Genomic DNA, 144,179 nt, shown 5'->3' with positions numbered 1-144,179 from the left:
CCAGAACCTGCCTGGTTCACCTCAAGATTGTTCTTCTGTCTTTTTGTACCATTGTCGGCAGCCATCTCACAGATGGGCTCTGCCTTTTCTCTCCCAGTTGGAAACATGGGGGGAGGGGAAGTGTCATTTGTTGTAGATTTAAAGTTTGAAAGAATGGATTTTAGAGCAGATGAGGATCATATGCTGACAGCATCTTCCCTGTCATGATTTCAGTTACGTTTAAAAAACATCTCTTTCTAGAAGAATTGGGAACGCACACTGTTAACTTGCTCCATATTATCGATACCCAGGTAAGAGACATGGAAGGCCAGGCTAGCACTTGCCCTGGGTCCTGAACACACTTTGTTCAGGAAATAGAAAGTGGCCAGCACCGTGAGTTGAAGTGGAAGAGTCCACCTGATCGTAGAAGTGCTCCCCTGCTTTGCTTGTTGTTACGACCTTTGGTCCAGATTGCATGCAGCCCACACATAATTTCATTGGGCTGGAAGGCTGAACCAAGACACACCCCACCCTGCTCATTGCTTGCAGTTAAATGCCACAGTCTAGCCCTTAATGTTACAACCCTCCACCCGCAAAGAAGGGTCCGTTAATTTAGTGATCATGAAAGTGAGAAGCTAATAGCACTGGCTAGAGCTAATGCTGCACTCTGAACAGAAGGGAGGGTTGGGAAGAATACACAAGTGTAGGAACATGGAGGTCATTACACCAAGCAGAGGTACAGAGCCCGCTCTGTACAAACCTTTCCTACACCAACGCATTTCATTCTTGACTTGAAATGCTCACTGCTAATTCAGGTCTTGGCCTTGCCCACATAGGATGCAACATCAGTAAGTGGGAGACAGGTAGAATTAATTGTCATATCCAATGAACATAAAGGAATGAAGTTAACAATGGCACTTCAACCAGGGCACTTGGATAGGCTGATTGCCATGGTACCCAACATTAGGGTAACCTGAGGCCGCACGCTACATGCGGCCTATCAGGGCATTCTGATTGTGGGCCATAAGACATTTTGCTGACGTTGACTGTCCACAGGCACTGTCCCCCACAGCTCTCAGTGGCCAGGGCTCTCTGTTCCCAGCCAATGGGAGCTGTGGGAAGCGGCAGCCAGCACGTCCCTGTGGCCTGCCGCTTCCCACAGCTCCCATTGGCTAGGAACAGCGAACCGCAGCCACTGAGAGCTGTGGGGGGCCATGCCTGTGGACAGTCAATGACTGCAAAATGTCTTGCTGCCCACAATCAGATTACCCTGATGGGCCTCATGTGGCCCGTGGGCTGCAGGTTGCTCACCACTGAGCTAGAGGCTTCAGTAGAGTGGCAGGCTATGAATACTGTGTGATAGGTCAGGCTTTAACAAGACGTTGTCTTGGCCCAGGGACACCTTTGTACCTCTGGACACCTCCACTAGCTTCTAAATTTACATTTCTTTTCTGACCCTGCTCTTTTTCCCTTAGGATAATCAGTAGAACTGTGAAATACTTTCTGGAACATTAGAAACAGACCTGATTCCTGATGTGCATGTTTCTTTGGAGGAGGAGATCTGGTTCCCATTTGTACCCTATGTGTGCAGGGATATGGTTATGGATAATATGCTGTCTAGCAATTGCAGACTGGAGTAAATAACTCTGTGATACACAGAAAATACACTGACTTCCTGCTGCATATAAAGCACACTTCATGCCTAAATGCCCCATTATTTGCTGATTGCTCCCCTATTGGATGTGAATACCTCTTGGCTGGATAAACAACTGACATATGAAAAAAGCAGATTGAAGAATGCATCATTTGACAAAGAAATGAGACCTGCATTTTGTGCTTTTGTTACCTAATACAGAAATACAACTAAACCTGGTGAAAGATTCAGCTCCAAGTTGAGATGATTACCCTTCGGTTCCCTTCTTCTCACTACTGTCTTAACACACACACACACACACACACACACACAAGTCAGTGTGGCAGACATGACTACAGTTAGGGACTTTCTCCCATGACTACTGCACATTGAAACCTCCCCCGATGTATCCATGTCATATTTATTCACAAGGCTCATATTCTGCTCTGCATTTTTTGGATGGCCAAGATCCATGCTACAGATGGCCCAAAACCAGAACCTCGAATCTGAACCCCTTTGGATTTCCAGGGGCTTGTATTAGAATCCTCAGATCTAAGCTCCCTCCCACCCACACTTGGCTCTGAGCTGGAGCTAAATCACAAGTGGCCTGTTGCCACTTTCCTCTTCACAGGCAGCAAAAATTAGTGAGAACGGCTCAAAAGATGTTTGGTGTCATTGAACAAAACTCAACTCTCCAAAGGCTAGCCTGAACCTCATCCAGAACTGGAATCATACTCCAGTTCTTCAGCCCATGTCTAACCCAGTTCTATCACATAACTTACATAATAACAGGATCAATGATGGGCTAAAAATATCACAGCTTTTTAATCGCACAGAGGAAAAGGTGCATCTAAAAAACCCACTATCTTCTTTTACCCCTGGACAGAGAAGAATTCTCTTCCTCTCACAGAGTAACTGAGTTGTTTAGTATAACCAGGGTGAGGGGACACTTAAACCAAGATATTACAGCTTCTTCCAAAATTGTCATCCACGCCCCAACAGAGTAATTTCATTCCCCAACAAAGTTCTATCTATGCATGTCTTTCATGAACCAGTTGGCATTGCCACTCATCCACCTCCTCCTCACAAACAGAGACTTTACTGTCCACTGCAATAAAGACTAGAGCCTGTGCACAAAGTGTAAGGGAACGCATCCTCACATCTAGGGCACCTCCTCGTGCCTGGGTGCAGCATTTCAGGGGACTTCATCTCTCAGACCCGGCCTCCAGTAGCCACTTCCATCATCCCAATGGCCAGGCCCAGCTGGTATCTTCTCCCAGCTCCCTTTCTGGGTTTTCTATGGCTCAGACCTCCAGTCTTCCTGCACACAAAAGGTCCAACTTCAAATCTAAATCAAACAGTTGAACTAATAGTCCACTCAGAAGTCTTCTGCTTCTTAGCCCCCTGCTGAGATGCTCCTGTCTTGCTTCTTCCCCAGCAGGATTCTCCTATTGCTTCCCTTCACCAGGGATCCTAGCAGTTTACCTCTGAGGATCTCACTGCTCCTTTTGGCCCCTACAACAGGTAGCCTACCCCCTGCTCCCTGTGGGTCTCTTTCTCCTGTTGCAGGCCCTGACTCAAGGCGTGACCCTGCTGGAAACCTACCCTGTTTCCTAGGGGTTCCTCACCCTGACTTAATCAGGCTCTTCTCCAAGGGGAACTTCCCTTGTTCCTCCCTCTGCTTCATTCCCTGCCTTAATTAAGTAATGCTGTCCTGTCCCTGCTTCACCACCACTGCTGGAGTCAGCCTTTCTAATTAGGTCCTGTTACAGCCAGCTGGGGTCACTAATTAGCCCTTATGTTCCCAGCTCATCAGTGAGGCTGAAAGAGCCCTGCAGATTCTTGGGCAAGGCTAAACCCAGCTTTCCACAGAGGGAAAGCCAGCCCAGGACATCAAATGTATTGCAAATCATTTGATATGCCAGTCAGTTGTGCAGTTCTCATGTTATAAACAGAGCATGGATCTGTTTAACAAAACCAACTGAATATACACACACAGATGGAATTCGACAGGGAAAAGTGTATTTAATTATGGGGCATTCCTCAGTTTTTAGGCCTAATAATTGAGTGCTCCCAGAAAGAGCTAAAATATGTAAAATAGACAGAATATGTTGTTTTACATTAAAATGCACAGAGATGGAAAGCCCTTCCTTGCATGCTGATCCAAACTTGGTCTTCCACACCTCAGTTTTCTGGCAGGCAGAGAGTGACACGGAGCAATATGTTTCTTTCTAGCAGGTCAGTGACTAACCTCAAAAGAGTCCAAGGGTGGTTTCAACCTCCACCGGCATCATGTGTGTCACACACCCCTCTCCATCCTTTGTAGTTTAAAGAAATCCCATTTTATAGCTATCTGAAGTGTAATTTTTCTCATGTCTTACAATCTCGCCATTCATTTTGAGTTAAATATCAAACAGATGTGCATCCATTTTTAAAAAATGTTTAATATTCGAGAGCTTGGAGTCATAAACCAGGAAAGCCTTCAAGAAATAGATAAAAAGGTATATTAGTACATTTTAAGGTGATTTTAACTGTACATTGTTCAGCATTAAAGGAAACAGATCAAGCAAGCCCTAAAGTGACAAGTGGGTGGGGGTTGGGGGAAGATATACGGTATTAGTTTGACATGGAAATTAGACCTGGGACAAGGTGGAAAAAAATCCACCTGAAAAGTTTTTTTTAAAAGCTATTCAAATTCACAGGTCCAGGGATAGATCAATTGAAGAAACAGGCAAGAACAAAAGGCACATAGGTGTGTGTGCTCTCTCTCTCTAAGACAAACCACTGATTACCAAATATCTTCATGGAGAGAGTGGCAGCTTTCAGGCTAGTTTTATATCCCATGACTAATGAGAAAACTGCAGAGCGTTCAGGTTTTTCAAAGCCAGTTCTTGGCATTTGAATAGCTCATTGTGGCTCCAATGAAAGTATCAATCAATCCAGTAAAAACGTCACCTCAGCTCTCTTCCTGGCTCTGCATGTAAAGCTGATGGAGAAGAACTGCATTAAACATTCCAATCCCCCTAATATTTCTTGATATTGTTCATGTTTAAAGTTCAAGATTAAGTTACCCGACTCCCATAATCTATAACAGCCATCTCCTCTGTTGGTTAAGGCTGAAATTAAAGTATTTCCATGTGGCTGGTTGAATTTCTTCACATGTAGTAAAGAACATTCTTCATTGACGCGTGACTTCAAATCACATTTACATTCCCAAAGGCGGTTTGCATAGCATTATTTTGAGGCTGTGTCATTTGAAGTCCGTGGCACTAGGGAAGAGAGCTGACACTGTTCGGGAGCCGCAGGGCCACTGGTCCTTTACAAAACTGGGATTGTCTGCTTGTGCAATCCATGGAGATGTAGCTAGCTATCACTCCATTAGACTGCAGCAGCAGCAGCACCTGAAACGGGAAATCATCTGAAGTCATTTTACTTCATGAGTGCTTAAAGGAAATTATCATGATCCTATCCAATTCATGTTGATAGTTCAGCCAAGCACCAGAGTCTGTATGAATAAGAGATCTGAGAGGATCTTGCTGCGTAACTCCGGGCAAGCCACTTGACCACACTCTAGCCCTATACAAAATACAAACAAGGGTTCACTGGCACAGCAGGGGCTCAGGTCAACTTTGCCCTTCCCAGATTATGTGCTTCTCCAGAGGGCATGGCATGGCCCCAGCACAAGTTACAGCAGCTGTTACCTATGGGCTATTCTGCTTTGTATGCTGCCCGCTGCCACTGCCATCTCCAACTTGCCTCTCTAACTGGAGCAGGGCACAATGTGGGGCAGGGTAGGGCTGCCTGGTTTGACCCTGCATCACACATGCATTGAGGGAATTCCTCTGGGGGGCATTATGGTGTTCAGAGGCCGGAATCCAGCCTAAGGCCTTTACGTGGCATTTGTGTGCCTTTTAGTAGTGGCCACCACAAGACCTGGCTTCCGCTCCACTTTTGCTCAGAGCCTAGTAAATGGACTTTAACGGTGTTTCTCATTTAAACAGGAGACTCCACCACGCATCGTGAGCTTCATTTTGAGAAAAAGTCCTTGCCAACAGACCAGTGGAATCATATACATCAGCTTCAGGCATGAACGCAGCTTCATTATTAGCATTAAAATATTGTCACTCATTCATCTACATCCCACACAACAATAAAACAGTAGGACGAACGCTGAAGCCCCGATATTTTTTTCCTGTCTGTGTAATAAATTATTAAGCTGTTAAGGATTCTTATGTGGATATATCCGCAGGAACCACAAAAATCTGGGTGCACCCATTCTATATCAGTGTGCCCCAGTGAGTATCTATCCACACAGTGGGGTGAACCATCCATGCAGTGAGTAGCTGGGGATTCAGTTATCTAATTTGCATGCTCAGCTTTGGTTACAGCTTTGGTTACATGCATTTTTGTAGCTGTAACCATTGCACATTTTTTCAAAAACAATAAAACTTTGCCATGTGTTTAAGAGGGTTTTAATGAGTTTTCAGATATAATTTGAGGGAAATTTACCTTTGAAAAAAGCTCTTCCTAAAGCAATACAGCAAAACGTGTAATGTGTGAACTACTTCAGTAGGGAATCAGGGGTTTTAATTCTTTGTGAGAGTGTTGGTAAGCTTTTGGGGGGCACAGATTATGATGGATTTGGAACTGCTCTGTAACAATTTATGAAAACTATATGTTGGCCTAAGTATTGGGATGTTTACTCTATAAATACACTGCCTACTGAGTCTGTCTGGAAAAACTGGCAGGAAGCAAAAGGATGGCCCAAAGTCAGCTACCCCTCAAGAAACAGTTACGGGCAGAGAAACCAAAAGAACCATAGTGGGCTTTCAAAAGGGACCCTCTCTCAAGAGACAGATTGTAGTTGTTGGGGAAACCAGACTGAGACACAGTCACTGTCAGGGGGTTTCTGAAGACGTTAGGCCTGCCTTGGTTACCATGGGGGTATGGTAAACCTTTAGGTATGAACGACATGAACGTGTGTAGATTGTTTGTTGTTTTGAAATCCTTTTTTCCTCTAATGTTTTGTCCTGATTACCAAGTGCACTGATCACAGATTCCAAAAGGAAAAATAACAGGTGCCCAAACATGGTTAGATCTGCAGGAGAAGAACAGTGGACACACAGGGGATCTATGTACTCCAGAGCCTAGTCAAAGAGTGGGAGAAATTCCACCCCAGGACAAGGAAAGGGATGAGGCCTAACATCTGAGGAGGTGCACTCAGAAAGACCAGATAGGGGACAGAGGGCAGCTAGCCCTGTAACTGTGACAATACCTGTATTCGGTTCAGTATAGAGCTCATTATTGGCACCTAGCAATAAATAATAAGAGTGCATTTATCTCTATTTTCCAGCAAAAGAGTGAGAGAATAGATATATCTATATGTCTTCTGCTTTGCTTTCTCTCTGATAGACGTTAAAAGGTATTTCAGAATTATCAATTTATGTATGTGTTAGCTAAAAGTCTAGCTAGCTAGCTATTTATACCATGCTCAACACCTTGGTTTCGGAGAATCTGCATTCATTGAGCCATACATTGCACCACTCTTGATCTCCACACACCATCTCTGTTGAAGTTAATATGAATTTCCAGTGCTAATCAAGATGCCCCAGTGTAAATGTGTATACTTAGATCCATAGATTTTAAAGCCAGCAGGAACCATTGTGATCAAGGAGCACTTGTTTCCTTGTTGATATGTTTAGTACCAATATACTTATCGAAGCACTGGCGGTATCCACTCCATATTATCCAGTGTGGGATCTTCAGTCATTGTATTACTGTTGTTTTTGGATTTCTTTGCTTGCATAAGACCAGCTCAGCTCTTTGAAGGTCTTCTCAGCTCTTTATTAGAACCCAATCCAATTCCCATTGAATAGGGTGACCAGACAGCAAGTGTGAAAAATCCGGACGGGGGTGAGGGGTAATAGGAGCCAATATAAGAAAAAGACCCAAAAATCGAGACTGTGCCTATAAAATCAGGACATCTGGTCACCCTACCAGTGAATAAGAGTTAGATCGGGCCCTTGGATATTAGGCTTGGATATTAGCCAAAGTCAAGCAGGAAAACAGAAGAAGTGCAGTAGAGTATGCAGCCGAGTAGGGAAGCCAAAAATACAATCCACCAGGATCTAATGGTGGTTTCTAAATTCAGTTCATTAAATCAGGAGGATCCCATAAAACTAGCTTTTCACCCTTTCCCCTAACTATTGAAATAAAACAATGAAATTATCGCTGCTCGCTGTACCTGTTACTTAGCTCAGTAGGATTTTCCCATCCTCTGCCAAGAACAAACATAACAGCTGCCAGAATGTCAATGTGTGGTACTGAGTCATGAGCAATCATTGATTTCAAACCATCTCATCATAATCCTTGCCTCCCCACTAGAGGAGTTATTCATCGGATAACCAGAAACACCTGGGTACAAGGAATTTCCTGTTGCAATTCAGCCTTAATTTCCTCAGATAGTAAAATCCTAAGGCTCGCAAAGGTGAAAGAAACCAGCAGTCAATCAAAGTAATCACACCACCATCACCACAGCAGTGACAGTACATTCTAAATTAAATTTTAATTCCCACCTGATGGTTCACTATGAGGTACTTTTATTCAAACCATTCATCTGACCCACCTCTGTATTTCAGATGATTTGTTGGGGTCCCTTTAGTTATTAACACCATTCCAAGTACCAGAACCGCCGTCTCTGTATTTGTGATCAGAATTGAAGTGGGAACCAAAAAAGAAAATTTACGTAGACATTAGCCCTGCAGCTACGATAAGACTACACTGACAATCTAACAATGTGGAGCAAGGAACAACAAACTATTCTTGGGCACTAAGTAGGCAGAAAAAAACATATCACCAAGGTACAAAGGTCAATCCTCCATTTAAAACATGAAATACATTGAGATAAAAATGAGAACATTTGTTTAAGTCTGGAGAAATGAGCTCCAGTCCTGACTTAGATCAGGAATGAAAATTAGTTTGGTCACATTATTCTTGTCGTTGGTAGGGTACACCATGAGAACAATCACCTAGTTTGGCACAATTCCACTTGACTTAGTCTCTGCTTAAATGAATATCAGGATCAGGATTGAAGTGTGTTGGCAGTGCTATCTGGAGGAACTTTGTGTAGTGCTTGTTTCAAAGCAGTGGGTTTTTCCTCTCATCACTTTAATAAGTAGTATAATGACTCGGACGTCTTAAAGGCCATATTGTCAAGGGGATCTCAGTGTGACTTCTTGTGTATGCTCATAACTGCATGCATAATCATTCACATGCACAGAATTAGAAGCTGTGTTTGGAAATGTTGTCCCTAAGAAAGTTGAAGAGAACAAAAGCAAATCACTTTCAATAGGTCCACAGGAATCCTTGAACCAAAAATTGCTATCTCTGTTTTTTTATTTGATGAAAATGCGAATCTGTATAATTACAAAGTCTATCGAAAATAGATTATTTAGCCTACAAGATGCTTGCTAGTAGATTATGCTTTCACCATGCAAAATTTGCAGTTTTGAAAATAATTCAATCTTTTTCCTTCGATATAATTATGGAAAATGGTACAGCTGCCGACAAATACTGGTACTTTCATGGAGATACAAAGCTATAACCCTGTCTAGCATATTAATAGGTAGCTGCCAATTATTCATCAAGACAGTGAAACACCTACTCATTTTAAAGATACTCCTAGGTCTGATATGTAGCACTGAAAGCACAAACATTTTAACAAAATATATTGCAGTGTCAGCAAACCCACAGATCAATTTAACGTGGCCTTTCTGGTACAGGGGGCTTTTGTGCTTATTGGGTAGAAGGCAGGTACATAAATCTTTTAACCCTATTAAAATCACATTGGCCCAAAAGATGCTTGACAAGTTAGTAGCCTGCATGTGGTACTTAAAAAAAATCTTTTAAGAGATATTACAGTGACAAGCTTTGAAGAAAAGTGTTTTAAAGGAGACAATATATTTACATTTGAAAATCAACTGCTAAGCAGGTGGAATAGCAATTTGCAATCACTGGTTTGATAGCTAAATTGACTTTATATCACATGAATGTGTCTTCGTGGTATCAGTGAAAGGCAACTGAGATAATATCCACATATCAAGACAAAGCAATAAGAAAGGGTGTGTATGGAGACAAGAAACACAGCATCATCCGAAAATATGATTTCTATCAAAACCAACGGAGAGAATGTCTGAAATCAAGACAGAGGAATCAGCAACCTAAGGAAATAGCTTAAAATATTTTGACAACAGTAAAGTTATGTTCAGAAATGAAATGAAATTCACACTGGAACATGGAATCCAAAGCATATAGAGAGAACGCGATCCAATACGTAGACACAGGTCTTTTCCACTTCTGATTTCTATTGGTTACTGCAAATTAAAAATATAGGAAAGAGAGATTCTCAGGGCCATTGTGATATAAAATATGTATCCACAGGAAATCTGCCAACCCACTATACAGGGAGGGAGGGAGAAGGGTGTCATAGGTGGTATGTCCTATGCCCATTTTTGCACTTTGAAGGCCTGATTTTCCATGGCCGTGCACCTTGTGCAGTCATTTACACGAATGCACAGTGAGTGCTACCAAGACAGAATGGTAGCATTTTAAATCCTCTTAGCACACATCACTATTGGAACAAAACACATAGGAGTGTTGGCTGGGTCAAGACCTGTAAAAAAAGATTTGCCTTGAAAATAAGTGCATTTCCCACAGGGCACACATGTGCAACCTACATGTCAGTGATAACATGCTGATTGCAGGGGATGTGCTTGATGGGCTGTAATGCATATATACAACAGTGCCTCTTGTGCATTTAGTTATTTTTTTCTTATTGGTGCAGTGACATACAGTATCAGTATTGCAGATGATACTAAACTGGGAGGGATGCAACTGCTTTGGAGGATAGGGTCATAATTCAAAATGATCTGGACAAGTTGGAGAAATGGTCGGAGGTAAACAAAATGAAGTTTAATAAAGGCAAATGCAAAGTGCTCCACTTAGGAAGGAACAATCAATTTTACACATACAGAATGAGAAGAGACTGTCTAGGAAGGAGTACGGCAGAAAAGGATCTAGGGGTTATAGTGGACCATAAGCTAAATATGAGTCAACAGTGTGATGCTGTTGCAAAAAAAGCAAACATGATTCTGGGATGTATTAACAGGTGTGTTGTGAGCAAGACACGAGAAGTCATTCTTCCGCTCTACTCTGCACTGGTTAGCCCTCAACTGGAATATTGTGTCCAGTTCTGGGCACTGCATTTCAGGAAAGATGTGGAGAAATTGGAGAAGGTCCAGAGAAGAGCAACAAGAATGATTAAAGGTCTAGAGAACATGACCTCTGAAGGAGGCTGAAAGAATTGGGTTTGTTTAGTTTGGAAAAGAGAAGACTCAGAGGGGACATGATAGCAGTTTTCAGGTATCTAAAAGGGTGTCATAAGAAGGAGGGAGAAAACTTGTTCATCTTAGCCTCTAAGGATAGAACAAGAAGCAATGGGCTTAAACTGCAGCAAGGGAGGTTTAGGTTGGACATTAGGAAAAAGTTCCTAACTGTCAGAGTGGTTAAACACTGGAATAAATTGCCTAGGGAGGTTGTGGAATCTCTGGAGATATTTAAGAGTAGGTTAGATAAATGTCTATCAGGGATGGTCTAGACAGTATTTGGTCCTGCCATGAGGGCAGGGGACTGGACTCGATGACCTCTCGAGGTCCCTTCCAGCCCTACAATCTATGAATCTATGAATCAATAGGTGAGCATCTTCTCCAAACAGAATGTAAAAGGGGAAAGCTTAACAGAGGGTACGAGTTGGCAAAACAAGGAGCAACGTGGTAGGAATGCTAAGCACAGCAGTATGGAAATAGTTAGCGCCTTTTTAAAGGTCAGGAGATCTTTCTCCCTTCCTCAAGCTTCTCCTCCACGTCTGTTTACTTAATAAGGCTGGGGAGCTTTTTAAAGAAAAAATTAATTCTCTGGGTGGGCTTTTCCAAGCTTCTGGATGTTTGCAGTTAGGGTGACCAGATGTCCCAATTTTATAGGGACAGTCCCGATTTTTGGGTCTTTTTCTTACATAGGCTCCTATTACTCTCCACCCCCATCCCGATTTTTCACATTTGCTGTCTGGTCACCCGATTTGCAGCACACTAGGTTTGCCTCCAAGGATACCTTGCCTACTTGAAAAATGTTTATCACTCACTATTCTAAACAAATGTCAAAGCATGTGTGAGTTGCCAAGCAACAAAAGAAAGTTGTCTGCAGTTTCCTGAGTATGAGCACAGCAAATTGGGATTGTAATTGCTCAGTGTCACTCTACTTACTGATAATTTGGTTAATTACCTTCAAGAAAATGTCTGATGCTAAGACCACAACAATCACTTCTGCTTCCACAATATAGGACCTGATCATGGTTCCTTCCTTTTCTTCTTTCTTCCTCTCCCTCCCTGCTACCTCCTTTGTCAACCACTGTAGACAACACCAGCCTCCTGCCTGTCACTCAGGCCTGTAACCTGGGCATTACCTTTGGATATGTCTACGCAATTAGACACCTGCGGTGTTTAGCAGCGGTGTAGACATTCAGGTTGTAGAGTCCAGGCTCCAGCCTGAGCTCAAATGTCTACACCGGGATTAAACAGCCCCTTAGGACAAGCCCTTTGAGCCCAAGACAGCCGACACAGGCCAGCCATGTTTTTAATTGCAGTGTAGACACAGCAAAGAGTCCTGCGGCACCTTAAAGACTAACAGACGTAGTTAGTCTGTTAGTCTATAAGGTGCCACAGGATTCTTTGCTGCTTTTACAGATCCAGACTAACACGGCTACCCCTCTGATACTTGAGTGTAGACACAATTTGCTCAGACCTCTCTCTAGGTTCTCACATCCAGGTTATGTCTAAGTCTTGCTGATTTTTCCTTTATAACACCTCTAAGATCCGACCTTTCCTATCCATCCACACAGCTAAAACTCTCATTCAGGTTCTCACCATCTCTTGTCTTGACTACTGCAACATCCTTCTCTCTGGCTTTGACAAAAGCAATTTTGCCCTGCTAATATCTATTCAGAATGCTGCTGCAAAGACCATTCCCTAGCTTGTCCCTTTAACAATGCCACCTCTCTCGTTGCATCCCTTCCCACCCTATCATCTCTCACTCACTATCGGGTTGTCAACTCTTGCCTCTGATGGGCCCATGATGCAGCCTCCATTGCCCACTTGTTACATTTTCGGTCACACACTTCCATGCTTTTTCCCATGCTGCCCCTCATGCTCGGGAGGTACTTTCCGTAAACATCCTCAAAGCAGATTGTTCTCCTTTAAATCCCTCCTTAAAACTCTCCTTCACCATGATGCCTACACAAACCAGACAACAGTTAGGTTGCTGGGGTGCTGAGATCATTGCCTGCCATGCTGACCAACAGAGTCTCATTGTTTTCTCATAACCCTTGCCATTTGTCTGTATCCATCTTATACTGGATTGCTCTTTGGGACAGTGTCCATCTTTTTTATGTGTGTCTGTACAGCACCTAGCACAAAGGGGTCCTGGTCCATAAGTAGGGCTCCTAGGTGCTGTGGGAATAATAATAATAATAATTCGTACATTTAGCCAGGGGTGGAAGTAACTTAAGGGACTTACTGGTATGCAGGGCCGGGGTCCTGAGTAAGGTGGGGGGGTGGCTCTTGGGGGAAGGGGTGGGGCCTTTAAATCCCCAGGCCCTTTAAATCGCTGTCATAGCCCTGGGGCTCCTGGCTGCTGCCGCTACCCCAGGGCTCTGGCAGCCGGGAGCCCCGGGCCCTTTAAATCACCGCTGGAGCCCCCTGGTAGTGGTAGCTGCAGCGGCAGCTGGGACCCCAAGGCCCTTTTAAATTGCCAGTCTGGGGAAGCTGCCCCCTGCCGGTACGGTCAGCTGTGTACCGGCTGTTGCCGGTATGCCATACTGGACTGTACCGGCTTACTTTCACCTCTGCATATAGCATCTAGTGCAATATAGCTCCCGATCACAGTGGGGGTCTCTAGGCACTACTATAATACAAATAATAAATAGTTTAATTAACTGGGTGATGCACAGGACTCATGGGGGCTGGAGTCAGGATGCCCACACTCAGATACCACTAGAATCAAAATGAGAAAACTACACAGAGCAATGCCAATTAGGTCACCTGCCTTACTCACTATATATTAGTGTTGCTAATTATTAGTATTACTGTAACACCCAGAGGCTCTAACTGAGATCAGCTCACACAAGGCATCTGTGGTAAAGCTGGAAATTGAACCCACCTCTCCTGAAGCCCAGCCCAGTGCCTTCCCCACACATCTGTCCTTCCTCTCACTACTAGGACCTTTTGGAACAATTTTCTTTCGGTCTTATTGTTATGCTCTGTCTCCAGCAGTATGGGAGCTAAACCACTCAGCCTCACTTTAAGGTCCTGAGTAGCCAACCTACTCACCAGAGGGCACATCATTAATGGCATTCTAGGCCACCCCCCCCCCACACACACAATGGTCCTCTTAGTTTTAATTCAAATGGATGAATTGTGACGTGTCATGCATGCTATTGGTGTAACACACATTAATAACAACTATTGTTGCCTCACACGGCCTGTCCCTGCTGATAGTCCTGATGCCACCATTTCCTATGCGCTAAAGGCGGCTACTTTTTGTCCTCCATTACCCATTGCCCATTGTATAAAGGTGAAACCAGGGGCATCCAGGACTGCTTGAAACCTTTATAAAATTCAAAAAAATAATTTTAATCCCCACTAGAGGATGCAGAGAGTCAATAAAAGTCAACCACTCTCTACCCTATCACTGGTCTCATCTTGAAAGGCATTCTCCAAAAACAGCACAATCCAAACTACCTAGCTTTCCTCCTGCAAATCCCTTCTTCACAGACATGTCTCTGGTAAAGCCCTAGACAGAACTCCAAGATTTACTCTCTGTATTTGGGTTTGTACTATCACCCAGTATATTAACAAGGCCTGAACTGTTTTCTCTGTGCCTCAAGTAGATTTTAAAACTTTCTTAGGCAGAGACCATCTCACTCTTCCTATATGTCTGTTACAGCACGGAGCAGAGGCAACACTAGAATGACATTAATAATGTCTTTATGGAAACGTCCTACATGATTTAACAGAAATTTCCTTTCTATGGGTGTCTGGAAACATGGGATTTAATAGGACATCACATTCTTTCTATATGATAGGATGGTTCAAAAACTGTATAGAAAAGAGATAATTTTCATTGCAATTTTGATGGTTTTTAGAGTAATTTCTGCTTTGCAAAATTATGGCTTCATACCCCCCATTTCAGGTTTCTGAACCTCTGACCATAAACTAGGAGTCTCCCATTACTATGGATCAAATATCCAGTGTCAGTGAGCAAATTATTTAGAAGAGGGTCTGATGCACATGCAGCCTTGATTTCTCTAACATAAACACATGACAGCATGAGAATTTAAAAACAAAACCCTACCAAAACAACACTCTCTATTGCACAATTATCTCCCTGGGGAAAGGATGAGACAGAATGAATCATACATGATTCATGTTTAGTCACATAGCTTGATGGACTACTGGAAGACATTCAAATGCTACAGTGGTATAAGATTCTAGACAGAACAGAATGCAATTCACCCAGGAAGCTTGCAAGAAAATCAGGAGTGCAGTAACCTATTAGTGAAAAGAGTCCTCTCTCCACAGTCCTAACTTGTCAATCAGAAAACAGTGCTCCAGAATATCTAAATCTATACAATTCTGAAGAGTTTCCAGCTCTCTAAACACAAATCAAATCCAAAATAGGGATGATGAACCAAACAACAGCATTCATTATTTTTATGTTGTCATTTATTCTGAGACATGTAATGAATGTAATAATAATAAATAATAATAATACTTATATATATACATATATATATAATTATGTATGTACATATATATACATATATATACATACACACATTTTCAATAAAGATTTCAAAGTACCACAATCAAAGATCATATTATCTTATTTTCACCAGGAAAAGTACCTGAATTCAAATTTTTTTTAAAGGATCTAGATTTATTCTAGATATAAATTTGGTGCAGGCAGCAATACTGAGAGAGGTTAAATGGTAAAGAAAACTAATCTTTTAAGGTAATATGAATAATAGAAAAAGAGGTAGTGGTACAGTGATAAAAATCACAGCTGTCATTTTTTCCTCACAGAACTGATGCCTACAGGCTAATCTACGCCACTGCTGGTGCCTCAATATTATACAGTGATGGACATGTTATAACTGTGATTGAGTTGGAGCCTGCAATTTCTATAGGTCTTGCTTGTGAAATGAAGATGAGAGAGAATGCCATCTGCTCCACAGTAAGCAGTTTGGTATGGCCCTTGAGCTACTGCCAATAGGCTTACAGCCCTAAAGTGACACCCTCCAGGTAAAAATCACAGGCCAAATTGCCTACTGGTGTAAACTGGAGCAGCTCCATTATAGCAGGTGCTCCAGTTCAGGCCAGCAAGAAGACTGATCCCCTATATATTCAATAAACACATGTTCTTACCTATGTTTCTAAGATCACCTTAGATTAATACAGTTGAAATAATTTTAAAAATCTAATTAAACTGTAGCTATTTCTATTTATTGTATGCATTTGTCAGCTTGGAAAATAGTAATAGAGCAATCATATCATTTTTATTTGTAGCCAGTTGCCAGTAAACCAATGTGAGGTGTTCAAAATCTGGATCCAAAATGTGGGGGCTCCATCCCTTCTATATAGTTCCTGGTCACTTTGACATTCAGATTCTTATGCTTTAGTATAAGACTGCAGTATTTCAGTTGCAAACACTTATAGGAGACCATTTGCTTCTTTAAAAAGCTGTTTCTGCTGGATTTTTTTTTAAAATGGTGTAAATATTAGTCTTAAATTTTGTAAGAGCCAGATTTTAGGGTCAAATTTGAGCTGAAAAAATATTAGAAAATTACTAGTCTGCAAAAACTCAAATGCTCATTCTCATGCAAGATGTGTATAATGACAATGACACCATTGTGGCTCATTTAAGCACAGGACCTTTTTAATCTGAATGTCTTCAAATCTATTTTAGGTACTTACTTGGCCCTCATTACCACAGCATCTGAGCAATTTGCAATCTTTTATGTACTCACCCTCACCTTCACCCCCTCACTGCTACCAACACAGCACCATGATTTTTGTCTGATAACTGTTGTGCCTTAAACTCACTTGCAATGCATGTGGCGTTTTTAACACTTTCATCATGTGGCATTGCCAGTGAGTCCTTCTCAGTCTTTTCTTTTCTCTGGTAGGCAACCCTGCTAGGAACTAACAAGAAAACTTACCATCAATGAGTTAGTTTAGCAGAATCAAGAAGTGCTTTTTCCCCTTTTATCTGTTCGCAGAACTATATTAATTGACAGCTTACTTTCTTTTTCATTTAGGAATACAGACAATTATTTAACGCTTCCACATGTTATCTGAAGTCAATATGAGTCAGATTAATAAACTATGCATGCCACCCTTTGAAACAGCCTATCAGGCTTACAGCTAATGGAATGTAAAGTGATCTTAGGGTTCTTTAGAACTTTCAACATTTCTAAGCCATAGGAGGTACTTTTCATGATAAAATTCTGAGCAAGGGCTAACGAGTATGCATGGCTCTCTCTCTCCTGTTTTACACCATTTAGACTCCACCTGCTGGTTGAAACTGTTAACTTCATTTCTTCACAGTAAGCAAGGACATTAGCCGAAAGAAAGGAAACTATTTCCTCTCAATCCCAAAGGGTGGCTTAGTAACACATCTCATCTAAAACATATAGATCAAGATTTTATAAAGTGACTAGTGATTTTAGGTACCCAACTTGTGACACCTTAGAGGGACCCAATTTTCAAAATCAACAGTCACTTTTGAAAATCTTGGCCACACTATCCAGGAATATTTTGAAAATTCCATGGGGCTGAGGAGGAGGAAGATAGTTATAAAAATAGTCATGGATTTGCTAATGAAGTTGCGAGCTAGTAGCTTGAGTAACCAGGTATTTGCATCCAAAAAACAGAATGCCATCTCTTGCCAAGTACATTTTCCCCAAATGTATTAAATCTAATTTCTTAGTGATGTATATATATCAGATACATACATACGGAACACATGATATATACATATGTTAGTGATGGTAGTGTGTTTATTTCAGGGTGTTGACACATAGGTATATATATTTGGGGTTCCACACACATGCATTTTTTACAAGATCACAAATTGAAATTAATTTGTTTGCATTCGAGATCAATTTGGATTTTCTAAAATCTTTTTTTTCTTTCAAAAAAGGAAGTTCAGTGGAAAAATAATCTATATCAAATTTTTAAAAATGTTAGGCATCCAAAATGCACAAGTAGGTGAATTTGTTTGTACAAATACAACTTGAAACACACACATGTCAGGAAATTTAGAAGTTGATTTAAAGGTATTTACCAGAGCTATAGGAACTACACACAGTGAATAATTTAATTTAGTTCTTTTTTCTTTTAAAAAAAATAGACTTAGATTTTAGTGTTACATACTCAATTATTCAATTAACAGTTTTTGTGTGAACATTTTTCAACCTATGCATTGTTTGCAAACTATTTGCCATCATTATTACTTTGAGTATTATTTGTTTTTCATAATTCAAACTGTGGGATTGGTCACCACAATCGCTTCGGATTGTTTCTACTGTCTGCATGGTTGATTTTCAAACCCTGAAAGAGCCTTCAAGATGGCCACGTGAGATACACTGAGATACATGGTTGTTCTCATTGATATTCACATCACTTTCTGAAAATATTCTTACAAACAAAAACTTGATCACATGCATCTGCAGAAAGGAAATAGGAGAGACCGTAGATCCCAAAGTGAATGCGAGGGGTTAATTCAAACAAGCAATCACAAATACTTTGCTGCTGCATTAACCTAGCTCTTGTATTTACACTATGTATGACATACGCCTACTCGTCCCTAATGTGCCAAAGCCATGTGATAATAAGACATAAATTGAAAAAATATTTCTCCATCTGTCCTCAATAGCTGTTTGCACAGATTCACCATGGTGACATTCCCCTGTCTTTGTAACAGGTAGAACAGCATAGGAGTAAATCATGTAGGATGGTAGGGTCAAAACATAGGACAAGGGGCAACTTTCCTCAATGATGGACAACAAACATACTGCGTTGCTGAAGTGTAGCACCCTGGCTATCCCCCCCAAAGCAGGACATATAAACACGCTAAACCTGTAGGAGAATTAACACAGTCGTTGGATAGCTCCATGAGAGTAAACTCTTTTAAAACACAAGTTCTGAACAGGTAACAAGGCACCAAGGCTTTTATTCAGAAATAACTGGTTGTGGTTCATACCCTGAGCCATCTGTTCGCTGTCAGCCCACACAGCTTATTTTGAATTAACAGTGCAATTTACTGGGGCCTGCTGACCAGTTAATCAGCATTGCTAGAAGTTTTAGCTGGCAAGAGAGGTTGGGCAGTGCAGCATAAGTGAATTACTCAGGTAAGAGATATTTCAACCCCCGCTTCCTTTTTTTTTTAATTAAACTTTTCTCGTTTCCATATAATTTGGAAGGGAGGGAGGAATCTGCAATCACCAGACAGACATTTCACGGCATCCAGATTTTTGGAGACAGGCCAAGAACAGCACCAGAGCTTTTCATATAGATCACGTCATCTCGTTTATATTCATTAATGCAGCTCTTTCCAGTCTTTTAATATGAAGTCTTTATATAGATTTTTTAGCCCAACGTATAAGACATCTACATAGAGGGTGACACTGTGGATATCACTTGCACAGCTATATGAAGGTAACAGGAGTGTACAGTACTGTGATGACCTCGGGTTTCTTTTGACCCAGTTTCGAATGCCTGCTGCCACCCCAAGCCTCTCACTTGGAAATTTTATCTCAGGGCACTTCTCCCTCTTCAACTTTGTTACAAGAACTCCGTCGCCAGGAGCAAGAATCCTCTGATAGCCATGGTAGGTGTTCGAAGGCCACTGAAGAGATCCCCATTCACTCCAGCTCCACTCCAGCTCCACTCCAGACTGAATGAACTAACTTGTAATTTATTATTTACGATTTACAATTATTTACAAACCTACAAATGAACTCGGGTACTGACCATCTGGCAGTGCCCACTGGCCTTTTCAAGCCCCAGAAAGTCCCATTTCATATCTCAAGTTCAGGCTTCCCTTTCATATACAACAGAGTCTGATGTTCTCCCTATCTGGTCTCACCACCACCATCTCCACTATTCCTCCACTCTTGAACCTCCCAATACCATTTCCAGGAAGCAGCTTCCTAAATAGTGGGGTGGCAGCTGTGCTCCCCCGAGGCAGCATGGCTCAGCACTGCTGTCAACCTGAACCTGTGTCTAACAGGCACAATTTGGACCACAATCCTTATTTACCCATCACAAACAAGTTCACACCCCATTAAATTAATTCTTTCCATGCCCCTTCATCTCTCCAAAGAAACAAATATATCAAAAGAAACAAAAGAATCCTCTAGGATTTGATGAATTTATGGCACTGTGTCTAATCCCAGTACATTAGCCTTCAATAAACTCCGTGTCCTTCAGTTTCTGTGCCAGTTAGTGACATTCATGTCTGCAAGAAAGGTCTTGCCTCATTTCAAGACTGGTTTGCTAAATTCATGGGATGAATGTGAAAACCTTCCAATTTCATTGCTAGCACTTTGTTGTGGCTTACTGCAATTATCTTGACTCTCTCATGAGTTACGTTCTATCAAATACCTGATGTCCAGCACTGATTCGTTTTTTTTTTTTAATTTACTATTGCTGAGAAAGGTGATCTGATTTTGCTCTTGCAGGCAAATAAATGAGTCAGTTTTAAACAATACTTTTTTTATTTGAAATGAAGTAACTCAGAGCTCACTGTGCCTTAACTAAGCTTAAGGGTTCTCAAAATATTTCATATCAGGAACCACATTTTAATACACATTGTCTCCTTGATGCCTCCCTTTGCATTTGCAATCACTGAGACTCTCTCCTCTCATTTGGAATCAGGTAAAATCCCTGTGGCAACTTCAACTATTGCTTGATATTGGAAAATTAATGTCAGTAAAGTAATATATTTTAATAGGATTTAGCAGCTGAAATAAGAAGTATCAGCTAGTACCATGTGACCATCCAGCTTTCCACAGACTACCCCCAAGTGCTTGGCAGGCCACCATGGATCCATGGGCCACAATTTGGGAACCTGTGACTTAAATTATTATTAAATGCTGGCTCTTACATCCTATACCTTTTTTTAGCACAACATTGGAATAGTACTGAACTTTTCCCTGCCACTTTACATTCAAAAATATTTATATAAAGAACTGATTTTCGATACATGCCAGCACACGAATCTCTCTGCTATATGTGAAACCTGATTCAGGTCATGTATGTGTGACTGAACATAAGAATGATAAATATGGAATGCCCTGCAGATGAGAGACAATTCTTTATTTTTTGTGCTCCGATCTCAGTAAGAACAGGCCTCTTTTGCATTGGCTATGAGGCCAGCAATTAGACTTCCTGGTGCCAGAGTATCAAACTCATTGTAATATTGCCACACATTTGTATAAGAACATAAGAATGGCCATATTGGGTCAGACAAACGGTCCATCTAGGCCAGTGTCCTGTCTTCCGAGAGTGGCCAATGCCAAGTGCTTCAAAGGGAATGAACAGAACAGGATAGTCATCAAGTGATCCGTCCCCTGTTGCACATTCCCAACGTCGCAAACAGAAGAAATAGCTACCATTGAATTTTCCCCTTACCATTAATAATAATAAAACCTAGCTCTTATATAGAGCTTTTCATCAGTCGACTTCAAAGCACTTTTCAGAAAAGATCAATATCATTATTTCCATTTTACAGATTTATTGCCATTCATCAGAGATCTTATTGCCATGTACGGCATTCAAAGCACCCATCAGCTGCATGAGATACCTCACTGACTTTTTTTAAAATGTGTGAAATATGTCACAGTTGTTTCCACTTTTCATTTCTGCAAAATATTTTGATTGAAAATGTTTATAAAAGGTGTTATCTAAGTGGTAATCAATACTGTTCATTTTACCACAAAACATGGTCTTGATAGACAAAAAATACTGATAATTATTTTGATAGCTTTTTCCAGAACATTTTCAATAAAAATGTCATGAAAATTTTCAAAAAAAATTGTCTGCCAAATATTTCATTTGGGTGTGTGCAGGGGGGAGGGGGGAAAGAGGGAGGAGGAAGAGTCCCTTTTCCAATAGAAAAACTTACTGTAGTTCAAATTTTTTTGTTTAGTTCTACTCATAACTACGTCTGTCTACCAAGCTGGGGAGGTAATCCTCAGTGGGGAATAAGAAGGCAACAAAATGAATGTCCTCTATAACAAACTGCATCTGACCTAAATACAATATGGCAGCTGCCTCCAGCAACAGCAGGCGACTAGAAATGTAAAGTGGAGAGCACTGTAAACCTAATCGATTCACAGATTTTAAGGCCAGAAGTGACCATTAAGATTACCTAGTCCAGGGGTTCCCAAACTTGGTTCGTGGCTTGTTCAGGGTAAGCCCCTGGCGGGCCGCGAGACACTTTGTTTACCTGAGCGTCCGCAGGTACGGCCACTCGCAGCTCCCAGTGGCCGCGGTTCACCGGTCCCGGACAATGGGAGCTGCGGCTCTGAACATTGTATTTTGTAATGGCATTTGCACATTGCATTGGGGGCATTTGTACGTGATATTTCAGCAGATTTTTGCAATGTAATAAAATCATATCAAAACCTCCTACATTAGTATAACAAACATACACAAAAATCCAATGATGACAAAATCCCTAAAATTCAGAATCTGGATAAATATCCTAAAATGCAGATCCTTATCTGAGCCTAGGGGATCTTCCACCATACACAGCCCTTCCCCCCATTACAACCATACATCCACCGCCTTTTCTATCTTAGTGTAACGTTCCCATTTCTATCTCCCAATACAGTGTTAAAGGGCTAGATGCCAATACCCTCAATTCAAGCTGAATAGCACCTTATTCCACAAATAGTCCCACTGAGGTCAACAGGAGTATTTATGGAGTACTGATGCTAAAATATTCATGGAGTAAAAGTTGGAGGCAGGAGAGACTGTAGATTATAGATACTTTAAATTATGTAAATGGATCTTAGAGCTCTGGATAGATGCTTTTTAGCAATATAAATCTAAATAAATACACAGCAAAATAAGCAGAGGGAATAAAACTGGTTAAGCCCTACATTTGGTTGATATTGGAGGCATTATAGTGTTTCCCAAATTTTTGAAAACTGTGTTTAGCCTCCCCCTACTCCCTGCCCTTCAGGCAAATTAAACCCATTGTGCTCCTCATGTGTTGTTAAAAGAAATCCAAAATGAATGGTCACTCAAACAGATTGGATAGATCTTCAGAATATGATGATTTGTGTTTTGATGAGATAGTTAATGCTGACATTTCAATGAATATCAGTGGCCTTTGAGTTGCCATTGACATACATGGGGAAATTCATAACTCAGTGCTACTGTTTCAGGCTCTCTGCAGACTCAGGAAATCATCACTGCATCGGTTACACTCAGGTTATGTTTTAAAGGTTTTCTTCACACCCATAACAGCTAGAGACTCCCGTTAAGAAAATTGAAAGATGAAAACCTATAGAACAACTGAGATGCCCATCTGCATCATCCTCCAAGCTTTGTAAAATGCTGTTGGATTGCTATCAACTCCCAACAGAAAGTCATTGCTCTGCTTTTTAAACATTGGCAATATTAGTACTGTATAACATCATGCCAATAGCAATTTTTTACTTTTTTTTTAAACTAAAATGTGTGGGTCACCACAGCAGGTTGGGATGGGCAGAAAGAGGCACTGGGAGCATGAATTCTGTTCCATCTGAGGGAGGAGATGCTTCCTGGGTAGCATTATCAATAACAAGGGGGATGAGATCGGGGTGTGGATAAGATGAGGAGATGGAAGGGATGTGGTGGGTGTGGATTACAGTTAGGGCAAAGTATGCTATATTCTTGGCCATATCTGCAAAGGCACTGCAGACAGTCTAGGGATGTATCTATGTCCTTATTGAAGTTAGGAGACTGAATACCTTTGTGAATCTGAGCCAAGGTGCCTGGCTATGCACGATCGTGGTATTTTCTTTAGCAGGGAGTCTTTGTCAAGAAAGACCAAATATATCATTAGTGTTTGATTTACAGTAGCAGTCAGAAAGTGCAGTCATATCAGGGTCTCCTTTGGCTGTGTTGTACATATACGCTAGAGTAGTTAATCTGTGGAACTCATTGCCACAGGTTATCATTGGAGGCCAAGCGCTTAGCAGGATTCAAAGAAGGACTGAATATTTATATGAGACCATCCAGAGTTATAATAGAAAAGATTTTAAAACTCCAACAGTTTGGAAAGGATATAAACCCATACGCTTCAGGGCATAAACCAATCTTTAACTGTTGAGGATTAGGAAGAAATTTTCTCTATGGGCAGCTATTAAGTGCCCTCTGCAGAGTTTCTTATACATTTGGTGCTGGCTAGTGTTGGATAAAGGACACTGGATTAGATGGACCATGAGTTGAATGTTCTTGTGTGTCCTGGCCCAAAGAGCTTTCTATTGGCTGGCAGGTGGCATGTCTCTAATAAGAGCCACTGAACCTTGCCGCTAGCAGTGTCTGCCTCACCTTAGTCCAGCCCCCACACCGCAGCACCATGGAGAGAAGGTGGGAGGGCTGCCTGCATGCTATGAACCCTGTGGACTTGCTCCTGCTCGCACAGAAGGCAGTAGGCATTTCGATGCAAGAGAGAGGAAATGCTCTGGTAAGACAGTGGCAGCCGCAGGAGGGTAAACTGTCTCAGCAGGCTGTCAAGTGTTGGGTATCTCATGTGACGGTCAAGGGGCTTCAACTCTCCACACCTTAATATCGCACTGGCCACACACAGGCAAGGTAAATTCCACTGCAGTTGCTCCTTCCCATACTAAGGGCCACCGAGGTGCCTCCTGAGCCAGCAGCCTCTTTGCTCCCTGATCCCCATACAGCAGCAGTCAGGATGTGGGAGGGAGCACAGCCAGGCGGAAGCAGCAAGCATGGGCCCCCAGGTGCATTCAGCTCACTGCACACAAATGCCCAGCAGCCCCCGTGCCTCCCCCAGGGATGCAGCCTATTGACTCCTGCAGCCATGAAGTTATCGCTCCATCAGGGTAGCATGCAGGCCTGGCAGTGCACAGACGGGGCAGGTCCTTTTGGGAGGCCTGTGCAAGGAAGGAGGAAGTGGGTTCCTTCTATATGGCCCCCTCCCACTGCATAAAGACCTGTCACAAGCTGGAAGGGGGGTAGGTAGCAGCAGCCAGGGCTGGGCAGTAGAGGGGCAGGTGGCATTGGGAGGGGTGCATGTCACAGGCACAAACAGGATGGAGGATGAAGGGAGCTTTGCCCCCCTCCTCTCTGTGCTCCTGAGCAGCAGGACACAACTGCAGCCCTTGTGGTCAGTCCCGTCCCCCCCGTCCCCCAGTGCAGCACTCCTCCCCTCCTAAGCACTTCCTAGGCTTCAGGACATCAAGCAGAGAATGAGACAGAGCCACAGCCCTACCTGCCTCAGTGTGCTGACCAGTCGGTGATGCAGCAGGGAGCAGGCTGCACCCCAGGAAGAAGAGCAGCAGCAGGCACACTCCCCTTGCATGACAAGGTACATGCAGACGTGTTTGCATCTCTAAGGCAGAATTCCTCTTGGGAGCTGTGTGAGGAAACAGGAGGTGCGGGGCAGTGTGGGTGGCCATAGCCACCCCGGGTGAGGGTGTGTTATCATGTGACTGTGTGGGAGAGAATTAGAGACACTTTCTTCTAACACTGAACAAGGAACTTTATTCAAATAAGGAAACGTTTTCGCTCAGCTTCACTGTAGCCTTCTGCTTCCAATCTCCCCAGCCTTTTTATTAAGGAAGCCAGACAAGATTTAAAGAAACCAAGCAGACTGTGCTGCAGCACAAGGCGTGGGTAGCAGCAGGGAAGAGGGAGAGAGGCAGTCTTGTGGGGAATGGTGCTCAGGCACTTTGCTGTGTGCGCCATACGATATTAGTGAGGGAATTCCTCTGACTGCCTGGCTCTGAGTGGGAGAGGTAATGAGGCGTTGTCATGAGGACTAGATTGTGCACTACAGACTTTTTCAGATGATGGAGGGGAAGAGGCAGGGACAGGAGGGCACAGGGTGCTGGGCAATGCATGCTGAGTCGGTCACAGCAGGAGGCTGGGGGAGAATCCCTGCAAAGGGAGGCATGAGGTGCTGAATTAGGCCCTGCCCCAGGGGAAGGGGGTATATAGGACAGGTCTGTATTGTAGGGAGCAGCAAGTGCTGCTGTACTCGCCCCCCTGCGTGAGAAGCAGCATGGCACTGGGGCTCTGTGTTTTGCCTGCAGTGTAGGTGGCAGGCAGGAAGAGAAGCAGCTGGAGAGGGTGTTGGTCTCTGCGGTGTGCTGCTGCACATTCTGTGGGCAGGGGAGCTGTGGGGGGAGGGAGAGAAAAGAGTGGGGTTGGGGCCTCTAGGGTTTTGCAGTGTGAGTAGGGGAGCTGCAGGGGGAGAGGGAACAGGGCTATTCCAGCAATGTGATGGCTGTGGATAGGGTGTGGGACGAGCAGGGGCAGGAGGCTCTGTGCACAGGGTGGGTGAAAAAGGAGGGTCCAGGACTCTGTGCACAGGGTGGGGAAGAGAATCAGGGGGCTCTGTGCACGGGGGGGGGGGAGAATTGGAGCAGGGGGCTCTGTGCACTGGGGTGAGAAACAAGGGAGCTCTGCACAGGGTTGGGGGGGAGAAGCAGGGGGCTCTGTGCACAGGGTGGGTGGGAGAATTGGAGCAGGGGGCTCTGTGCACTGGGGGAGAAACAGGGGGGCTCTGTGCACAGGGTGCGGGGGGAAAGTGGGGGCCTCTGTGCACAGGATGGGAGAAGCAGGGGGGCTCTGTGCACTGGGGGAGGGGAAAAGTAGGGGAGCTCTGGGGGAGGGGGCTCTGTGCACCGTGTGGGGGGAGAAGCGGGGGGGCTCTGTGCACAGGGTGCGGGGGAGAAGCGGGGGGGCTCTGTGCACAGGGTGCAGGGGAGAAGCGGGGGGGGCTCTCTGCACAGGGTGCGGGGGAGAAGCGGGGGGGTGTCTGTGCCCTGGGGGGGCAGAAGCAGGGGGGCTCTGCACAGGGTGTGGGAGAGAAGCGGGGAGGTGTCTGTGCACTGGGTGGGGGAAAATGTGGGGGGCTCTGTGCACTGGGGGGGAGAAGCGGGGGGGCTCTGTGCCCTGGGGGAAGGTGGCGGGGGTCTCTGTGCCCTGGGGTGGAGAAGCGGGGGGGCTCTGTGCTCTGGGGGAAGGTGGTGGGGGTCTCTGTGCCCTGGGGGGGAGAAGCGGGGGGGCTCTGTGCTCTGGGGGGGAGAAGCGGGGGGGGCACTGAGCCCAGGGGGAAGGTGGCGGGGGTCTCTGTGCCCTGGGGGGGAGAAGCGGGGGGCTCTGTGCTCTGGGGGAAGGTGGCGGGGGTCTCTGTGCCCTGGGGGGGAGAAGCGGGGGGGCTCTGTGCCCTGGGGGAAGGTGGCGGGGGTCTCTGTGCCCTGGGAGGGAGAAGCGGGGGGGGCTCTGTGCCCTGGGAGGGAGAAGCGGGGGGGCTCTGTGCGCTGGGGGAAGGTGGCGGGGGTCTCTGTGCCCTGGGGGGGAGAAGCGGGGGGGGGGGCTCTGTGCCATGGGGGAAGGTGGCGGGGGTCTCTGTGCCCTGGGGTGGAGAAGCGGGGGGGCTCTGTGCTCTGGGGGAAGGTGGTGGGGGTCTCTGTGCCTGGGGGGGAGAAGCGGGGGGGCTCTGTGCTCTGGGGGGGAGAAGCGGGGGGGGCTCTGTGCCCGGGGGGAAGGTGGCGGGGGTCTCTGTGCCCTGGGGGGGGGAAGCGGGGGGGCTCTCTGCCCTGGGGGAAGGTGGCGGGGGTCTCTGTGCCCTGGGAGGGAGAAGCGGGGGGGGCTCTGTGCCCTGGGAGGGAGAAGCGGGGGGGGGCTCTGTGCCCTGGGGGAAGGTGGCGGGGGTCTCTGTGCACGGGGGGGGAGAAGCGGGGGGGGGGGGCTCTGTGCCCTGGGGGAAGGTGGCGGGGGTCTCTGTGCCCTGGGGGGGAGAAGCGGGGGGGCTCTGTGCTCTGGGGGAAGGTGGCGGGGGTCTCTGTGCCCTGGGGGGGAGAAGCGGGGGGGGGGTTCTGTGCTCTGGGGAAGGGGGCTCCCCGCACGGGCTGGGGAGCAGCAGGGGCAGGCGGAGAAGCCGCGAGCGAGGGGGCCGCTCGCTCCTGTGCCCGCGGCCCGGCAGCGCACGGGTGGCGGCGGCAGGCGGGGCCGGGGGCGCCTCACACTGCGGACGGCGGCGGCGGCACCAGAGCCGCCCGCCCGGCCTGGCACAGGCGGGGAGGGGATGTGACGAGGCGCGCGCGGTGCATTGTGGGAGGCCACCCCGCCGCTCTGGGGTCGACTTGTTCCAGTTCACACGGCGTCGGGCTGAGCCCAGGGAGCGGGGCGGACAGACGGACCGGAGACGGATCGCGGCTGCGGCTGGGGGCTGCCCTGTAAGTCCCGGGCGGGGTCGCTCCCGGGCTCCGGCCGCCGCGCGGGTTCGCTGCCCGCGAGCTCCTGACCTGGCCCGGGGGCGGTGGCTCTGTAACGTTCCCGGCTCGCCCCCATTGCCGCCGCCGGGCGGGCGGGCTCGCCCCGCACCGCACCTGGGCAGCGGGGCTCTGTCCCGCGCTCTCGGGGTCGGGTCAGAGCGGGGTGGTCACTGAGCTCGCTGGCAGCTGGGGCTGAGGGGCAGAGAAAAGAGCTTCTCGGAGCCCTTCCTGGGCGCAGATCGAGGGGTTCCCAGCTAAAGCCAACCCCCCCCCGGGCTGCCTTTCCTAAAACCAGGAGATCCCCTCCCTTCTCACCCGGGTGGCGGCAGTGGGGTCGTATTTGCATTGACTCCCAAGCAGGGGGATGGGGTTAAGGTTGGAAGGAGTCCAGTGAACACCCGGAATTATAGTCTGTTGCACAGTGATTTCAGTGAATGTGTATGTGTTGAAACAAGCTCTTCCCCCAGTTTCCTCCTTCTCCTTCCCACCGGGTCATTGGACAGGAGAAGATAGTGTGTAGCGACTGCCAAAAAGAATGGCTGAAGAACAGTGGGAAGACATTTTCGGTACATTTCACTTCAGCCTGAGGAGACAATGGCACAAAGTTGTTTATGATTGCAAAATGGGAAGGCTGTAGCCTAGAGAGAACTAGCTGACATTTAAAAAACATAGAGGAACCTGGAAGTGGAATAAGTAAATACTGTACAAGGAATGGGCACTGCACACATTATTTTAGGACTGTCACTTCTTTTAAAGCCTGTGCAAATCTTCCCAGCAAACACATCACAATCCATGCAGTGTGCGCCTGGGTGTGGGTGTTTCTCGCATGGGCTGCACCCTAACTGCATGTTCTGTATTCACCTGCAGCAGGCAATACAGGTTTCTCAGTCTCGGGAATAAGGCATAAGATTTAACTGGAAAACTGAAGGGTGTGCATGCATATGTGTGAAGAAGAAAATAGGAGGAACAAATACACACAAATTCTGTGTATTTAATCTCACAGGAGTCTTTTTGTTTGCAATGCAGTCTTTAAAAGTAACTTTTAGAATGCCCCCATTTATAGTTGTAGCAGACATTTGGGGCCAGATTTTGTTCAGTTAAACTGGTGTAAATCTGAAGTGACTCCATTTATATTGTTTTGTGGGTTTTTTTGAGTTATATTTGAATGGTAGCACATTATGATTTCATATTTTGACCATTAGAATGAGTGTAGCAATTTTTCCTAAGATTACAGTATGGCTGTCATGTAGCAACAGGTGTGTAAGGAACTTTACAGCTGAGGCACCTCCCCCGTTCCTAAAGGTTTGATAGAAATAAATGAGCCAAATAGCAAGTTAGTCTGTAATTAGAGAATCAACAACTGGGTTCTTATGCACAGAATGGAAATAAGAGATTTAAACATAAAACACAACAATTACAATTTCTCTGACAAGCCCATTTCTGCTATTTTAAATGCTGTTGGTTACTAGAAGAATTTATACTGAGGAGACATTAGACAGCATATGTAGTCAATTACAGGACAATTTCCCTAGACTGTTGTTGTTGTTTTTATTTTGATTTTTTAAGCAGTTGAAGGAATTACCTTTAAATATTTTAGGGCCAAATTTTAATTCCAGGGCACTTCGTTGTTATGCTATAACATGGCAAAAATGGTGTAAACAAAGTGAAACCTTTTAGGCCACTTGAACTCCTAAGTGAAAACTTCATTTTAAATAAAATGTTCTTTTGTCCGTTGAGTTGAATGCAAACTATACACACCAGACCAAATTATACTCCAGCTTCACAGTGATATAACAGAGGAGAATTTGACCAACTGACATTAACACTGGAAGGTACTCTCAGGTGTTCCTGATTTTAGCTTAGTGTTAGCAAAATTATAACGGCTACAAACATCAGTGTTTGGAAATCAAACATTCAAACATTTATATAAAGTGAAAATAAAATTCTCTTGGTGCTGCAGGGCAAATTCCACTGAATAACAGGGAGCTCCTTAAAAAGACCCTTTTGCTTCTGGACAGTTGGAATATTAACACTCCAGAACAGTAGTTGGGATCAAAATTTCCGTCTCTCACACAATAAAGAAAAGGTGATGTATAGTTCACCCTACCATTTAAAGGCCCCGGTCAGTTCCCCTGCTCTGGGAGGAAAGGAGAAGGCCTCAGAATTTTAAGAGCTCTGTTGAGAAGAGGGGCACTGGCCCACTCAGAAATCTGCGCAGCATTATGCTTGGAAACAAGCATAGTGCTTTCCAGAGGTCTACGTTGAGGAATGGGAGCATAACAACTCCTCCCCTTCTTTACCTGACCATCCCTTCTGGATGTTGCTGGGGTAGAATAGGAGGAAGGGATGGTCCACGGTACCATCTTCTTCTCCCTTCCCAGCCCACACTGGAGAGACTAATGCCAGCATTCGCCTTATATAGTTCTTAACAGTCAAAGGAATTAAGTGTGAGGATCACATTGTGCCTGGCAGCTACTCATGGGCAGGTCCTTGTACCCTCTCCTCCATTTGTGCACCTGCACAGGGCCACACAGTATTCTTGTCTATTTTAAAATTTATTCTACCTCAGGATTTTGGCTGAGAAACATCCACATCAATTGTTTGTTGCATTTTTGCCGGCTTCCAAAATAGTGGTTGTGAGGAAGGAGTTTCTGAAACATTCTTTACCTGAAACACATTGTCTTTCTGGACCTATAGCCCCAATTTTAAATGGTTCAATGATGTAAAGTCCTTTCTGTCTTAATTTTATGCCTGCTCATGTACATACAGCATTTCTCTTCCAAGAGGCTTCTTTTTTCCCCAGTGTCAGCACTTCCAAGAGTGGTCAAGAGAGACAACAGTATATTTGCATTAGTCTAATTATTTGCAGCAAGAAATGCCCAGCTAGGAATCATAGCACACTGCTAATATCATTCACACAGCCGTATTTATTTATTAAAAAGGGAGCAGTTGCCTAAATATCTTGCAGCTTTGTTAAAAAGCCCTTTTGTCAATATGCTAAAATTGTGTAACTATTTTCATTCTTGCACACAAACTTAGTGGAAATAAAATGACCATTAGTGTTTAAAAAAAAAAAGTAAGTTACCTTTGTTAGAAATGCTTAGACACTTTCATTTGTTATGGAACCTCAATAAAATGGACAGCCATGGAGCACTGTAGTTGAGGAGAATTTGTCTTGATAGAATTCTACTATAGATTAATCCATTTTTAACTCTATATTTTGGTGTAATGTTTTTAGATGAGAAATTAAGTAGTAGTAGTATATGGGGTTTGTGCCCATTCTTATCACTTGATTCTTCCATACTGATTGCTGCCCCTTCATAGGCCAAAAGTAAAAAAGTTACCGCCTCTATAGAGCATCCTAGTTTCATGTGAAATCACATTGTTATATCAAATCATTGCTTGCTTACTTGCTGATATAACCCTATTTATTATTTGTATTACTGTAGCTCCTAGAAGTCTTAGTCAGGGACCAGGAATCCTATTGTACTAGGCTTACATATTAGAGACCATTTTATTCATGCTTTTAGACACGGTGTATTTTATAAAGTATTCCTAACTAGCTTCTGATTAGCTGAAGCACAGAGCAAATCTGCTGTCAAAGATTGTCAGAATGCAGCTTTTCAAGAGTAGTACAGTGAGCGGTATACGGTACATCAGATGGAATGAGAGCATTTACATTGTTCCTTATTTGGGATAATGGAAAGAAAATGAATAGTATTGCAACAGAATTAATCTCTGCTGGAGCAAAAAACAAACATCTCTCTTTTGCATTGATGGTGAGAGAAGGAAGGTGGGAAAGGCAAATGCCCCTGCTTCATCTTGATATGTACCCAGTTGCAGGAGAACATTATCCTGTGACAATATTCCCCTTGATATGCTTATATAAGAGCTAATGAAATCTGTCATCTTTGTTTGGTGAATGCAATTAACATGTGGATGCAAGCATCTAATCAGACTAGTTACTGTCTCTGACCTGATTAGTATGAATGCTACTTGCTTGACTAAAATAGTCACTTAAGAGTCAGCACTTGATGACCTCAGCTGCCAGACTGGGGGGGGGGGGGCGGCGAGGCGCCACTAGGAGCCAGAGTGTAGAAAATTGTGTCTGCTGCTGGTGCATATGTATTCTCTCTGCTCTAGATGCACAGAGATGGTGAAGTGCTGTGCTGGAAGAAGGAGAGCACAAGAGACATAACAGGCAGGTAGGAGAAAAGGTGAGGATGTGAGTGGTGAGGAGATGCCTGATCTTCCAGTTAGTCAGAGTGAAGGTGACCTGACACTACTGCAGCATCCATATCTTCATCTTGCATGGAAGTAACCATGCACATTCCCAAAGAAAAGTGTAGATCAGAGAAGAGTGTGGTGGAGGCACAAGAAACAGCTGCTGCTGAGTTTAGTTCCTTAAGTCTAGATGATCCAGGACTGTGGACCCACTTGAGCAGTAGCCTGAGGGACTTTCTTGTACTGCATGGGCCACAGGAAGTGAAAAACTTCATGTTCCCCAAAAACAATGAAAAAAGAAGTTTCCATCCAACACATTACTGGCGTGAAATCCCCAATGGTGACAAAGTGGAGAAGCAGTTCTCATTCGTTGAACTTGGTGGTCAGTGATGCAGCATCAGCTTCTAATGATGCTGCTGCATTTTTTAATGTAATTCAAAGCATCTATGTATTTTTCTCTGCATCAAGTCATCGATTGCAAATTTTGAAGCAACATCTGGGAACATCCTCTCTGACACTGAAACCACTGAGTGCCACACTATGGGAAAGTCGAGTGGAGGCGATAAAGCCTATCAAACACCAAATTGGGAAGATAGATGATGCCATAGTTGCCATTATGGAGGATAATGCTATGACAGGAACTGTTCATAGGGGAACAGTGGCAGAGGGAAATGGAATCACCAGAAACATACATAACTTCAAATTTTTGTATGGCTTAGTGTTGTGGCATGACATACTGCTTGAAATAAATGTTGTAAGCAAGAGACTTCAAGGTGTTGACCTGATATATCTGGAGCAATGGAACAACTGGACAAAGCAAAGTCATACCTACAGTCTTACCGGTCAGTTGAGGGATTTCAAAACGTTCTGAAGAGTGCACAGAAGTTGGCAGAGGAACTTCACACTGAAGCTATTTTCCCACCCATTCAAGAATACAAGAGTCATCAAAGAAGAAGACATTTTGATTACGAGGCACGGGATGATCCCATAAGAGACCCCAAACAACAATTCAAAGTTGAATTCTTTAACCAGGTGCTAGATTGTGCAATACAGTCAGTTGAAGAACGTTTCATGCAGCTCAAGGAACACAGCAGGATATTTGGGATGTTGTATGATATTCCAAAACTCCTCACTATACCTGAAGAAGACCTGCACCAGAAATGCAGGGCACTAGAGACAGTTGACACATGATGACATGCGCAGTATTGATACGAGTGATTTAGGTGATGAACTGAAAGCCCTTTCAAGATACATTTCAGCAGGATCAACTCCAAAGGCTGTTCTTGAATACATGTGCACAAATAAGATGATCACCCTCTTTCTAAATGCTTTTGTTGCTCTGCGCATACTTCTAACACTTCCTGTTACAGTTGCCAGTGGAGAACGCAGCTCCTCCAAGCTGAAGTTAATAAAAACACATCTACGCTCCACAATGGCACAGGAGAGGCTGGTTGGCCTTGCAACCGTCTCAATAGAGCATGAGCTGGCCCAGACTGTGGACCTTCAGCAGGAAGCAGTTCAGATCTTTGTAACCAAGAAGACACGGGAAGCACCACTTTGATTATTCTTACAGATAAAAATGCCAGTGTTTACTATGCAGACAAGAAAAGTTACATTTGCTGTTCAGGCATTTGAAAGTTAAGTGTTACTTAAAATTTTTGAACAAGGCATTTTAAGTTGTTAGTTCTCCTTTATTGGGGTAGGTAGCAGAGCAGTGCCATGAGAGGAGTAGAACAGGAAGAAGGCAGAATTGAGACCTTTCAAAGTTTTGGCGCAAGCTAAGGGTCATGGGGGCATCATTTGAGCTCCCCGCCTCAAGTGCCAAAATGTTCTGGGTTGGCCCTAGGGCGACCAGACGTCCCGATTTTATCGGGACTGTCCCGATATTTGCTTGTTTGTCCCGCATCCCGACCAATGTTAGGTCGGGACACTGGACAAACAAGCAAAGGTTCTGGAGCCTGGAAGGGCTCGCGCCCTCCCACGCCCCGACTCCGCCTTCTCCTTCCCCCATTGGCTCCCTCCCCAAATCCCTGCCTCTTGCCAAGCACGCCGTGCCCAGGAGACGCAGGGGAGCGCGGGGCCGGGGTGAGTGTGAGTCCGGCCTGGCCCCGAGCAGGCAGGACTCGGGCGCAATACCTGGAGGGAGAGTAGGGGGGTGGCCTGCGGGGCCAGGCGGCGGCTGTTCTCCCCACCTGGGCAGTGGGACTCAGGAGCAGCCGCTGCTGCAGCTCGAGGAAGACCCAAGCACGTGGCGCTCGGCGGCTGCGGCTTTGGCACCCGGGCCCGAACCCCCCGAGCCTGGGCCTGCTGCAGGGACCCAGCAGCGCGCACGCTGCGCCCAGCCCCGGGCCAGTCGTGTCTGGGCTGGCTGCCCAGCTGGTGCAATCTCGTGGCGGAGGCATCGGCAGCCCAGCCCCGTTGGTTCCCCTGCAGGACCCAAGCGGATTGGGGGACTGGGGCCTGCTGCCTCCACTCCAGGGACGCCCGCGGGATTGCACCAGCTGGGCAGCCAGCCCAGACGTGACTGGCCGGGGGCTGGGCGCACGCAGTGTGCGCGCTGGGTCCCCGCAGCAGGCCCGGGCTCGGGGGGTTCGTGGGCGCCAGAGCCGCAGCCGCTGAGCTTGGCCAGCGGCCGCTTCCTCCCCCTGCGGCAGTGGGAGCTGCAGCAGCGGCTGCTCCCGAGTCCTGCTGCCCAGGTGGGGAGAACAGCCGCCTGGACCCACAGGCCACCCCCTACTCTCCCTCCAGATACCACGCCCGAGTCCTGCCTGCTTGGGGCCAGGCTGGACTCACACTAACCCCGGCACCATGCTCCCCTGAGTCTCCCGGGCTTCCCTCCAGCGCTTGCGGAGGGAGGAGGAATCGGGGGTGGGGTTGTTTTTTTGTTTTTTTTGTTTTGCTCTGCCGCCATTTTTTTCCCCTCTGCCCCCACCCCACCCCCCCGTGTCCCGATATTTGACCTGGGTGATCTGGTCACCCTAGTTGGCCCTGATGACTATTAATAGCAAGTTATCAGCTTGACCCTCTTACCAGACATTAAGTTAGCGTTGGCTAAACTAATGTCAAATGCAGAGTATGACAGCCACCTGTTAAGTACCTTTTTACCAAGATGTGCAATATGTAATATGATTTGTATGAAGCTTAGGCTTTCAAACAAGGAAGACATCAGTGTGTATCTGGAGTGTGTATTAAAAGTGTGCCTCTGACTGCAATGTATACATTCTTCACATGCAGTGTTGAATTCAACCAAGAATATCCTAGACAGTAGAGCTGAATTATCCTGACTTGCATAGGTACAACTGAGCATTGAACCTATTGACCTCAGTGAACTTAAGCTAATTCACACTGGTGTAGGTCAGAGAACAGTAAAGCCCATTGCTTGTGGTGTTCTTTTCTTTCTTATTAGTTATTTTGATGGGGGGATGGAATCCTCCTTTAAGAGCTTGATCCACTGAAGTCAATGGGAGTCTCACCATTGCCTTTGATGGTTATTGGTGTAAACATTAAGCTTTAAGAAAATTCATGGCTGAACCACTGTCTGGTACTTTATTAGGGATCTAACTCAGCTAGTGTGTCTTTATCCTTGATCCAGAAGTATCTGTAATATAAATCACTTACTTTTGCTCTATGTCAGTGTGTCACAGTTAGAATAGAGAGTTGTATTCCCTACACATTTGGGGAAGTTTGCCAAATATTGCAGTGGAAAGGCAGTGGAGAAAGAAGAGGAATGGGCTTATTACATGTATTGTCTGAATTTTTTTTCAAATCTTGTAACAACTGTTGAGCATACTATGAAGTTCCTTTTGGTCAGTTTTACCTTGCGTGACCACAGACTAGCAGTGACTCAGCAAACTGCTGTAGTTTTCATGAAAGTTGGCAGCATTTCAGAGTTTGTAGTTTTACAGTCAAACTGTTTGTGAGCACCATGTAAAGTAAAATAGAATTTTCTTCAGCATCAGACCTATGGTCATTCTCTTTACATCTGTATTTTCAGCAAGTATGTTTATGTTGGCCATTGCAAGTTAAATCCGTCCTCTGCCTCCTGCCCTCCATTCTCTTCCAGTCATGTACAATTTATACAACCTGATTAGCACAAATCCATAGTTAGAATGGAAGGGATCTTTTAAAACTTCGTCCTATTTTTATTCCTTTTATGTTAAGCAGATGCCAGAATAAAGGAGGGTTTTAGAGCTTTAACTAGGAATTCCCTAAAACTTTTTTGCATTTACAAATTGAGTAATTCCATGTATACATAAAACAAATAAACTCATCCTCTCTGGCTTGCACTATATTTTTCTGATTAGGTCATCAATGGTTGTCTGATCACCTCACTGTACACTTATTTTTTGATTCTCAGTGTAGGTCTATGGTTACCATTAATGTTAGCAGGAGCTACTTGTAGTCATGCAGAGGTAGTGTTAAAGCAAGCGTAGCATGGAAAAAAACACTACCCATTGTGTATATATCACTAGTAGCTAAGATCCCATGCTGTCACATGGATGTGGCAGTTGGATCAAGTAATCCACCATCTGTGCATTCTTCCTCGTACAGCCAATGAAACTGTTGCATGCAGGCTAGCTGTAGAATAATGGTGGTGGTTGGTTGAGTTATCTCTGATATCACAATGGTTTAGCACTCTTGGCATGGCCCAGATACTTGTGTTGCACAGGTTTACATCAAAGTTAAAATGTATGAGAATTTAAAAATTGAATGGTAACAGACCACAGATCCCAGTGCTGATCGAACTTGGTGATATTCTGAACAAAGAGAGCTCTCAACCAAGCTTGTAGCCGTTTCCATCACTTCACACTGACTCAGACATTTTAGGCTTCAGAGTGACAATCCTAGACTCAGTCTTGTTATACACATTGCATCTTGAAAGTGCTTACTACTAGCACAGATGCCTTGAATATAGTACATTAATGGGAAGATTATTCCACTGAGCAAGAACTACAAGATGGGTTGGAAAGCACCAGCCAGGCTCTTTCTTGCTGCCTTTGCTCAAGCCCGATAATGGAAGTTGAATTGATAACTTACTGCCAGTTGTCATCAATCGTTAACGACAACCTTAGCATCACTCAAATAGACTCTCTATATCCGCGGACAATGACATAGGTACAGTCTGTTTCCCCATATGAAAGAATGGCTTTCATAACTCACATCTCCATCTCTCATGAGTTGTCATTTTCTTGGTGGTAGAAATAAAAGTGTAATGCCATGTGGTCCCATTGTACTGTACATTGCGGCACTCTACCACAACAGTCTGTGAAGATCTTCAGTTTGTATTTTTAAAAATCAGATACGCTATATGTAACGCCAATTCAGTCAAAATGTCAGAAAAATTCTGTTTTGCTGACACACTTTACTCTTATGAATTGGGCTCCAAGTGTTAGCCACTCAGGTCTAGATCAACCCCCACCTCGCCACTCCCAGTAAAATCCACAGGGACACTAAAGGAAGGAAAATTGAGACTCTTTCAGATTCCGAAGGAGAGACTGTCCCATGGAGTAAGTTGCCAGATTGCATAAATCCAGAGATCGGAGCCACCTGCAGAGAGGTTTTCTGGGAACTCTGGCATCTATTTCAGTGAAGCCACATTGCCAGAGAATGGGAGCCAAGATACCAGGGTTTCCATGGGCACAATTGTCCCAGCATCTCCTACATAGGGGGGTTTCTCAGCTCAGACAGGACACAAAATAAACCCTGAAGTAGTGTTGGGTTTTCCTAAGAAACTACAGGAGGCTGCTGGGAAGATGTGCTCCCCTGTCCAATACCTCATTGCTGCTCACTGACCTATCCTGTTCCATGTGGTAGGGGTGAGACATGCACTGAGGTCCTACCCAAATTCTTCTGCCCGTTCTCTGGGTGTCAGAGCTATAGGAACAAATATACAGACACAACCATTTGGATTGTAAATTTTTTCAAAAGTTTCTAGAGGTCCGACAATAGTATTTGAAAATAACTGTTTGGCCAAGTATAAAAATCTCCCATATGCAAGCCTTTAGAGAGGTATAGCACACTTCAAACCATAAGTAGTGCCACTCTAAATTTCACTAATGACTAGAAGGTCCATTGCAGGTTAGAGTTTTTCTAGTTGATTAACAGGAGGCAAACTGTAACCTGCTAAGCCAGACTGGGCACTAAAGAGATAAAGCCCTTGGAGCTGCTCCTTGTAAACTGCTGTGGAGTAAAAGCAGCAAAGAGTCCTGTGGCACCTTATAGACTAACAGACATATTGGAGCATGAGCTTTCGTGGGTGAACACCCACTTGGTCGGATGCATGTAGAGTAGATTGGCAGAATAAACTTCAGCCCAATGGGTGAAGTAGACTCCATGGAACATTCATATACCCCTGCTAATGGGAGGGTGAGTGATAAGGAGAATGTATTCAGCCCCAGCATTTTTGCAAAACTGGGAAGTTCTGTTTCACAGGGGTCCTCTATATAGCTGTGGAGGAGCCTAGATTTGCCTCTAAATAATCACCATTTAGAAGCAAGGATAATACATAACAAGATGCATTTTTTCCACTTATTGTGACAGTTAATGTTCAGTTTTCATTTATGACCATGCTTCATTATTAAATGCTCACTTCACTAGTAAATGTTCTGTTGTAGAGTTGGAAAAATGAAGTCGTGGTAGTATGGCGTCTCACTACAGCCTCAGCTAAGAAATCCTTGCTGAGAGACTGTCAGATGCTTGCATATTTTAAATTATGTGAATCAGCAAAGTTTACCTGTATTTGTAAAATAGCTGGTATTTTGTTTTCCACCTATAGCTTTATTTGAAAACTATTTTACTGAAGATTCCAGCATAGAATAACACAAGCATAAATGTTGCTTTAATTGAATTAGAAGTACTTCAGAACATGTCATATACTTTGGGGATTTCTTATTCATAGAATCATAGGACTGAAAAGGACCTTGAGAGGTCATCTAGTCCAGTCGCCTGTAGGACTAAGTATTATCTAGACCATCCCTGACAAGTGTTTGTCTAACCTGCTCTTAAAAATCTCCAGTGATGGAGATTCCACAACCGGCAATTTATTCCAGTGCTTAACCACCCTGACAGTTAGGAAGTTTTTGCTAATATCCAGCCTAAGCCTCCCTTGCTCCAGTTTAAGCCCATTGCTTCTTGTCCTATCCTCCGAGATTAAGAACAACAATTTTTCTCCCTCTTCCTTGTAACAGCCTTTTACATACTTGAAAACTGTTATATCCCCTCTTAGTCTTCTCTTTTCTAGACTAAACAAACCCAATTTTTTCAATCTTCCCTCATAGGTCATGTTTTCTAGACTTTTAATCATTTTTGTTTGCGCTTCTCTGGACTTTCTCCAATTTGTCTACATCCTTCCTGAAATGTGGCACCCAGAACTGGACACAGTACTCCAGTTGAGGCCTAATTAGCGTGGAGTAGAGAGGAAGAATTACTTCTCGTATTAGCAGGAGTGTTGTAAGCAAGACACATCCCAGAATGACATTGGCTTTTTTTGCAACAGCGTTATACTGTTGACTCATATTTAGCTTGTGGTCCACTATGACCCCCAGATCCCTTTCCGCAGTACTCCTTCCTAGGCAGTCATTTCCTATTTTGTATGTGTGCAACTGATTGTTCCTTCCTAAGTGGAGTGCTTTGCATTTGTCCTTATTGAATTTCATCCTATTTACTTCAGACCATTACTCCAGTTTGTCCAGATCATTTTGAATTATAATCCTGTCCTCCAAAGCACTTGCAACCCCTCCCAGCTTGGTATCATCCACAAACTTTATAAGTGTACTCTGTATTCCATTATCCAAATCATTGATGAAGATACTGAACAGAACCGGACCCAGAACTGATCCCTGCGGGACACCACTCGTTATGCCCTTCCAGCATGACTGTGAACCACTGATAACTATTCTCTGGGAATGGTTTTCCAACCAGTTATGCACCCACCTTATAGTAGCTCCATCTATGTTGTATTTCCCTAGTTTGTTTATGAGTATGTCTGTTATGTTTATTCCTTGCTTTCAATAAAGGCCATCTTTTTTTTACACACCATAATTAGCCAGCTGGCAATGGAGACCACCTACTTCCACACTCAGAAAGGCCCCTCGGGGGAAGAAAAATTATATTTCTCTACTTCTGCTTTTCAATTAGAAAATGAGAGAAACCAAAACCCACACCGCTTTTTTTCAACTTCCTCCCCTGCTTTTCCAATGCTTTGGTTTAGTAAAAACATGGATAATATTTTGTTAAAAGTTTGATTGAGTTAGCATCTGTAGAATTGATGGAAACCCAAATTGAGACTATTGACTGTAAAAAAAATATTTGCTAATAGGGCTATGATAGGTAGAAAAATGTTTATACAATTCCAAGTTGGAGCCGACAAAGAAACCACACCATTTTGCTAAGAGCATGCAATGAGACAGCACTTAGTAGATGGTGCTGTTTTAAATCCGATTTTGAAGTTGTTGTTTTAAAAGGAGATGTAAACTAATCTGAGCAGTTTCCCAAAGCAACGAGGCCAGCTTTTGCTGTCATATTCACTGAGGAGCTGTTGTGGCAACTGGCTCCGTTGGGTGGGAGCTAGCAGAAGTGGTTTGATATTTTTTCCCCTCCAAGGTTGTCTGACTTTGTTTTTGAACAAAGTCAGTTTCATAACGCTAATATAACCTGTGTCCAAGTGAATAGTCTAGAGCTAGATTTTGTTTGCCTTCAGCAGGCAATAAAATAATCATTGATCTCACTCAGTCTTTCATGCAGGTATTGAATTGTTGAGTAATAGAGCCCTCTGTGAAAGGGCCAGGGAATGGGAATGCTCATTAGGTATTTAAAATAAGGTCTTAGTCATAAGAAGTAATCCTGATTTGAGACTGATGCAATCTGGAGCTCCGTGACTAGTTGAGATGTGAAAGTTGGCAAGGTATGTCAGCACACATCAGAAGTCATATAGCCAAAGTTGCAGAATTTAAAAATATGGTTGGGTGAACCTGTTTTGCCTAGTTTTGTACTTGGTCATTGTGCGTTCACAAGTTTGGTACACATGTTATTAGGTTTGTGTTCCACTGTAAAGAGATTGCACAGAAATAAATAATCCAATAGATGAACAGAATGAAAAATGGAGCAGAGAATTGGCAGAGTGAAAAATAAACTTAAACTGTGAAAAAAGGAGAGAAAAAAATTGCACTGAAAAACCTGTCTAAAGGGTGCTCATTTGTGCCAGACTGGATTTGGGGCAGGAGATGGAAGGACTAGGGGCTCTATTGCTAATACACCATTGGTTTCTCTCTGGCTAATAAAATATTTTTTAAAAACTGAATCTCCTTTCTGAGAAAAAAATCTCATTACGATATGTATATTCTGGGGAGCGGGGGTACAGGGGAAGAAGAGAATCATGAACTGGTTTTACAAACCATTAGCCTAACCCCCAAAAAATAGTTTGGGAGTCTGGGAGCTCTCAGACTCTATGAGGCTTTGCCTGTTTCTGTTTAAAAGTTATACCCTGGCAAATAACAAAAGGTAAAAAGGAATTTGGCAGAAGTATCAGCAGCAGGTTTCTGTACCGCAGTAAGCTAAAATACAGTTATCTGACATCTGTCGTGTGCATAGACTAGTCATATTAGGGGAAGAAAGTAATCAGATTGAAGTTTATCAAATTCCTGGAGTTGATGTCTTAGTGGTCTGAGCATCAGTTTGGAGATAGCTAGATTCCTATGAGTTCATCTCATCCCTCTGTCCTTCCAAAACAGCTAAGCTACAGGAGTTATAGTTCACTATGCATGGGTCTTCTGGGGAACTTAAAACTGAGTGCTGCTCTTCTGCAGGGACATAGAATCATACAAGTGAAGGGCTGGAAGGGACTTTGAGATTATCTAGTCCAAGGTTTCTCAAACTTCATTGCACTGCGACCCCCTTCTGACAACAAAAATTACAACAGGACCTCGGGAAGAGGGACTGATGCCTGAGCCCCAACGCCCCGAAAGGTGGGGTAAAAGCCCAGGCCCAGGGCTGGGGAGTTGTAACCTGAGCCCCACCGCCCAGGGCTGAAGCTGAAGCCTGACTCCTGCACCCAAGGATGAAGCCCTTGGGCTTCAGCTTCTGCCCTGGGTTGTGAGGCTTGGACTTTGGCTTCAGGCTTGGGCCCCAGCAAGTCTAATGCTAGCCCTGGCGACCCTATTAAAATGGGGTCATGACCCACGTTGGGTCCCGACCCACAGTTTGAGAACTGCTGATCTAGTCCGTCTCCCTGTGCTGAGGTAGGACCTAGACATCTGTTGCTTGTATATCTGACCTTTACAATAATTTAATCTGGATAGGCATTAGTGCAGGCAGTTACCCAGTTTTGTGCGCACACAATCATGGTGTCAGGGTTCCCTCCCCACTCTGAACTCTACCCTTAGCTGTATGTTTATGACACGCCCCCCAAATCATAGACAGTGCTGGACAGCCTGCTCCACACTGGCTGTGATTTCTTCCTGGAACTCCAGGAGAAAAACAGAATTAATAAGACACATGCACCTTTCGTTATACTACTGATTATGTAAAAACTAATAATATTTTTCACATTTCAAGGACGATTTTAACCAGTTGATTGTGGGAAATTTTCACGGGAGAGTGCATCAGCCACTTCGTTAGAAGCTCCTGAAATGTGTGGTATTTTAAAATTAAAATGTTGGAGAGAGAAACTCCACCGAAGAAGTTTTTTGTTCTTGTGGCTTCATACCTTCAAGGACTTCAGCGCAGCATGGTTGGTTTGCAAGTGGAAACGTCGTCCTCAAACATATGGGTGTAGCTTCTTCAGCACATATACAATGGTGTAACATTTTTTTTTTTTTTGCTGATTGACCAGTGGCTTTCCCTCTCAGACAGTTTCTTGCTGAAAAACATGACAGGATGGAATCCTTGATCCAGTTCTTTCTGCATAAAAACTGCTCCCACACCACGCTTGGACACATCTGTGGTTACTAGGAATGGTTTGGCAAAGTCTCGGACTCTTAGCACAGGGTCAGACATGAGTGTCGCTTTAAGCTGGTTAAAGGCCTGACATTCTTTAGTCCACTGAACTGCATTTGGCTGTTTCTTTTTGGTTAGGTAAGTCAGTGGGCGGTGATTTTCTGTAGTGCGGTACAGGTTGCCTGTAATATCCGCCCAAGCCTAAGAAGGATTGGACCCGTTTCTTTGACTTAGGGACAGGCCACTTTTGGATAGCATCCGCTTTGGCCTGTAGGGGGTTGATAGTTCCTTGACCCACCTGGTGTCCAAGGTAAGTCACTCTGTTTAGGCCTATTTGACACTTTTTAGCCTTAACAGTTAGTCCTGCCTCCCTTATGCGCTCGAAGACTTTTTGTAGATTCTTCAGGTTTTCTGCCCATGAATCAGAAAAGATGGCCACATCGTCAAGGTAGGCAACTGCAGATTCTCCCAGTCCCAGTAGGAGACCATCTACAAGTTTTTGGAAGGAGGCAGGTGCATTTCACAGCCCAAAAAGGAGCACATTAAATTCATACATCCCTGCATGGGTGATGAAGGCTGACCTTTCCTTGGCAGGTTCATCTAGCGGTACTTGCCAGTACCCCTTGGTTAAGTCTAAGGTAGAGATGAACTGGGCACGTCCCAGTTTCTCCAAAGCTCATCTGTGCGTGGCATCAGATAGTTGTCTGGGCGAGTTACAGCATTTAGTTTATGACAGTCCACGCAAAAGCGTATCTTCCCATCTGGTTTGGGAACTAGAACCACTGGAGATGCCTATGCACTGTTAGAGGAGCAGATTACACCCATCTGTAGCATGTCCTGGATCTTTCTTTCTATAGCAGTTTTGGCTTGAGGAGACACCTGGTAGGATTGGGCTCTAATTGGGTGAGCATTACCTGTGTCAATGGAGTGGTATGCCTGTTTGGTCCGTTCTGGGGTGGCTGAGAACTTCGGCACGAAGCTAGTGCACAGCTCCTTGATCTGCTGTCGCTGCATACGTCCAAGGGTCATGGAGAGGTTCACTTCATCCACGCCACTGTCACTTTTTCCTTTGTAGTAGACACCTTCAGGCCACATAGCATCATCTCCTCCCCGGGCTGTAAACTGACAAACTTCTAACTCTCTGGAATAGAAGGGCTTTAGAGAATAAACACGATACACTTTAGGCTTGAGGTTTGAGGTGGGGGGTGCTATGAGATAGTTAACAGCTCCCAGGCACTCTTGGACCGTGAATGGCCCTTCCCATGACGCTTCCATCTTATGGGCCTGAAGCGCCTTCAAGACCATGACCTGGTCCCCTACTTTGAAGAAACGCTCTCTGGCATGTTTATCATACCAGGCTTTTTGCTCTTCCTGAGCATCCTGTAGGTTTTCTTTAGCGAGGGCTAAAGAGGTTCGGAGGGTGTTTTGTAGGTTGTTTACAAAGTCCAGAATGTTAGTTCCTGAAGGCATAAACCCCTCCCATTGCTGCTTCACCAACTGTAATGGCTCCTTAACCTCGCGGCCATACACAAGTTCAAATGCTGAAAACCCTAAACTGGGATGTGGTACAGCCCTGTAGGCAAAAAGCAACTGCTGTAAGACTAAATCCCAATCATTGGAGTGTTCATTTACGAATTTACATATCATGGCCTCCAAAGTCCCATTAAACTTCTCCACCAGTCCATTCGTTTGATGGAGGTAAGGGGTGGCAACCAAGTGGTTCACCCCATGAGCTTCCCACGGGCTTTTCATGGTCCCTGCCAGGAAATTAGTTCCCGAATCTGTAAGGATGTCGGCGGGCCAACTTACCCTGGCAAAAATGTCTGTTAATGCCTGGCATACACTTTTAGCCCTGGTATTGCTTAGAGCTACTGCTTCCAGCCATTGGGTGGCAAAATCCATGAAAGTCAGTATGTACTGCTTTCCTCTGGGTGTCTTCTTTGGGAAAGGATCCAGAATATCCACAGCTACTCACTGAAATGGAACCTCAATTATGGGGAGTGGCTGGAGAGGGGCTTTGACTTGGTCTTGGGGTTTTCCCACTCTTTGGAACACCTCACAAGAGCGGACATAGGTAGAAACATCCTTGCCCCATTCCCTCCCAGTGGAATGACCTCCCCAAATGGTCTTTGGTCCTGTTCACCCCAGCATGGCCACTAGGATGATCGTGAGCTAAGCTCAAGAGCTTTACTGGGTACTTAGTTGGAACTACCAACTGTTTCTGAGGATGCCAGTCTTCCTGGTGCCCACCAGAAAGAGTTTCTTTGTATAAAAGTCCTCTTTTTACAACAAACCGGGATCAATTAGAAGAGCTGAGAGGTGGTGGGTTGCTCTGTGCCACCGTCCAAGCTCCCTGGAGGCTTTCATCTGCTTCCTGTTTGGCCTGGAACTGTTCCCTTGATGCTGGAGACATCAGTTCCTCACTGGATTGTGGACCGGGGCTTGGTCCCTCTGGAAGCAATGCAGGTGATGGGGCTGTTTCCATTGACTGTGAACCGCTCTCTGCTGGTGCACTATGTGGTATTTTAGGCTGTGGCTGAGCCTCTTGTGTAGGGTTATCTGCTGCTGCTGCCAGTGCAGGCTCGGTGGTGCCCTGTGGTGTTGGAGCTGTAGACGGGGTTGCAAGCGCTGGACTCAGTGCTGGCAATGGTTCTGGTGCTGGCTGCTTTGCCAGTTCTGGGACTGGCTTTGGCTGGGTCTCTGGAACTGGATCCACTACGGCTGTTGCAGTTGTTGGCAGGGGATTCAGTTCCACCACCTCCATCTGGGTGTCTAGTAACACAGATGGGGCCCTGGTGGAAGGCTCAGGAACAGGGATAGGTGTGAAAGCTTGCTTAGCCTAGCTGCAGGTGACTATTTCCACCCTCTTGGCTAGCTTTACATGGTTGGCCAAGTCTTCCCCCAGCAGCATGGGAATGGGATAATTATCATAGACTGCAAAAGTCCACATTCCTGACCAGCCCTTGTACTGGACAGGCAACGTGGCTGTAGGCAAGTTTAAAGATTTTGACATGAAGGGTTGAATCGTTACTTGGGCCTTTGGGTTGATGAATTTGGGGTCTACTAAGGATTGGTGGATAGCTGACACCTGTGCTCCAGTGTCTCTCCATGCTGTAACCTTCTTCCAGCCCACACTCACAGTTTCCCTTCGCTCTGAGGCTACCTGGGAGGCATCTGATCCCGAGGACCTTTGGTATGACTCCAGTGTAATGAACTGCAGTCTGTCGGGGTTCTTAGAGGAGTTGGCCTTCACACACCCCAGCTCATTACATTTAAAACATCACCCAGCTGACTGGTCGCTGGGGCGAGGTGGGTTGCTGGAGACAGTGTGATGGGACGATAAGGTGTTTGGGTTTTTCCCTGGAATATAGGTGGGGCCTTGGGCTGCCCCAGGTGATAGGGTATTGTCTTGGGTTGCCCCTTCTGATATCTGCTCCAACTGCTACTAGTTTTTTTCTTTTCCGCCACCTGCACCCATTTGGTTCCAATCTCCCCCACCTCGATTACAGTTTTGGGCTTCCCATCTAGGATATACCTTTCTATTTTCTCAGGAATATCCTCTAGGAACCACTCCATTTTCATTAGGAAAGACAGATCTTTCAGAGATTTAACGCTTGCTCCTGAAACCCAGGCATCCCAATTTTTTTCAATCCGGTAGGCGTGTCAGGAAAATGCCATGTCCGGTTTCCACTTTAGGGCTCTGAACCGCCGACGGGCATGCTTGGGTGTTAGCCCCATTCTGATTCTGGCCTTTTTTTAAAAAAACTTCATAACTGTTCGTGTGTTCCTTAGGCATTTCAGCCGCCACCTCTGCTAAAGGTCCACTGAGCTGTGGTCTCAGCTCTACCATGTACTGGTCGGTAGAGATGCTGTACCCAAGGCAGGCCCTTTTGAAATTACATGGTAACTGCACCTGCACATTAGCAGCACAATTATATACTGTAGTTTGAAAATCTAGCCAATGGCTTTTTCCATTAGAGTAGAGGTTTGCTCAGTGCCTTTGGTCAAAATTTTCCCTCCCTTCACTCTCAAGCCCTGTTTTACTATGACTGCCATGATTCACCCCAGAGATGGCTGCAATCAGTGATATTTATCTATGGTAAAATCCTTTAGGATCTTCAAGGATGAGAGGAAGCTCTAGATGAATGTAAATATTGAAAGGTCTGATTTCTCACCAGCCAATGTCTGGATCACACATTTTGTATTATAAACAAAGTCATGACAAGTAAATGTCACAATTTTAAGGAGTATCCATTACAGAACAACTTGTAAAACCTTATGTGGATATGTTTTAGGCACCTTTGATACAACTCTCAGATGCCAACTTCAAAGTAACAGTCGAGCGTAGCTAAAATTCAGCATATGACATTTTAGCAGTCAAAAATCTGTTGATTTTGTCACTGATGAAAAATGATATATTCTGGCATCTATGCAAAGAGTACAATAGTCCTCTGAAAGAATTAAGTGTTGTATTCCTTACTGGTAACCTTATCTTTTCCTTTGTTTACAGTGTGCTGCTCTAGACCCAATATAGACAAAATGTCCAGCAGGGGTGGAAAGAAGAAGTCAACCAAGACTTCCCGCTCAGCGAAGGCTGGAGTCATATTCCCTGTAGGAAGAATGCTACGTTACATTAAGAAAGGTCACCCGAAGTACAGAATCGGAGTTGGTGCCCCTGTGTACATGGCTGCTGTACTCGAATACCTGACTGGTAAGTTTAATAGAACAATTCAAAATACCAGCAGTGAGAATGAATAATGCATAAATAGAATTCCTACAGTATACAAGCAATCAGAAAAAAATGGCTCTGTTGATTTATGAATGGCTAAAATAAGATCTAGTTTGGTAGTACTGTACATATAGACCCAAACTACCAGGTCCAGACCTAGATCAAACTTTCCTTATTTTGATGACATTACAATCCAGGGTTTTGGTTTAGTCTGTTATAAAATCCTCATCTTGCGTATAGCCTTTCTAAAGGATTCTCATGGACCTCAGTGAGTGTTAATTGAATCCTCAGTGCTGTACTCCTGTTTGCTCCCATTCTTGCACCTAATCTTTTTGTTCATGTTGCATTTGTCTGTTAGACTGTAAGCTGTTTTGGGCAGAGAACTTGTCTTCTTCCATGTTTATACAATGCTGTGTACACTTACAGCATTGTACGAACATGAGATGTATCTTAACTTCCAAATTCAATCCTTTTTGGAGGTGAACTGATCATTTTTGCTGATTATGAAGTTGAGACATGTGCTTTACTGTTAGACTTAATCAACAAAGTCGTGCTTGTGCACTCTGTCCAGCTGTACCAAATCAGCACAGCTTATTTTCATTTATAGTCTTTCTATTACTCCCATCATTGGAGTACACAAGGACCTTAGAAGCAATTAAATTATCCTCGCAATATCTTGGTGGGGTAGGGAAGTGTTATTTGCCCCATTTTACAGATTAGGACTTTGAGTTGCACAGAGATTACATAACTTTATTATGGTCTCATAGGATGAGGCAGAACTGGAAATAGAATCTGGATCTCCAAGTCCAAGTGCAGTTCCTTACCTACAAGACAATCCTCCCTGTCCTACAAGTCTTAGAAGTTTCACATTTGCTTCTAAAATAATTTTCCCTCTGGCATTAACTTGAAATGAATCTTAAATGTAATGGTTTCAGGTTTTTAGGGCTAATAAACTTGACGCTGTACACTGAATTTAAATAATCAGGAATAAACCACGTGCTCAGATTGGCTTATGGATCCTGTGCATATGGGTTAGAAGCTTCAACGAGAATCAAGATTCAGCAGAGCCAAATTAGTGCAAGAGCTCTGAATTACTAGCAGTAAGGGCAAATGAAAAACCAGCGGTTGGATCTCATCTCTCTTTGTCAACACTTCCACATAGGAATTGTTTCATTTGGTCCTCTGCAAGTGGTCAACAGCTGATGCTTTAGAGGAAGGTATGCCACTTCGATAATTCACTTGATCAGTTGGGCAAGGGTAGGAGGAATTAATTTAACTGCCTTTTCATGAACCTTACAGCATGCAGTAAAGCATGTGACTTAAGCTTGGGGGGTTTTTGCGTGTTTTTTTTTTTTTTGTAAGTTAAATTGATGTCGCTCTCACCACCAAGACCACTCCTGCTTGCAGTGATCTCAGAGCAGCTACAGACACTGCCACAGCAGATGCTGGAGGTAGGAGACAGTGAGTGCAGTCTAAAAGCATTCTCCTTCAGTTTTTTTTTGTTTTTTTTTTTAAACCTCAAAAGGAACTTACAACACACTCTACACTGTTCCTCCTTTAGTAGCAGACAACCATTCTGAGGCATGTCTGTTGACCAAAATATCAATGGTAGATCTGACTTTTAGGCCTGCCTCTTGGAGAATTCGGTCTCTCTTTAAAGCATAATTTAAAAAAAAAAAAAAGTTTAGCAGATTGATGGGTAATTTTGTCAGCCAGTGGCTCATTTAATTAAATAGCTAATAGTACAGGTTTGTTAGTTTGTTGTAATTGTTGCTGCACTTTTAAGAATACATTTAATGTATATTTAAAAAACTGAATAGATACCACATAGGCAATATAAATGAGTGTTAATTCATATTCAGAAAACAACATATGCTTCCAGAATCCTTCAGTTACCTCCCATTGAATGTGTGTCTATAGAATAGTTTTATAGCATTTTTTTTTCTTAATTTGCCACACACAACACAAACTTTGCTACTGGTTACATTCCAGTTGGAACAACAGGGCTATCAGGTGTCAAAACTAAATGGGTGTGTAATACTGTATTTAAAGTGTTCATACTATCAGCTTGTTTTTATATGTTAAAAATAAACCCAGTAAATGTTACCTGGGTTTATATTTTAAGCTTTTTATAATATTTTGGACTACCTTAAGTAGTTCCATCAATTTTCTTTTCGTTCATACCAGAATTTTATATCTCTTACTGGAATCCTTCTTCAGAGAGTATAGCTGTAATTTTACTAGCCAGCTGTAAGTTCCTGACTCCTGAGAGCATTCTGGGTATTTTTTGCATCTCAGTCATTTCTTTGCAAGACTGGAGCATGATAGTACTGATGTATCTTTTTTCTACCTGCCTTTTAAGTGGTGTTAGAACAATTTTCTGTGGCTTCTGTTTATTAGTACTTCCGTTTGCACAGCCCATAGTTGTTTGCCTGTTTTTTTTTACTGGCGAGTTATTTGGCATATTGCCTGCTAGCCTCTGAGAATTGAAGACATATAAAGACTAGTAATTTAAGGGAGTTATTGGTAGTCAGCCTGATTCATGTGCGTAGAAACTATTTCAATTACCTTGTTTTTCTGCCAGCCACCAAACTTCCCTGCCTTTCTATATTTTCTTTCAGATTGATTGTCTTCTCTTTTGCTGGACTTCTTCTTTAAAAGAACTCTTAAACCCTGTAGATTCCCTTTGAAATGAAAATCTCCCTGCCCCCCTTGAGGCTTCACTTGAGCACCCCCAGCTGAAATGTCCCTTAAGAAGAGAGTGCTTTGAATGTTGTCCTTTTAAGCAGAGCAGTACAGGTGTGCTTGAGGTAGTGCTATTGAGCGGCACATGTTATCATTTAAATGCTTGACTTAAAGGCTTTCCAGGGCACGGATAGCTTAGTCCAGTGGTTCCCAAACTTGTTCCGCTGCTTGTGCAGGGAAAGCCCCTGGCGAGCCGGGCCAGTTTGTTTACCTGCTGCGTCCGCAGGTTTGGCCAATCACAGCTCCCACTGGCTGCAGTTCAGTGCTCCAGGCCAATGGGAGCTGCTGGAAGCGGCGGCCAGTATGTCCCTACTACTCTAAACGTTGATTCACAAAATACTTGTGCTTGTCAGCACATCCAACCTATGTAGGTTTCTACAAACATCCTTAATGCACATCTTTATTGTGCATTTCTTTCAAGGAAATAATACATAACATCTACTATGCACCAGAGGCTAACGCTAAAGCATGTGTGGGAGAAGATGGAGGTGAAGGCATATATTTATTTTGCCAAAGGTTCTGAGGTACGTGGCTGTGAACACAGCAGCCACACATTAAAGCTATAGAATGAAATGAGTACATCAGTTCTACATGGATACTTCAGCATCTCACATCATCATTTTGTAATTCATGGTTTGTGACCTCCCCTCCTTCGATCTAGGCTAGTTCAGACAGTGCTGCCAAATATGCAGGGGAGCTAGGTCAGGACATCCAGAATGCTTGCTCATGCTCCAGAGCCAGTTATGTGGATTACAGACTGGTTCATGCAATGGTAATAATCTTTAAATCCTTGAGGAGTCTCCTCACCTTATCGTGGCACTGTTGGTGGCATGTTGCTGGCTTCTCTCCCTTATCCTCTTTAGCAGGAAACTACAATCCACCATGCCCCCAATTTCCTCTGTAAACTAGCACACAAGTTCTGGAATACCCATGCCTCCAGTTGTCTCGGCATAAGAGATTATGGCAGTCCAAGAAGTCACATATTGAATCTTGGGTCTCTCAGGCAGGACCCCCATTGAAATGATGTTGTGCTTGAACTGGCCTAACCTACACCAAACCACATATCTTTCCTTTGGGCCCATAATTTGCAGGAGTTGTTACGTCTGTATATTATGAGTATTTTGACAGAAGCAAAGACACTCCTTGACCCTCAAAAAGGAAAACAGAAATCTCCCGTGCATGCTTTAAACGCAGCAAGAAACAGCCCTAGGTGATTTTTTTTTTGTTAATTGGCTCCTCTACACAGAAAACAAATTTCAGTTGCCAAAATGTCACAGCATATGAAGAGAGGGAGAAGTGTTTAAAACAGCAGGAGAACAGGAATACAGAAAAAAAATCAGACTTTTTGATTTATGTTTGTTCTGCACTTACTGAAGTCAGGTAGGAGAGAACTTGAAATGTCTGTTTTTCCATTATTTTTTTTTCTTGACTGGATTTTATTGTCTGTCCATGTATTTTGTTAAAATATAAAACAAGTACTTTCTGAATTCCAGAGCTAAAATTCCATCTCTGGGGTTCTGGTGACTTGAGCTTTGTTCTCATGCATTATGACATCAGTAGAATTTCTCAGTGGAGTTTCAGGTACTCCAAGTCAGTTGCCTGCTGTTTCTTCTTGATTCATTTTAGATGTTGAAAACTATTCCAGGCCATTGACTGGCTGAAAAATAAGTCATGTTCAAGTCCAATACATTTAACTGCTCGCCCCAAATGAACACTTTGTATGATGTCCAAATTCATTAACTTATACTGCTGTTCACCTCCTGTGTTCTGCTTGCTGCTCAAAACCTACACAGTCTCATAAAATAGGAATACAACTTAAATATGTTTTATTTTTCAAAGCAAATGCCCCAGTGAACTTTTTTCTGGGGATGCGAAGAGAAAGTGGGTAGCCTAGCATTCCACAATAAATTAAAAAAATCAATTGGTTAGAAGCAGATTGGAGTTCCAAGTTTTCTACGGGTTATTGTTAATTGTAGCACATGCGGGGTAAAATTATTCATTGACAGTGTTCTTTTGAAACAGTTAAAACATTTTCATCTCTAACATGATACATTTTCTTCCATTCAAACAGGCTTTTAAGCAATGATCCCATTTTTGGCTCTGCTGTGATCTGGCATAAGCCATGCACTCCAAGGCTAGACTTAAGCATGATCAACTTAAGAGACTTCTAGAGCAGGGGTAGGCAACCTATGGCACACGTGTGCCGAAGGTGGCACGTGACCTGATTTTCAGTGGCACTCACCCTGCCTGGGTCCTGGCCACCGGTCCGGGGGGGCTCTGCATTTTAATTTAATTTTAAATGAAGCTTCTTAAACATTTTAAAAACCTTATTTACTTTACATACAACAATAGTTTAGTTATATATTATAGACTTATAGAAAGAGACCTTCTAAAAACATTAAAATGTATTACTGGCACACAAAACCTTAAATTAGAGTGAATAAATGAAGACTCGGCACAGCACTTCTGAAAGGTTGCCGACCCCTGTTCTAGAGTCTGTGTGCTTCCTTCAGCATGGGAAAAACCGAGAATTCAGGGGAAATAGTGTCGCTGACCATACACAAAGTGATGTCTAATGCACAGTGCGAACAAACTGAAAAAGAAAAATGCATTCCTCTAGCTTCTTTGAGTTCTTTTTTGTATGGCAACTAGAAAAGCACCATTAAAGGTTGATGTCCTTTTTTTATGTTTGCCCTGAAAAGGGCCATTTTGTTTGAGAAGGTTGCTTTTTAGACCATGAGACCACTGATCGGCATTCAGACACCACGTTGGTGACATTGGTCATGCTGAAGCACTTAACAGAGGGTTGGATGAAGGTTGCCATCTTCCTCCCTTAAGCTCTAGTAACTTTAGCTGTCCCTTGTAAATATTTACAGACAGATGTGGCTTTTTAAGTTGATGGTGTCTCTCTTACACTGAGTTGTACCAGTGCCAGCCGTGGGCTTGCTAAAGAACTGTAGTGGCAAAGCTTCTTTGTAACATTCCACTTTCTGTGTTGGTTCTGTGCCATCGTCCATAGCAGAGGTGAGACTGTCGCAGTTACTTTAGAAAGCTTTATACTTGTAAAATGTGCCTGTTTAACTTTAAAACTTTGTAATGTTATCAATTAAATGTTTAACAGTCTTCCCTTCTAGCCCTATAAATGCATGAATCAGAATGCTTCCGACCTCTATAAATGAAGCATTTCCTTTCTCCTATAAGCCTTGCTCACTTTGGCTCGGAACCTGCAAATACTTATGCACATGCTTAACTTAACACACAGGAATAGTTAATTTCAGCTTCCCAGAACAGTGTGTAGTTTGGACTGTTAAGTAAAATAATGAAAACAAAACAGTTTCATTTACTAAAACTTCATAGTACACAATGGAAAATGCTAGTAAACAAAGCTATAGTTCAAAGTATAAACTTAAATCAAAATCTGGTTTGTGATGGGTATCTTTTTGGAACAGTGTATGGGACAATACATGTGGTTTGCTGCCTTCTGATTTCAATCACTGTGATTTATTTCCTCCCTTCATAAATATTAGCTTTGGTTAATATTTACCTCCTCGAGTCTATAAATCTTGATATTGACAGCAGCAAAAGTTGATATTTTAGTGGTAATATCACATATATTACTTACCTTCTCCCCCCCCCAATAAAACTGCAGCACAAAATTAAAACTGTGGTATATTTTGCTATACATTCTTTTTTTCTGTTCTAAAAACCCTGCCTGATCTTGGGAAAAGGGTATCTCTTACTATTAAGAGAAATCAAAAAACCATCTCTTCATGCAGTTTGTGGTGCCTCTTTTCATCTCTCCCCATTTGGGACTGACATCATCCCAGGACAGAGGAGTGGGAAGGAGGAGAACATCCATTGTTGTGAACTATGTAAACGTTTCCCTTATTCTACACCTCCTGCCTTTGGAGGGCAGTGCTCAGGGCTAAGCCACGTGCAGGCTTTGACTTGTGACTGAGAGGACAAACTCTTCTTCTGAATCTCATTTAGTCTACACGTATGGGGATATGCAAAGGTGTGTACACACTTCAGCTGATGGCTAGACAGCTCCTCTTCGCAAGTTAAATTTGACATCAGAATGACAGTTTATGCAAATGCAACTTCTTTTAAGTCAGCATGTCACTTTTCCAAATGAATTTGCTCTGAATGAGTCAATATTTAAACTCTGTCCAGGCAACATATTTTAATTTTTGATCTTGAACCCCACATTAGGCTGCTAGAGAGAAGTGTGATCTGAACACAAGACTAGAACGTCCGAGTTTTAATCCCTCTTATGGCACACATTGAATGAAGATGTTACAATAACCCCAGCTTCTCCACCTTTTAAAATAGGGGTAATACTCACAAAAGTCTTGTTAGTGTTAATTGTTAATGTTGATAAAGTATTTTGAAGAAGTCAAGTGCAATAAAAGTATTTCTGAATCAATAAAATCCAAAACCTGTTAGAGAAGCAAGCGTATTTAATCCTTGTGTGTGGAAGAGTTGCCTGTACTTTTGTGCAGATGAAGTTCTTCGCTGGCCCACATTGTGAAGGTTCCCAAATCTGTTGCTGCATCTCCTCCACTTTCTTGAAAGTCTGTGATAATGAAAACTTTTTAATGGCAGATGGATTTGATCTGCAAAGTTGGAATCTGGTTGTGAATTTACCCAAAATTTGAGAGTGCCTTGTTCAATGGTTGGGGATCCAGATCATCATAACAATGAGAGGCCCTAACTTTGAGGTTCAGGTCAGAATGTAGGTTCAATTCCTGAATCCTCCATCAAAGTTTGAGATGTTCAAACTTGGGCTTTTGGTGACATCATAGAGAAAGAGGACAGTTGCACAGTTTGTATCTGGATTTCTAGCCAAACTTTCTCAAAGTTTTCAGACCCATGATTCTGGTCTTGGAAAAAGTTCTTCTAATCATTTTCATTCTCCATCAATGTTGTCCAAGCCCCTTTGAGCTTCAGTGACCCTGGGCTTTACTCCCTCCACACTAAGAGCTGTCTAGTCCCCTGAGTTCAGTCAGAAGACTCCAGTCTCTGGGCCTGTCAGTCCAGCACTTGCTTACCATGAGCACCAACTTCATTTAGAAGAAAAGAAATCAAGGTGATTTATTATTTTGGGTGTTCTTCTGGTGGTACAATGTGGAAGTTTGCAACTTAACTCAAATGGAGAGAGAGACCAATTGTGGCAGTGATGGCTTAAATATGCTACATCGTCACCACTGCACTGATTGTATGAGATGAGCAGGACAAAACAATGCTGTTAAACACATTAACATTCACTTTTAGAATAACATACAAAGATGTACTGAGTGCAAAAAATTGTGTTTACTATGGCCTCCAAGAAGAGTATCTTTTGATACAGAAAAGATTTGGGGCGTGGAAAGGATGATGGTATGCAATCACTTTTTTATTATTAAAAATCAAAACATTCTCAATCATTAGATCTAGTTTCTTTTTAATCTTAGAGCCAGTGGCTAACTGAAGTGAAGCAGATACTATGGTGTGGAGAATGGTATGAAACTCAGAGAGCAAAGCAGTAAAAATATTATTAGACTTGGCTAGATAAATCTTGACTTTATAGCTGTAAGAACTCTGTTAGGACAGTGAAGTCTTGAGGGTTGACTTGTGACCTTACTATGCACCAATGCCTTGCTATGCCTAGCATGCTTACACGTTATCTCAGCACACAGATACGCACACCCTCCGTACACACAAACATTCCATGCATCCTCTCTTTCTGCTCAGACACAGAATATGGAAACTCTCCCTTTTACATAAGTTGAGCCAAAAACCAGACATTCGGTATGAGGTCATCTGCTTTTCTTTCATTACTAATGTCACTGGCATTCGCTGTTTCCCTAAACTTAGGGCTTCAGTGGGTGATTGGCATCTACCACCTTGTGTGTGTGTTGTAAATGCAGGTTTATTACATATGCCTGCAAAGGTCAAAGGCTAAACCAAGACCAAGTCTTAAGACATTAGTAGTCTTCTGTACTCTGAACCAGCTAGGCCAAAACATACTGCTGTACGATCAAGTAACGTCTGGCAGCAGTTAGGTTAATCATGTTTGAATACATTTTTTTAAACATATGTAAATTGTTAAGAGTAAGTGTAAACTACTAGGGAGAGGAAACACCACTGCAAAAAAAAATTTTTTTTTTTAGTTTGAGTTAAATAGGAATATGCCAAGTTAAGGGAAAGGAACTGTTCTGTAGGCAGGATCTGAACATTGCACATCAATTTGCATTTAAGCTTGAATTCGCTGTCAGAGTGCCCTAAAAACTGAACTACTTGTACCTTTTTAAGTGATTAACCTGGAACTTTAAAAAGCCCGACAGTTGAGTGATATTGATGCTTACAAAGAATAGCTTAAGAGTAGAGAAAGGAGAAAAGAGCTGAACAGAAGTTTGAGTCAGATCAGAACGGTTTAAGTGGAAGTGGCTTTTGTGGCCTCAGCTTGTATTTTATGTAAACATCAGTCTGTTATCTGCCTCACAAAACTTACAATAACTTGACAGAGTTAACAGTTTTTGCTCAACAGGGCCCAGTTTTGATATAGCCCAGATGCCAGTGCATGAAGGTTTTTTATCACATTCCTAAGACTATGATTGCCTTGTTGAGAGTTGAGGTTAGTGGGTGAACACCAAGGCTTGCACAGAGTAAAAAAAAAAAAAAAAAAAAATCCCTGTAATAGATTTTCACTACATCAAATTTCTCTGACTTTGAGTCAAGGCTGAGAATTGTTTTATAGGAATGTGGGGTGGGAGTGGGAGGGAGAGTTATTAAATGATTCTACCATTGCTGTTAAGACTAGAGGTTCCATGGGGGATTGAATGGAATATGTAGGGGAAAGAATTCAGGAAACTCTTAACAATCATACTTGATTGGGGTTGATTGGGGTAAAACCTTCTGGAACCATGTAAAACAAATCTGAACTCAGTAAAATGCTGATGGAAGGATTAATTTACAGAAATACAATAAACAGATTCCTTGTCATGTACTTGGCTTTGTAGCAAAGACATGTTTTCTCAATGGGATTACACCAACATTCACTTTTCTTTGATTTCTCAGTGTTGTTTTTAATTTTCCTTTGGTTAGAAGAGAGGCTTCAAACAATTTTCAAAAGGCTCTGACTTCTTTTCGTTGGAAGTCCTTTATTCAAAAATTGGCTTTGTCTCAACATGTCACCTGTTAGCTGTTACAAGCTGAATTTGCAAAGCTATGATTTCATCTCCCTGAAGAGAAGGTGGACAAAAGGCTTCCATACAGCAGAAATCATTTAAAACTAAACAAAGGGGAAAATCGTTCATCTATCCAAAGAACTTGGAGAGCAGGGCTGTCAGCCATATTCGTATTCGGAAAGCAAGGCTAGAACTCTGAAAGCCCGCCAAATGGAAAGGCTTTGTCATTTAGACCAGAAAAGACTTTAAAAGACTCACATTCAATAAGGAGAAATAATATTTTTTGTTGAAGATGAAAAATATAGAAACCACCCACTATCCAGAGGGAGGAGAATGGAATTGAATGTGTTTTCATCCAGGTCAAATGTTGCTACTGTGCATGCTTCATTTAGGACTTCAGTGATGTGTTTTATTTGAACCTCAGAAAGTTCAGTGCTTGTTCCTAAATTCTTTAGACCACGCCAGAACAGTGAAACACCATAGTGAAGAAAAGTGTATAAGGCACACAGCTGGTTTGTGGAACACACAAATGAAACTATTTCAAGAGAGAATTTTGTGAAATGCCCAAGAGGTGAGCAATGTTGAGTTTAGACAAGTCTTCAGACGCTCATCCCAACCCTCTAGGATGAAAATTCACTCTGAAAAATCACCCTAGAACACGCTTTCTGTGAAGATTTCTAATACAACTTGGTTGTGGTTCAATAGGAAATGCTGAGAGAGCAGCTTTTCCTGTGGTCTTGTCTCTGACTTATGTGCAGAGGTGCACAACCCCTTTTGTTTTCTCTTAAAACTTTTTTTTTTAACTGAACTTTTAAAAACCTCAATAGCCCAAAAAATTAGTTCAGATTTTAGGAACAGGCTCAGACCAGTTTTTGTTACCCAAATCCGTTTGCCCAGTTCTGAATTTTGCAAGGGAATTTTTTTCAGTTGATACAGATAGTCATGGACACAGCATCTTAGCTGGATTGTATTTAAGAGAAATCTTTGTAACATGCAAGCCTCCACTTTCTTCCATTTAGTTTAAAAATCTTAATGGACAAAATATAAACGTAAATCAAACAAACCAACATGCTCACATTACCACTTCTCTCCAAAGGCACTCCACTCTTTTGCTTCATAACCAACCATTAAAACCAGAGCCACATGACATGCAAACTGGTGTCTTGCATTACACTTTTCTTCCCTAACAATACACCTATCTCAGCCTTTCTTTTACTGGAACAACGTTGTTTTTAAATCTGCGACTACAATAACACGTATTTTTTTAAAAAACGGGATGGGGAGCTGCTAGACCAGGTGTTCTCAACCTTTTTCTTTCTGAGACTCTCCCTCTCTTCCCCCCCCCTTTCCCACAACATGCTATAAAAATTCCACAACCCACAATTTTTTGTGCATATCCAGTAGATTAAAAGCCAGGGCTGGCGTTAGGGGCTAGCAAGCAGGGCAGTTGCCCAGGGCCTCCTGCCACATAGGACCCCACAAAGCTAATTTGCTCAGGCTTCAGCTTTGGTCCCGGGTGGTGAGGCTTGGGCTTCAGCTTTCTGTCCTGGGCTCCAGAGAGTCTAATGCTGGCCCCTCTCTGGTTTATTTTGGCAGATCACTGAAACCTGCTTGCAGCCCTCCAAGGGTCCCCAGACCTCGGGTTGAAAACCGCTGTTATAAAGATCTATTTTTTAACCCTTATGTTGATTAGCTCTCAATTTTCAGAGGGACTCAATGAGAAAGCTCTCCTATGTATGCGTAACGGTTACAGAATCAGTCCCTTAAATGTTAAACACCTTCTGATACTTGTGTGTTCCTTACTAAAACTTTTTTTCCAAAATAAATATTTTGATGTGCGATTCTTTTAGAAGGTCTATCTCAGATGTACAGCATCCTATGGCCCTTTACATAAGGGTTGCTATAGTAACTATCCATCTGGAAACAAAATGCTTGAGTAAATAAATGACTAGAATAAAGGTGTTGCACATCTAGCGAAAGCCTCAATCCTGTTTATTTACCCTCGCTTGAAAATTGCTCTAAAATTCTGTTGTTCTTGCAGTTGGATGAATGTCTGTTTCCATGCCTTGCCTATTCAGAGATTGAGGCCCTCTTTGATTTCTCTATGTTGATATGCTGCCTTTTAAGGGAGTCCCACCTCTCTGACGTTATTCTTGTACCAGCCATTAGCAGGTCTGGAAACTGTGCAGTATGATCACTACCTATTAATCAACACACAGTAAATGACTGCCTTGATTGCACTGAAATCTGGGGATGCAGAACATATTTGGTCCTTTGTCCCATTGAAATCTATGGGGAAAAGAAGGAACTTGTTGAAAATGTTAGACTCCTTTCTAGCCTTCCCCATAAATTCTGCCTGTGGCACTGTTCAGAATGACTGTGTGTGTGTGTGTGTGTTTAATGGATATATGCTAGTGGGTAGCTTACTGGGCTGAACATCGGGTTGGAAAGATCTAGACTCCTTGTAATACGAGGTGTGAAACTGAGCCAGCAGGGTCGACTCAGCTTTTAAGTCTCGTGAGGTACATAACTTGAATTTCCTGCAGTTTGTGTGTGGATCTTTCAGAAAAGCCTTAAAAATTGAGGTCATGCCTCCTTTGCATGGACACTAAGTGCGAGATGTTCAAAAAGAGAAGCCCATGTCAATTGCATGCTTAGATTTGCACATGCATTTACCATGCACCATAGACATGGGCAACACATCTTGAAGAACAACAGTTACAGAAGGTTAGTAACCATTTTTTTTATGTGCAAATGGCCAGGTAGGCATCTGAAAATACTCATTTGTATGCACAAATACCCAATTTGTGTGTGTAATCATAGCTGTGCAATATTTTTACATCTTTATTTTAAAAGTGTGTTGCTAAACATCTAGTGGCACTTTCTGAAAGAGCAGGGCTTTGCCCCAGCATGTCTGTTGGGAAATGTCCTACTTTGGTTGTTAATCTCCTAGTCCCAAGGTAGCAGCAATTCAAGCAGGGCTGTATGTAGTCTGAAGTGCCGTGGGTACACCTTAGGGAGTTACGCATGTATGCGCCTATGTAATTTCACACATAAAACGTCTGACTATGCATTGTCACATAATATTACATAATATTCCTTAGCAGACAAAGACTATGAAAAATGTTGGATCACACTGAGAGTCAAGGGAGCATTGACCGATTTTTGCCAGAAAATGCCATGGCAAAGATCCCATATTGCACATATACCCGCAAAAGAGAGAGTAAAAGATTTTCCTGGACAGGTATTGGAAGATGGAAGAAAAGTCTTTTGCAAAACATGCAGTGTTGTTCTGGACCATCAGAGGAAATCGACAGTTCAAACCAACTCATCCAATCACAGAAGCATTTAAACAGAAAAGCTGCATTGCATGGAGAATCTCAAAAAATGCAGCGTACGCTTTCAACGTGTTTCAACATAACCACAGTAGCGCAACATGAGCGCTTAGATGTTGTCCGTGACTGTATCTTAACATGAGCTGCAGCAAACATACTGTTATCTAAAGCAAACCATCATTTCATATTCCAGTTTCTAAACACTTGAGTGAAGAATAGTGGTGCAATTCCAGGATGTTACCAGCTTCAAGAGGCAAATCTTACAGATGTCTACAACACTCAGAGAAATAAACTTAAGGACAAAGTGTCAGTTATATTCAATTAAATGACTGATGATGAGGGCTGTTATGTACTTAACATTTTACTCGCACTAATGGTGTAAGCCAGTACTGGGAAGGGGTCTTCCTATCTTGCTGACATGCACTTCTTGCAGAAAACAAATCACAGCACTGTGTCTCAAGCAGTCATTCAAAACTGTGCAAAGTTACAAAATTGTGTTTGACACGGATATGCCGCATACATGAAGAAAGCTTACAAAATGGTACTGTCTGGACTGTTTCCCAGTAGCATCTATGTAACATGCTTTGCTCACATAATCAGTCTGGTTGGGGGAAAGTTTTTGTAAGCCATTTGAGGATGTCAGTGCACTGGTAAAAGCTTTCTCACAAATGTTCTATGTGGCAGGGGACAGGAAAATGAGATACTTAAATTACCTCAGGCAGAAAGTTCCCAGTATAACAATGGCACCAGACCCAGTAGCAACTAGATGGAACAGCTGGTTTACTACTATTCAGTACGATGAAAAGCACTTTCAATATTAGCACAGCTTTGTTAAAGAAGCAACGGAGATGTATGACAAGTTGGCACCATATTCATTGCGGGAACTTGAAAGAGTGCTGTCAGATGAAACCCAATGTTTAAGGCTGAAGATTATGTTTTATCAATGAAATGTGCGAGCGAATCATTGACCTAATGGCTATATTTGAAAGCCAGAGATTGTGCACTCTCTTTGCTTTTCAGAAAATGGACAAACTGCTGTTTTTCCGTGAGAGAGACACTCAATTTTTGGAGGAAACCATTCAAAAGTTTCTCAGGGCTGAAGATGTTAACAAAAACAACTAATCAAAGTAGCTCGTTTGTGCACCTGTTTTATTCGTCTGTTGACAATTCAGCTGAAAAGCTGAAGAATTACATCAGTGATACTGAGAGTGGGCAACCCTCAATTAAGTTCCTAAAATGCATGAGGATTTTCAACCCCAGAAGAGTTCCTGTAATATCTCATGTGAAGAAGGATTACACCTCAATTCCTGGCTTTAGTGACATTTCAGCAGAGGAGTTTGCTTTATGTACCGGGAAGGTGGCACCCGACACGATCCAGAGAACTCTGAAGTCACAGGAAACTGACATTGCCATGTTTTCGTCATCAACAGCTGACCGTCTTCCGAATTTGAAAACTAGCTTTCAGATACATAAATGCTATAACAAACACAGCTGATGCTGAGTACAGCAACTCACTGTATAATCTTGTCCTCTCCTGTTGGAGACGTTCTTTTTCAGAAGACAAACTGAAAGAGCTGGTGTTCCTTCATTTCAGTCTTGGAGTTAAAAAGATTTTGTTAACAAAAAAATCCATTGTTTTAGTCTTATTAATGCTTTATTTTATTTTATTTTTACTTACTGTGCTAATATTTTGGTAAGCAGTATGACAGAAGAACCCAATATAACTGCACAATAATTTTGTTACAGTGCACAGTACTTGAGGTACCGCAAGGACTCAAAGCAGTCTCTTGTTTAATTGTTTTTTTGTATTGCACTTGGACTTTGAAAAGATGTGAGCATTTAAAGTACTGCAGAAAAAGGGTCGTTTTGCTGAAAATTATTTTTTAAAAAAAAAACTAACCTCAATTTAACAAGTCCTTATTTAACAACTTTATTTAGTTTTAAAAATCACACCTTCTTCTGGGTCACATTTTTTTTTGTTCAAAGAATGATAAAGCACTACAGTAGATTCCGTCATAGTGGAATAAATCTCTTTAATTACTCAAATTTTGTAACTGACAAAAGTGCACTATCCCCAGGTTACTATGTGAGATGGGCCCGACCTAAAAGTTTAGATGCAAACTGGATAGTTAACTCCCACCCCAGAGTTCAGAGATTTGTGTAATTTTCCTATGGAGAGAAGACCAGATTTTCATTTCACTTAAAATCGTGGAACATGTTGAAATCTTGCAACTTACAGTTGGTGTAATACTGATGTTGGAGGAGAATGACTCTGGCCAAATTATTAGGGTCCAAGAAAGATTTTGAACTTCTTGACCCCTAAGGTTTGGAGGAAGTGTTGATCTGGAGGGTTGATTTGGATCTGACTTCAGTTACTATCTTTACTAGATGGGTTCTGTTGCCTGTGCTGGTTACATTTATAATATTGATAATGCTCAGATTCAATCAATGCAGGAGGGGAGGCCAGAGAGGGCATCAGTGCTTGAGAAGGAACATGTGCTTGCAGCTTACTTTTGCTGTGCTGTAAGTCATTTCAGTGCACTTGCAGCTTGTTGGATTCTTGTTGGAGTGATGGCAGAGGAGTAGGGAGAAGCAAAAAGAAAAGACACCCCCCATCCCCCCCCCCCCCCCGTGGCCGTCTGCTCCAAAGCAAAGCTTTCTCCTTGCCTTCTGTGCCTGAAAAGGAAGCGGGTTACCTCAACTTCCCTAAAGGACCATTAGAAAACTGTAATTTCAAAATGAGTTTCCTGTCCAAGGAAGAGAGCTTAGCACTTACAAGAACAGTTCTCCACTGTAGGAGTCAGACATTTTAGTTTTATGAGGAACAAATAAAACATTCCTCCATGCTTTACAGGCATAACACTTTCTTAGGCTCTTTCGTTACAAAATGACCTGTCTACATAGTTATGCTGATAAGATGCAGAGAATAACATGACACAAGTGTTAGCAGTGGCTGATGTCGTAAAGAGATTGGGGGGGTGGGGGTGGGGCAAACAAAAAGTAACACACTGTGTTACAGCCAATTCCCCCCTTACCTTTCAGTCAGCACTAAACCCTCACACATAAGGATCACGGACTGAGGTGTTTCAGTTCTTTATTACAGTGGTGCAGTCCTACCAAAATCAGTGGGGATGCACTAGGTGTTACTTAGAGCAGAATCCATCCCTTGGAATTTAACACATTTCCAATATCACAATAAATGTTTGTATTCTGTATTGATGCAGCTAAGCATTGTATGGCTGAACTTTGGCTCATGGTGAGTGAATGACAAGAGGATTATGCAGGCTTTAGTCTGCTCTATGAAGGTTTGGGAGGTGCCTTACCCTACTAGTTCTGATTTTTTTTTTACCTGATTTGTTGTTTGTATGAAATACATTAATTCATATTGAAAGACCAAGGACATGAATGTTCTTTCTCTGTGCCACACTCAAGTCATCTACCCTTTAAGAACATGAGGATATTGAAAGCTTGCTGAAGTCCTTGATGAAACTGAACTGTAATACAGGCAGAAGCAGCTATGAGTTTTCCAATAGGTGTCATAACTGGCTTTTTATGGGAGTCGTGATTAAAAGTAGCTGGGGAGTCATATTAAAATCAGTATAATATAAAGTCATGGGCTGTGGCTATCTAGCACTGCTTTCTCAAGATTTATAGTGTTGGAGGAAAGTGATCTGATGTGAGCTTTGATATATTTTTTAAATCATCTTTTATTCATTTCCAGGATACTGTCTTTATTCCCTTCCACTTGTCCATTAAAGCAAGTTTATGCTTCAGCTTTCATTGTGTATTCAGTTCATTTGTTAGCAGGATGGAATGATTTCAGTCACCTGTTTTAATTTTGTTTTGCATTTGTACATTTTAGTAATTTTCCTAAAGAAAGGTTGATTCTTATTAGTTGGCGACCATAAAAACTTGTTGTTTGCAAGTAAATATAGCCTTTATACTAAATTTGGTGCTTCTTTTTGCTAACCAGGAGGATACACTATATTTATATACATTTGTTTAAGCAAATGTATATCTTAACTTACCTTTATTCAGAATCTTAATTTTTACATTTCTTATTACGTTAGAAAATAACGAATGATGCATTATTTATTTACCAGGTGATGACTGATTTTTTTTTTACTTGTGAATTGTGTCCAGTTCTGTGGATGGAAATTCAAATTAAATTAAAATACACAAAAACAGCATTTTAATTTTTTTATTAAATAAATCTCCCTTAAAATGCTGTATACATGAGAAAAAATTATCAACGTTTATGAAAAAATGTGTTTTTAAACTAACTGAATTATTAAACAAAGGAAATATCTGTACTTCATGAATTGAACTAGTTATTTCAGGTCACCATGTTCTTCAAGATTTTAGAGCTAGTAGGTGTCATTCTCGTACACGTATTTTTTATTTATAGCTTGGAAAAGGAAAACAACTTTCCTGCTTTTTCAACTCCCAATTGATTTCTTAACTTTGAATGAACTAGTCATTTAATCGAGCTAGTGAATAAACTAAAATGAAGAAAATATTCTTTCTATACTGCAGAAGAGGCTACTGCTGTCAAAAACAGGTTTAGCACTTCAACAAACACTGGTTCCAGGTGCTTAGCTAGTGACTTCCACCAGTTCAGTGGTTTGACTTTACTTAAATAATTGATTTTTATCCACCTTGGTTGTTCAACGAAAGAGTCAGATTTCAGTAACCCTGATGCTCAGTATTCTTTGATATAATTGTGTGTGGTAGACTGAAAAAAGACATTTTCCTTTAATTTCTCCTCTTCAAATATTACCACTCACAGGTTTGCAAAACCAATGATCCAAAAGCAGTAGACAAACAGTGTCTTTCATCTCCCTCTGTACAGACAATCTAAAAGTGAGAGATAGCAATGGTATTTGAATGCGGAGCCAGATAAACATGAGCATGTTGTTGTAACTTCTGTATTTGTGCCCCATACTCTCTATTTTAATTACTACTGGTTCCCTCAGATTTTTTGCCTGAGGCTTTTTGAGCTGAAAATAGATAAGTTAGTGGATAAAGCACTGGCCTTTCATGTTGTAGACAGTTACACGGAAACAAGTTAATCCCCCCTAATTCCGATCAAGAAACCATCATCATACATGCAGTAGCTAAGTACAATTTGACATGATTGGAAATCTCTTCTAAAGAGATAATCTACTAGGAGTGAACAAACTTGACATGTCAATTACCTCCCCTCTTGGAGGGAAACCTTTCCTTGAAGAGCCAAAAATCATTAAGTCACTGCCATAGCAAAGAGATTTTGCATTTTTGCCTGCCTGCCTATAACCTAACTTAAATGTCTGCCTGCCTGCCTAATGGCACTACAAATGAGAAACACAGAATAAACATCCTCATTCAAGTATGAAAAAAATGTAGGAGGAACAAAAGCCATCACCCAGGCTAGTGCTGAGTGCAGCAAAAATTTCTAGTTTTACGTGCACACAGTACTTTGAAGTCTGGCAATAACAAAATTCTAGAAAATGTACAAAAAGTTAGTTCCAGGAACTCAACAAACAGTCAAGAATCAAGGTTTCTGATTTAGGAGGACATGAAACATAACTATAGTTTAAATAGTAGGACTTCAAACAGGCATTTAATCTTCACTGGCATAAATATAAAAGGAGACAGTGAGAACTGTTGTGCTCAATCTTTCATGAGACTGTATTTTAGCACAGTTTAAAACAAGTTGGGCCTGTTCTCTCTTACATTGGTGCAAATTAGGAAAAACTCCATTGGATTCAGTGGAGTTACACTAGTGTAAAATTAAGAAAAGATCTGAATCCAGCCCTTTGAGTTGCACTAATCTCAAATGTACAGTGTGCATTGCTACATCTTCACATATCTATAAGTGCACAAATGGATTTTGTGAAACTTCCAGTGCTATGCCTCCGCTCCAAGATTAGAGTCCATCCTCTACCATTTATATTTTATTCCCTGACCAAGTGAGGCAAATAGTTCTCAAAAAGTACTACATAGTGCTTTAATGTTTGTTTATATGCAGTGTTGTTGTAGCCATGTTTGTCCCAGGATATTAGCGAGACAAGATGGGTCAGATAATATCTTTTATTGGACCAACTTATTTGTTTGACTGTTGAGAATTGACGTCTTATAGCCCTGTTCACCAAACATCCACTGAGTTTTAACTATCATATTTTAATTAAGACGGGTTTATTTCCCCCCAGCGGAAATTCTTGAATTGGCTGGAAATGCAGCGAGGGACAACAAGAAGGGTCGAGTCACTCCTAGACACATCCTGTTGGCTGTAGCAAATGATGAAGAATTAAATCAGGTAAGAAAAGTCTCCATCATGTGAGGGCCAGGATTTCCTTTAGGGTTTCTTCCATTATCCTTCCGTATTACTGAATTGTAATTCAAAACCTCTGCTTCTTGAGCAGGCCACTGGAAAGCAGTTCATTCTTTCACAATGTAACTAGTTAAAGTACGCCACTTAATTACGTTTCAGGGAATAAAATGTGCAATGCAAAGGAGATACAACACAACAGTTGCCTCCTCTGAGACACCAAGGGAAAGCCTCCTAGGAAACGGAGTCAGTCAATTCCTTTGAGTTAATATTCCTGTATGTATTCTGGTTATGTAGGTCTGTCTTTTTTGTCCTAAAACTTTCTTAACCCATTGGGGCCAGACTTCAGGAGTAAGAGGGCTGGATTTTTTGAGATAGTCAAATAAATTCAGACATAACTAGTATTTATCATTTATTTGCGTTGGAATACATCACCCAGAGGCACTAACCGGGATCACAGTCCATTGTGTTAAGTCCTGTACAAATGCATAATAAGAAAAACTCCCTGCTGCAGTCCAGTGTTCCACTAGCTGAAAAAACAATCTACTCCAGCCATCCTCCCTAGAAATCCCATAATACTACCCTGTTCATCATTCCTTTTGTGGGTCAGGGGCCATACCTTATAGATCCTGAGCTGCAATCAAGGAGTACTCCGCGCAGATCAAGATGGGGAATGCCACAGGGGCTTTAAGTCACTTCTTGCACCCTCTCTAATTCAGGAGAAATCTTGATGCTGGTCTGGTCCAGGGCACTAATTGGAGAGTGGAGTTAAGGTTGTCTTTAGAAATATGCAACTGGATATATTTCCCATGTACTTTTAGTTAATAGCATGCATGGACTCTGAGTGTATTTGAATATTTATCTACCTCCGTGGTTCTCAAACTGTGGGTCAGGACCCCAAAGTGGGTTATGACCCATTTTAATGGGCCCCCTAGGGCCAGCAGTAGACTTGCTGGAACCTGGGGCTGAAACCCAAACTCCACTCCCACCCAGGGAGGCAGGGCTTGGGTTGCAGCCCCCGCCACCTCCCCCCAGGTCATGTAGTAACTTTGTCAGAAGTGGGTCACGGTGCAATGAAGTTTGAGAACCCCGATTTACCTTTTCTTAACTGTTCTATTTCCATGTTTTTTAACACTTAGATTCTTTATAACTGTAACGTTTCTGGATATACACCTCCACCCTAATATAATGGGACCCAATATAACACGAATTCGGCTATAATGCGGTAAAGCAGTACTCTGGGGGGAAAAGGGGGCTGCGCGCTCCGGCGGATCAAAGCAAGTTCGATATAACACGGTTTCACCTGTAATGCTGTATGTTTTTTTGGCTCCCAAGGACAATGTTGTATCGGGGTAGAGGTGTATATACGTTATATACATACATGTGTTTATAAATGCATATATACACATTACCTTTCACGTGAAGTTTCTTGTCTGTTAATTTCTTTATTTTTTAAAGATTCAGGGAAATGCAAGTTTAAGAGCTCCATATTCACGCCTCTCCCCCTCCCCTCGCACTCTCCGCAATGTGAAGCTTAGAGTGCTCCCTTTCGAACACACACTGCCCTGCAAAGCTCCTGAGTCCACAGATATGACTTCCCTATTTTCTCTCTAATCTATAGCTGAATAATTTAGTCTTTGTTGCACACATTTGACAGCATAGATGAAAAATGTATCGTGTGTGAGCACAAAAGACATCCGGGATGCATAGCAACATGCAAGAATCTGTGCATTTTCTGACTAAATTGTTCAGTTTAAATTCATGTTGTGTGGAAAGTGTTTCTTTACTTCAGAGATATTTATTGAGATATATAAACTAGGAATAGACCACACAGAATACAGTGCATAGTAATAAACACTGCTTGCTCTTTATCACTGTGGAAATGCTGGATTTAATTAATTGCTACTTTATTTGCATTTAGCTATTGAAAGGTGTCACCATAGCCAGTGGTGGTGTATTACCAAATATTCACCCAGAGCTGCTTGCAAAGAAGCGGGGGTCTAAAGGAAAACTGGAAGCCATCATCACTCCACCCCCAGCGAAGAAGGCAAAGTCCCCATCACAGAAGAAAACTGTATCAAAGAAAGCAGGAGGCAAGAAAGGATCAAGGAAGTCCAAGGTAGAGTAATCTGTATATATCAAACCCAAAACGTGTAATGCAGGAGCTGCTAAAAACTGGAGAATCAGAGAGACTAGATGTGTGTGTGTATATATATACAGTATAGACCTATATAGTAAATATCCTTTAGGATATTTCCCAGTCAGGGTGCGATCAGGGGTAGCAGTTTCAATAGTAACATAAACAATTACCAAAGGTCAAATAACAGCCCTCACCCCAGAGTGTCTCAAAGCATGAATGTCAGTCAAACTGGCACATCTGCTGTGAATATAGGCCTGAGGAGGTGGAGATTGTAGCTGTGGCATGGCAGGATTGTGGCTAGCACATTAATGAACTAAATGAATCCAAAAATCTCATATAGCAGCTATAGTGGCAGCTGTGCAGTGGATGCACAAGTGTCTGTGCTCTGCCACTGGATGAGAGGGGCAATTTAAATTTACTTGGATTTAGCATGGGGTATCATTATTTGGCACTCAGAGTATTTGGATAATTCTATCAAAACTAAAATCACATTAGAACAATATCATTTTTCCTTCAGTTGCAAATATAAAGAAAAAGTAATTTTTCTTTATTTCAGTTTGCTGATTTTATTAGGTATCTTGTCAATAACATTGCAAAGGCAAGCATTTTTTTTAAAAAGTAGATTTAATAAGGTTGTTCTCATTTAATAAATTTGCTGAAATTCAGAGATGGGTTTTGTTATCTCTTTGAAGAGGAGATAGATCTCTTTCTGCATGGAGAAGTCGTGATATTTAGCTTGCCTAAATACAGATTCTTCAGCAGAACCAGTGCCATAAAAAAATTTTATTCCGCATTTTTAGGTTGCTGTAATGAGACTCTTCTGAATTTTGAGCTGGAGACTTCTTTAATTCCTAAAGACTAAATGTACTTCATTCAAAATTTGAAGAAGAAAAAAGAAAGTGGGTGGGTGGGGGCCATCCAGATCATGATAAATTTCTTGTACTAAAATAGGGAAATTCATTTTTGAACTTTTTTTTTAGAGTTTCCTTTTTTAGAGGTTAGGAATTTCTTTCTAATTCATATGCATACATGCAAGGTTTAGTGTGTGGGGAAAAAATTGTGGAAAATTACACATGAGAAATTCTGGATGCACAAACGTTCAGAGGCATTTCATGTGCTGCATTTGAAAATGTTGCCTTCTGTGTTCAACAAAGACAATATCTTTGTCTTGAACACTGTTCTGAGGTCCTAATTATTTTCCTGATTTTACAGTTACTTTTTGAACTCTTGAATTTTCTCTCTCCTTGTAGAACACCTAGTAGTTGGCATTTGGAGTGCAGAGCTTCTAATAACCATGCACTAATAATTTCCTTAAATCTGGATTTTGTTTTCTTTCTTGATTACAAAAGCAGGAAGTATGTTGTGGGGTTCTGTTTTTCTTCCACACAATAAACTTAATTGTCTGCTTACTATACTAATATTTGGCTAATAATAAACTCAAGCAGAATTGAAATAGGAGCCATGAAAATCTAATTTTCAAAACATTTGTATAATGTTTGGTTATGGTTACACTTCCTAGAAACACAAATATACTCCTGCATCTTCGCCACCTTACTTGTTTACTCGCACACTATGTTACCTATACTTTTGGGGGGAGTATAACACAACAGTAGCTTTGCTTTAATGTCCCAAGTAGAGGTTTGGTTCACAGACGTGTTGTTGAGGCAATACATATTTATGCTGAATGACATTTATTTATTTATTTATTTATTTATATTTATTTTGAATTAAAATATTCCTGCCTCTCAGTTTGGCAGCAGTTGAGCTAGTTGCTACAGCAGTTGTTTCACTGCCATGATTGACATCCCTTCAAAATGATACAGTTCTAATTTATATCCAACAATTTGATGCAGGCCAAACCTGTGTTGTTCTAGTTAAATAATCCAGTTAAATGGATGGAATAAACCCTGTAATTTTACTGGGTAATGGAAGATGACTTGGGCCAGGTTTGAAAAACATAATTTTTCAGCCAGTGCCCACAACACCTCTAGTCAGGCATACAGCATAATGGAATACATTATTGATGTTATTTACGGTAACAGCCAAATTTTCAAATAGGTACCTAAAAACACAGCTGTGAAATTTCCAAGTGACCACTTTCATGCACAGATACAGGATTTCGTCTGTGAAGAAGGTTCTTAGGAATGCCAAGAATGTCCACTTGCAAATAGGAGCACATTGCCCTTCCGCATTTTGAGAAAATTGTTAAAAATATTTTCGGAAATTTTAGAAGGCTAGTGAATTCTCTCTAATTTGTGTGGTTTCATAGGCAAGAGGGGACCTCGGTGGACATGCAAACATTGAGGTCATTTCTCCTCTGGATGCATATGTATAGCTGCCTTTAACATTAATCAGTCACATATGTGACTAAAGGACGGACTCCAATACCATTGTTTGTATTAGTTGTTTATAGCATAATAAATATAGGTGTGTGTATTGCATGTCATATTATCAGTATTAGTGAACCATATTTCTCACCTCTGGTTAACTAATTAACTATATTTTTGCAAGAAGAAGCAGGGAGAAGTCAGCAAATCAGCAAGTGCTGACAGTACAACAGAAGGAACTCCTGCAGATGGATTCACAGTCTTGTCCACCAAAAGTCTTTTCCTTGGCCAGAAGGTATGTCTATGCATTTTATAAGCCAATACCGATCTTGAAGTTTTGCTTAAGAGAGACACCCAAAAAAGGCCTGTGCTTGATTAGCATTCACCCAGTCTTGTAGTTCATCTGCACATGCAGTACAGAGCGGATTTGGATAAGCATTTTTAACAAAGAAATCCCCTGAAACCATTTTTGAATTTTTTTTTTAATAAATGGGTCTTCATGTGCATAATTAACCAAACATTCTGATGCAGTGAAATTTTGCTTGCTATGAAACTTTCCACATTTTTTTATTAGATGGCATAATTATTACAGCTAAGCTTCTCCCAATGATGACATTTTGCTAAGGACAAAAGGGCAGCCTGCTTTATTGCCAATATAAATGATTTACAGGCTTCTATCAAAACCTATTTCAAATATTTATTTCTAATAGTTTTTGTAAACAAAATAAAAATCTAATACCCTACAATAACGAATGAGGCTTTTGCAAAAAGCTATTTATCAACAATTGTATTTACCCTGTGAGCATACTTTGAGAGTTGGGTATGTCAGGGTTTTAATGCTAAAATAGCACTTTAAAAAGACATTGTTAATTCAAGAAATGAACCTGGTCTCTTTTCTTGAAACCAGTCTTTAACTTATGTGATATACTATTTTGCAGTAAGACTGCATCTGTCTTTTATCATTCAGTGACTAAATCATTGTATTGTAAATTGTAAGTGACGAACCATTTTTGTCCCATCATGGAATGTCTCCTTTAACTCATTTTAATTTCATATCGAGACTGTATTCCATTTATTGTTGCACAGCTTGTCTGCTAAGTTCATTATGCATGCAAGTAAGTTTATTTTATTTTCTGCAAATGGTTTCTGTATTTTACATGCAGTTTACACTTGTGGTCAGATTGTCATTTGAAGGGGAGAGATTGGCTGCTTCCCCTGGAATCTTCTTGAAAATATTCAAATTTTAAGACCTTTTGATTAGTTAAAATCCAAAGTTTATAAACTAAATATTCTCTCTACAGAGCAACCAAGTTAAGGCTCTTGGAATTGATTTGGAATTCTTTTGTTCAAAATAGGAATTAATGTCATGGTATCACAGACCTGACCCTGATGACAACATAGCCAGTAGAATTTTGCTCTCATTTCAATGAGAGAAAGCTCTTCGGGGCAGGCACTGGTTTTGTTTGCAGCAATCACAATGGGGTCTGGATCAATGACTGGGTCTCTTAAGTGATAACAATAATACAAATAATTAATAATAAGCAACTCTGGGCCCCAGTGCTCCTGTGATATGAATCACAGATATAATGGGTTTACCTTGCAGAGTTAACCTTCCTTTGTCCCCTTAATGGTGAGGGATTTCTAACCTTATCCTGGTGAAAGAGTGCAACCTAGCAATGCAATAGAACTCTAGACAACTGGTTCCTTATTCACGTGGAACACAGCTCCCTGAGCGGTGTACTGCCATTCGGTCTCCATGCAGCCATGCTCCTTTCTCCCTCTGAGCAGCTTTAACTCCTCAACAGAACTGCTCACTGCTATGTCTTGGATTCCCCTGCTCAGTGCTACTGGTTTTAGCTCCTCTCTGCCCATGCAAGTGAAAGAGAGCATCTGTTTCACTTTGTGTGCAAATCTAAGTGACATAAAAAAAATCATGCCTATGTATGGGAAGCACAAATCATGTATGAAGGAGCTGTTTCCCAGTGGCTGTATTTGATGGGGCAAATCGTGGCTCACGTTGACATTAGTGGGAGTTTGCTTGTCTCATATTTGTAACAGGGAAAAAAATGCAAATATGATGCAAATTACACCTCCTATGAAGAAAAACCCAGGTAAAATGTGCACTTCTGCTCATGTAGAGAGGATACATGCTGATATACATCACCTAGCTATTAAAGGCCATATTCTGCTTTTGCCCCATATTAGGAACTGTTATTAAAGGCAGTGAGTACTCAGTGCAGAAATCAAGGTTATAAAATTATTGTTAATGAATCTAAGAATTCCCTAAATCCTACTCTCCATCTTTATTAGGTTAAAAATAGAGGGCATTCTTACCTTACGTGAAGTGACAAATAATAAATCTGTTACCATGGTAATTTTTTTCCTAGAAAAAACATTTAGGGGACTAATTTGATTTTTCATGGATTCCTTTTAAGCCTGAAAACATGGAAAGCTTAAAAGGCAAAGATCTCACTGCATTGTAGTATATAAAGAAGTGATATCTTTGAATGCATGCATTTAACAAAAACACAGGATAAAATAGTTTGTTTGTTTTGTCAGCTCATTGTTTAGGAATATTTTCAGAAGCATTCCCCAGAAATTATTTTTCAGCAGCTCAGCGTGCCTCAGCGTATTTTCCTAATGATCCAACATAGTGTATTTTTTTTCTATATTGAGAAAAAACAAGGGCAGAACATTGAGCCTGATCTGTGGTTGCTGAGTACCTCAGGTGAAGTCCTGAGCACCCTCAACACTCATAGATGCAGTGGGAGTGAACAGCCCTTTTCACCTACTAGGTTATAGGCCCATTCCACACAGGCTCGGTTGAATAAGAAAGGCTCATGGGTGTTACAGTATGTCTGTTGCTAAGATACTTACTGTACTAAAGAAGGCAAGCAGGTTAACAGACTGGTAGCTAATTGTTATTGTTAATGATGTTTGTCTTGACCCATTGAAATTTCAAACAAGTCCTTTCATTATTCTGAAAATTTTACAGATTACTTATAAATAGTGCATTATCTTGGAATCAGTTAAATGCTTCTAAGTCATTTCTACATGCAACTGCTGTTTTTAAAAGACAATCTTGATTAAAATATTTATCTAAAGCATTAAGTCAGAAACTGTGTTTCCAGAAAGAATCTAAAGTTTTGTTGTTGTGGGGAGGGAGGAGTGTTTGTTTTTTTAAATAAGAGTCTAATGATACTAAATTTTCTAGGTCTTCCTGGCACAGCAGATATTTATTTTAAATGACTAATGCAGCCCAACAATGTGATGAGCGCTGTAATTCTTAGAAATTCCCACTGTACAGTATTTTCAGAGTGTGGGGGAGGGGGAAAGAGTCATGGAAAGTTACAGGGAAGGCGAGAGAGAACCTGGTTTTGCTTTCTTCAGCACTACCTTGCTCTTTCAGAATTGTGGGATTTTGTGCAAAAGGTAAATTACTCATAGCTCTCAGAATACAGTTACCCTCATACTTAGAGGAGACAATGGGATCAGGGGGCTAGTAAAGGGGACTGAGAGTTATGATTCCTGGGTTCTAATTCTGACTGTGCCATACTGTAAATCATTTAATCTTTTGGTATGTGTTTCCCCATCTGTAAAATGGAGATACATACATACATACATACATACATTCCTCACAGGGATGATAGCAGGCTTAATGCACTAATGCTTATAAGCATTTTGTGATGGAGACCATTCTTCCTTAAATATTGATTGATTTTAGTTTATTTCAAGCAACCTTCCATTGCTCTGGGTGCTCTTACAAATATTTGAATATAAACATTCAGAACACCAAACAGATTACTGTTACGGCCTCTTAGATATTACTTTTATTCACTGTAATAACAACAAGCACTACAAATAATAAATAAGAATATAACAGATCCAAAAGATAACTACTCTTCCCTAAAACCTATAATCAATAACCTTCAAATGACCCTTCTCCTCCCTGAATGCCTCTATAAGCATGTTCACTAGATCTGCAAATCGGGGCTGTGGCAGACTTAAGGGGAAGCAAGGAAGTAAAATCATATACTTACTACCATGTCATCCATGATGCCTTAATGGGAAAAATCCTTTTTTCTGGCTCTTCATTTGGAGGAAGGAAAGGGTTTACTAGCAAGAACTGGGCTCTGTCACTGCAATATCCCCCACAGATTTAATTACTGAGAACATTGTAGCACACACAGCAGGCTTGGGTACAGTCCATTTCTAAAATGTATTGTTGATTTTAAACAAAATCTTTAAGCAGACATATTAAGCTTCATTTAAATTTAGAGGATTTCAGAAATTGTGTTGCTGTCATTTTCCATAAGGGAAACCCCCCTTCATTTATTAAAACATGTTGAAATCTATTTATTCATGTTATACAAACCTTAAGATAATATTCTAGTTGATTTTAAAATTACTGTGGTGTTCTACAAAAGATGCCTTTGTGGCAACCCAGAATTATTAAAATATTGTATCAGTTAACTAGAGGTGTCCACACTTGTTTTTTTGGAATTGTTGACCAGTTGCTGGATTGGAAAACTTTAGTGGTAAGCATCTGGGTCTGGCTTTTCAAAGAGGGTTCAACTAGGCCTGAAATAGGCATTCCAGTTTTGTGTGTGCAAATTAAATTAATAGGTAATTACTCAGTCCTTACTCAGGCAAAACAGCAAAGAATTCAAAGGAGTTTTGCTTGAAGTAAGGACTACAAGTGTCGGCCAAATAATAATAATTAGCACTTCTGTAGCACTTAACATTTTCTAAGTACGCTTTAACTAATTCATCTAATTAAATGTTAACTAATTAGAGGCCTACCCAGTGTTGTACGTGCAAGTGCAATTTGTGTCTCTTTTTAACAATGTGACCCTTTAGGGATCAGTTCTCTTCTCTTGCCTGATATACAAACTTGTATTATATGATGCATGCTCACATATTGGACAGTAAAATTGAGCCATTAGTCATCAGGATTTAATTTTCATTGAAAGCTTTTGATTTATATTGTAAATATGTGACAGATACCTAACACTTCACAATAAGTGTCTAATTGCTGCACAGTAAAAAGGCAGCGTAAGACTGGATGATGGGTCTTTTGTAGGTGGATTTTTTTATAGTTAAATTGGGACATACATTAATAACTAACATAAATGCATGAATATCAAGGGGACCCCAAAACTGAAAAGCCAAAACGGTCTGGAGTTAATAAAAGTGAGGGGAAAACTTACAGAAATCTGGGAACTAGGGAACAAAAAGAGTTAACTTTAAAATGAAACAAACAAATATGTTCAGACCTCTTACAATTTAAATCCCGTATGGTCAGCTTTTTATTTCAGTGTACACAAAGTTTTTTTCAGTTTTGATTTGATTTAAAGAGAAAAAACAGCAGTTGCTTGTAGTCATACTCAAGACTCAAACTGGATTATGTGAAAAGTCAGTAACTAGATGTGTGAAATATTACTGGGTTCAAATTCTATTTGAAAGTCACTTTCCCACATTTCATTACGAAGTCAAAAATGGGCCCATATTTGCACAGATGTTCAAGTATGCTAATTTTTGGAACTAAAATGGGCCCATTTTTTGAGTGAAAATTGCTTACAGGTTAAAATCATGCAAACAATTATGCATTGGCAAGTTTTTTAAAAACAGTATTTCTATGTCTGTGTGCATAATCACATGAAATGAAACGGTGACAATTTTTGTTGGAAACTCCACAGCAAAAATTATAAATTTTGCACATCTCTAGGAATGACATGTTGACGTTACTGGCATCTAGGTCATACATTACATGAAACCAGTTGTCCAGTATATCGACACGTTTATATTCCTGCTCAGTAAATTAACTCACACACAGGAAGGAGATGTGCGCTTAAAATTAAGTAACATGGATTAAAATACAACAGACCAAATTCAGCAATTGGTGGAAGTAATCTCTGGGTCTCAATATACTTGATTACACTGAAATGTTATACTTCATAGGTCAGATCCAAAGCCCATTAAATTCAAAAGGAATCTTTCCATTGACTTCAGTGGGCTTTAGATCAGGATTTATGTAAGTGAAAGAGAACTTTGTCTTTAGTTTTCTTTATCTATAAATATTTGATAGAAATGTAGCATTAGCTCAAATACATACTTGGGTGGCCTTCTGTACTGCGTAGTCAGACACTGAAAAAGTCACTTTAGGTGCATGGATAGCACCATGCTAATCACATCTATAGGCATAATTATAATGTGTATATATCTGCTTATTCTCACTGTTGTGCTCTACAAAAGGGATTAGGGAGATTACAAGTATAAACATTATTGAATCATCATATTTTTAAAACATTTGAGTTAGTTTGGTGCTTATGATATTAAAGACTTTAGAACACTGGCTACAACAAGGGCACAGTGTAGCTAAGCACAAATTCTCCACACAGTTTTGTCAAAGTGCTGTCTTCACTAGACTCTTGCTGTCCCAGTGGTGGGTACGTCATGAGCAGAGTCTGACATTCCATGTTCAGTTGTCCCAGACTACAGAGTAATTTGTGATATGTATTAGAGACTCCCAAACTTGCACTCAGTAATGAACAAACTGCACTAATAGTGTGTCACTGAGCACTTTTTTACAAATATGTTCTTACTGGTATGGTATTGTAACTTTAATTCTTCTTCGAGTAATATACCTAGGGTGCTCTATTTCAGGTGCACATGTGCCTCTCGTGCCCTTGATTGGAGATTTTCCATTAGCAGTGTCCTTTTGGCCTGTGCATGCAGTCTATACTACCTCGTGCTGCACACCGAGGGTTTGTAGAGTTGCGCTGGCAAACCACCCTCAGTCTCTCCTCTACCGCCTCAGCCTGAGACAAACCTGTAGCATGTCTGCCTTTGATAATCTTAGCGTATTCTACAGTTGTTGTTTTAGTTAGTTCAGTGTTTCTAGTTAGTGTTAGTATAGAATTAGTTAGATAGTAGTGAGGGGTTTGGGTTTTTTCACCCTTTTTTCCAGAAAGCCTTTTTGGCCTGGCTGGGTATGCCTGGCTCACCAGGTTTCAAATGCTGCCTCTCCTGGTCAGCGACAGCCACTTGACGTGTATCCATTTGCTTCAGAGAGTCCCATATCGCCCAAAAGGGTAACTTTCACCAACCTCTCATATTTAGCATGGAAGAATCAGGAGACCAAATGGAGGATGGAACACTCCCTTCAACCTGCTTCTGAGTCATGTCAAAAGACACCTCCCTCCACCCCTGATACATCTGTGTCCGGACAGATCCAGCACTCCTTCAACCTCAGCCCAGTCTCCCGTAAGAGGGGGAAGACAGCAGAGGACTCAGGGAACGCTCCAAAGAAGAGGAGCTCTGTCTCCCACCAGAAGGAATCAGCTGCCAAAAGCTGCACCCCCCCGCCCCCCGCCTCCGGGGGAACATTGAGGAGAATGAAGGAGACATTCAGTCAGTCTCCTCATTATCAGTGCAGGGTTCTCCTCAATCTCCATGCAAGAACCTGTACTTTGACAAGGATCCTCAACCACAACAGGAATGGTAAGATCAGCCCTGAGTGTAATCCCCTCTTCTAGATGCCCCCCACCCCCAATGGCCTTACTGGGATCTTTGGGCAGCATATTGGCAATAGCTTGCCAAACCTCCAGCTTCATTGCACTGAGAGGCTGGGGTCTCCTATACCATTCTCACAACACAAGGAGACTTTTGAAGAATAGGAGTGTAGGGTAGATATGGAGGCCACCCCTCAACTCCTGTTTCATCCTTGTCTCTGGAAAAGTCAATCATGCCTCCACTACCATTGACAGTCAATGATTTTCATCAGTTTGGGACCTTTTGAAAAGGGTGTCTGACACCCTTCAGATACCTCTTGAGGAGGTTAAAGACTCACAACACAGACTCTTGGACATTCTGCAGTCAGCAACACCCAGCCAAGTTGCATTACCTGGTAATGGAGTGCTCCTCCATCCAATGAAGACTATGCGGCAAACTCTGTCACCATCCCTCCAACTTGCAAATAGGTAGATAAGAAATATTATGTCCCTCCCAGGGACTCAGAATCTTTGTTTTCCAACCCTTCACCTATTTCCCTGGCAGTGGATGTTGTACATTAGCGGGGCAAACTGCATTACTGTACATTACGTACAATAAGGACCAGAAGAGATTAGATCTCTTTTGGCTGAAAGGCCTACTCATCCGCGACCCTCCAGTTTCAGATATCAAACTATCAGGTGATCATGGCCAAGTATGACTTCATGAATTACAAGAAGTTTGCTGCCTTTATTGAACATCTTACATATGAGCATAGGGAACACTTTCAGGCCATCATCACGGAGGGTCAGTTATCAGCCAGAACCTCTCTCCAAGGGTCCTTAGATGCCGCAGACACTGCAGCCAGATCCATCTCCACAGGGTTCAGGGTGTCATGGCTCCAGCTGTTGAGGTTCCCGAGAGAGGATCAGAATACTGTCGAGGACCTCCCGTTTGATGGTCAGAAATGCTTCTTGGGGATTACAGATGAGTCCCGACACACACTGAAGGACCCCAGGGTCATGTTGATGTCTTTGGATATATAAACAGCTAAGAACAAGAGGAGATTTTGCAGGTCTCTAACTGCTCAGAGATCACGCCTGGCCCAGTTGTCTGGATTTCACTGGACCGCCAAACCCACTAGAAAGAGATAAAGATTCCAGAGGAAGAGAGCTCCTCACCCTCCTTCACTGAGTACCCAGTCATCACAACAATTTTGACAGGTCGGTCAATGGTTTGATTTCTCACCTCTAGCTGGCAAGCTGCAAATTTCACTGACCTTCCCACTTTTGGAGACTGCCTTTCCCACTTGTAACAGACTTGTCATCATATTACAACAGCCAAATGGGCCCTGAAGGTTATAAAATTGGGCTACACCGTCCGCTTTATGTCCCTCCCTCCCTGCCACGCCCCTTCCCCATCCTTCTTCAATGACCCCTCCAATGAGACTATACTGAGTCAAGAAGTGCATTCTCTCCTTCATTTAGGAGCGATAGCGCCTGTCCCATCCCCTCACGGGGGGAAAAGGTTTTACTTGAAGTATTTTCTCATGCCCAAGGATGAAGGGTGGAGACCGATCTTAGATCTAAGATGACTGAGCAAATTAGTGAAGTCTCAGAAGTTCAGGATGATGACTCCGGCAGCTATAATTCCTTCTCTAGAGGCAGGAGATTGGTTTTCAGCCCTCAACGTACAGGACACCTATTTCCATACAGTGATTCACCCAGCTCACAAGAAATACACACATTTTATCATGGGCCAGGAGCGTTTTCAATACTAGGTACTTCCCTTTCCCCTCAGCTTGCCCCTTCGGCTACAAGGTGTTCTCAAAGGTTCTAGTGATAGTAGCTGCTTTCCTTTGGCAAGAGTCAATTTTAGTTGTTCTGTATCTCAACAGCTGGCTACTTAAGGGCCAATTTTACAAAGCAGTGCTGACCTCCACCCAGGCAGCTCTTACTCTCTTCCAGGACTTGGGTCTCCAGATGAATATAAAAAAAAAACACACAAAAACTCCTCTTCGCTCTGGTACAGATAATGCAATTTATAGGGGTATACTTTGATTAATTGGCACCCAGTGGGCAGATTCATAACCTTGGCAAATCTGGTCATGACAGTTCAAGGAAATCCCTGATCCACAGTAAGGAACTGTTTACAGTTGACAGCTTTCACCTTTGTAACAAGATTTCACCTTTTGCTGCTTTCAGGGCTGGTTCAGAAGGATCTATTCCTCAACTAGAGACAGCTTGGACAAACAGGTCACAGATCCCCTCCAGATGAAGAATTCCCTAGTCTGGTGGAAAAATCAGCTCCATGTCTGCACAGCCATGACTTTCATCCACCCAGCTCCAGCAGTAACTGTGACAGACGCATCACTTTAGGGTGGGGAGCACATCTCCAAACTCTGACAACCTCAGGGCAGATGATCACCTAAAGAAACTGGTCCCCATATCAACCTGTAGGAACTCAAAGCAGTCAGGAACGCATGTCTTCAGTTGCTGCCACTCATCAGGGGCAAATCAATCAGGATCGTGACAGGCAATGTGGCTTGTATGTTCTGCATCAACAAACAAGGAGGAGTAAGATCTCCTTCCATGTTCACTGAAGCTATAAAGTTATGGAACTGGTATATAAGCCATCAGATTCAGATCTCAGCCGTTTACCTTCCTGAAGCCCAGAATAGCACTTTTGATATGCTCAGCAGGTGCTTCTCCCAGGACTATGAATGGGCATTGGACTAAAATTCTTCATGGGGTATTCCAAAGGTGGAGACTTCCAGAGGTGGACCCATTCAAAAACAAGAATTATCCTGTTCTGCTCCAGAGGAGGCCTAGGTCACCAGGCTTTGAGGACTGCTTTTCTCCTTCCTTGGATGAAGAGCCTGTTCTCCAATACCACTAATACAAAGAGTGATTAACAAGATTAGACAGGGCAAAGACAGGACTATCCTTATAGTACCGACCTAGTTAAGACAGGCTTGGTATCTTTCCCTGCTTCACCCATGTGTCCAGCTGGCATTCAAGCTTCTTACCATCTCTCATCTGGTCTCCCAGGATGCAGGTTGCATGCTTCACACAAACCTAGGGGTTCTCCACCTCTGCACATGGCTTCTAGATGGTTCACGGAATTAAAATCCACCTGCTCGATAGGAGAACAGGTATGACTAAACATTAGAAGGGAGTCAACTTGAATTAGTTACCTTCAGAAATGGAAAAGATTCAACCACTAGTGTTACTGTCACCGTCTTGTGCCTGAATTCTCTTCACTGTCAGACATCTTGGATTACCTGCTGGACTTGAAGAAATCATATTATCAACTGGCTCTATTAGGGTTCATATTGCTGCGATATCAGCATTTCATCACCCACTAGAAGGGTTTTCCATATTTGCTCACCCTATGTCCTCAAGATTTATTAAAGGTTTAGGGAACCTGCAGCTTGCTCCTTGCTTCATTTATGAAGACAGCCTTTCTAGTAGCTATCACATCAACTAGCAGGATTGGGGAGATTGGGGTCTGGCTGGCAGACCCTCCATTTATGGTATTTTTCAAGGATAAGGTATCTTTATGGCTGCACCCAAAATTCTCACCTACAGTGTGGTCAATTCACATCTTCACTGATTTAGATCATATACCAGTATTTTTCCCAAACCACATAAAACTCAGCAGGAGATCTCCTTTCATATTTTAGATGTGAGACGGGCATTGGCCTTTTATCTAGATTGGACCAAATAATTTCAGGAATCACCTAGACTGTTTGTCTCCATCACAGAGAGATCCAAGGGGTCTGTGATCTCTCTGTGTGTGTTGATACTTTCTGCAATGAAGCTGGTGCTCTACCTCCCCAATGGATAATAGCAACTCTGTCAGTTCAGGCAACTTCTGCAGCTTTAGTTAACAACATTCCAGTGTCTGAAATATGCAGAGCTACTACATGGGCCTTGGCGCCTACTTTTTACTAAACACTGTGTTTTGGTCCACATCATCAGCTCTGATGTGGTGCTTGGTACTGCTGTACTGTCTTCAAACTTCGAATCAATTCCTAAGCCCCCTCCTCTCTGTGGTGATGCTGCTTGGGAGTCACCTGAGGTGGAGCAACCATAGAGATGCTACTCGAAGAAAAAGAAGGGGTTATCCTTTGCAGTAGCTGTGGTTCTTTTGAGATGTGTCCACCTCTGGGTGTTCCACTACTGACCCACCTTCCCTTCGGCTTTGGACATTCAGATAGAAAAGGAACTGAGGACGGTTCACCCGCACAGTTCAGTGTACCTTCGGTGCATGGCACGAGGTTGTATCAAGTGCATGTGGGGGCCGAATGGCCGTTGCTAATGGAAAATCTCCAATCAAGGCTTAAGAGGTACATTGTGCATTGGCAGTGGGGCATCTATAGGGACTCACATCTCAAAGAACCACAGTTGTGGCACAAGGCGTATATTTCTTATTTGAGCATGACTTGTGACTTAATGAACACTTAATATGCCTTGCTCAAAACGTGTTGCTAGATGTTAAAACTATATTGCCTGAGATTCCACTTGATAGTTTCATTTTTAAAGAACTTAAGATATAAATGTGAGGTTAATCTCCTGATGCCTGTGCTAATTGATTTCCATCACCCTGATACCTACCAATGATAAATCCTCCTAATACTGATGGCTGTGGGGATGCCCTGTGTGGGTATAGTTCACAGGCTGCAGGCAGAAAAATATTTAACTAAAAGAAAAAGTAGAGCCCCTAAAAATATTCCACTGGATTGCAGCACAAGCATGCACCATAAACACCGCAGATATACAGACAGGGTCTTCCATTTACTCAGTGATTCTACTTCACCAGCCCTTCTACCAATGTAACGCAGTCCTGGACAAATGAAAATTTAAGCTACTAAGGTGCAGATCATGATGTCTGCTTCTGTGACTGAAAAGGAAAGACTGGAAGTGTCATTGGAAATAAATGCCTGATTTCTCCAAAACATCTTCACACTTAATGGATTAAGCAAAGAAGGGGAGACCCATTAAAACCACCATGTACTCTGTTAAAAGTCCTGGCCTGTCTAAAGAATTCCTGGCTCAACTTGATGCATAAGAAGTCATTAGAGTATCTTTGAGCCAGGAGTTCAAGGGGGAATGGTTTATCCTTTATCATGTCAGTGCAGGAATTTCAAACAATTCTGAACATAAAACATACACTGTATAAGAGCAAAGCACATTAACAAGAACATTGACTTCCTTTCCATATACAGAACAATGTTTGAGTCTTGTTTTTGAAATTGATTCTTTGTTGGACCAATAACCCCTTTTATGACCTGCACTTTATTTTGCGTATTTATTTGCAGTGATGCTATCTCCATCTGTGTTGCAAAGCTTACTTTTCTGCAGCTTCTCTGATTTCCCAGCTGTCCTGTTATTTCCCACCTCATGCTTTTCTTTTCAGCTGAACCTTATTCACAGTGAAATCAGTAATTTAGCCGGCTTTGAGGTGGAGGCCATTATCAATCCTACCAATGCTGACATTGACCTTAAAGATGACCTAGGTAAATGGGGAATGGGTTGACACAACTAATGGTCACATGAAAATTATGGAACCCAGAATTTATTCTCCAGGACTTCATACATTAAAATATAACTTCAAATTCTTAAGTGCTCAAGAAAGTAGAACCCGGAGAATTCAGTTAAGAAGCATGATTTGCACCAAATCTAAATATTTGTATATTAATTATTAGTGGTTGTCTTCAAGTTGATTGCAATTAAAATAAGAAGTCATCTAAATTCCTTTCCATAATGCTCATAATTGACTGTTAGCTACTTTGAGGGGGGGCTCTTATGTGGATTCATTAAGGATAAAAATATTCTTTGTCAGATTACTTTCAAAATAAGCAGTTTCTCCATTCTATCTGCAATCCCTCCTTTTCAAAGTAGACACAGAAATTCGTAAAGAGGGATGATTAAATAATCCCCTAAATTGGCTTTCTACCTTGATTTCATGTTTAATTCAATCAACTGGTTTGTATGTTTTCATTAGTCTTCAATTACCCCTCTCCATCACCTTCATATTCAGTTGAAAACCAATACTGATTTTATAACAGCATAAAACTTGAAAATATATTACAGTGTACGGTGTATTGCTTTTATGGCTTCCACTCTGTTTCAAATAAAATATTACCCTTCAGCAGAAGTCTGTCTACTTTAAAAAAAAAAAAAAAAAAGTACTGGTCTAGATACACTTCATGTAATACTATTTTTAATATCTGTTTTATACCTGCTCTTTTTTATTACTTTTCAGATTTCCTTAATGGAACAGTAAATTTGGTTCCATTTTCACTGCATTTTATACATGAATGTATATGTGTAAATTACCAAGACAAAGATACAAGAAGGTTACATCATGCACGTATTTTTAAAAATATAAAAAACCTTTAAAATCTAACTTAATTAGATGGATAAAATGTGGATTTTTTAAAAAATTACTCAGCTCTGTTTTTAAAAGGACAACTCTGCCTGAAAATATTTTCCCCCAACATGAAGGTTACTTTCTTTTTAGAAGCTGACAACGTGATGAAAATTGCAAATTTAGAAGTGACAGCAGTGGTGGCAAAAAATGGAGAAACTAATTATTTTGTTTGACTTGATGATCCAGAATTTCTTTTTAAACAGATACCATATTTTAGTGTCATGGTCTGTGGGGTGCTGGTATTAGAGGTTTCTGCAAAGTGAAATGGGGTTTTTAGATGGTTTTAAAACTTTCGAAATGATCTCATGTGATTGCTCTGACTTGTCATCCAAACATTTATTTAACCATGTCATACTCAACATTCCTCCTCCTCTTCTCCACACACCCTTCTTTACACAGACTTGCACGCACCACTCAGAATACTCTCTTGGCCCAAGGTTTGGAGATGTAAAGGTAGGAAAACATGGACGTTGGTACATGTGTAAATGTAGAGCCTGTCCTCGGTCTCTGTCCAACGTGGTTGATATACATTTGTTTACCTGTTGTAGTTGCAAGTTGTACAGGCTGACATTGCCACGATCGACAGTGATGCTGTCGTTCACCCGACAAACTCTGACTTCTACACCGGTGGTGAAGTAGGTAATGGAAAGTTCAGTGCTGCAGAGTTTGTATGTGTGTGCATGGTCAATCAGCAGCAACAAGCTTGTCCAAGCTATGCAGATCTGCATTCCTTTCTCGCTTCCAGCAGTCCTGACTGATCGTAAAAACAAGCAAGTAAATGCAAAGTCATTGGACAGCTCTGACTTGCATAGTCAGATCAGACTTTTAAAAGCAAAGTTATAGAACGCACAACCAAAACCAAAACGCAAGAAACAGAGGTGCAGTGCTCATGTGTGCCCAATTAAAGGGTACTACAGGATTGTTTGTTTTGGCTGTGTAAATGCCTAGACTTGAATAAAGTTGGGCCAGATCCCTCAGATTTCTGACTTAGATCCCGGTTCCCCCCCTCCTCACCAAATGTGAGGTGTTCACATCTGACATCTTAGGGCCGGCCTCTCTGGAACTTCTAAACTCATATGCTCAGTCACCTGGTCACATTTTACATACAGCTCAATTGTATTTGTGGCTCTCGTGAGCTGTTTCTGTATTCTCATGTACACTTGCATAGACATGCTAGAGCAAAGAGAGAATGCACGGGAGGCAGAATGACTCAAGGAGTTCCATTTAATTTTTTATTCTTAAGATTCATTAAGATGTGTAACTCATTATTTTTAATCACATAATTCCCTGAGAAGCACCTTGTATCTCAATGATTTTAAAGCACTTCTCAAATTTTAGAATAGAAATGTAGACAGAGGAGGGAGCAAAAGAGTATTAGATCGTACTGAACCTGCCTGGAAAACTTAAGGCAGAATGGAATTATGCAAACTGGAATTTGGACTGAATATTAAGGTTGCTGCTAAGAGTGGCAACCTACCCTTATAATAGGATGTGACAACAGGGATCACAGCCTCATTTTACCACTGAACTTAACCACATCGCCACTGTCTGCACAGGGCACCTTAATGCCTGGGATGTTATTTCACTATTGGCTTCAAGGGGAGAGTGTCTCCTACAGGATCAGCACTTCCTGCAACACCTTGGGTTTTCCTGAAAGACCTCTCTTCCAAGCAACATCCAGACAAACCCAATTCTGCACAGCTTATTAGAGCAGCAGAGACAACAGCCTGAGCTGGTGCAGCTGTAGACTAGCTGGCTGAAGGAAATTACACAGAAGCCTCAAAAATAAAATACAAGAATATTCTGTATTTGAATAATACGCTTCTAAAGTCTATAAGGTTCAGCTAGCTAATGTACTCTTCTCTTACCTTTTGAAGAGATGCTTTTGAAACTAGTGGATAAAGAAACTTCTGTGAAAAATGCACTGATTATGCTTTCATGTATGTTCTAATTACATCTGACTGCTGGAAGAAAGAATAAAAATGCACAAATGCTTAGCTTCCGAATATTAACTTTTACCATCCTTCTAACAATTAAATGTACTGTGGGTTTATCCTGAAAATGTTACAAGCCTAAATTTCTGCTTAGGCTGTTTTTCAACACTGATACCCATGCCTGCTTGGAAAGCATGAGATAATGACCTTACTCTCATGGAAGTAACACATATTTATGCTTGTGAGTAAATAAGCCACTAACCTTGAAGCTGTGAAGCAAGACTTTCACCAAGAACCTTACTAATGTAGTGGGAAATGATTGAATACAATATGCCCTTTTCTAGATACAGCTCATAATTGCACAAGAAGGTAGTGAAGTATAATGCAAAATTAAAACTTCACTATTAGTTAAAAAGGCTGAATTTAATTTAGGAATAGATGCAGAAATTAGTGTTGATCTGTATGAAATACTTTTTCTTTTCACCACATCTTCAAGGAGATAAGTATTTGGATTGTTACATGAAAAGAGAAACCACAATTTTAAAGAAATTGATTTTATAGATTTTGTTTTCACAGTAAATGAATCTTCATCAGAAGGGGTGGAAGCTCCATTTCTTGACACAATTAAAAGTAATCCAGACAAAATGCCATTATGTGTACAACAATGCTATAATGGCAGAGTGCTGTCACTCAGTGACCTAATATCCCTTTTCTCTCTGTAGATTCTGTGTTTGTGCTAGAGGGTATATGGTCCCTGCACAGTGTGTGCCCCAGTTCTGGTCAAATTCACTAACAGCCCCAAATGGGGTATTTCTGGGTGGAGTGAAAGCTCATTTTCCTTCATCCCTTTACACTCTGGAGTGGCTGCACAGTGGACAGCGCTGGCTAGGCCTGTTAAATAGTAAATGGCACCCCCTCCATCCCTCCAGCCCTATCAAGATATGTTTTTCTAAGGCATAATACTCTATTCAGGTGGTGCAACTCCGCTTTATCCCCAGTTGGCTCAGACGTAAGAGTTCTCCTGATTCTACAACTATAGCTATAAAAATGTGCCATTTGGAACATATCTAATAGATGTGTAGGTAACTTCTGAGATATCATGGAGGTATTCAGGAAAGTTGCACTCATTTGTGAAAATGACCCTAGACCAAAATATTTAGGTGTAAAGTTGAGATGTTTACTGTGAATAATTTAAACACTGAACAGATTTTGGGTTCATACTAGGACAAAATGTCAAGGGTCTGATTTTGCAGTCCATACTTGGACAAAATGCCCAGTGTCTGTCAGTTATGGCGAAAGAGCATGGGATGCATACTTTCTAAAATTATTAGCATCCAAATGCAGTAGAATAAACTGCATTTAAGAAAAGCAGAGTCAAAGTCAAAAAGTCAGTAGACAACAGTTATTTAACAAACCTTTAATATTAATTTTGGAAGACGTCTAATGATGTCAAAGAAAAGCAGGCTGCTGCAGTGCTGTTAGCTCTTAGAATTCTAGCCTTGTTTAGCAAAATGAATCTCGTAGGAGGGTCTCTGCTTCACTGAGCATACAATATGTGCATTTCCATCAGAAAATGCAGTTTTCCCCTCCCAATCAGTAAAATGAATGGGCTTCACCAAATAAATGTGTGACTCTACTACAGTTTCTAATTCTGATTTATATATTTATTTTAAATCCGTTTTCAAAGTAATATCACAAATCAGAAACTTTGATACCACTTCTTACTTTGCCTGTCTTATAATAAATGTGCACAGTGCTAAATGGTTTGGGATGCTTAAGTAGTTAGGGAAATGTTTTCTTGGGCTATTTTTATATTAATATATGAAACTAGAGCTGCAAAATAAGATCTAAACCATTTCATGTTGGACTGCCTTTGTAGACTGCACCTTTTGTTGCCCTGAACCCATGCACAGCTCTCTTCCTCCCAGAGTGACAGTGTCCCACTCATTAGCAGTAGTTAGTGGAGTTCATTGGAGGAGTATGTTCCTTAGAGATTCTCCTTATTTCTGAGGCTCTTCCTCTTGGTTAAAGGTGGCTCAACAAGCTGGGCAGTTGCCAAGTAAAGCAGCCCGCTGCACTCACGAGACTGTTTCATTCCTGGTGCCACCTGTTGGGGTCAGGGATCAAGATCAGGTGAGTTTCAAGTTCTTATTGTGGCAAATTGCTCTTTAAAACAATTTATAAGAGAAAGGGGAACTGAATCCTAGGGGAAGAATTATGAACCATCAGTCACCATTGAACTAGCCCATGAAACACAGCACGGTACCAGGAACTATGTGGTATGGAGGCTACTAGGAATGTCACCACACATGTTGACATTGAAATCAGAATATGAGTGTTAGAGAAGGGATACAAATGCGAGGTCCTGGTGGGATTTATTTTTAAATGACTAGTTAACTCCAAAGTCCCAAAAGGTTTAGATCTTACTTTGCAGTCCCCAAAAAGATGTTTGGGCAGAAAAATCTAGGCTATATGACCACCTAAAACAATGAATCACATGTCTGCTTCAGCAACTCAGGAACAGACGGATAAACTAAAATATGTCTTTGTTCAGGGAGCACTTTGGAGAAGAAAGGTGGCAAAGAATTTGTGGAAGCCGTCATTGAGCTTCGCAAAAAGAATGGGCCATTGGACGTAGCAGGAGGTGAGGCTTAAATCTCTGAAAATGGACGACTAGAACGTCTGCATGCGTTGTGATTTCTAGTTGACTTTCAGTTTGGTTTTATTGTATATTATGTATAAATCAGTCACAAACAGACCTATTTGAACATAACACTTGCATGGGTTTCTCTCTTCTTGCATGACCCCCATCAACATAGTTTAAGTATTTGAGTGTTCAAAGGTAAAAAACAACACTGAATCCACCCTAAAGTGATGGTCAAGTGGTGTAGTGGTGATATCAAAAACTAAAAATTCATTATTTACAAACATGTATTGATGTGTATGATTGATAGCATATGCCTGTATACATGTGTGTCTATATACTTAAAGATGGTATTCTTGCTCTTTAAGGCCTCAATACAGCAAAGCACTTAAGCATGTGATAAGCACATGCTTAACTTTAAACACATTTTCAATTCCATCCTTATTCAGCAATGCACATACTTACATCCCATTGACCTTAACGAAACTTGAGCACACGCTTAAAATTAAGCATCTGCTTAAGGGCATTGTTGAATCGGGACCTAAGTCATCTGTATAAACGTGATTCTTTCAAACAGCTTACGAATTTTTGATGCCCAGTTATCAATATCTCAGTAAAAGGAGAAAATCTCGCATATGGGCAATAAAGTTTGATGAATTGCAAAACATAATATTAGGCCATCTGTAAAATTGTTGATATATGTTGTGAATAAAGAATTCTGATTCTGCCATCTGTGTTTACACTGTAAAAATAAATATAGAGCATGCAGTTTACTAAATGAATACTGACTACAACTAGGACAGAATTTATGACTTGGGATATGACAGGAAAAATTATCACTATTTATGTCTGCTGTTTATCTGCACTTTTTTTCTTTCAAGTTGCTCAGTTTTTATCATATCACACTCACTGCACCGTCCTCATTTGTCCAAACTTGAAAATGGAGACATACATTTAATCATAATGCTTACTTTGTTACTAATGGTTCTTGTTTCATGAAAATTATAGAATGAACTGTTCCCATATTCTTGACTGACTGCAATACTCTACGGTATTCCTAATTACTGTATAAACCAGACCCACAAACCCAGCCACGCTGAGCTCAGCATAGTATCTGAGACTGCAGGAAAAGTGGCTCTCAGTCACAAATCCACTTCCCCAATCCTGGGACCAGCTGGGCAGCCTGGGCTCTTTGAAGCCAGCAAAAACTGCCACCTCCAGTATGTGACCACCGGAGAATAGTGGGCTCCAGTCATGCCCCCAGCATCCCCTGGACATTTCCCCTGTCTCTGGGGATTCCTGTTCCATAGTGGAGAGTAAACCATCGTTCTCTTCCTGGAGCATAGCTGTAACCGTAGCAGAATTCTGCACACAGACCTTGTATGTTTTATAGAAAACTGTAAAATACTTCCTCTTTCAAAGCACTTTAATTTGAAAAAAGTGAAAATTGCTTTGGATAATTAACAATTGTCCTCCAGAGTCCCCATAGTTCCATCAGAAGGCTCTCTCCATTTCAGAGACAGTAAAACTAATGAGGCATGTCGGCACAGTATTTTCCTCTTGCAGTTTGAAGGTATTACAAGGTACTGAACTGGTCACATCAGAGTCGCACGATACATAAAATTCCACTGACTGGAGATGTGTCTACTGGCTTTATTAGATTTTTCTTGGATTTATGATATATTCTGAATCTGCCAACTTTTTAGAGCTAATTATGACAAAATTGCCTCGCACTGAGGTTATTCAATATGTTAAGCATCTGCAGGCCCCAAAGTGCACAAATGCTTATGCTTCCATTGCCCCTTAGAATTTACCCCGTTGCAGTCAGAATTCCACATGCCAAGGTCTATTTTCTCTTTTTTGCAGCACCTACAGGATAATATCCATATGTGATAATATGGCTCCAGGAGTTATTGTATGGAGTTGTTATTACAATATGGCCACCATATTGTAATAACAAAGTGCTCCATAAACATTCCAGCATGGAAGAGAGAATTTCTGCCAAGAGGAGCATTTGCAGGCCTGATTGTTAGAAGCAAGCTCCCATTTCGTACCCACAATTTTGTGGGCACAGATAGCTTCAGCCACAGATGCAATTCGATGTCTGTAAACTGCTATTCAAGTTTGTATTTTGCGACTAACTTTGTACTTGAGCCTATGAATAGGCATTTTTTTAATGAACCAAAGTAAGTAAAATAAAATATCTGTATTTTCTACCACTGAACTGCAGGTGCAGAGTAGAGACACAATCAGGCCCTGAGCTCCGTGGTATGCACATAGTCTGCTCCCTTCTCTGCACCCAACCAGCTGTGCAGAGGAAGGTGAGGTGGTGAGACCATAGCCCTGCTTCCTGCCCTGTGCTCTTGGGAGATTTGTGCTCCCAAGTCACAGGAGCTGTCTCGGCACTCGCTGAGCCTGGAGACTGAGTGTCACTAGTCCATTTGTGGGGTGTCCTTGTGTCCCTTGCACGTCTGTGCCAGGGTTGAGGTTCCATGATATAATTAGCACATAAAATGCCCTCTTCCATTCCCTGGCACACACAAGATCATGTCTTCTGATGTTCAAAAACAATAAATCAAATGCTGTAAATCCATAAATCCATACTGGACAGTTGTCTCATTAAATAATGAAAGAGATAAACTAGAAAACAACATTGTTTCAGTCATCAAGAGTGAGGTGATGCGTGTGACAGAGAAATTTTAAAGTAACATCAATCCAAAACTGTCTGTTGAAATTAGACAAAATAGACTCACTCATACTAAATCAGAAACAGGGTGTTGCATTGGCAGGGAATAAAAGAAAACAGTTGGATAATTACTGTAGCTTTTCCTGTCGATTTATAGATACATCATAATCTTTGCATTTGAGGTCATTTGGGCTGCAGTCTAATCAAAAGCTGGCTCAACAAATTGTATATTAACACCAAACCTCTAAAGATCACAGAGGTGGTTAATCTGAGTCTGGAACAACATCCTGGCACATACTGTAACTTGACAGTAACATTACAATAAAACAACAGCGGCCCTCTAACAGTTTTATACTCCAACAGACAACCCAACTTTGTAACATATTATCTAATAAAATGAGAAGAAAGTTGCAATAAAGTGCCCACTTCAAATTTATGTGTCCTCTAAATTGCCAGTGATAGATTTTGTTCTCTATTCATTGAGGTCTATTATAGTTGTAACTTACAAATTACTCCAACAAAACGTGGTAGCAAATGTAAAACAGTCTATGTAATCATGTTATCTCTTCAGGCTATTTGATTTGTATGATAAAGGATCCACTGGGATTATAGCAGTGTCTGTCAGCTGTTCACAGTTTTAATCACACTGCCACATATGTACTTTTTTAATCCTGACAAGATGAAAGCAATTAAAGTTCACTTTCTGTTTCTTACTAGCTGTTGTCAGTGCAGGCCATGGACTGCCTGCTAAATTTGTGATCCACTGTAATAGCCCGGGTTGGGGTTCGGACAAATGTGAGGAGCTGCTGGAAAAGACAGTGAAGAACTGCTTGGCTCTGGCAGATGAAAAGAAGCTGAAGTCAATTGCATTTCCTTCAATTGGCAGTGGCAGGTAAGGTTGTCATGCAAACCTATTACCTAACTTGGTGTGGGTCAGATTTTCTAATGCAGCCCTATGTTCTCCAGCCCTTACTTGGGCATAACTCCCATTTCTGCAATATTGATTTATTCTTGTTCACCCACTCAGTTCCAATCTCTTTAATGAAATTGCCCCTTGCTTGTAGTCTAGTTCAACCAGTAAATCCCAAGTGAAATACTCTAGTGAATCATAGTTCAGACTTGAGCAGGTTTAACAATAATCCCTGCAGAATCATAAAGTACGCAAATACGTTCAAGTGAATACAATGCATTTTGAGAGCATTCAAATATTTAAAATTAACACATTTTAATAATCTAACAAAAATATGAAAAATAAACATGAAGAAAAGGAATCTATCTTACCGAGGTTTAGTGTGTAGTCGGCCCCACTGCGAATATGTCGTATGATAGAAACAAGACGTGGCTTAGTGTTAGTCTAAGTATCGGCGGTCAAACGCCTAGGGTACGTCTACCTGGCAATAAAACACCAGAGGCCAGCCCATGCCAGCTGATTCGGGCTCCTGGGCTCAGGATGTGAGGCTATAAAATTTCATTGTAGATTTTTGGGGCGGGCTGGAGCCCAGGCTCTGGGACTCTCCCCCTTAACCCTCCACCCCCCCAAAGGGGCTCTATTTCAGTGGGGAATTGATTCCTGTATATCCTTCATACAGTGTAAAGCACTGTTGGAGCCTTTGGAATAATTTGCACTATAAAAATGTAAACTATCCCTATCATTTTTATTGAAACAGAAGGGATATACGTCGTACCAGGTTTAAATATACAAGTTAATAGCTCATACAGAAAGAACGTTGGCATATGTCACGTTAAGAGGATGTAACATTATGCAGCTTCAAGGAGACTTTTTGTGGAGAACAATGTTTATGCAAAGTGTACTGCTTGACATGGCAGTCCTTACAACACAGAACATGGTATATTTTTTTCTCAAGTGGATGACTTACAGAAGCTGTTGTTACAAGGAGTGTATTGCTGTTGAATAGAATGAAATCCCAAATAATCATTCCATTCACATTCAGTTGTGAGCCTGTCTGACTGATGGACAAGATTTTGGGGTATATTCTCTTGGTATGGGCATGTAATTCTCACTGAAGCCAATGATAAGGTTGGGGATTGCAGCCTTCAGAACATGGAAGATATAAACACTTAGGTGTTTTCTTTAATTCAAGTGAGTAAGCGGAATGTAATTAATTTCTATGAAGGAGAATGTATTCATTCTGCCTCTACTGTTGTTTTATAAAGTAAAAAGTTTTTTTTTAAAAATAAATAAAGCTTTTAAGGACAACAGACGCCAAAGGCCGCACATGCACACAGCTGTTCTGGTACGGACATCTGCCAAACAGACATCACCCAATAAACTCACGTAAACAGCTTCATTTTCTTTTATGGCTGAGGAATGGGATTATGTGAGGGCAGTTACAATAAATCATTTTGTACTTCGGGGGGAAATAAAATCGCTTGCTTGTAGCAGTCAGATGCTGCCAACCTGCAGAGAGCACAAGTCGGGGTGCTGTGCAAAGGTGGCTTAAAGCCCTGGGGAGAACCATGAGGGAGAGAAGTTTACTAGAGGTTCAGTGTGAATACAAAGTCACCCCCTCTGAATGGGGTTTTATTGCAGGGGCTCTGACTTTAATCTGTATTGACACCAGTTTGGCAAAAATCTCAAACTGCAGTTTTACAAGAATTAAGCTCAAAATACAAATAGTGCGACACTATACAAGTAATTCCTGTTTTCCCTGAAAGCCCTTAAACTGGTCTCTGGTCAGCACCTCACCCCCCAGGTCTCTCTTTGCTCTTTCTAACACGTTGACCCTAAATAAACTCCTTTGCATCTAGTAAGTTTGCAGATGTGAATGCCTCCCTGGTTGTTGTTGTTTATTTGTATTACCATAGCACGTACAAGCTCCAGTCATGGAGCGGGACCCATAGTGCTAGGCACCATACAAACACCAAACAAAACCACAGTCCCTGCCCCCAAGAAGTTAAGTCTAAATAGAGGTTACAATCTAATCCTGGAGTTCTCCTAATCCTGGGAATTAAGTCCCCAGAGCCCTGCCTGTATTCTCTCTTGGCATCTAACTGGGACACCATTGGGGTGGGGTGCAGCAGGATCCCTGGGTCGTGCCAAAAATTATACACCTTATCACACTCCTTTGCTCCTGGGACTAGTCTGCATAAGCCCCCCTACTGTAACCCTGTAATAGAAACAGCGTGAAGGCCCCTCTAATTTATATCCAGCTGAGACATCCACAAGGGACCAGAGAGGGAGCTGGGGAGTGGTGGAGTACAGAAACATACTGGCCACATGCCCTGTTCTTTGCTAAGCCAGCAGCAGGGAGGGTAAGTGGTATAAAAGCTCCTGTGACAGCTGTGCACCACCACTGGGTTGTTCCTACGTAGGGTGCGCCTCAGTAGGACAGCTAAACTAGCTTTAGGAAACCTGTTCTGATCAGAGAGGAACAGCATGTGCAATTTCATGTCATCAATTTTGAAATATCCCAGGTTTACTACAGGCAGCTTGAAGAATAAAACAGTATTTATTGGCCAGATTCAATGCAGGTATAATCCAATGAATGCTAAGTGATGTAGCACCTGTTAATGCCACGGGTGAAATTGGCCCTATGTCTTCAAAGTGCTGGACAAACACTAATTCCCAACGCTGTTGTTAAATTGGTAAGTAAGGAGTAGTATTCCCCTGTATTACTAGTAGGTGAGTACAATTAGGCTTGGAAGGATTAGATTTTTATCGGTAAATATCGATAACCTTCGATTTCACCCTAGACACATAAACCGACAAAAACAATTTGCATTGATAGTAATTGAAATTTATAGATAGGTGGAATAAGAAAAATGCTGCTTGAGAACTTATTAGAGTTTGATTTAAGGCTAGTTACTTTGTATATTTTGACAAAAAAAATCAAAATCTAATTCTGCCAAGCCTAACTATGATGTAAGCATTCTCTCTGCTTAAATGCAAGAGTGGCTTTAAAAAAATAAAACCTTTCCTTTACTATGTAAAACTTTCTTGGGGGGGAAAAACCAACCTTGTTTCCTTAGGGCCTATCCTATTCTCATTAAAGTCAGTGGCAAATTTTTTAATGGTGCAGGTTTTTGACCCTTTTCTAATATTTTCTGAAAGGCAAAAGTAATTTAAGAGCCTAAATCATTGAAAGTCAGTGGGCGATTTTAAAAATTTTAGCCATTCTTTTTCCATGTACCAAGTACTGTTGTTCCCTATAATGCATGTCTTGTACAACAGAAAGCACTATGCAGACACAGAGCAAGAGACAAAGCCCTTGTCTAAATAGACACAGTGGCCAAAGGTGGGGAAGAGAAGCGGGTACAAAGAGGTGAAGTGACTTGCCCAGTGGGCACCCAGCAGGTCATTGGCAGAGCCACCCCTGACTCTCAGTCCAGTGGCCTGTCCGCTAGATACGCTGCCTCCCCACAATCCATCTACCCTCTCTTAGCAACCACAGTAAATGAGGGCCTTATAACTACCCAAGTGCCTCAATCTTTAATCTGCCTGTCAGGAAACAAAGTAATGCAGCTGTAGATGCTTTTCCCAGAAGTGGCAATAACTTCATGGTGGCAGCTGTGGGGCTGACGGTTAGGAATGAGAGGAGGCCCAGATGTTTCTCTCAAACCAAACTGTCAGAGTGAAGGAAACCCTAACTTTTGTGCTCAAAGGCCCCTACTCCCTCCAGCAATGTTGTGGGCCCAACCACACCTCTCCAGTAATCGGGATAGGACAGATACCCCCATAATCACAGAGGCCCATGGCCTGCCATAATTTGTTCTGCCTCCCACTTTTGTGGCCATGAATGGGGTTTCTTTGGCTTTACAGTCTCTCTGGTTCCAGTGGGGAAGGGCAAAAAAACACTGAGATAGGAGGTGGAGAGTTCTTTTTGCAAACTCTCATTCCTCCAGCACTGTACCCCAGCTCGATGGCATGCAAGGATGAGAGGTGGGTAGTTGGCTCTTTGAAACAGATTAGTGTTTTTACAAAGTGAGTTGAGCTGTTATGTAGGCAGCCTATGTGGCCTTCCAAGTCTGCAGAGCCCAGACGGTCACAGAGACATTCTCCTGGGTTGGGCCAATTGTTTCCAGTGGAGCTTAAAATGTAAGTCCCTTTTTGTGTATATTTCCCAATATAAGATGTGCAAAAGACTTGTCACATATTGTCAGCACAGCCAACATTCAGATCTGTTATCTGACTGCTGCAATGTAACTAGGTGGTTGCATTTTTATTTTATTTTATTTTTTGAGACAGGAGATTTTACAAGATTTTTATAGAGCCAAATGGCTTTCATCAAATAGATTGGGTTGAACTGGAATCCCAGATATATGGAAGAGGATGTGACCTGGAGTGGGGCAAAACATTTGTTTGAAATCTGTAGGAAAATTCTAGTGTAAAAGTATTGAACACCTGTGGCTGGTCAGTATAATTTTTACAGTTTCCTGTGTCGTGTAAATCTTTAAAAATACTTCCTCCATTCCATTCAGCTCCTTTCTTTACTTCTTCATTTCATTTGTTCCCTGTCTCATCTGATTAATCCAGCTGCTGCATAGTTACTATGCACAACTGTGTTTACATTAGGAGACCGTGGACCAAATTCAACAAACTGGATGCAGAAGGTTCAAATTACCTTGGCTTCAGCCAGCCAAGCCCCTTTTGCCCATCAGAGAGTCACCCAAGTAGAAAATGGTTTTGCTGCTGCTTTCCATGAGTTTTCTGAAAACTGGGAATTTTCAGCCCTGCTACTTCTGTAATTATAGAATTTAGGAGACGAGATAAGATGTAATGTTTAATTTAGGTGAACAAGTCTCTCCCATTGTGCAACTTACATGGCTTTAACTCTGAATTTCAGAGGGGCCTCATTAGGCCTCCTATCTGGCAAGCAAAAAGTATAGTAAGTATCCTTTATACCACTTAAACATCACTGTGAAATTCTCACAAGGGACTGGGAGTCACAACTATAGTGTTCTATTCCTGGGCCTGCAAATATCTTTATACACAAACAGCTTTGCCCAAGTCCTTTGGTGTCTCTGTGACTCGGTGTGCCCATCTGTTAAATGAAGATAATAAATAACTTCTTCACTGGGGTCTTGTGAGGCTTAATTCATTACCATGTGTAGAGAGATTCAAGATCTTTGGATGAAAGTGCAAAGGATTATTGTTTTATGAGTATTTTCCTCCACAAGCGTGTTTTTAATTACCAGTGCATTTGAGCTCTATGTCTCAATAGCTAAAAAACTGTTAAAACCCGAATTCTATTTGGAACTCACACACTGTTATTTTGGAGGTTTAATTACCATACAACATACGAGAGATTTCCCGGATATTGTTTGCAAGCTGCAAGGCTAGTCTATTGAAAGCTTTCTGTGCAAGTCTTTCTTTTCTTTTCTTTCTCTCCCCTAGAAATGGCTTCCCGAAGCAAACTGCTGCCCAGCTGATCCTGAAAGCCATTTCCAGCTACTTTGTGTCGACAATGTCCTCTTCAATCAAGACAGTGTACTTTGTGCTCTTTGACAGTGAGAGTATAGGGATTTATGTGCAGGAAATGGCCAAGCTAGATGCCAACTAAGCCTAGAAAGCTACAATACCAGCCCTCCTCCTACCCATTCTCCCCACCCCCTGTCCCCAGCCCTTAACTCATTGTGAGGCAGAGCACCCCTTATTTTAAATTTTGCTCATATAGGGGAATAAAGTTTTTTTTGTTGTTGTTGTTGGTTTTCTTTGGTTGGTTTTTTACTTTCTAAAATGTTTTTATGTTGGCACTGATGATAGTTGGCATTACTGCTGTTAATGCACTGTATTCCAGGCATCGTCTGATTTTTAGTGTAATCTAGGAGATTTTATAATTTTATTTTAATGAAGTATGGATTGATGCAGAACGTTGTTAGCAGTCTGTAGTCTTTTACTTGTGGAAGAAACCGGCAAGCCCTATTTTGTAACTGTGTTGTGGTGCTTTATCAATACATCGCGTGGCGTTCCTTTCATTTTTTTAAAAAAAAAGTACACATGCTACAAAACTAATTTGTTTGTTTATTGTCTTAATGATGAATCTGGGGGAAAAAAAACAAAACAAAAAAACTGTCATCCTTAATTATATTTGCAATTTGGGATTTGTGTGACTTGATTTAGTAAAATGTTTGAACTGTTACCATTGGTGTGTTTGAATTATTTTTTAACCCTTTGTTTGATACACCTCGACGGTTTGGGGGGATGGAATGGGTGACAAAATGCACTGGACTTCCATCCAAAATCCAAACCAGAATACTTCAAACCTGGTGCCCAGAGGTGCTGAACACCTGCAGTTCCCATTGACTTAACTGCACCTTGGAAAATGAAGCCTTTATCAATTGAAATAAGTGGTATCATTTTCTGGTAGGTGCTTCAAAAGTTTCCCATGCAGTACCTGACTTCATTGTTTTTTAGCTTGAAAGTCAATAGACGTTTAGTTATCAATAATATTTCATCCAAAGCATGCTGTTATAATTTTTTGAAGCCCCCACACTGTTCCCATGTGTTTTGAAGGTAGATGGGTAATTTGTAATCATTGGTACTGGATTATAAAAATTGATATATAGGATCCAGATTAGCTCCCAAGCACTAATACTAGCCTGTTTTATGTAAAGGGTTTTGTGTTTCCCAAATACAAATGAATCCTTATATTATAAGCCCACTTCGTATTTGGTTACCATATTGTTCACACAGCCCAAATCAGATCCGTGTAAATACAGTCTTACTTTACAGCAGTCACTTGTTTGTACTTTGGGGGTGGGGGGAAGTTTCAAAAGTTATAGGAAACCTATATTTCATAGGACTGCTAGCCCTTGTTCAGAAGTTTTTCCTTTGAAACCTTGTGCTCATTCCATCTAGCTCCTAGACAGAAAATGCACATTTGCTGTTGTTCAGAGAATTATATTTGCTGATGAAACAGATCCCTTCAAATTCATTCCGACCTGATCCAAAAGCCCATTGATAGAATGACTGTTACTGACTTCAGCGAACTCAGAATCCAATCCTGTTCAGAATCTGATTTTGAGTAATTATCAGATACATCCGATTTATGGTCACGTGACCTCTGTTGAGATTGTTTGTCACTGTGTGCTTGTACTTCCGATTGTACAGAAGTGTTACAAGGTGCAGAAAGAATAGGTAAGTTTTCAAATAAGAAATAATTAAGCAATAAAAAGCCTCAATGGGGCTGTTTGTGATTTTTTGGGGGAAGGGGTGTGGAGGGAGGGAATAAAGTAGATGATAATTTGAGCCAGAGAGAGAAAGAGTTGAAAGTTTAGTTGTCTTTTATCTTTCCTTAAGAGTGTCATGCCACACATTCCTAAAGGAAAAAGATTGAAAGTGGAAGTGAATAAAATCACTTAGACCGGTATAGGATTTAAATAAAATGTTTTACTTACTGCAGTCACATTAGAATCTAATCACTGAATTCTAGAACTGCATTTTGCACGAACTCCACTAGATGTCACTAAAAGGATTGAAAAATAAGTAAAAGCATAAAATACGTTTGATGTAGATGTTTTGCTGCAGAGGAGTAAACTGATTTTGTCAGTGCGGTTCGCATGGACTTTAGGTATATCTGTGACTTCCCGTAATGCAGATGAGATGTATACTCTATGTGTACAACTCAGATGTTTACATACAGATGTAAAGAGGATGGAGCTAGACTGTTCTCAGTGGTACCAGATGACAGAACAAGGAGTAATGGTCTCAAGTTGCAGTGGGGGAGGTTTAGGTTGGATATTAGGAAACACTATTTCACTAGGAGAGTGGTGAAGCGCTGGAATGGGTTACCTAGGGAGGTGGTGGAATCTCCTTCCTTAGAGGTTTTTAAGGCCCGGCTTGACAAAGCCCTGGCTGGGATGATTTAGTTGGGGATTGGTCCTGCTTTGAGCAGGGGGTTGGACTAGATGACCTCCTGAGGTCCCTTCCAACCCTGAGATTCTATGATTCTATACATCAAAACTCGTGTGCACTGTGCTATTTACAACATCCACAGTCTTTTCTTTGCAGTTTATATATAGTGTAATGTTTAACACCAGAATTGTTGACTGATTTTAGAGCAAATGTCATTTCCAAAGGGTCACTGAAAAACACAAATGTTCCATTCAGCACATCCAACTTCAATTACAATTCAGATAGTTTCAAAACTGCTTAAATACCTCTCCCCTTGTTGGCCCCCACCCCCAAGCGTTGAACCAATATATACTATTACTTCTACAACATCAAGGCAAGTACATGTTTTTCTGTTTGTTGAATAAACGAATACAATTCAAATTAAAAAGCCTAGTTTGTCTTTGGCTTCGAGTCTAATACACTTACATTGAGTACTCCACAAGCAGTCCTGTTATTTCAGTGCAACTGTTTGTGAAGTCAGGTAGTCATCATCATGAGAATGGGAATCATAATCTGGCCCATTGTGAATTATGTTAGTGATGATAGTGAATCAGAGTGGAAAAAGTCCTAATAGGCAAATGCCCCATCTCCATGTGAACAGAAGGTTTCTCCCTTGAAAAACATTTGTCATTGTTTTATCTGCTTTAAAAAAAAGTCCCAGATAAAATGTCTTTCACTACTTTCCTTGGCAGACAATTCCACAGGTGGATAGATTTCCCCTCACAGGAGGTTTCTTTAGCCTAAATTCTCCCTTTTCTTTAATTCCCTCCAATTAATCCTAATTATGGAACCTAATGTTGCACTCATTGAAGTCATTAAGAATTTAGACATTGATTTCAGAGGGGCAGTATGCTCCTTTGTATCAACCTAGATCTTTCCTCTTCTATGAATTTATTCTCAGTCATGTCAATAGAAATGATCAGCCCATTTGAAATAGGCCCAACAAACGCTAAATAGTTTAAACTGATTTGGTAATTTGATTACTTAATATTTTAAAGGGACAGTTCTTAACCCAGCATGCATCCAAGTTGCTGCCTTCCAGCCTCCACACAGTTGGTGTCCAGTGCACTCCCATTCTGTGGATGCAAGTGGATTAAAATTGGGTTAAAAACTGGCCAACTGGTGGGTCTAAATGTCATTGTAAATGGGAAATCATCATTGCCTGGATGTGTTTCCAGTGGGATCCCACAGGGATGGATACTCTATTTAATATTGTTATCAATGACCTGGAAGAAAACATAAAATCATCGCTGATAAAGTTTGCAGATGATGCAAAAATTGAAGGAGTGGTAAATAACAAAGAGGACAGGTCGCTGAATCAGAGCGATCTGGAACACTTGGTAAACTGGGCACAAGCAAGTAAGTACGCATTGTAATATGGCTAAGTATAAATGAATACATTTAGGAACAAAAAATCTAGGCCATGCTTACAGGATGGGAGCTCTAGCCTGAGAAGCAGTGACTCCACAGATTCAGGCAGTCATGGTGAATAATCAGCAGAAAACATGAGGTCCTGGTGCAATGCTGTGATCAAAAGAGCTAATGTAATCCTTGGATGCATAAACAGTGGAATCTCAAGTAGGAGTAGAAAGGTTATCTTACCTCTATATTAGCTTGGTGCAATGGCTGTTGGAATACTGTGTTCCGCTCTGGTGCCCACAATTCAAGAAGGATGTTGATAAATTGAAAAGGGTTCAAAGAAGAGCCATGATAATTATTAAAGGATTAGAAAACATGCCTTATAGTGATAGACTGAAAGAGCTCAATCTATTTAGCTTAACAAAGAGAAGGTTGAGTGACTGGATAACAATCTATATAGATATCTACATGGGGAACAAATATTTCACAATGGGCTCTTCAATCTAGCAGAGAAAGGTATAATACAATCCAATGGCTGGAAGTTGAAGCTAAACAAATTCAGACTGGAAATAAGGTGTACATTTTTAATGGTGAGAGTAATTAACCATTGGAACAATTTACCAAAAGTTGTGGTGGATTCTCCATCAGTGACTAGTTTTAAATTGAGATTGGATGTTTTTCTAAAGAACTGCTTGAAGAATGATTTGGAGGAAGTTCTATACAGTGTTTATACAAGAGCTCAGACTAAATGATCACTGTGGCCCTGTGATAGGGCAGAGTGGCCCCGCACTGGTACCTCAGGGGTTAATCCTTCCTAGCAGAGGAAGCCACGCCCATGAGGCTCTGCTGGGCATGCTCCAACTGGAGAACTGGTATAAAAGCCTGCAGAGCTGCTCAGTCTGGGCTGACCGCCGGAGGGGAAGGAGGCATGCAGCCAGCTCCTGAGGACAGACAGCCTGCGCTCCAGGATCCGGAAGCCAACCAAGCCTGGACGCACCCTGATGCCCAGACGGAGTACATCACAGGAGGGGAGCAGACAAGAGGAACCCCACGAAGTGGAGAACCCATTGTTTATGGTAGGAAGTGACCCAGGGGAACTTTAGAGGAAAATGGTGTTAGAACCACACAGATGCTCAGCATGTTTTGGGCAGATCCCCACTGAGCTGGTGGCAAGGGGAACTTGCCACTATCAGGGCCCTGGGTCGGGACCCGAGGGAGAGGGTGGGTCTGGGTCCCCCTACCACTCACCTGCCACAGGAATCATACGGATTCTGGATGCTAGGCCATGCTACCCTATCTGAGAGGGGTGATTATATGGATGCCAGCCATTGGGCCACACTGCCCTGACACTTGGGCGAGTTACATGGACTCCGGCCGCTACACCGCACTACCCCGCCTGCGAGGGAAGAGTTATATGGACTCTGGCCATTGGGCTGCACTGCTCCAACACTGGGAGCGATTTATATGGACTCTAGCCCTTAGGACACACTACCCCGCCCAAGGGGTGATTGCGTGGGGAGAGGCCATTCGGCCGCATCGGGCCTCCCACAGAGAGGCGAGGTTGGGAGTGGTGGGGTTCCGACATCCCATCCCACTCCTGCCACAAAGAGGCGGTGTGGGGCCAGCCCCACCACAGGCCCTTTCGGGCCTTGAAACCTATGAATCTGTAGGTGAACGTGCATAGTCCTAGATACACCTGCTCTTTCCTTGACCTGGTGCTGCCTCACGCCAGAAAACACCAAAGCTCCAAACTGTGCAGAACAGCTCTGTAGGGTTCCCAAATCCGGCCTCCTCTATCAGCAAGGAATTCAGAAGTTAAGGATCCAGCAGCATTGTTAATTCAGCCATGCTACACAATCTGCAATGTGACATTCAGTATTGTGGTGGTCTGAAAATCTATCAGGGGACACATTTACAGTAGAAAAACAGGAAAAGAAAGTGCTACTACTATGTATATTGTGGCCAGGTTATTCTTCCTTCCAGAACCTTAACTTTTGCATTTTGTTTTTCAAATTTAACTGGGCAAGCTCCATTTGCCCCTTTCCCTCCCCCACCACCTCACTCCCAAAAAAAATTCAGGCAGGACCAAGTATGGAAAGCGTCAGACCCAAAAGAGAGTGTTTTCATAAGATTGTTTTTAATGTGCCTCTCACACGAATGTTTCAAAACAGGTTAAAAGGAAACTGTTTTGCAACTTTAACTATGGCACTTACTCTTAATTCTGTCTGAAACCCTTTTATGATGAGTCTGATTCTTCACTCTGTTTTTTCTCTGGTGTAACTCCATGAACTTTCTACACTGTGCAAGAGAGAGCTAAGCTTACTACTGTCCTTAGCATGCATCAAACTACGTGACTTTAGATATTCCCTGTGCATATTACAGCCTACTATCCTCCCAAAGGCTCACTCATTCTACGCTGTAAGCCCATATGATTTGTTTATATGATCGAATGACTCTATTGCATTCATGGTCAGGTTGCCGTGCTAGGTCACAGCAGCAATTAGCTGTTGACAGCAGTGTTATTTTGCTTCCCAAGAGGAAATAAGTGAAAATGCAGTTTTGTCAAGAGGAAGAGTTCACAAGCATTGTACAGATCTTCTACCACTGGAATTTTTGTTTCCTGAAGTCCTATGTTAGTCACCTGAGGGATGGAAGCAATGAATAATAAATAACATTTATATAACCCTTTTTTGCTAAAACAATTTGGGAATGGAAGATTCTTTGGCAACGGAACTGGGAAGGTGTCTTATATATGACTGACCTTGACAAACAAGTATTCTTCTGCATTCTCTCTGCCTATGAAATGCAGCTCTCCATAGCTCATGATTAATTTAGAATTCAGTAACAAATCTCACTCTTCTTACTTATGATTACAGATGGGCTTGATATGTTTTGGCAAATTACAGAGATGTGGGCCAGCCCCCAATGTTCACATCTGGATCTAGACTGAAATTTTCTCAGTGTTTGGGCATGCTTTGTGCTAGAGATTTGGCATCAGCCCATATCTACTTCCTGCTCAGATGGGACATTGGGCATCCTACCCTGAGAGAGACCAGGGCCTGAAAGAAGGGAAGGGGGCTGAGGACCAATCCAGATAAAACAGGTGATGCTAGAGTTGAAAAAGCAAATGGAAAATATGGTGGAGACTGTACCTGTTCTGACGTAGCACGTTTGTTTGCCACCTAGAAATCTGGTTGCATTTCCAACTGCTTTCAGAAGACCTGCTATCAGCAGTGGACAGGATGGCTTTTAGTCACTTTGTCCCAGAAGTTGCTGCCTTCTCTTTTGGATGCAGACCTCGCCACCATGATTCGTGCCTCTGTCCAGGTTAAACCATGGTAACAAGTTCCATTTGGGGGGCTACATCCTAAATCCACTTGGAAGCTGACACTAGTGCACTGTATAGTAGCCCACTTGTTAAAGCATGTATCTCACCATCAGCCTACTACACTGATGCTTTGTGATCTGCACTGGCCACCTCTGGGTTTCCTGGGGAAGGAGGGGGGGGGGTTAAGGTGTAGTTTTAAAACGTAGGAAGCCCTAAATAACCTGTGGCCTTCCTGCCTGAAAGGTCACTTCTGTCCTTGCGCCGTACTGCTGCAACTGTGATCAGATTTGGTCCAAAAGCTAGAGCCCCTCTCAGTGTGATAAAGAAACATCTGCTGGCACAGTGATCTGGACAGAAACCCTCTCTTTCACCCCAGCCTTTCTGGCTTGACATAGCTGGAATTTGTTGACCATGCTATCAAGAGGAGCCTTTTTAATGGGCTTGCAAGGAGAAGGTTGATATCTGGGGAGAATGATGGGTTTTCTTTTATTTTTTTGCTTGGCTGGTTATTTCCAGTCTGTGTTGGATTTCTATTGGTTGTTGTGTGTGGTTTTTAAAGAAACATGAAAGGCCCAAGAGCCTCCCATTGGCATCTTTTTAACAGTGATATTATGAATTGAAACTCATGATACATCATAATGATATTTTCAAAGTACTGAGCTATTTCAACTGTTTCCCTTCTCTCTACTCGCTGTTACCAAGCATTGATCTCTGTTAATCTCACAAACTAGAATAATTAGGATTCTTGATTATACATGAGATAATTAATTGACAAATATTTGAGACAAATTGAGACAATTGACAAATTGAGAACATACTGCAGAGGCTCCTTAGTTATTTATTACATTATATTTATATGGTCCAACATACCCGTAACCCACATGCCAATTAAGTACCATGGGATAAGGAAACATCTCTCTGGGGAAGGTTTCACAGAATGCTTGAATATATTGTTTGAAATTTCATAATTACAATAAAATAACCCTCAAGTAGCTCACATTAGGGCTCAGTTACCATGCTATATTAAAACTGTAAATAGATAGTCTCTCTCTCTCTCTCTCTGTCTATAAATACTTAGGTATTTAGGAGAAAGCAAGTTTCAGTCTACAGACAAACTAGATAGAAATCAATAGACTTACTCTGTATTCACAGAAGTGTGACTGAGATTGGACTCTGACCCATTGTTTTGGAGCAAAGCATGTTCAGATATGATTAGCTGGTCCTAAGCACCAAAAGCAGAACATAATTTCTTTGTTTGTAAACTTCCCATAACCACTGTATGTGTGTAGTGAGCCTGGGAATTATTTTAGGAACTCAGAAGAATTCCTCCTGAAGAGTAACAGGTGAGACAAAATAAAGGAACCTGGGATTCACTGAAACACTGTGGGGCTTCCTTTTGTAAGCCAAATATCTAAAGATTTCAGAAAGAAGAGTTTCCGTTTTCTTGCATTTGTTAATAATAGCCGATGTGGAGCCGCAGATTCTAGAAGCAATAGGAGTGAGAGAGCTCTGCTAACCTGAAATATGACGTTGAGGGGAATTGTGGGTACTTCTGAGGATCAGGCCCATAGTCTGCAGCAACTAGTCAGATACTCTGCCCTACAATTTCTTTACAGACGGCAATAACAGCTAAAGTTATAACAGCAAGTCAGTGGCAACAGCATAATTGATAGGCCTGAAGAGTGCAGGTAAGTAGAAGGATTGCATTTATATCCTGGTATGAAACCCAATGGGAACCAGACTAGTACACACTGACTACAAGACTTGAAAATTGCCACCAATTCCTTTTTTGTGTTCTGCTCTTCAGAGATTTAGTTCATTCCTCCATAGAATCCAACTTAATGCCTCCACAACTCATGTTTAACCATTATCACTAGCAACCAGCTCATCAATGCCTTTGCTCTCTACTGGATTTCACAAATAGGAATCAAGGGGAGATGATATTGCTGTTTTCTAAAACAAATAGTGACAACATTTCACACTGTAGCCTAAGAAATCCCAACTCTTCCACACTTTTGCACCAGCCTGGCTAAGAGAGGAAATTTGATATTTTTGTACCTTGAAATGACTAGCCTTCTTAGGCTTAGGAGAATAAATTAAAGTTGAGCCAAAGTATGCCTCAGCTGCAGTGGATGGGCAGATTGATTTGCTTTCCATCGGGGAGATTAAATTCCACTTCCAAAAAAAATGGCACCAGCATAATTAGCTGTCAGTCAAGTTGCAAAGAGACAGACTAGATGGGATAATTGAAAGCCCTGCAGCTTCTCATTACATTCTACAGTAGCACTATTTGCAAATTTCCACCTTGAGGTGCTTCTCGGAACATTGTCAGAAATTGTACGTATCCCTGCTGGCACATTCTTCTGAAGTGAAACATGAATATTGCGCAAAGATTGGATTTATTTTAAGTAATTTCACTTAACCTAACTTTGTTGTAATATATTTGTCAACAGTCATTGACAGCTTCACCAGGCTCTAATTACCAGCGATCCAAACAACTGGAAGGACATGGTAGTTCTTCATCTATGGTTGTGTCCAGGAGGCATTCTATAGGCATAAAAATCTCTTCTCTCTTTTTTTTTTTTAAAGCAGCCTATAAGTACCACTCCTTAATAGATTAACTTCTTTAGCAAAATGCAATTAATAATGAACTTGTCAGCATGTATGTTTCATATAAAATAATCAGTCCTCACATTTTGTGGTTCATTTCATGAAGCTAGAGCACATTTTAGATACCACTGGTAGTAAAGAAAAGTTCGGGTGACCAATACTATTCTGATGATCAAGAACCTGATGCAAATCTGACTGAAGTCTATATGAGGTATCTCCATTGATTTAGTTGGAGTTGAATCAGGTCCTGAAAGAATAAAACACATTAAAATCATATTCCTCCTTAAACCATGGGGAATAAGGGCCAGGCATATTTTATATGGAAGATATCTCAAATATGTTGTTATATCTGAATTGAGGTGTATATATACTAACAAATAATGGAGATGAGCCAGAAGAGATTTTAAAGCATGTTTGCCCACTCCTGGAAGCGCCAAAGTTCTCCAAACTAGAAAAGTTACTGCTTCTCACAGAAGCAGGAGCTACCATCACAGCTCCCATGCCGGAAACCTCCCCCTAAATTAGCTTGACACTCAGTTAATAAAGCCTAGTGGAATACATGAATAACTCTTTTAAAATTGAAGCTTCCATTATAAAGTACTAATTTATAACTTATATTTATTCTCAAGAGCACCAGAGGTCTGGATCCTCTTACAGGCATGGATTTTCCTCTCTTCCACTGGGGTACACATGGAGTTTCCAGTGTACGCATGGATTTTCCTCTCTTCCACTGGCGTACACACGCACACTCACTCACTCCCCCAAAATCTATGGGGATAACTGGGAGCAGAATCAGGAGGGTAACAGGTGGTTTATAAAATTACCATGGGGCAACTACCATGGTGGGATGAAATGGTACAGAAGTAACAGGAACACCATGTGACAAGACAGAAAATGCAGAATAAGCTGTTAGAGGCCAGTTTGATTACTGATGACACCCAGGCTGTGTCAACGCTTCACACTATGAGCACCCAAAGCTACTTTTGAATCCAGCCAGAGTTTTGGGTGGTCCATCACTTCAGGTTTGGGCCTTGTGTGTTACCTGGCTTTATGTATGTTAGGAAAAGGAAAATTGCCCTCTTTGTCCACATACAATGTCCCTTTATGATTTATTATACAGTCCTCATTTTTTGCCTCAATTACTTCAAACCTGGGTAGAAATGGCACATTCCTCACCTTAATGCTAAATGCATGTAGTCAGTAAAAAAGAAAAAAAATGCTGAAAAATGTTTAAAAGGGAGGGTGCTTAAGTTATTGCAGCCCACGGGAGCATTAACATACATGCCAACAAGTTACTGTATGCGGCTTCAACATGCTTATTTATTCTGCTGTGCAATAAAAGTTTGTCTTAAATAGAGCCCCAAACCATTTGCCATGGTAACCCCACATCATATATGTGCTCCAGGACTACTTCTGAGCACCTTCTTGAAGAGAAATATTCAGGATCAAATTGCCTGTGACTTTTTTGGCATTTTAAGCACCGAAAAATATTACCATGGACTGAAATATTTCCCATGGATTTTTGAGAATAATTTTAAATAGTGGGCCAAAGCTGTTTGCTGTTTTCTTGCTTGTTTCCCCTTAAGTGGCTTTCCAAAGAATCGAGAAAAAGACAGAAGGATTATACCTGGCAGGTCTCAGAGTTGTTGCCATTCTGTTTTGGAACATAGCAAGAATTGGCTGGTTGTCTTTAGTTTCAAGTGCACTGTTGTTGTTTCTCGTGTCGTCAGTCCTCCTTTGTACTGGCACAAGAAAATCGGTGTTTTCTTCCTCCCTCCCATCTGTGCTTAGCGTTTGTTCAGACCAGCCACTTTCCTTAAATTCGGAGCGCGCACATGTCCACCATAAATCCACATAATGTATATCATAATAGTAATGTTAAACTTAAAATTACAAGTATCGAGTACTGTGCAGTGTTGATTCTGGATCCTCATTCCAATGCTTGTTTGCCTTTTTACTTAATGAAACCTTAGACTTGACCTTGTTTCTCACAAATAGGAAGTGGAGGTGTTACATTATACCTCAAGAATATATACAGTTGTTCTAAGATCAGAACAAGATGAGAAGCAGATCAGTTGAAGGTCTCTGGGTAAAGATGAAATGGGGGGAAATTAGGGTGACATCATGATAGAGGTCTACTGGAAACCACCAACTCAGGAAGAGGAGGTAGATGAGGCATTTCTATAACAAACACAAATATCCAAAACAAAAAATAGAAATGGAGGACTTTACCCAGACATCTGTTGGACAGTAATATGCCCCAACACAAATTTCCAGTAACTTCTTGGAATGTACTCGGGACAACTTTTTTTTTTCTTCAAAAAGTGGAGGAAGTAACCAAGGAGATAGCCATTTTAGACTTGATTCTGACCAACAGGGAGGAATTGGTTGTGAATCCGAAGGTGGAAGGCAGTTTGGGTGAAAGTAGTTGTGAAAGTACTGATTTCATGATTCTAATGAAGGAATGAAAGCAGTGGACTAAGGACAATGGACTTCAAACGAACAGACTTTTACAAACCCAGAGAACGAGGTAAGGTCTCCTGGGAAGAAAAATCGAGGGGATAAAGTTGTTCAGAAGACCTGGCAAATTCTCAAGGACACAATGTTACAGGCACAACTGTGAACTATCCCAATGTAAAAGAAAGATAAGAAGAATAGTAAGAGGCCAATATGGCTCCACCGGGAGCTCTTTAATTACCTGAAAATTGAAAAGGAATCTAAAAGTGGAAACAAGGATGAATTGCTAAGGAGTACAAAAGAATAGCACAAGCATGTAGGGAAAAATCAGAAAGGCTAAGGGAAAAAATGAGTTGCATCTTGCAAGGGCTATAAAAGGCTATAAGAAGAGGTTCTATAAATACGGTATATCAGGAGCAAGAGAAAGATGAAGGCACACATAGGCCCTCTACTTAGTGGGGAAGGAGAGCTAATAGATTGCATCATAAACTGAGGTGTTTAAGGCTTATTTTGCTTCAGTCTTCACTAAAAAAGGTTAATGGTGAGCAGATACTCAACACAATTAATATTAACAACAAGGAGGAAGGAACGCAAGCCAAACTAGGGAGAGAACAAGTTAAATAATTTTTAGATAAGTTAGATGTGTTCAAAGCAGCAGGGCCTGATGAAAATCATCCTAAGGTACTTGAGGAACTAGCTGAAGCAATCTTGGAACCATTAGCAATTACCATGGGAGACAGGTGAGGTCCCAGAGGGCTAGAGAAGGGCAAACATTGCACCGATCTTTAAAAAGGGAACAAAGAGGACCCGGGGAATTGCAGACCAGTCAGCCTAGCTTTGATACCTAGAAAGATACTGGAACAAATTATTGAACAATCCATTTGGAAGCACCTAGAACAGGGATTGGCAACCTTGGGCTTATTCTGCAACAAGGGAGATTTAGGTTTGATATTAGGGAAAACTTTCTAATTATAAGGATAGTTAAGCACTGGAACAGGCTATCAAGGGAAGCTGTGGGATCCCCATCACTGGAGGGTTTTAAGAATAGGTTGGACAAACACCTGTCAGAGGTGGTCTAAGTATATTTGGACCTGCCTCAGCTCAGGGTCTGGACTAGATGACCTCTCAAAGTCCCTGCCAGCCCTGCATGTCTATGATTCTGTGATTCTTCAATGCAATAGAGGAAAGTCACCATAGATCTCAACAAAAATTATATTAAACTGACACAATACAAGTTTGACAAACACTTAGTGATAAAACTGCCTCAAACTGTGATTTTTCCATAATGAGAGAATCCCTGCTGCTCCTGGCTGTCCCTGCTTTTTCTTCCTATTTTGTAACAGCAAACAAGATGGCCCTTATTTTACCAACAAAGGCCCAATCCTGCAGTGCTTTCAGACAGACAACTCGCATTGACTTCAATAAGCTAGGCTAGTCTGAGGGCTACAGGATGATAGCTGGGTTGCTGGCTCTCATTTACAGGCCCTTATTTTTTAACACTGTCTTTCCCAGTGTTTGTTCTAACAATGAATCTGTTACTGATGTTTGTAAACTCACTGGGATACCATGGGTCAGAGCCTCAGCTGGTGTAAATCAGACTAGCTTCACTGGTGCTACATAGATTTACACCAGCTGAGAATCTGGCCCTATACCATTTTCCTTTCTCCTCTTCACCCACCCACCCCCTTTTTAAATTATTTTTAGATTTCTACATTGCGTCCGTCCACCCTTTGAGTGCATGTCCACAATTCTGGGCCTAATCTCCCCACCCTAGAGCCATATGCAGAGACAGGGCTGACACCAGGCACCGGCGAAGGAAGCAGGTGCCTGGGGCAGCCAATAGAAAGAGGCGGCACGTCCGGGTCGTCGTTGTCAATTCGGCGGCAAATCCTTCACTCCCCGTCTTCCTCTTCGGCAGCACTTTGGCGGCAGCTCAATCAGGTCTTTTTTTTTTTCCGCCACTTGGGGCGGCAAAAAAGCTAGAGCCGGCCCTGTGCAGAAAGCACCACTCTGCATCTGAATCCCTCCTAGCAGGAAGAAGGAAAGAGTCTGGTACCTCTATCATACTATCTCCTTCTCCCAGGGTGCCCATCTGTGTGTGGGGAGAGGGGGCTGGAACATGGTAGGAGTGATGCCAAGGGGTACTCACATAACCCCCTTAGCCATCAAGCAGTATGGCCCCAGAAAGCTAAAACAGATGGAGATTTCATTACCTTTGACACAGAGCCCCCTCTGTTCTGGAGAACTCCCCATTGGAGCCACCCTGCCAGGCAGCCAGCGGAGGCAAGAGGTCCTGGAGTCTGAACAGGAGAGCATGACACTGCATGGATCTCAGGGGACCCCACTCCTTCGATTACATTATTTGAGAGGAAAACAGTGAGAGGAATGATGGAGTTTTGACTTCCCCCATGGCTCCTGTCATGAATTTCTCCACAGGAAGAATCAATCTGGCCTTTAGAAATGACACATCTCACTGAACAGTGTCAGCCTCTAACAAACTGTGCACACACACACACACACATCTAACACATTCACCAGCCTTCCCGCCGTCCAGCAAAAGCCTGAGAATATAAGCCTTATGCTGTGCTGCGCTGCACCAATGGGGCAGGTGGGGGAAGGGAGTTCCAGAAGCAAGAGCCCTTCGCTGAGAAAGTCCTGTCTTCAGTCACATTTAAGGACTGTTAGCAAGGGTGCCCCAGGTGACCTTCAACCTCAGGGCCATGCATAGAAGGAGAGGTGATCCTTGGGGTAACCAGGAGCCAGACCACAGAAAGCACAAAATATTTGTTTTTGAGAGAGAGAAAAAGAGCGAGATAAGCAAGACAATAAAACAGCCTGTTCATAATATCCGGTATAAATAGTACTAAATACGCTGATTACTGGTTTGCTGGGGCACAGAACAGGTCTGTTCTTTAAGCCTATCAGAGTGTAATTCAATAATAGTTCAGGGAGCAATTATGCTGTTATTACAGTGTCTCTGTAACTAAGACACTCAAAGCTGCATCTTAGTAACTGACAATGTTTGTGATTTCAGTGACATGGTGCACACAGGTACACCCCTGCAATTGCGTAATCTACAAAAATCAGATGTTATATCTCTGTTCCTTGAAATGATTCCTCCTTTTATTTCGCAGCCTGATTCTGTACCATTGAGGTTATTGGGTATTCTACTTCAATGGCAGCAGGATCAGGCCCTTGTAGAGCAAGCCTGTCAAATACGTAATATCCTTGCACCAAAAATGATTTTTGAGTAACTGTGTGTGGGTTAGAATTAATGCTGAAATGTCTGATTGTGAATATTTTTGCCCATGTCCTACTATAACTGGGCACAGAATCTTTACTGCCTGGAGACTTTTGAAAATGTAGCCCTAACTGGTATCAATGAATGATACCCATTAGTGCGTCCTAGCAGTCTAGCCTATCATGAGGCATCACATTACTTCATGGCATTATTATTGCTTGAAAATGGCATGAAAATCAAGTGAACTCTCCAGACCGAATTAGCATCTTACAATTGCTCACACCTAAGTGACTAATCCATAGGAAAGGACTGTTCCATCCAGGGTGATCAGTCATTTGTCTCACTGAAACCCTATGACTCCAGTTTAAGAGCTTTTTTATAGACTCGTATAAAGGAGAAAGTGAACTTTTTAACATGTTTGCACTCTACTAAAGCAATACACATAAAAAGGAAATACAACTGGGGTTCCTACCTACATATATGGCCCAGCAAGTGCTAAGGCAGTAAAGAGTAGAGTTACTACAGTTAAGAAAGAGATGGGCTTTGAATTGCCTTTTCTTCACTTCGGGGGTGTCCTGTGCTGAGTTACAGGGTTCCAGCAGCCATTGTAGTAGTAACAGGCCAGATCTCGTAGTCCTTACTCAGGAAAAATGTCCCACTAACTTCAAAGGGAGTTCCATCCTGCACTAAATCTTTGCTCGAGCAAGGGAGGAGGGTCAAAATGACACAAGTCTCAGACACATACCTCGCATTGCAGCCAAAAGAAGGATTGTATCTGTAATGATGGCACAACTAGGCCCTATTTCCATGCCATCCGAAATGATGTTTATAAAACAATCCCAAAGCACAGGTAATGTGCGGAGATCATATTTCCCAGCATATTGTAAGGTCCTTTAGTCCAGCTTTAAATAAACCACAGGGAGGCCAATAAAATCCAGGATAGACTGTATTCTGAGAAGAAAGACAAAAACCACCAGAGAAACATGGCTTTTTTTTTAAAAGAACCTCGTATTTCTCCAGCATTATCATAATTTACTGAAAGAAAGGCATACTTACAGTTAGCCAACAGGATAATATTGACAGGCTTTAGATTTATATAGATGTCTCCACAAGATTAACTCCTGATATATTAACAAGCAAGGCCTAACACCGACACTGTGACTCATATAAGTAATTCCCATCTGTGTAGTACATTTGGATTTAATGGGACTATGTGCATCAGCAAATATTGAAGCCATTGGGATGACCTGAATAAGTAAGCAGCAAATACAGAGCCGGCTCCAGGCACCAGCAAAGGAAGCAGGTGCTTAGGGCGGTGAATGGAAAGGGGCAGCACGTCTGGGTCTTTAGCGGCAAATCGGCGGCGGGTCCCTCAGTCCCTGTTGGAAGGAAGGACCCGCCGCTTGAAGAATGAATCGTTGCGGTAGAGCTGCTACCGAAGTGCTGCCGATCGTTTTTTTTTTTTCCACTTCTCCGCTTGTGGCAGCAAAAAAGCTGGAGCTGGTCCTGAGCAAATATACCGGCCCGTGTTTTGCATTGTGTAGCATTGATTTGATGAATGAGGAGAAATAATCAAATGAACACCTCCGTGAATATTATCAAAGTTTCAAAAGAGCTGGTTGGTGACTGAAAATAATAATGTATTTGAGGGGAAATTCACAAATTCACTGGATGAATTATTCACACAAAATAATCTGACCAGTTGTAGTTACTAACGTTTGGAGGCTGTGTTGATGGTACTTTTTGCATAGATGTCTGCAGGCCAAATCCTGTGGTAAGACAAGCAAGATCTAGGCTCTTGCGCAAGGGTACATGGCAGATGTTACTTTATGTTGTAACATGTTTGGATGGGTACATATATTCTGTGTGTGAATCCATATATCCCTACATTTATTAGTTATTTTTAATAATAATTGTTTGTACAAGCCTAGAGGCCACAACCAAGATTTAAGTCCCCACTGTGCTAGGGGATTTATTTTGTTTAAACTCACAGTAAGAGTCAGTCCCTGATCCAAAGAGCTTATGTTGTACATAAATAATGGACAAAGGGTGGAAACAGACTTCCCCAATGCCGAACAACAGGTGGGAATTACAACCCGTCTCCTGAATTTGTGCCCTATCCACTTGGACACACTCCTTCCTCTGGGTCTGGATCATTTTATAAATGATATATGTACGTGTGGAAGTGGGAAAAGGGATAAAGGAAATTTGGATGCAGACATCTTAGTTTTCAACAAAATAGAGCAAGAGTCAAGCTAACTCCAACTCTAATAACGCGAGACTTTAACGCAGGGCTTGGGTGAGTGGGAGAACTGTAAGAGATGCTGTTTGATCTTGTGTTAGATCAGAATGGAACGCAGACTGTAGCAGGAACGATTGAGAAAAGTAAGATATCAGGAAGGAATATGTCTAAACAAGATGTGGCTGTTGATCATTATTGTATGCAGCAAAAGGTATAAATGCTTCCCCTAATTGTTTATCTGGCAGAGTCCTGCCTAGGAAGGGGGAATCCCTGTCCGTGCGCACTCTGCCCCTTGCAATTGCTTGAGAATAAACTGTCTCTGACATGTTGCAAACAACCTAAGAATGAAGACTGCGTTTTCTTCCACATACGTCAGACAGGAGTCTGTGACCATTTTCAACTACCCTGCAGATTAGGGGACATTCTCATCTGAGAAGTGAGAGTTATGCACTTGACTGCTATCACCACCACCATCTTGTGGGTCTGGGAGTACAGAAACTCAGAGCAGTCGCAGAAAAGGCAAAATGCTGGGTTAAGTGATATCTCTCTTTATATAAAGAAAAATAACCTCTTTATTTTATTGTTTTATATGTACGTCGCAAAGCCCCCTCCCAGATGGGTGCTACATGGCAAGTCCAAGTTAGAGGAAACATGTCAGAAAATTGCTGCAGCAGCACGATAGTGTCAAAAGAAAGAGGCATGTTTTTAACCAGAAGCCATCAGTGCAATTGCAGCTGTCAGTTGTGCTTTACCCAAAAAGTGATGTTTTTTTATGTAACTCTGTAAAAGCCTCTAGACCTGGAGCATTCAAAACATTTTTTGTTTAAAGTGAAGGTTCAAAATGGTGGAGCCTTATTGAGAGCCAATGTTAAAACAGGAGCTTGGGCTGAGGAACAGATGAGATGTGATTAATTATTGTAAACATTTCCGTCCTTGACAGACATTTACCGGCTTTAGTTTTGAACTGTCTGGATAAAGAAGAGCAATTAGGGTCCTATATCTAAGGAAATAATAGTAGCCACCCTTTCTCCAGCTCATTTATTTTTCTCCATACAGAGGTGTATATGAAACCAACACATACATTTTGATATTGATTGAGTCTGTTACCAAGTTTAACAAAGGCAATTTAACCCCAGACAATGCTATTGTTATGAATACCATCAGGAGCCAGGACAGTTTTTGACCAATCAGATTGCAGAGAATTTGAATGGCACTTTAAGAATCAATGAAAGCAATAGGAAAAAGTCTTCTTACAGCTGTTATTTATGGGCCAAACCCTCAAGCTATGTAAATCAGCTTAGTTCAATAGACTTCAGTGGATCTGGCTCCTGGAGAGCAAGCCACCTGATGGGACTGTGCCTAGCCGGTAATTGGAGGTGACAATCGGAGTGATGGGTTATCATGATAATGTAGTAAAATGGTGGGTTCAGGTGGAAGTTGAGGATGCAGCAGAGGCATTCTACAAATATTAGAGCCTTTAAAATCAGCCTTCACAGCCCCATCCCACTGCTGTCATAAGGTCACTTGGGCACTTCCTTGTCATTGATGTGACATGCACCCAGAGATAATTTTTGGAGGGGAAAGTTGAGATGAGATCACTGATAGTGCACTGCAGGAGTGTATATATTCAGCAACCGTCAAAACAACGACACACTCTACAAGCCAGATTTGGATGCTGAAGGGGACTAGCTGGAAACTGCCCTCATCAGAAAGATGCAGATGGTACCCATTCCAGATTAACTAACCGGACACTTTTCTATAAGGACCTCTTAATAATTATTGACTTTGCAGATGTTCATTTCCCAACTCACCCCCAGAAGTTCTGTTATAAATGGAACTAATAACATCCAGGCCATGAGCTGTTAATCTCCAGGGGTCAAAGGTAACTCTTGGCTTCACCTCATGCTGCCTGAACACCCTAAACATGCCAGTATCTATAGCAATACTCTATGTGCCCTGGCATTGTTCAGCTAATATATTCTATGCATCCGTTCTTCTAGCTCATACTGAAACAAAACCCTCCTATGTTGTGGCTATGTGGAGATAGGCCTGAACTGGAAGATGGAATCCTAAACGCCACCCTGCTACTGGCACCTGACTTCACAACTCTGGCTTTTCTGTGGCATGGGCCAAGTCAGAGCCTGACTTTCAAACACGCCCCAAACTCCTGGATGTGGATGTGAGTAGGGATCCTTTCTAAATGGAATCCCTTCCATCAGAGCTAGTTGGCACAGATTGCTCTAGCTAAGGTAATTCAGAGCTCTGGGAGCAAGGGAAGGTAGAGGACAGGAAGGAATTGAAAATCAACGAGAGAAACAAGTGGATGGATGAAATATGGAGAGGAAGGGTAAAAGGGGATATGACAGGAGTGGGGCAAGGAAGAAGAGAGGTGAAAATGTCAGGAGTAAAACCAGAGAGGAAAGAATAAAAAAGCAAATGAGATGAGAAAAATAGAGGTAAATAGAGACTGAGAAAATCCAACCATCCAGAAAAAAGCCCTTCATGTCAGCTCACCAAGTCAGAAGAAGTGTTTGCTGTGACTCTTGCAAAGTCTGGCTTGGCTGGGGTTTCAGTGAAAACCTTCCTTTGCGTCGCCTCAATTTTCATTTGCTTGAAATGTGCAGGTATTTGTCAGAGCTCTCCGAAGAGCGGGGAAAGGCTCTGAATCCCCAGCCAGAGCTTCAAATGCCAAGCTAGCTGCTTTAATTCACAGCATCGTCTTTTCTGTAAAACAGCGTCCCAAGCTGTTATTTTATTTGACCAAAAAATCAAGATGACATTTAAACCGGTGAAAAATACAAGCTAGAGAAAACTTTTATTACGTGTTTTGTTCACGGAGATGTTTATTTAGCTACACGACAATAATTCATGTCTTCATAGAGATTCAGGTTCTACAGCCTGGCAGCACATACGAAATGTTTTCATACCATGAAGTTTTCTTTTCTCTCTCTCTCTTCTTCCCCGCCCCCCACCCAATTGGGCTCTAGGAGCCTGGATTTAATTTTGCGTGTGCTAAAATAGTCTTATTCCATTCAGAAAGGGGTGAGAATTCTAACATCCTATCTAGGTACCTGCAAGAAATTGAGTATCCTCATTAGCCTGCTTCCCCCAAAATGGTTGTCCTTTATTCTTCAGGCAATAGTCAGTGCCTGTCTGCAGGAGGACAAGATGGCAGCAGTTCCTAGAGAAGCACTCGTGAAGCTTATGCTCACAAAATGTGGGGGCAGGAGGCAGTGGAACCATTGTGATTCCACTGGCAGTAGAATTGCATGCTGTGGGGGTCCCACTCTGAACACTGCAGAGATGTGGTCTCTGGAAGCTCCTTCCAGGTCACGATGGAGCAAGGGTTTCCAGGTAGGGTTGGGGGTATTGGCTGGGACCAGTGGGTCTGAATGACATGGATTCATGTATACAGCAGCAGATGGATGGTCCTGGGGTTAACCTGAGAGTAGAGAGGCCCAGGTTCAATTTCTGGCTCCTCCGCAGATTTCCTGTGTGACCTTAGCCTAATCATTAGTACCCAGACCCACAAAGCTATGAATATCTTTGTGGATCTGGGCCTTAATCTCTCCGTGTCTCCGATTCCCTTGGTAAAATGGAGGAAATAGCCCCTCCCTACCTCCCAGGAGTGTTGTGAGGATAAATACATTAAAACCCGTGAGATGCTCAGATATTACGGTAATGGGGGATAAGTGCCTGAAATAAATAGATCCATTTGCTATCCCTCTCTCTGGGGGAATTACAGGCCACAGGGGCTATTTCAGCCCTAGCCCAAGCTGCTCCCCAGAGTAGTTTCTCAAGTTATATGCTGAGCAGTGAATTTGTTGTGGAAGATGTTAGGTGGATAACCCGGGAAAAAACAGACCTGTCCATAGGGCACATGTCACATGAGCGGGGCAGTGCAATCTTATCACTCTGACACAATTAATAGTATCAAAAGCAGCTGCCCTGTGTAAAGGGATCTTCATCCAGGCTCAGGACTAGTTCATCGGCCAACATAAGTAGCACAAGTTTCAGAGTAGCAGCTGTGTTAGTCTGTATTCGCAAAAAGAACAGGAGTACTTGTGGCACCTTAGAGACTAACAAATTTATTTGAGCATAAGCTTCTGTGGGCTACAGCCCACTTCTTCAGATGCACAGTTTCTTATATTAAACCAGGTTGGCAGATGTGACGGGAATCTCTGGAAACCACACCTTGCCAAAGTTGCATCATCACCAACTTTCTCACCCTTCTTTACCAAAAAGAAAGAAGTTTAAAACTGGTCAATGGTTTGGCAAGATTGTCATGGCCAGGAATGGTTTTGTGTGCAAATGCCTCCTTAAGGACAGCAGTCAGCATGCCCTCCTGCAGGGGCACTAGCAATCGCGACCAGCAGCTGGCTCTGTACCTCACTGGCTTTCAGTTCACAGCTTCTTGGGAAAGGATTTGCAGGAGGTGAGGACAGAGGCCGTGGGCATCAGTCAGGACGGGCAAGCCACATGTAAGCAAATTGCTTAACTTGTTCTGCTGTTATACCACCTTTGTCCAACTCCCAGTGTGTTTTATAAAATTGGTTTGATTTGTGATGGGCACTTTTGCACCAGTTTGAACTACGCAATATCAAAAATAAAATCTGGGGCAGCCAGGGAGCAGTCGGTGCAACAGATGATATTTGGATCAGCTGTTATCAGATGACAATGTTGCGAAGCAGCAAAAAATAAAAGTTTGAAATGCTTGAAAATTCTGCTTTGTTATCTCACGTCAGCCCCTTGTTAATTAGGCCTAATTTTAATCATCATCCACCTCGCCTCATTTAGCTGCAGGAGATATTATCTTCTCACACAAGACTGCTCATGTCAGGGAGAACTGCACTAGGTTTAATCAAGGAGCAGCATTCCTGGAGTGTTCACCATTCTTAGTTTCAGCAACAACAGTGAGTATAATTTTATCTAGCCCCGCTGGTGGCCTTGTGATCAGGGCTGCCCAGAGGATTTAAGGGGCCAGGGACAAAGCAATTTCAGGGGCCCCTTCCATTAAAAAAAAAGTTGCAATACTATAGAATACTATATTCCCCCCCCCCCCCGCCGCCTCTGGGCGGCCCTGCTTGTGAGCATCTTCACCACCACGGCAGGTTTCTAGCATTATAGCGTTCTCCATGCCGCCCAAAGGGAATCCCAACACCATGGGTTTTCAAGCGGTGCGCTTTGGTAGAAATACTATTACTCAAACCCTAAAGAGAGGCCAGAAAAGATGGCAAGTCATCGTGAGGATAATACTTCAAATAGGCCGGCCAATGGGGTTTCCTTATGTTATGACAGTGCGTCAAACTGGAGTGGAAAGAAACTATAACCATCCTAAAATTCTAATTCGCCAAGTTTTCAAGCACCCTCTCTTATTTACTTTCCTTTGTGAAGATGACCTGTTAAAGAAAAAAGTCAATGCTCTGCTGAGAGAGAAACAAAACCAAGGCAAAGTGTCTAGGATCCACCCTCTGATATGCCGTTCGTGCATGGTTAATGGATGCTGGGCATTAATATTTCTTACCCTTTTGTCTGTGTTCACTGTAATAGAAACCCCTGTCTAGACTGAGTGGCTACTGCAAGTAATCCCAGTAATATCCAGTAAAATCACTCTGAAATGTGATAGCCATAGTTATCAAGGAGCACCAGGATTAACTTGATTGATTGAACAATGGACTTCTGGTTTTTAACATGATCTATATGTGTCTCAAAATCAAAAAAAATATAGATGGTTTGTAAACCCTTCATTGCAGGGTAACTTATCATAGTCAATAAATGTACTGACACACCCTAAAAGGAGACAGCTTAGCAATGTTGCCTAAGTGAAAGGATAAACGGCAATAGCCATAAAGAAATACTTACATTTAATCAGCCACTGCTTCTGCAAGGACAGCATCCAGCAACATACTTGTTGTTGGCCAGATAGCACAAAATACACAGTTGGTCAAGCTTCCTGTAACAACTCTTGTTTTGAAACATCTCATTGATGAAGATATTTGCAGTAGGCCCCCATCAGGGCTGCCATATTCCTTCCACAAAGCAGTCTGAGCAGAGACTCAATAAATTGCCGGCACACCTAATATTTAGCAAGAGTATACTAAGCAATACAGATATACACAGAATGCACTTGCCCAATTTTTAAATGGATTATTAAATCAGCCAGGCATAGGTGTAGCCGAATCCGAAGCATCGCAATTATATGCCCCATTCCTGTTTATGCTGACTGGAAGTGTGCACCTGACACATGTGCATTGAGATGACCGACATTCTCTGTTGCTCCATTTTTACCATCTGGAAAACAGGCATAATGTTTCTTTTCATGACAGAGTGTTGTTAGGTTTGGTTAATTAATGTTACCAAAGAGTTTCAGGCAAAAAGAACAAGTGCAAAGTGTTATGACTTGATAGTGTAATTTTGTAGAGGACGAGTTTTCTCACTTTAGGGTTAAGATGAAAAAAATGTATCCTGTAAAAGGACTTTCTTCCCAGAGAAAAACATTTATGCCCAAACCCAGCTGCCCTTAACTTCATTGGAAACCATCCTGACACAAGAGCAGATTTTGGCTCTAAAGTTAGTGACAACGGGATAAATTCTTGATTATCATGAAAATACCCTGGATGAGATTCTTCCCTTAGACAGTGTCCATTGCAGTCACACTACCGTGGAATTCATCATATCCCAAGACAGGGGGTTCTTTTCACCCAATACGTATGGAAAAGTATGAGGAAAGTAATGTCGATGCAGGGTGGACACCACATTGGGATTAAGTGGGACATCACTTGACTTGGACAAAACATTGATTACGATGGATTCTTCCAATATTCACATTATTCATATGACACCGCATGGCACCCATATAATATCCAATGTAACTTAACCTTAGCTAATGGTCAATTTATTTTAAAGCTTTGTCACATTTCGCAGCCAAGAAAACAAGTTCTATATTTGCATTTAAATAATTCAGTCTTATTTTTATGATGCACCCTAAATTGTGTTCCCTTTTGCCCTTGCGATCCAAAGACTGAACAGGTGGTTAAGACTTTATTTAAAGTGTTGGGTCTATTAAAATAACCCTCTGTGTGTTGCCTATTGGGTTGCTCATTATAACAATGGATTTGTCCACTATGACAGGGAACACTTCAATAGGGTTTCTCATTACCTTTGTCTTTTTAATACGAACACCGCAGGGCCTACATTTTATGAGGGAGGCAGAACCAAAATGAAAAATCCCCAGGAAAATCCCTTTTACCTTTCTTATGATAGAAACAGGAGTTAATTCTTCAGGGTGGGACTGTAGTCACGAGCAAGACCTTTGAATTGCTGATAAAATTCATGAGCCCAGTCACCTTTTATTTTAGAACTAGAGAAACTACCTTCTCAGAGGGACAGATTCTCGTCAGAGATACACCAACCTAGCTCCATTGGCATCATTAGAGCTGCATCAATTTACACCAGCTGAGGATGTGGCTCTTGGCATGGCTGTATATACTGTAGCTTGGCAGAAGAATTCTCTTGCGTTGACCTGTTATTGACCTTTCGCCCAGCCTTCCGCAGCACAGGAAAACATTTCTTCTGTTACAGCCCTGCAGAACTCATCCAAAGCACAGACTTCCAGATTAACAGCAAACATGTTGAGCTCCTGTTAGGGTAAATTACGTGAGACGTAGGCTCGGGATTTTATCTAACTTCTTGAGCTGATAGTGTTGCTGAAATGGCACAAGAGTCTGGGGGTGGGAAATGGTTGTAACTTAAATAGTTTGTGGCATTTTGCAACTTTAGTGGGGGATTCTGCATAAAGGGGAGTAACCCTATCATGTGTAAAATGCATATTTGCAGAGAAATATGGAACATAAGCTCTCAGCATCCTGAGAATACTTTTTTACAAGAAAATTCATAGGAGCTTCCTGGCAGACAAAGCAACTTTGAGTCCCTCAACTTCTGGATATGTACTCTGTGGTCACAATGCAGGGCCTGTGGGAATGAATGGCAAAACTAGAGAGGTGCTGAAAGGGGTAGAAGAGGAAAAAGGGATGTAGGCAGTCAAGTTGCAGAGAGGAGTTCACATTAGATTTGTGTTTTTAGGAATAATACAGCCCCTAGGAGTTTAGATCTGACTCTGGGAGTCCTGAAATTTGATACACGGATCTTTCTGACCTATATTGTGTCCGGACCATGCAGTGACCAATAGACAAATTAAACCAGCTCATACATTTCTGTTTTTCATTGCATTAACATCTATTTCATTGCATTTAGGGCCAAAAGAATTGTAATCCCCTAGGATTCAATATCGTTGCAAGTTTTTCTCACCCAAATTTCCAAGTTATCTAACTGCAAAGATAGTTGCAAATATCCTGTTTCCTTTCAGTGCTGGGCTGATATATCAGAACTTGGATGTGAGGTATGTGATATTTCCGTTATAATCCTTATGTCTCCTTGGGAGATATACAGTGTCATTGAATATTGTACTCTGTAAGCAATCACTGCAAACAAGAAGTTATATACTAAAAATACTGCATCAAACAGTTCCTGAATCACCAAATATGAGACAAAAATAATGAAAAATAATGTATAACAAAAATCTAGCCTCAGCATTTTTTCCATTGTCGTGGGAAAAGGAAAACACAAAAGATTATAAAATCCCATTATCTTGATGTGGCCCTAAGAGAAACAAATAGCAAAATGAAGTATATGAAGTGTGATTAGTGTATCTTGCCTTGTTCTCATGAAAACATGGGAGACAATCTTATGTATGGAGGTACTGTCTGAAGACACCCTGAAAGTTCACATGTTGTAGTTAAAGCATAACTACATGGATGTAGCAACTGGGATCCACCTCAATATTGTCAGGTGGATTCAATCCTGTTTCGAAATTGCTTGAAATACAAGGAAGCATAGAATCAAGCAAACATTGTAAACTACCAAAAGTTAACCTGCTATCTTGGCACTACTACGATTGTTGTAGTTCAAAAGGCAGATGGAGTGTGGGATGGATATTTAGCTGTCCCGCATAAGTGTCCATCTTCTGAGTGCACTAGGAGTTAGCTACTCAATCCAGAGTTGTTAAATCCCAGTCCTAAGAATTTGAGTCTCCCCAGAGAATTCCACAGACAAGAGTAATCCAGGACATACCCACCTCAGGGGTACAAACTATGACTGAAATACAGCAGGTCCAGCATAACACACCCTGGAAAGAAGTGATAGGGAAAACAATGGCAAAAACATTGGGAAAAATAAGATCATGTGAGTTGCCACTAAAGAAATACAGAAGAATTGACAAAAATCAAGGCAAAGTTAAAACAAAAATCTGCAAAAAGTAAACAGCCTGGAAAGGGAATTTGATACGTATAATTCTGCTTTAATAGCCTAAGGTTAACCTGTGATTTCTGCTGTGTGCCCTTGCTAGGAGCCAGAGCCTCCTCCTTTATGTCAAATTTGGGTCTGGATGCATGGGATGCAAGTGGGGTTTTGTAACCACCCACTTCCTCTCTGGACTGTGTGATTCCCTGGCCAGAGTAGCTCAGCAGTGTGTGTATGAGGGTGGGGGGAGTTGTAATTTGCTGCTGGTCTGGGCCAGCAGGTATAGGGAGTTCTGGGCAGATGAAGAGACACGCACCTCCTCCTCCAACAGCTGGCCGTCTTTCCAGTCTCTCCCGCCTTGACTCAGCTCTTGCAGCCTCTCCCTGTCTTAGCAGGCCCGTTATGCCCAGGTAGAGCCAGGTATCCTGGACAAGCATGGGAGAGTGTCTGATAATGCACACAGATATGCCTGATTCCTGTTTTGGGGGGTCTTCCTCTGAGGACCTTGCAAGTTTCAAGGAGAAATGTGACTGTCCTCGCTCCTAGAAACTAGAAATGTAGCCAAAGGCGGAGGGCACAGGTGCTGGGTGCTTATGGCACCTTCAACAAAAGCAGTGCAAACGGACTTGTTTGTGACAGCTGTGAGCAATGTCCTTGCTGGAGGATTACAGGTATCTTAACCCATTGTCTCAAACTACAAGGTAGTGCCTGGGAAACAAGGAAGTTAAAGGTACATTAAAGTTTGCACACTAAGGCCAGCAATAACTTCAAAGGGCCAGGACTTCACCCAAGAGTTTACTGCACAGGCAAGAAGACACTCTTACAGATGAGCCGCAGGCTCCACATGGGAGGAGAGCTACCTGGGGTTTGTGGGTAGCAGGGCTGTTTGGATTATGATGACAGGAAACTGGCCGAACTGAGGGCCACCTAATAATGCCTACAAGCAGCCCCGACAATGAAAATTGTTGTTTACTGACACCTAAATAATGAAAAGAAATTGCATCAAAGGTGACATACCATGTAATGTGTTGATGCGCTCTGAAATAACACTGGGGGGGAGGCGGATTTTACCCCTCTATCCTTGCCCAAAGATTCTACCCCTCTTGCCCACAGCTTTGTGCGGTGAGGTGTACACCAGTTGGCTTCCACCCCAGAAGCTGCTGCATTTCAACAATGCCTGATTGTGATCTCACCAATTGTGGTCGGAGATAAATTAAAACTAGCTTCACTGGTTTCGCTGGGCTTGCACCAGTGTAAAACCATTTTAAGCAGGAACTGAATCAGGTAGTGCTGAAATGCAGCCATCTCTGGGGTGCTGTGAGACAGCCAACAGGAGCAAAGTTTTCTACACAACAGCTGTGGAGGAGAGCAGTGGAATGGCCAAGGACATATTTTGTGAAACGGGGTAAGGTCCTCAGTCAATGGGATTTGGGATATGCAAGGAATGCAAGATCATGCCATTTATAAATGTAAAATAATATGAATATTTTATAATTAAAGATAGAGGACTGAACATCATGGGAAACACTCCAAGCCCTTAATTATGTCAGGGGAAGCATCACTTCAGTGCAGCATGTGACTTCTACTCCTGGTTTACAGATTTATTTTCACTTTTCTTATGATTTGTCGAGCCAAACAGCCAGACAGGGAAAAAAAATCACTGTAGTTCTCATTTCTCAAGCACGGTATCTGTTTTAAATCAAGGAGAAGGGAGACTTCTAATGAGGCTGATTCAAAATAATGTGTTTTACAAGCGATTCCCAGCAGATTCGCTGTAATATGTCACTCTTTATGCCTCGTGAGAGACACATGAACAAACAAGAGTTTCAAGGGGAAAGGGGGACTGAGATGGGGGGAAATCTGCATTTCTGACCAGTTCTGCAGCTAGTGTGTTGGAAGAGAGAGAAAACTGGAAGATCATCTAGAATTGTGCTTTCAAAACAGCAGGGCCCAGAGGTCAGCTGCCACCTCTACTCTAGTAAATATGAACATTATAAGACTTAAGTGTCTTAAAACTTGTTTCCAAGGAAGTGTCTCATTTTATTACAACGTGAATAAGAGGCTCTAAGGTAATATTGACTTTGGTTTACATTTCATAAAAACAGAAGACTGTAATTTCATGGCGGCTATAGCAGGAATTCCTCTTTCCATCCAAGCGGAAGAAATCATGTTCAGGACCTTTCCCTGAGGGCTCCAGGGGAAAGCACATTAACATGGAAACTCCCACTCTGCTTTATTTGTGGAGCTAGACTTTCAGGCGGATAAGGCTGGAATTGAGAGATGCTATAACTGGACTAACTGGCCAAAGCCTGTGACATTAAGTGGTAGGCAAGGGGAAAGGATGCAGTGCTGAAAGGATAATCCCAAAGAGCCAGCACTCCAGCTGATGAAAATCAGAAGAGCCATATAATCAATGAGAGAGAGTCCTACCTAGAAAGAAGATAATTGCAGAGACTTGAAGAGGTTGGTGCAGTAGTTTAGTCCAATTCAACCTGTCACGTCTTTCACAACTGAGTAGCCCAGCAATGTCTTTAAGATGCTAGAGGAGTCACTGAGGCCCTTAACGTAGGTGAAGGGCTGAGCGGGAGGCTTGTGAAGAACAGGAGGGGAGAGAGAGAAAGAGGAAAGACATCTGCAAAGAGCCCAGTGCATGGGGGAAATAGTGCAGGAGCCCATTCCCGATGCAGGAGCATCTGAAGCACAGATGTCTTTAGACTGCACCCCATGGAATTTTGGCCAGATGAATGAGTCACTTCTAGATGTTGCTGACAGGTGAGGCAGTGTGGTCCCTGAGGCAGCACCAGGACAGAGGTCTGAAGAAAGCAAACCAGCCTGGAATTATAAGAACAGCGTCCTCACCCTCTGATTTCTTGATGAAGGCTGGCTCAGACATATCTCCTACCTCAGCTGTGACTGGTGAGTCTAGCCTTTCCTTGGCTGTTGAAACTGTCTTTGATTATGGCATGGTTGCTAATCTTTCAGAAGCATGTTTCCTTGCAAGTTGTAGACCTTCTGTATTGATAGGGGCCTCAGTTTATCCCCTTTCTCACCCCACTGTAGCAACCTGCCTTCTGGCAAGGACAATTGGCTGCAGTTCCCTCATGTCTGGCAACATAACTCCTTCTGTTGGCCAGAGGGGATCAGTGGAGATTGGTACGTGCTACTTCCAACTCTGTCTGCCTGGAAATGAGAGATTAAGCTTGGAACTCAAACCCAGATCCTAGCATTTTGCTGCCATTAGTCCACAGGCTGGCCCTTTTGGTTTCCTTAAAGGCCATCTGACTTCTTTGTGGCCTCATCAGTGATCCAGTCATAACACCACCAGCTGCTGTCTATTCCCACGGTATAACCTATCCACTTCAGGGTCTTTCCCTGAACGTAATACTTGGTGCATTTGTGTCTGGTCCTGTCTTTCATTTCTGCAGTGGAAATTCTATCTCTGCGTGGAGAGTGCCCCAAATTCTGCAGAGGCACTTGCTCTTGAGTACACATTTCATTGCTGAAAGCCAATACTGCTTTAACAGATGCAATAAAATTGTGTGCCGCTAAAGTTCATTCTGCTGCCATAACTACTACAACTGGGAAAAGTCTCCTCCAGTTAGCACAATTCTTCTCTTACTTGCAAACACTCTAGAAGTGATTGACACTGCTAAGTATATTTTTGTGTGTATATATAGTTACGTGTTGAAAGTAATCATCAGGCTTCCTCAAATCAATCCCACATTACTTGGGCTCCGTAGTGGCAATTTCAAAAGCAATGTCATATGGTGCCATTCGTGATGCTTCCACACCCCATGAAGCATGTCCCCATGCTGCGTAGGTCCCCCTCCAGACAAACACCCGGCCTGCACTTGGAGCCACTCTGATAAAGTTCCATTCATCCTTAGATGTGCTTAACTTCTTGTATAATGATTGTGTTGCCTGGTACATTTTAAATGGGATGTCACAATGGAACAGATTATACTGACAAGTTTCCTTGAAATAATTTTAAAAATACAGAATCTGTTATTTCTGCATCTCTGCGAAAACCTGGGCAACATGCCCTTCGTCTAAACAAAATCCATTCAGATTCTCCTTTAATGTCACTTACACCTGTGATTTAGACTAACTTGGATTAATACTCTTCCTGCCTCATCGAAGATAAGCACTATATTCCTAGGATCTGTTCAATATAGAAGAATCATGGTCCCGTGCTATAAGATGGGACACTAGGGTGGACCAGTGCCCTGAGGTGGCACTGAGCATTCTCTCTCTCAGGTGTTTGGCTGGCCGGTTCTTGCTCACATGCTCAGAGTCTAACTGATTGCCGTATGTCGGGTCGGGAAGGAATTTGTCCCCAAGTCAGACTGGCAGCAACATTGGGGCAGAGTGATTCACCTTCCTTTGCAGCATGTGGGTGCGGATTATCTTGCTATATCTCATTTAATATTTCCCTGCCATTGCAGGAGCCTTGAGCACTGGTGCACTTTGGTCCCTCCTAGTTTCTGCCAGCGGCACATAATAGTGTAGTCTCCTGTGGGTGGCATTTCCTTTGGTCTCATTTCCTTTGTTGGGTTTGGTGTGCAGGTGCTGGGTGGTATTGGTGGCCTCTGATATACTGCTTGCAGGGACTTTGGGATGTATGGTTACAGCCCCACAGAGGAATAGTTTATCTTGAAAGTTGAAACTATTTGCAAATGGCTCAAATGTAGCTTTCAGTTTAATGCTGTTTCCCTTTTTAGAATTGTTTCCTAGTGTCCTGTTAGAGCACATGGGTCTAGCTTGTCCATGTTACTGCAATGAGATAATTGCAGGGATAGTTAAGGGGTCTGAGCCAGATTCTTATTTACACCAAGGCTACTTTACATCGTGTATAGAGGCCTTAAAGAGTATGTAAAATTTAGTTCCACTTTAAGGCCCCTCTTCAGTGCTACAGCTGTGTCACATGGACGACTATACAGTGGACACAGATAATGCGTTGTCTGCACTAGCACCAGGATGATGGAAGTAGGTCAACTTTGGTTCTAAGTTATTCAAGAAGGTGATGTTATTGTGTTCATGTAACAGGGTGTCTATGTCGGCGGGAGATGAATTTAGGTGTGGATGCATGAAAACTAAGGCAAAATAAGTCAACTTAGTTCAGTATAACTTTGCGGTGTAGATCAGGCCTTAGTGTAAATGAAAATCAGATCCTTTAACTTGTGACTACTTGTGAGTCTAAAATCTAGATAAAGGTAAATTCGCTATTAATAAATGAGATTTAAGGCAGCATTTTTAAATATGCCCATGTAAGTGACTGAGGAGGTGGAAGTAATGAGATTTAAGGGTAACAGCCCAGAACTAATTCCCACTGAAGTCTTTAGCACCAAGAGAATATTTTTACACTGTGATGAGCCTACACACAAAGTCAGGATCTGAACTCCCCAAAATATGATGTGGTGAAGATGAGCTAGGGAATTCAAATCAGCATGTAGAACCAAACTTCCCCGCCAGCTTCTAATCTCTATAATGGCCAAAGCAAAACTCTAGACCTGAACACACAGGAATTGTATGTGTGTGTGGTGGGAAAGAGTTAAAAAATTTGGATTTGGATCCACACTTTGCCCTTCAAGACCATCCCTCCTTTTTTAAGGTTTTTAGTTGTTTTGGGTTTTTTAGTTTAATACAGTGTCCAAAAGCTACAGGAAGGGGAACTCAATTAAACGATGGCTTGGTTTCAAAAGCAACTGTGTGAGGAAAAAGAAAAGGAGCAAGAGACAAAACCTAAAGCAATTTCCTGCCAGAGTTTCTCCCTTGAGTCAGCCTTGAGTCGTGGTAGCTTCTTTCAGGCCATCTTCTAAAAACTGCTTCCCACACACACCAGCCATTACAGGCCTCCCAAGTAGAGGCACAAAGAACTTCCTCTTCTTATTGGGTTAAGGATTTGAGCTCCACATGCCCACACGCACCTCTTTCAAGCCCAAGGTGAGAGATTTATTTCAATATTCTGACGAGTCAAGAGCCTGAGGGTATAACAAACATTCTGAAAAGTAGATTTCTACCTTCTTATTGAACCTGAGACCTGAATGACCAGAACATCAGGTTTGAAAGGAAAGGATCCATGCATTCTGTTATCATCAGAAGTTTTTCATCCTTCGTGGCAATGATGTTATTATTGTTAGCATGAAGTTTCAGCATAATTTATGTTTGTATTATGCTAATGCTGCTCACACGTGGTAAGGAGGACAACAGCTATCTGACCGAGTAAAGAAAGGAATAGGAAGTCCTCAGTATAGGAAGTCCAGAACAACGTCTTCTGTGGAAACAAAACTGCATGCTTACAGAAAAAGTTCAGATACAAAGAATGAGTAACAATTACCCAGATTTGGTCTAAAAAGGGATTCTCAAACTTTTTCACAATGTAGATCCCATTTTGAGAGAGAGATTGCCTCACGGACCCCATGGAACTATCCATTTGCAATTGAATGGGCCCTCTCTTCGGCCATTCACAATAGGATAATATCAATATGAAAGCTAGAGCACTTGCTTCCATGGAAAAGGAAAATGAGGGAAGTATTTAATGTATGTTTCACTGTAACAGCTAGAAAGGAAGGGGAGGAGAGCCAGTGCCGTTTGGCCAACAAGCTTCCTGCAGACTACCAGCAGCCCATGGACCACAGATTGGGAAAATGCTGGTTTAAGAAAAATGGGTGGAAGGAGAAGTCCCACTTACAGAAATTTGGACATGGGCCTTCTGAAAAACCAGGGCAAAGTATAAGTACATGAGTCTGCCTTTGTGCAGCACTGTCTTCCTTTAAGTTTTCAGACTTGTGCAAGCAGACACTTAAAACGGCAGAGCTGATCTCCAGTGTTTCACAAAACCACAATCACACAAATTCCAGCTGTGACTGGTCATTCGCGGGAGGGCAGGAGATGGAATAGTGTTTCTTCTGCCCATTTTTCATTTCCCAACACAACATTATGTTGGGGATCCATCCTGCAATCTCCCCTCAGGGCCTGCACTGTCATCCTCACTTGTCAGGATTGTGCCTCTAAATATATACCTAGCACTCTGCATCCACAGATCCATTTGGTCTCCATGCAACCCCAGCCAAACACCTACCCTGTTAAAGATTCCCCAAAAACTGTATACCAGATTCTGCTGATTTTTATTTAAAGAAGAGCTATATAACCAGTAAAGAAACCATGATGATTTGTACCTGGTTTCCTCATCACCGGGTAAAGAGGTGGGGGAAAATATTCTAATACCTTGATCCCCAAGACAACAAAGAGCAACATAAGGGTAAGAAAAAATAAATATGCTTAATGAGTGACAGGATATGCTCCATAATAATACAATTGTGAAATGTACATGCAATTTATCGATAGCTATGTCTTGCACCTGACATCTTTACCAATCAGATTTCTTTACAGATCTTCAGTGTCTTGCAGTTTGAAGAACTCGTACTAAAACACAGGTTCAGATCTTACTTCCTTTCATCCGCAACACACTGCCTCTGCTCAGCCTGCATTTCTGACATCTTCGTCCACTCGCAGACAAGAGCCTCACTCAGCACAAGTTTTAGGCAATATTCAGATTGCTTTCAACACTAGGAGTGCTTAATTCTTCAGCCTGTCGGAAATACATTGGCATCAGTGTTCAATAATCCCCCCAAATCATCACATAGACCTTTTTAGAGAGAAATTTAAATGGCCCAAATATGATTATTTTTCCAAGGAGTCCTTTAAAATCAGTTCACGGGCTCATGCGCCAACATACACGCTGAAAATACAATTAAAAAAAAATAAAATAAAATGTGACACATATTTGAGCCCAAATTAAAACTACCTACCAGCCAAATCCTCCCACCTTGCCCAAAGCAAATAAATGGTCTTTGCACAGAGGATGTACACAGCGGCTTGCTGAGTTTCTTATGGAGAAACCATACAGCAGCTTTTCAGCCCACAGACTATACAAGCATCCACTCCTCCCCACAGATCCCTGCACACACACAGGTGGGTTAGACCAGTAAATTTTCAGACCCACTGGTCACACCCCAGCCCTCATCCTGCACACATCTCACAATGACCCTACATGGAGACTCAAACCCCTTGCACAACCTTTCTGTTCCCAGTCTACCCCCATGCACGCACAGCAGAACCACAACAATTCCTCTGCCTTTGGGTTCATCAAAAGCTACTTGCAGGCTGTTTTGAGTAACACTGAGAGGCAGGACTGGCTCATAGTGGCTTCAGTTCACTTTTGCACCCTACCTCCTCAGCTGCACTGTACATTCCTTGGTTTTAGCCAAGCATCAGAGCCAGAAGATTATGCAAAGTTTTCTGGGAGGCATCAGCAACTCTGTAGGGGATTTACTGTAAAATCTCCATGAATTATAGCCTTGTGTAACTGAAAGCCACCAGTGTTTTAAAACCAGTTTTCCTTCAAAAGCATCCTAACAGCCACACTTATGCCAATACACATATGAAACTACCACTATCTGCAAATAGGTGGGCCTAATTCACCTGTCACTGACCCCACTTTTACAGCGGTGTAACTCCATGGATTTCGACTGAGTACCTCCTGCATACGGCGGTGTAAGAGAGATGAGAATCAGGTCCACAACATCTATTACATTGTGCTGCAAAGCAGGCTCCTTGAGAACTGCACTGGTTTGGTCAGTGAGTTTTAAATCTCTAAGCCTTTAAAGAAACAGACTGCAAGTGTGTGCTGAATTCATCGTTATTGCCAGGGTGTCTCTTCAGGATGATCCCCAGGAGGAGTCTTGAAGCTTCTGCTTGACAGGTGGATGGAGTGTTCCAAGATCCAGAGAACAATCCTACCTTGACAAATGAAACTGAAAATGAGTCAATGAACAGACAGGATAGAAAGTGGATTTTGTGTGTGTGTTAATTTATAACACCTCTAAGCGTTCGTGATTTCAATTCCTGCAAATCCTGTGACATTCTTTGACACTATATGAATTATAACCTCTGCACTATGTGCCCAATCTTGCTGCTGATGAAGGCAATAAGATCAGGCCTTATACTTATAGATATTTCAAGAGCTAGTAGCTAGCTTCTTTCCCCTCCTTTTATTTAATCCAGAAGGCATTACAGTACATTTCTGAGCTAGACCAACTCCAGGCCTGGTTCTCCTCTCATATTTTTCATGCAGGCTCTTAATTTACCATTCAGTAAAGTAGCCTTTGTATATACATTCTTACCACTGTATTCAAAGTAAGACATTTTGTTCTGACTTTTACTCAGGCAAATTCCTCCCTGGAGTAAAAACGGAGTCTCAGGCTGTGACCCCATGCCAGGGCAGGTCAAAGACAAATCTCTTTGCTCCAATCCGGAGCAAAATTTAACTTGAGAATATTTTGCCATAGTTTGTCATACGACAAAAGATGATTTGTCTTGTACAACACACAAATTCCAGCCTGTCAGTACACCTCACGCAACCCCCACTGAACTCAAAGGGTTTTGCATGAGGTGTTAATCAAAGCAGGATTTGGCCAGGAGAGTGTGTTTATACAGGGTGTAGAAATGCACTGAAATATCCAGAGATAATTAGAGTATCTAGCTAACATACTGGCCCCTCGGTTTAGAATAACAGTCCTGCCGCAGAGCAGTGTAACCTAGTCCCAGATTTTCCATCAATATCTTCTAACAGGAAGAGGTACAGAATGCCAACAATTTCACTACAGGCTTCTCCCGAATGAAGACTGCTGTCTCAAAAAAATGGGACTGTAAGCTAAGGGAAGTTAAAATATCAAAACCCAAACCGTTTTGAAAGGAATAAATACCAACCAACTTAAATACAATATCAGTACAGCCTTGATTATCCAAATCTCCGTTATCAAAATATCTCTGGTATCTGAAATGGGGTCATGTCCCCTGATATCTGTTAATTACACTGGTAATTCCCTTAGCCATCCAAAACCTACATTCTAAATTATTCAGCATCCACTGTTACATTCAGGCCACGTTTACACTTACCGTCCGGGTCGACGCGGCGAGTTCGACTGCTCGTAGTTCGAACTATCGCGTCTGATCTAGACGCGATAGTTCGAACCCCGGAAGCGCTAGTTCGAACTCCGGTACTCCACCGCGGCAGGAGGAGTTGCCGGAGTCGACCTTGGAGCCGCGGAGTTTGCTTCCGCGGCGTCTGGACGGGTAAGTAAGTCGAACTAGGGTAGTTCGAATTCAGCTACGTTATTCACGTAGCTGAATTCGCGTACCCTAGTTCGACCCCCGACCTTAGTGTAGACCAGGGCTCAGATAATCCAGGGTTGTTCTGGGTTATTTTGTTATTTGTCAAGTACCAGAGACTGTAGGTGTACATGGGACTGTAGACTGGTCATTGGAAATATTGGATTTTGTTGTTGTTGTTTTTTCCTAGTAGTTTGATTTTTTCTGTTTGACTCCCCATAACAAAACCTAGCCTACTGATTTTACAAAGACTGAGGGTTTATCATGTACCACTCTCCATACATTACATTCATATATGCAGGCAAGGCACTGATAGCCCACTGTTCAGATGTTCTTTCTGTACAGATGGATGTCTTCAGATATAACTAGCCTCCATGCAGACATGTAGGGAAGATTTCACACAGCACTTTATGAGAAGAAACATATTTTTGTGTTCATTCGCCATCTTGAAGCCATGTCTCTTTGGCGCTAACTAAATGCTTTCAAATAAGGTTCTGATCAACTTATGTTAGCACTGAGTAGGAAGTCAAAAGACCCCAACTGGGCCAAACTGATAATGAAGGCAGGATACCCAGATGGACCTTTCTCCTGAGCTTTGATGATTTACACCAGTGGGCCAATTTTATTTATTTATTTATTTACTTATTGGTAGCATTACAGAGTGTAGGATAGTCCCTGTGACATAGATGCAATATCTTGAAGAAATGTTATTGAATTAAGTTTAAATATCTTAGGAGCTCATTATATCAAAAATTCAACTGTTTATATGTTATTCTATGTAGCTTGTCTAGGAGATATGACTAATGTAAACCTTGGAAAGTGTTATGAGCTTCAAAGGATTTTTTTTTTAAAGAAATGGGCTAAGACAAGAATGAACTGTTAGTTGAGTAGGTTTCCTAGGAAGTACTTGGGAGGAAGGGCAAGCAAATGCCCACCTCCAGATCTGATTTTTTGAAGCTTTGCCCTGGGGAGGAGCCTTTGTCTACAAATTACCTGTTCCCAGGATCAGAAGGCCCAAACAACATAAAAGACGAAAGGATTCACAGGGGTGCTTGTTCTGAGCAGAAGAAGTGATGAACTTGTAGCCACAGTAAAACTCCTGGGTGGGGTCCGAAGGAGCCCTTGTTGGCACTGGGAGTGATCTCTGGTAAACTTATTAGCATGTTTGTACGTTCTTTTAGTGGCTTCAATAGGTTTTCTCTGTAATGCTTTTACCTTAAGAATAAATGTCCTTGCCGAGAAAGACTGTGGGGTAATTTAACTGTGGCAATTACTCTGTTTATTGTCTCTGAGGAGAAAAGCAAAGCGGGCCTGCTGAGGCAGTCTGACTTTGCTGGGGAATTCACAGGAGGGAGAGAGATATGTGTCTCCGCCCAAGAGACATGACAGCTGGGGAGCTGGAAGCCTAGAAGCGGGTGCCCTGGATGGACCATAAGGGGGGAATACAGATGCACTTACCCTGAACTGTGACAGACCCAACATAAAGCCAACTTCACTTTCCTCTTCTGAAAGTATTTTTAAATGTTTCAAATACTTCACATTTAAATGTTTCAAATACCCACCCTCCCACGGGCATGACCTACTTTTGATAAGAGAGAACAGTGGTAAGAGAAAGTGGCCCCTGCTGACCTATCTGACTCCAAGATACATTTTATTTAGCAATTTCCCTCCTCGTGACCACATCAGTAAGTAGTGATAACAGTTCTTTTCTCCAGGGCCACATCAAACTGCTTCAGGGCCTCTGTCACACCAGGTTGATTGTTTTTATGTCCTCTCCTTTCATGCCATAATGCAAGGGTTTCATGTCCAAAAAAATCCTCTGTCACATCCAGTTCACTCATAATTACTCTGACAAAAATCAGTCACTGAGGAAAATCCTTGATGTCAGGGGTTTCATCAAAGGCAAACTCATAAATTCTGCAGCAGCCAGCTTGTCTTTGGAGTTCTTTTGGTGTTGCCAGAAATCTCACTTACTCCTTCAACCACAGCACAGTCAAAAGAATTACATTTGTTTCAGTTTCTTTTTCCTGTTGCGGGCTTTCCCCCCCACCCCCGGAAATTAGGAGCACATACAAGCAAGATACCGTATCATCCTTATCACTGCACCATCTGTAAATGGTTTCATTCCTCTGACAATTTCACATGCAACCTTATAAAAAGCCCCAGCAGCCTAACTCACTTATGTTGCTAACTTCAAAGATGTACATGACTCTGTTGGACCAGTCTGTGCTGCTGGGGCAGATATTAAGGGTCATGCTCACTTTCTGTGTCAAATTGCTGTTGGTTAATTGAAAGTTGCTTTCAACTGTGTAGCTGAGTGTCCTTCCAAAACGAAGGACACATACCAGCCAAAGGTTCTGGAAAGAACTGGAAGTGGAAGACGAGCCTCTGAAGAATTCTCTCTACCTTGCACACAAGACCATGAAAGCTTTCAGCAGCCCCATGGCCATTCCAGTGAAAGTTAATGCAGCTTTGTCTTGCCCTCAGCTCTGTCTGCCTTTTACCTACTAAAGTGAGGATGAGGATGCGAATATATGGCCAAAAGTGAAGGAGCCATGCTACTGGGAACAGGCAGAGGTCTTGGCCAAGCAGAGAGGGGCTGGCCCCTCTACACAGAGGCTCCATATCCTCGGTTTCCCTGCACATCTCAGGATATCAATCTAGTTAGTAACTTCCTCTGCCCCATCCCAGGGGCCTATAGAAACCTCTCTTCTTTGCAGTGATATATGAACACTCCATGGATTTAAAGTAACAGTCTCTGAAGCTACTTCCCTTCTGCCCCTCCCCCCATGGTGTTGAGCATTTCTGAGACATGCTCAGCATTTTCAATTCCCATTAAAATTGGCGTTGGAGATGCTCAGCACCTCACAGGCTCAAGCTCCATATGGGTAGTTCCTCAGGAGTAGACGATTAACAGCTTAATCTTCATGACAAATGAAGCGTATGAGACAAAGAAGACCTTTCTACCTCCATGATAAAGGAGCCTTTCTGAAACCTCCTATAGTCATATTTTCTTTACAGCCAGTTGCGGTTATCAATCTTAACTTATTTATTAGAGCTGGTCTGGAAATTATATTTTTTCCTCTGTGAAAAATTTCAACAAAAACTAACATTTTTTCATCTACATTTTTTCTATGAACTGTTTCAGGCATTTTCATTAAAAAACTATTGAAAACTTCTGAAGAATCTCACCCCTCCCCAATTTTTTATGACAATTGAAACTTTTCCCCAAAACTTTCAGCTTTGTTGAAAAGCTATTTTTCACTGGGAAAAAAAAAGTTTTAATGACAAAATGTTTGAGCAGCTCAATTATTTGTGAGTCCTTATGCATTGAGATTCAGATGGAACTTTAGATGGAATCAGTAAAATCAGTCTCAAACGATAATCCTTTGGTCAATATTTATATATCTTCCTCATCCCTGCCTAGCACTTCTCAGGTATAAAAACGGAACATAAAGTGGAGGAAAAGGGTCTTAAATATTCTGCTTTGGCTCTGTGTTCAAACTCAAGTTTTTCATTTCTTTTAATAACTGAGCTTATTTATTTTTTAAAACATCTCTCTGAAGTGAAGCCTGTGGATCTCACCCTTCTTCTCTCCGCGAATCAGTTATAAAAGAAATAACATTGAAATGAGGAATTTTGGTACAGTAACTCCTCACGTAATGTTGTATTTATGTTCCTGAAAAATGCGACTGATGTTAAGCGAATCCAATTTCCCCATAAGAATTAATGTAAATGAGGGAGTTTTTTTTCACCAGACAAAAGATTATATATTATATATATATATATATATATATATATATATATATATACACAGACAGTATAAGTTTTAAACAAACAATTTAATACTGGTACACAGTGATGATGATTGTGAAGCTTGGTTGAGGTGGAGGAGTCAGAGGGTGGGATATGTCCCTTACTGCTAAATGATGAACTAGCAATTGGCTGAGCCCTCAAGGGTTAACTTTCTCACTCTACAAGCAGCAGGAATTGGAGGGAGATATGTGCATTTCCCCTTTAAGTACACTGACTTGTTAATTAGATCAGCTTGCTGAGACCGCAAATCCTGAGCCCTGGTGTATCTCTCCCTGCTCTATGGAAGATGGGGTAAGTGGGGTGCAGGAGCAGGGGGGAGGGGGACACCCTGAAATTAGCCCCCATCTTCCTTACCTCCCCCCCCCCACACACAGCAAGCAGGAGTCTCGGGGAGCAGCTCCAAGGCAGAGGGCAGGAGCAGCACATGGCAGTGGGGAGAGGGACAGTTGTAATTGCCAGCCTGCTGGGCAGCTGCTGCACAGAGAACTTAGGGGAGCGGGGAGCTGATAGGAGGAGCTGATATCAGGGCTGCCGGTCCACCCTGGTTCCAAGCCCCCACCAGCTAGCTGCAACGGGCTGCTTTTCCTGCAAGCAGTAGACAAAGCAGGCGGCTGCCAAACGACATTAGAAAGGAGCATTACACAACTTTAAATGAGCATGTTCCCTAATTGATCAGCAATGAAACGATGAACCAACCTTACCCGGGACAGCTTTAAGTGAGGCGTTACTGTACTCAGTCCATGCTCTGGCTCATTCTTTGGTCTTGCTGTTATCATTAGTCTTTGCTTTTGCATCTCCTACACATCACAGCCTTTCAGGCCTGTATCAATATATAACTATTGATTATAATGAGGAGCATGTGATCATGCACTCGGCATTCACAAGAACATGCCAGGCATTCTCGCTCATTCTGCTCGGAGACATGTTCAGACCTAGCAGCTCACTTGCTCAGAATCTGCAGAGCTATTTTAGGCTACATCTTGACGGCAAACTTAACAGGTGATTTCAGGCTTGCCATGGAGACATATTTCAGCAGCTTGGAGAGGCTTCTTTTTCCTTGTTTCAATCTCTTATGAACAGTTGGCCGAACTGTTACTTAGTACATGATTAATTTAGCATCCAGCTCTTATGCACCTGGAACAAAGCCGTACGGTGTGGTCATGGACTGCTGATGCTATAGACCCCGGCTGTCTGAGGAGGTGGTGGTGGTGGTGGTGGTGTCTAATATGCACTATTGCAATATAAGAGTGGGATTCAGGAAGGGTGTTTAGGCACTGAACTCCCATTGATTTCAGTGGGAGTTTGACACCTAAATACCTTTGTGAAATCCACCCTAAGTGTCTAGAGAATTTACTATTAACTATATAGATTCTTGCAGAGCCAAATCATGAGGTCCTGACTCCAGTTTTGCTCAGTCCTCGCTCAAGCAAAACTGCTATAAAAGTCAGTGGGAGTTTGCCAGAGTAAGGACAGCATATGGCAAACATAGGTGCTGCCCCACAGATATATCTTTTCGATTATTTAGTTTCAAAAAGTGCTGTAAGTGTTTTGCTTTCTCTTGTAAATTGTATGAAGGAGCTAATGGTATCAAGCCCAGAGAGTCAGTGTGGAGCTTGTGACCATCCTGTCTTTCCAAGATTGCTAAATGGTACAGGGGTCATAAGATAGAAGTATGAGGGGTTCTGGTAGGGTGACCAGACACCTCGATAAAATCGGGACCATCCCGATATTTAGGTCTTTGTCCCGCGTCCTGACCGATCTTTGGTCGGGACACAATTTGTCCTGATATTTCGTTCCGCCAGCAGCACTCGGCTTTTCTTTTTTTTTTGCTCCACTGGTGGTCACCCCCCCGCCCCCAGTCTCCCTCTCATCTGGTCACCCTAGGTTCTGGGGCCCAAGTATGGAAAAGGTTGAGAGCTCCTTATTGTGATAATGCTCTGTGTTAATTTTCTTATACTTTTCCATGTTGCTGAAAAGAAAAGAAAAAATAGGTCTTTTAGTGCTTTATATTCTGTTCCAGCAAAGATACTTCTTGGATAAAGAAAACTCTGGATTTGAACCCATGGCTCCAGAGATGATGCTTAAGCCACTGAACCACCTACAGTCGCTCCCTTGAGCAAGCCTCACTTAGCATGTCTCATTGTGAGAGCTTCCATTAATCCAGTTAGAAGCCATATGAAGTATTTCGTATGATCACCAAATTCTCTGATCTCAACCAGGCCAGAAAACAAATGTGTTTAATAAGGATTAACCCCTCATTGGCACAGGGGAGCAATAAATATTATATCACCACCATTTCTATTGCTATAGTTAGCATTGTGTCAGCATTTCTGTTATAAACCAGGGGGGTTTTTTGGGGTGGGGGGAAGAGGGGGTAGGGGGAGGAGATTATAACTCCGCCATAAACATTTGCTCCACGCTAAAACTTGGCACACAAAAAAAACCAACTCAGCCTGTGATTAATCTTTTTTTTCTCTTTTGAAAAAAAAATCTTTTCAGGCTATTTTAAGTTACAAAAAAGCAAAATATATGAGACTGTTCCCAAATTCTTGAGATCAGCATCCAGTCCCTTGAGAACCAAGAAATAGTATGTCTAGGACTACACTTATGGTTGAGTTTTCATCAGGATATAAGAAGCTTAGTGATTTAAAATGCCTTTTGGCATTTATAGAACTCCAAAATGACTTGTTTTTCTAAGTGAAAATTTGCAGTGCATTACGCTGTTGTAGAGACCACTGCTTTGGGGATGTCGTTGCAGTATTTCAGCACCCTTTTTTTTTAAGTCAGAAACATTAATGTCATTAAATTGCTAGGACCATATTTCTAAAGAACCTTTAAAGCTGTGCACACAATCTTGCTGTGCTTCAAACCCCAGGTAAATAATCCTGAAGGAGGTTTCGAAAGGCAGAAAAGGAGTTAGGCATCTAATTCCTATAGCTTTTCAAGGGGCATTGGGTACCTAATCTTTCCTTTACCCTCACCGCCGTTAAATCTTGTAAATGTCATGCAGAAAAAGCTCCTGTGGATTTGAGTCAAAGTTTTCCCTTCACAAGGACTATCATTCTGTAATGTTTATATTTTGGTAGTGCCTAAAGGCCCTGGATCTAGGCCCTGTTGTGATAGGTATTGTGCAAACAGAAGCAGACAGTTTCTACCTCAAAGACCTTATTTATGGTCTAAGAAGATGAGCAACCTAGGAATGGGAAGAATTAGGGAGGTGATAAAAAATACACAGTCTTTACTACATTTAGGGAGAGACTTTTAAAAGCACAACTCGGAGTTAGGTGCTCAACTGCCTTTGACTTTCAATTGAATTTATATGCCTAGCTGCCCTGTTTGACAATCTCCACACACACATTTGATATACATTTGCCATTTATATATTCTTTCTATTGTATTGATTTGGTTTTGTTAGTATTTAAATAACTATTGACGTTGCTCACCTGTC

At 42.0% G+C, this 144,179-nt stretch overlaps 1 protein-coding gene across 4 annotated transcripts; it reads left to right on the top strand.

Annotated features, from left to right (window-relative positions):
• Positions 1-28,057: 28,057 nt before the first annotated feature.
• LOC123375900 (core histone macro-H2A.1) lies at positions 28,058-100,454 on the top strand. Of its 4 annotated transcripts, none has more exons than XM_045027306.1 (9): positions 28,058-28,211; positions 47,917-48,117; positions 67,576-67,682; positions 69,616-69,813; positions 72,349-72,456; positions 86,639-86,729; positions 90,579-90,668; positions 94,072-94,246; positions 99,710-100,454. In XM_045027306.1, exons 2-9 carry the CDS (start codon positions 47,946-47,948, stop codon positions 99,873-99,875), a joined length of 1,107 nt encoding a protein of 368 aa, XP_044883241.1. In that variant the 5' UTR covers positions 28,058-28,211; positions 47,917-47,945; the 3' UTR covers positions 99,876-100,454. The 4 variants fall into 4 exon arrangements, with proteins under 4 accessions (XP_044883241.1, XP_044883238.1, XP_044883240.1 ...); XM_045027303.1 differs by lacking the exon at positions 86,639-86,729 and adding an exon at positions 85,074-85,173; XM_045027305.1 differs by having other exon boundaries at positions 72,346-72,456.
• Positions 100,455-144,179: the final 43,725 nt, after the last annotated feature.

This window comes from Mauremys mutica, chromosome 8, assembly GCF_020497125.1.
Source record: "Mauremys mutica isolate MM-2020 ecotype Southern chromosome 8, ASM2049712v1, whole genome shotgun sequence".
Lineage (NCBI taxonomy): Eukaryota > Metazoa > Chordata > Testudines > Geoemydidae > Mauremys > Mauremys mutica.
This window is presented reverse-complemented; position numbering and strand designations above follow the sequence as displayed.

Coding starts and splice junctions, on each gene's coding strand:
- LOC123375900 (XM_045027302.1), top strand. CDS start 47,946: ATGTCCAGCAGGGGTGGAAAGAAGAAGTCAACCAAGACTTCCCGCTCA. Junction 48,118..67,575: donor TGTACTCGAATACCTGACTG/GTAAGTTTAATA, acceptor ATTTCCCCCCAG/CGGAAATTCTTGAATTGGCT. Junction 85,174..90,578: donor TGACCTTAAAGATGACCTAG/GTAAATGGGGAA, acceptor GTCTTTGTTCAG/GGAGCACTTTGGAGAAGAAA.